The 136,483-nt window shown below is 41.6% G+C and overlaps 14 protein-coding genes across 23 annotated transcripts in view; 4 read left to right on the forward strand and 10 right to left on the reverse strand.

Annotated features, from left to right (window-relative positions):
• Positions 1-7,823: 7,823 nt before the first annotated feature.
• plbd2 (phospholipase B domain containing 2) lies at positions 7,824-13,056 on the reverse strand. Its single transcript, XM_029510441.1, has 12 exons — positions 12,740-13,056; positions 12,094-12,187; positions 11,848-12,006; positions 11,674-11,774; positions 11,370-11,584; positions 10,747-10,841; positions 10,509-10,669; positions 10,041-10,136; positions 9,850-9,921; positions 9,592-9,744; positions 9,294-9,456; positions 7,824-9,176 (listed from the first exon to the last, which is right to left on the reverse strand). Exons 1-12 carry the CDS (start codon positions 12,955-12,957, stop codon positions 9,006-9,008), a joined length of 1,698 nt encoding a protein of 565 aa, XP_029366301.1. The 5' UTR covers positions 12,958-13,056; the 3' UTR covers positions 7,824-9,005.
• Positions 13,057-13,130: 74 nt separating this feature from the next.
• Positions 13,131-19,617, reverse strand: rbm19 (RNA binding motif protein 19). 3 transcript variants are annotated; one of them, XM_029510439.1, is made up of 25 exons: positions 19,490-19,617; positions 19,225-19,407; positions 19,039-19,152; positions 18,862-18,906; positions 18,115-18,349; positions 17,559-17,860; positions 17,405-17,464; positions 17,223-17,301; positions 16,977-17,048; positions 16,474-16,683; positions 16,235-16,365; positions 15,980-16,107; positions 15,800-15,896; positions 15,545-15,655; positions 15,267-15,467; positions 15,108-15,177; positions 14,980-14,996; positions 14,836-14,931; positions 14,679-14,739; positions 14,463-14,542; positions 14,295-14,350; positions 13,909-14,025; positions 13,707-13,812; positions 13,456-13,576; positions 13,135-13,370 (listed from the first exon to the last, which is right to left on the reverse strand). In XM_029510439.1, the coding sequence occupies exons 1-25, from the start codon at positions 19,523-19,525 to the stop codon at positions 13,288-13,290; spliced, it is 2,811 nt and encodes a 936-aa protein (XP_029366299.1). In that variant the 5' UTR covers positions 19,526-19,617; the 3' UTR covers positions 13,135-13,287. The 3 variants fall into 3 exon arrangements, with proteins under 3 accessions (XP_029366300.1, XP_029366299.1, XP_029366298.1); XM_029510440.1 differs by having other exon boundaries at positions 13,131-13,370; positions 14,836-14,990; positions 15,105-15,177; positions 17,613-17,860; XM_029510438.1 differs by having other exon boundaries at positions 14,836-14,996.
• Positions 19,618-20,474: 857 nt separating this feature from the next.
• On the reverse strand, positions 20,475-24,064 carry slc2a11b (solute carrier family 2 member 11b). Its single transcript, XM_029510442.1, has 12 exons — positions 23,993-24,064; positions 23,778-23,876; positions 23,292-23,452; positions 23,073-23,197; positions 22,839-22,968; positions 22,583-22,731; positions 22,099-22,286; positions 21,851-21,961; positions 21,344-21,445; positions 21,177-21,252; positions 20,947-21,074; positions 20,475-20,852 (listed from the first exon to the last, which is right to left on the reverse strand). Exons 1-12 carry the CDS (start codon positions 24,062-24,064, stop codon positions 20,661-20,663), a joined length of 1,533 nt encoding a protein of 510 aa, XP_029366302.1. The 3' UTR covers positions 20,475-20,660.
• Positions 24,065-26,266: 2,202 nt separating this feature from the next.
• LOC115049387 (uncharacterized) lies at positions 26,267-36,717 on the forward strand. Of its 3 annotated transcripts, none has more exons than XM_029511543.1 (12): positions 26,267-26,416; positions 27,583-27,694; positions 29,100-29,193; positions 29,918-29,972; positions 32,888-33,028; positions 33,121-33,281; positions 33,375-33,473; positions 34,100-34,245; positions 34,386-34,557; positions 34,675-34,787; positions 35,182-35,269; positions 35,466-36,717. In XM_029511543.1, the coding sequence occupies exons 1-12, from the start codon at positions 26,305-26,307 to the stop codon at positions 35,517-35,519; spliced, it is 1,347 nt and encodes a 448-aa protein (XP_029367403.1). In that variant the 5' UTR covers positions 26,267-26,304; the 3' UTR covers positions 35,520-36,717. The 3 variants fall into 3 exon arrangements, with proteins under 3 accessions (XP_029367403.1, XP_029367406.1, XP_029367405.1); XM_029511545.1 differs by having other exon boundaries at positions 26,274-26,737; XM_029511546.1 differs by lacking the exons at positions 27,583-27,694; positions 29,100-29,193; positions 29,918-29,972.
• Positions 36,718-38,042: 1,325 nt separating this feature from the next.
• aifm3 (AIF family member 3) lies at positions 38,043-47,891 on the reverse strand. Its single transcript, XM_029511379.1, has 19 exons — positions 47,805-47,891; positions 44,391-44,604; positions 43,561-43,670; positions 43,381-43,490; positions 43,256-43,300; positions 43,070-43,166; positions 42,815-42,927; positions 42,259-42,345; positions 42,034-42,125; positions 41,809-41,939; positions 40,996-41,111; positions 40,677-40,748; positions 39,868-39,931; positions 39,674-39,750; positions 39,481-39,598; positions 39,257-39,355; positions 39,066-39,141; positions 38,772-38,876; positions 38,043-38,085 (listed from the first exon to the last, which is right to left on the reverse strand). The coding sequence occupies exons 1-19, from the start codon at positions 47,833-47,835 to the stop codon at positions 38,043-38,045; spliced, it is 1,800 nt and encodes a 599-aa protein (XP_029367239.1). The 5' UTR covers positions 47,836-47,891.
• Positions 47,892-53,319: 5,428 nt separating this feature from the next.
• Positions 53,320-53,976, reverse strand: cldn26 (claudin 26). The gene has a single exon (XM_029511512.1). The coding sequence runs from the start codon at positions 53,974-53,976 to the stop codon at positions 53,320-53,322; it is 657 nt and encodes a 218-aa protein (XP_029367372.1).
• Positions 53,977-55,831: 1,855 nt separating this feature from the next.
• Positions 55,832-63,022, reverse strand: lztr1 (leucine zipper like post translational regulator 1). Of its 2 annotated transcripts, none has more exons than XM_029510566.1 (19): positions 62,427-63,022; positions 62,270-62,332; positions 62,128-62,184; positions 61,950-62,029; positions 61,743-61,851; positions 61,436-61,519; positions 61,280-61,337; positions 61,027-61,166; positions 60,719-60,920; positions 60,112-60,222; positions 59,858-59,950; positions 59,297-59,392; positions 58,922-59,087; positions 58,651-58,820; positions 58,174-58,457; positions 57,698-57,847; positions 56,944-57,049; positions 56,735-56,815; positions 55,832-56,312 (listed from the first exon to the last, which is right to left on the reverse strand). In XM_029510566.1, the coding sequence occupies exons 1-19, from the start codon at positions 62,576-62,578 to the stop codon at positions 56,196-56,198; spliced, it is 2,319 nt and encodes a 772-aa protein (XP_029366426.1). In that variant the 5' UTR covers positions 62,579-63,022; the 3' UTR covers positions 55,832-56,195. The 2 variants fall into 2 exon arrangements, with proteins under 2 accessions (XP_029366426.1, XP_029366425.1); XM_029510565.1 differs by having other exon boundaries at positions 58,922-59,111.
• Positions 63,023-64,361: 1,339 nt separating this feature from the next.
• gal3st1a (galactose-3-O-sulfotransferase 1a) lies at positions 64,362-69,579 on the reverse strand. Its single transcript, XM_029511158.1, has 3 exons — positions 69,341-69,579; positions 66,919-67,069; positions 64,362-66,701 (listed from the first exon to the last, which is right to left on the reverse strand). Exons 2-3 carry the CDS (start codon positions 67,044-67,046, stop codon positions 65,552-65,554), a joined length of 1,278 nt encoding a protein of 425 aa, XP_029367018.1. The 5' UTR covers positions 67,047-67,069; positions 69,341-69,579; the 3' UTR covers positions 64,362-65,551.
• A 1,221-nt stretch (positions 69,580-70,800) lies between these two features.
• Positions 70,801-77,959, reverse strand: pes (pescadillo). 3 transcript variants are annotated; one of them, XM_029510605.1, is made up of 15 exons: positions 77,813-77,959; positions 77,521-77,600; positions 76,503-76,656; positions 76,174-76,283; positions 75,805-75,976; positions 75,600-75,689; positions 75,180-75,296; positions 74,829-74,906; positions 73,910-73,999; positions 73,644-73,759; positions 73,367-73,492; positions 72,298-72,482; positions 71,828-71,985; positions 71,574-71,741; positions 70,801-71,327 (listed from the first exon to the last, which is right to left on the reverse strand). In XM_029510605.1, the coding sequence occupies exons 1-15, from the start codon at positions 77,834-77,836 to the stop codon at positions 71,253-71,255; spliced, it is 1,743 nt and encodes a 580-aa protein (XP_029366465.1). In that variant the 5' UTR covers positions 77,837-77,959; the 3' UTR covers positions 70,801-71,252. The 3 variants fall into 3 exon arrangements, with proteins under 3 accessions (XP_029366465.1, XP_029366463.1, XP_029366464.1); XM_029510603.1 differs by having other exon boundaries at positions 73,644-73,774; XM_029510604.1 differs by having other exon boundaries at positions 71,828-71,974; positions 72,284-72,482; positions 73,644-73,774.
• A 573-nt stretch (positions 77,960-78,532) lies between these two features.
• Positions 78,533-82,506, forward strand: p2rx2 (purinergic receptor P2X, ligand-gated ion channel, 2). The gene is made up of 12 exons (XM_029511342.1): positions 78,533-78,699; positions 79,226-79,361; positions 79,473-79,544; positions 79,651-79,726; positions 79,823-79,919; positions 80,453-80,533; positions 80,822-80,975; positions 81,153-81,283; positions 81,376-81,466; positions 81,551-81,616; positions 81,707-81,784; positions 82,408-82,506. Exons 1-12 carry the CDS (start codon positions 78,533-78,535, stop codon positions 82,504-82,506), a joined length of 1,248 nt encoding a protein of 415 aa, XP_029367202.1.
• Positions 82,507-84,159: 1,653 nt separating this feature from the next.
• Positions 84,160-98,457, reverse strand: pole (polymerase (DNA directed), epsilon). Of its 2 annotated transcripts, XM_029510552.1 has the most exons (48): positions 98,250-98,457; positions 97,995-98,130; positions 97,821-97,901; positions 97,647-97,691; positions 97,475-97,567; positions 97,084-97,238; positions 96,817-96,961; positions 96,650-96,730; positions 96,444-96,551; positions 96,239-96,349; positions 96,039-96,124; positions 95,808-95,927; positions 95,573-95,705; positions 95,330-95,443; positions 95,025-95,237; positions 94,827-94,934; positions 94,602-94,730; positions 94,431-94,533; positions 94,093-94,239; positions 93,834-93,979; positions 93,521-93,669; positions 93,281-93,373; positions 92,831-93,133; positions 92,517-92,712; positions 92,139-92,353; positions 91,450-91,552; positions 91,286-91,366; positions 91,064-91,186; positions 90,654-90,863; positions 90,316-90,528; positions 90,044-90,187; positions 89,821-89,961; positions 89,539-89,692; positions 89,154-89,260; positions 88,836-89,012; positions 88,504-88,727; positions 88,183-88,403; positions 87,889-88,093; positions 87,572-87,745; positions 87,167-87,292; positions 86,428-86,560; positions 86,107-86,320; positions 85,897-86,028; positions 85,548-85,741; positions 85,175-85,375; positions 84,942-85,067; positions 84,583-84,672; positions 84,160-84,477 (listed from the first exon to the last, which is right to left on the reverse strand). In XM_029510552.1, the coding sequence occupies exons 1-48, from the start codon at positions 98,315-98,317 to the stop codon at positions 84,355-84,357; spliced, it is 6,894 nt and encodes a 2,297-aa protein (XP_029366412.1). In that variant the 5' UTR covers positions 98,318-98,457; the 3' UTR covers positions 84,160-84,354. The 2 variants fall into 2 exon arrangements, with proteins under 2 accessions (XP_029366412.1, XP_029366413.1); XM_029510553.1 differs by lacking the exons at positions 84,160-84,477; positions 84,583-84,672; positions 84,942-85,067; ... (4 more) ...; positions 86,428-86,560; positions 87,167-87,292 and adding an exon at positions 87,323-87,506 and having other exon boundaries at positions 87,583-87,745.
• A 668-nt stretch (positions 98,458-99,125) lies between these two features.
• acacb (acetyl-CoA carboxylase beta) lies at positions 99,126-118,907 on the forward strand. 2 transcript variants are annotated; one of them, XM_029510954.1, is made up of 54 exons: positions 99,126-99,397; positions 100,504-101,069; positions 103,558-103,690; positions 103,801-103,939; positions 104,136-104,245; positions 104,346-104,427; positions 104,544-104,642; positions 104,820-104,929; positions 105,052-105,162; positions 105,287-105,496; positions 105,588-105,758; positions 105,871-106,032; positions 106,114-106,277; positions 106,579-106,729; positions 106,811-106,914; positions 106,998-107,079; positions 107,164-107,309; positions 107,407-107,557; positions 107,648-107,782; positions 108,008-108,154; positions 108,237-108,425; positions 108,520-108,620; positions 108,704-108,792; positions 108,906-109,030; positions 109,116-109,229; positions 109,386-109,499; positions 109,577-109,666; positions 109,757-109,875; positions 110,421-110,444; positions 111,004-111,144; positions 111,239-111,338; positions 111,425-111,532; positions 111,613-111,669; positions 111,876-111,917; positions 112,012-112,227; positions 112,354-112,509; positions 112,808-113,011; positions 113,122-113,277; positions 113,368-113,490; positions 113,591-113,860; positions 113,988-114,085; positions 114,203-114,323; positions 114,405-114,515; positions 114,903-115,046; positions 115,131-115,251; positions 115,349-115,445; positions 115,529-115,625; positions 115,719-115,854; positions 115,943-116,120; positions 116,229-116,341; positions 116,447-116,601; positions 116,733-116,903; positions 117,423-117,559; positions 117,838-118,907. In XM_029510954.1, exons 2-54 carry the CDS (start codon positions 100,522-100,524, stop codon positions 117,962-117,964), a joined length of 7,299 nt encoding a protein of 2,432 aa, XP_029366814.1. In that variant the 5' UTR covers positions 99,126-99,397; positions 100,504-100,521; the 3' UTR covers positions 117,965-118,907. The 2 variants fall into 2 exon arrangements, with proteins under 2 accessions (XP_029366814.1, XP_029366815.1); XM_029510955.1 differs by lacking the exon at positions 110,421-110,444.
• A 729-nt stretch (positions 118,908-119,636) lies between these two features.
• foxn4 (forkhead box N4) lies at positions 119,637-124,573 on the reverse strand. Its single transcript, XM_029509750.1, has 9 exons — positions 124,479-124,573; positions 121,980-122,146; positions 121,409-121,489; positions 121,186-121,283; positions 120,974-121,101; positions 120,784-120,880; positions 120,482-120,689; positions 120,001-120,393; positions 119,637-119,884 (listed from the first exon to the last, which is right to left on the reverse strand). Exons 1-9 carry the CDS (start codon positions 124,556-124,558, stop codon positions 119,637-119,639), a joined length of 1,500 nt encoding a protein of 499 aa, XP_029365610.1. The 5' UTR covers positions 124,559-124,573.
• A 6,483-nt stretch (positions 124,574-131,056) lies between these two features.
• The window catches only part of myo1ha (myosin IHa), a 10,844-nt gene continuing 5,417 nt past the window's right edge, over positions 131,057-136,483 (forward strand). The window contains exons 1-10 of the mRNA XM_029509749.1: positions 131,057-131,097; positions 134,286-134,418; positions 134,489-134,604; positions 134,741-134,939; positions 135,031-135,111; positions 135,513-135,692; positions 135,782-135,880; positions 135,967-136,080; positions 136,164-136,235; positions 136,311-136,430. Coding sequence (XP_029365609.1) covers positions 131,057-131,097; positions 134,286-134,418; positions 134,489-134,604; positions 134,741-134,939; positions 135,031-135,111; positions 135,513-135,692; positions 135,782-135,880; positions 135,967-136,080; positions 136,164-136,235; positions 136,311-136,430 — 1,155 coding nt within the window. The remainder of the gene's footprint in view (positions 131,098-134,285; positions 134,419-134,488; positions 134,605-134,740; positions 134,940-135,030; positions 135,112-135,512; positions 135,693-135,781; positions 135,881-135,966; positions 136,081-136,163; positions 136,236-136,310; positions 136,431-136,483) is intronic.

Below are 136,483 nucleotides of genomic sequence, written 5' to 3' on the forward strand. Positions count from 1 at the left end.
GCACAGTCAAAAATACCACAAATAAAACCTGAATCTTGATACACAGATATGAAACAGTGCCACCCAGTGGTGAAAGATGTACTTTGGCCCTATACTGAAGTGATACTGTCAAAACCAACACATCCCAAGGAAAAGTCCTGCATCGAAAGCATTGAGACAAAAGTACATTCGGCACTATTAGCAAGAGGCTTTAAATGTGACTGATGTCTTATCATATATGACTATAAAGTTACAGTCCACCACCGGCGTTCACACAAAAGCAGAGATTTTCATTACTCACAGAAGACAAAACCTGTCTTATCTGCTTGTCTCTGTCAGCTGGATGCTCTTCAGCTTCAGGACAGAGGGCAGCATGAAAGAGAACCAGAAAGAAGAGGAAACTTGGGTGTAAGACATCATAGAGGTATAATATATACTACGCAGGTATAAGTCACGGAGGATCATTTAAGAGTGAGTGAGTTAGTGAGTGTGCGTTCACGTCATGAAAAATCATTTTCAGTCAATATCTCTCCATTGTGTTTTTAATGTGCAGGCATCGTTTAGAAATCTGCCATAACTGCAAAGTCCATTATTAAAAGCATTTCATTTCACTCCATGGCACCAGCACACAGGAAGGAGTTTGATTCATGTTATGACCATATATTTTGACCTCCTTCTGAAACTATTAGGCTTTTTCTTTCTGATCAGTAATAATAATGGATTGTCCACACTGCAGTGTCTTAAGATGTGCAGTGCATCTTGAGGAAAGTTGACTAAATTCACTGTGGTCTTGTTGACAGCTCTCCTTTGTGCTACAGGTCGTCAGATTTGTAGGGTCCACTTATATCTTAAGGAAGACAACAACAGTTCAATAAGAAAGAAGAAATGAAAAGGAGTCCGTGTTAACGCACCTAAGACATTGAGGATGGTGCGTCTCTGATGTCGTCCTGCTCGGTTCTCAGCTGTACAGTAATATTCTCCACCGTCAGATGACTGCACCCTTTTAATATGTAGAGCTCCAGTTTCCACTAAGCAGTAAAAAAAAAAGAAGAAGATTACGGACTAGGAATGGATGCAAATCAAACGTTTGTGTAATTCGATCACTTTCTACCTTTTACAAGCATTCGTTTTTGTTACTGAAATTAATTCCAAGCAGCTTGAGTCCTGCTATTCACCATTAACGTGTCTGTCTTCAGTGAAACTGACGGCAGACTGTCTTTCTCTGGTCCAGGTATACGTGATGGGCAGGATCCCAACAGCCTTACAGGGAAGGACTGCCGTGTCCCCGATCCTGCAGCTCAGCTGGCCTATGAAGTTCACTATCACAGGGCTCACTGAGAGGAGAAATGGGAACATCAAGTCATAATCTGCAGCTTCAGCATTTTATTTAACAAGCTACAAGTTGTAGCTAAACCCATTTTAATATTAATACAATACAAACACTACGGTCATTTTTAATACTTTTGTGACAAGAAATGTAACATTTACCAAAATTCAGTGTTACAAGATTCCAATTGTCTTATATTAACTCATGCCTGAAAGCCTGTGTAAAAGGCCTGTAACACATAAGATATTTAATACACCGCGAAGATGCTAATGGCCCAAGAGTGACAAGGACACACCGAAGACGCTGGCCTGCCAGCTGTCGCTCCCTCATAGCACACCTGATTGACATCTGACATGCTACTTTCTTGTTTGCTGGAAATACAGCTACCTCCTGAGGTCACTGCAGTTAGAAATTGATTGCGAAGTGAAGTGTGGCGTTATTTAGTTGCAGTATGTTTGCGTTAAAGTCACCAGCGACTCTGAGCAGCGCCGTGCTGCGACTCAGGCCCTGTGTGTTTGAGGCCTCGCACACATATGCTCCATCATCGTAGCTCCTGGCTGACTGGATGTAGAGCGTGGCATTACTTCGTCTGTAGAGAGATATAAAAGGCCATACAGTAGAAGTCGGCTCTTGTGGTGCCTCACGGTGTTGATATAATGTTAATGCAGTAATCGACTAAATGTCCTTCCACTCCACAACTGCAGCTCATTAACTTACCCCAAAGTGATCTTGCCTCCTGTTTGCTTGGAGTGGCCTCTCTTGATCCAGCTGATAGAAGGTAATGGATAACCAGTCGCCTGACACTCCAGCACCACCCGCGCACCCAAAGGCACCGTCAGCAGCTGGGGCCACACCTTCAATAACGGAGGTGCTGCCAAGGCAAAGGAAACAATGAAGGAGGACTGCGATCATTCATCAGGAGTGGCACGTTATACTAGAAGCTCTACCGAGGTGCCGTACCCAGCACAGTTACTGTAGCCGGCCGAGAGGTGACATATCTTTGAAGGTAGATGTTGGAGGCCCTGCAGAAGTAACTCCCACTGTCAAACTCTTGGATACTGCAGAGAAAGGCAGGTTATTGAGATATTAAAAATATTGACACAGTGTATGTAGTTACAAACAACAGCGCCCTTGTTCTGACTGTCATATGCTTGAATTGTAACATGTCCAAGACAAAAACGTAACCTGGTGAAAATGAACTTGCCTGTTTTCACGTATAACGCACATTCCATGCGCAAAACACACACCTGTCAAAAAATAGATCTCCATTAGGCAGCACGGTCACATGAGCTGCGGTCCTGAGGAGCTGGTTGTTTTTGAACCAGGAGACCTGGGCTGCCGGTCTGCTGTATGGAGGTCTGCAGGTGACGCTGATGTTCTCGCCTTTCTTCACTGTCAGGTTTATTGGCTGCTGCACAAACCTCCAATCCATCTCTGGAAATACCACACAGTTCTTTGATATACTGTGTCACGTAAAATAAAAGAAATGCCCAGCAGATGTTTGCATAGAGTACCAGCTAGGAGGAGGAAGGCTGGTTGGGACTTGATTGTCTCGTTCTGGTTTGATGCTTCACAGTGATACGAGCCCTCATCCTCCTTGGTCACATTGCTGAGGAGCACAGACAGAATTTATGAAGCCAGTCAGAAACAAATGCAAACATGCTGTGTGTGTGTTATTTATTTGACCATTTTTACAGTGAATATACTTCTGAAAAATACCACAAAGAATGAATGTTCCTCTGGCCACACCTGAATGTGAGCAGCTGTCCATTGTTCTGCAGACTGAACGAGGCTGAGCAGTTTGTCAGGAGGCAGCCGTTTCTGAACCAGTGCACCATGGGAACAGGGAAGCCACGGAGGGTGCAGTGCATGGAGACCTCTGTCCCCATAGCAACAGTGATGTTGTCAGGGCCTTGGATGATCTGCAGCTGTCTGGGCACTCCTGCAAGACAGGCACACATGTACAGAGTGCCAACACTGTGAAATATTCAGCCTACTGCAAAAAAATACATGTGAATAAGGAATTTATTTTATCTCTGGGCTTTGAAACAAGCTCTGCTCAACACAGTCCTGTTTCACTCTGTTTCTAATCACCAATGTAAATGATAGTCTTTGGTGCATTTTATTTATTTATTTAACATATTGCATGAATCCAATGTAAAGAGGGAGGAGAAACAACAACAAAAACGCACTCTCACCCTGCACCGTTAGTTTGGCCGGTTTGCTGCTCTTGCTGATGTTCAGTGAAGGATTGTGTGTGACACAAACGTAGACCCCGTCATCATCTGGTGTTATGTTGAAAAGGTGCAGAGTTCCTGAAGTTTTCCTCTGGTGACCGCCTCCATACTCACCCTGAACCATTTGAAAAACACATCCATGTTATAAAGGTCTTCAGTCATGATTAGTATTGACATACTACTCCTTTTCAGAGAGGTTTTAACCCACAGAGGCTTTTTAAAAGGCTCTTTGAGGTTTATGAATTCTTGAAAAAGACAACCAAAAAAGAACCAGATTCTTTAGCAGGTTTTATTATTACAAAGGCACAATATTGTGTTGTGATATGGTCATAAAAAGATCTCAAGAAGTCAAACATCTAACTTGATAAACACATCAGAAGCCATTTAAGCTCTTCACCAATGTTTACCTGAATGTGCCTTCCTCTTGTGACCATCTTTCCATCTTTGAGCCAGTGGATGATTGCAGGAGGTGAACTTTCCCCGGACACACACTGGAAGAAAACTCCCTCTCCTTCCTTTACTGTTTTTTCCTGGGGACTGAAGAAAACATCCTCCAAACCTGGAGCACAGAGTGCTAATAAGAAATCGGCGATTGATCATCAATATTTAAATTTTGGCTTCAATAACCAGAGGTAGAGTTATTAATCAGCTGGACTAACTCATAAAAAGAGGAACATGGACTCACCCAGTTGGGATGAAGCTGCCAAACTGGACAGGATGAGCAGGCTGAGGTGGGAAGTCATCTGTGGGAACATCCACATGGAGATACAGACAGGGATCCTACTGCAGGGCTCCCTGAGGGGCTTGAGGAAACCACCACACAGCTTCATCCATGGTGTCAGCTGCAAATGTTATATGTCATCAGTAAACAAATGATGTTTATACAAGACTTTTTTCTAATATTAACAGCTGGTCAAAACTGCTTCCTGCTCTGGGCATATAGTTTCTGGATAAAGCTAACTCGTTGCTGTCTTACCACAAAACAATCTTTACCCTGTTTATTAACCCAATTAATTTATTTGTGCAGCCTGACGGGAAAATGTTTCAAGATTCTTCAGAGATATAATTTATCTTTGGTTTCACTCTTCACGGTTACCACATCCTATGCCACAGCTGTAATTTTTATGCTACAAAATACGGGGAATCTGCTGCTTGCATAGATTCACTTTTGATCACTTCCCAGCAAATGTATTCAGCAGATGAATTTAAAATGATTCTCTCTCTGTCTCTCTTGCTCTTAATTCCCTCCCCTCCCTTTTCCTTTTGCTTCATTCCTATTTTGGTTGTGAGTCTGTGGCACCGCAGCGAGCTCAGCTTTGTCCTCTTTAGTCCCTTGAATGGGCCCAGCCACTTTATAGAGCTCGCACTGTGACCCTCCACCCAATGAAAGTGACATGAAAAGAGGCTGCAGAGCTTTGTACTGCGAAGATCAGTTAGTGTTCCCTGCAAGGACAGCTATCTGTCTGATCATATAGGCTTTCATGATCCTCAGTATGGCCATGTAAGGGCCGATCCTTCAACGTTTGAATGCATTACTGAATTCACACAGTGAACAGTCGGGGAGACTGACAGGAAGCATACCAAACACATATATCCCAGTACTGGGATGTCTTTGTGTTTATGGTTGTACTAACAAGGTGGTTAACTTTGTCACACTGGGAGTCAAACACCACTGTCCTGCGACATGCTCTCACCTCAATTTCCTGAATTTTTTCAATGAGTAAACATCATATAAATAATTTTTGTTCTCATCCGCCTCTGAATAAGATCACAATAATATCAGCTACGGCAAGCAGAGCAAAATACCGCTATATTATCAATATATCACTTTTATTTATGCCATTGTCAAGCCCAAGCTCCACTCATATGTGTGATATGCTTTTAAAGGACATCACAAAAAGGATGAAAGGTTGTCATATTAAAAAATAAAATAAACAATAGCCTCTTGATTTAAGAAATTAGTACATGAGTCATCACAGTTCAGATAAATGCACCAGTGAGATGCTTGATTGGCTCAGCAGGTCCAGTGGCTGGTTTGTACGAGACCAGCTCATTTACACTGTTGTTACTAATCAGCTTTTAGCCCGTACACTCTGCTGTATACTTTCTTTCTTTCAATACTTCTTGTAAAAAAGCTTAATTCAAATTTTTTTGTAGAATACGAATAAATTAAATCAAGCAATGAGCGAATCATAAATGCCAGGGACAAAACTAAGTGGCAGCTACATTCCTCTGAGCGTTGATTTAGTCTTCAAAAACTGCAGAATAAAATGAAATGTCACTTTTCAGTCAGCCTCAGTCTCTAGCTGTGACTTACACAGAGGTGTAGGGGGCTGACATGGAGTATAGCTGCCTATAGCCAGTGAATGAGCTGAATGCACCACCTCAGATCAAGAGCCACAGATTTGGAGTTGCAATTTATTTCAGCAAGTGACTGCAGCAACTTTTAGAGAAAAATACAGCTTCTGATGGGTTACATCTGATGAACATCTGCATTAATAGCCCAGTGTGTCACAGGATGCGACCAAAAATGCATTTAGCACTGTTAAGTACCTACATGAAATGGAAAACTATTTTAAGATCTGAAAGATCATCGCAAAACAAGAAAATCCATTTGATGATATTGATACTCACTCTACTCGTGTCCAAGGATTGTTTCTGGTTTGGTTTACAATCAGCCCATTCGCCTTGTGCCAGTTGCTGTCTGTCTGCAGTCTGAACAGATCCTCTGTTGTTCTGATGCATTTGCAGCTTCCACCTGGGAGAGAACAACAAGCAACAGCCGGACGCATGTACTGGATGACCCCCACGCCACCCCCGCCCTCCACATAGACACACATACATACACACAGTCTCATTCAAAGCCAACAGCTGTAATGAAGCACAAAACCCTTAATTGTGTGCGCATTATTTAGAGAGTACACAGAAGCGAATATGAGCTACACCGTTCTCCCTCTGCACAAACACAAAACGATAAATTCAAATGTGACGCCAAGTGGTCACATATCATTGGAAAATGTGAAGCCGAATGATTTTTAAGGGCTTCATGTTACTTTGTGGTGAATTTGTCTCCAAAAAAGTGACAGGGAAAAATCACGGCGCAGCCTGTTTGAACATCAGTGAGAGGAGAATCAGTTGATGCTTAAATGTACATGGTTGTTTGTAACCTGGCACTTGATTATGAATAATACTTACAACCATACATTTAAATCACGTTGAGAGTGTACTCTCTGGGAAAACAACCCTACACGGGAAAGCGTCCTAGTAAAGTGTTGTGCCCCCATTAGCTGCCAGAAGAGCTTCAGCGCTTCAAGTTTCTGGACTCTGGATTATGGAGAAAATGTCAAAACCATCCAATCTTTCATAGACTTCCACTGTCTGTGAATGAGAAATTAGAGTTTGTACATTTCATAGCACAGACACAATGACACTATGTTTTCAACCAATAGCATACAATAATGTCCCCATTGTGTCTCTACTAGATACATAGATAGATAGATAGATACTTTATTCATCCCAGACTGGGAAATTGCAATAAACTAGACTAGACTTTCAGTTCCAAGATGAATATACACATTAACCTTGTCGTTGTCGCTCAGTCTTAAACCAATTCACACTGTAAGCTCAATATTGTGTGCACAAACATCACGGTACAGCTAAATGGCTGTGTGTGAATAAGGCACCACTTTGTTAGAACACAGTCATCTACAGCGTCAACAGATTTATCCACGGAGCACGTGAGTGCTGGATGAATTGTGAATGAGAGGTATTAATGATTATGGCAGCAGTCAATCACTGAAGTATTCCGACAGGCCACCGAACTCATATTACAGTATGAAACATTAACATTTTCAAAATTTCAGGAAAGAAATTGTCAGTATTCAAGGTGGATCCTGCGTGATGAACTGATGTAACCTCGACATCCATTGACTGGCCACCTATAACGTGAAAAAGTGATATTCCCATCAACTTCAGTTTGTTGTGATTTCCTTTAAAACTACGACATTGTACAGCGCCTGAGAAACATCATGCGTTGCGATTGAGTGTGCGAGGCCGTATCTTACATACTGTCCTGTAGACTTGCTGCATGTCTACTGGGGCCAGATGAAGTCCTTGCAAATGTAAATTGACAATCCATTCAGCATAATCAAATGGAAATTAAAGTACAAATGCACCGATTTGTAATCTATGCGAGGAGGCTTTTAATTAAGCAGACAAAGACTGGTTTATCAGGCAAAATGTAATATTGTTGGATTCAGGACAACATCAAACACACAAATCCACCAAAGGACGTGTAGCATCCCGGCCCTCTCAAACAATCTGTGTGAGAGCACAGTTTAGTGGAGATACTGAAAGAGGTTTCTATGTCATCAAGACCCTCTGACTTTTTTCAGTGATGAGAAACAGCACAGTTAGTGTAGAATCGTCTGATATATATTAACATATATAAATAATTGCCATTGCATTTTCATTTTTCCAGAGAGTGGAAAGATAGAACACAAACTTTTTCACATTTCTAATTTTCAAGTTCTTATTTACCTTCCCAGTTAACTTCAGCATCATGTTGCATTGCCTTTGATTATGGGAGAAAGGAGAAAGGAGGGGTAAACATTGTTTGATCAGGGGGAAGAAATTATATTCGATGGTGTTAGCTGAAATGTCCAAAAACTAGTTTTCGCGCCATAAGAATTATTAGAATCATTGCAGAAACAATGGCATGCTGCCTCTGTTAAAATATGGCATGGTAAATATTTTATATAAGTTTTGGTGAACCATTCAAACCATCCTGCTCTGGTGCAAAAAGCACACAGCATCAAACCAGCAACTCATAAATTATGGATTAACGTGGGGAATGAAAAATTAAAATGTAGATTCCAATTTTCAATTTATTTTTTTTTTATATGGAAAATATGAAAAAATTGGATCAAACAGAAAAACAAAATTATATCAAAACAAAGACATCAGACTTTTCATTGAGAAAATACCTTAAAAACAGAAGATTCTTAAAATTCATGACCGAAATCATGTGACTCGTCAAAACATTTTCCATTAGTGTTATAGAGAATTTTTACATATTAGTACCTGATTTCTCAAAAGAGAGTTGCACATCTATGGGGAAAAGCTACCCAAGCAATAAATCATCGAGCCGTCAGAGTGGAGATGATTTGCATTTTCATGCAGTTGGCATCAGAGATGAATGTGAAAATCAGAAACAATCTAATATGGAAGCTCCAACGTTATAAAAAGGTTTGAAGTTGTTTTCTTTTACATGGTCTCACATTTAAAACTCTCCTTAGCATTCTGTACTTTAATTATTAGTGCATTCCCGTAATAATGCTTTCTGCTTTCCTGAGAATCAATACTGTTGCGTTCATAAAATCTGCCTCACACTTTCCATCATTTCCCTTTGTCAGAACAGGATAGATGCAGCATTTATGCTAATTGTAAACACAGTATAACAATTAAGGAGTCCAATTGACTTTTATTGGCTTGAATTCCCAAATGTCAGGGTGGCCCATGTGCATCATGTCTTTATAAGGGGAAGTGCTCCATTGAAAAGGTGGCACCTGGTCCCAGGTCGGCCCGCTCACTGCCATCATACTGTATTCTCGAAACATCTCGTATGAGGTCATCTGCAGAGGTACACAATCAGTCAGATTTAGCCCATTAGCTCCATTAGCACACAAGAGTCAATGCCATCGACAAACACTCCCAAAAATGGGAAAAAATAACAACTATCAAATAAAAACCTTCATATCTGTTCCCCCGTGTGGTCTCTGCCTTAAGGCACCGAACGGATACGTTCCATTTGCTGGGTTCAGATCTGAACGAGCTGAGATTGCATTCTCGCCATTTGCTGGGGGATCGCAGCCTTCACACTTTGATAAGGGGTCTTCTTTAAAGTTGTTGTACCTGAGGTGAGACACTAAATCTAATAAATACCTTGAAATTTCAGTCTAAAGTTAAAATTTGTTTGGATTTTGTTGTCCAGACCAGCACATGATAAAAATTCCCACACCTCAAGCAGGCGCAACATACAGACCGTACCTCATTAGGCGGATCATTGAGTCCACATCTTTGACATCGGTCTGGTTTCTTCTGAATATCTGGGCCCGAGGATTCTGGTCCAGAGAGAACCACGGGCCGTACTTCCTAACAAGTTCGTTGCAGCCACTGGCATTGAATATATCGACGTAGTACCTTCAACATAAGCATGAATGAAAAAAGGATAAGCTGACGCACAACGTAACCAGGAAACACACATAAAACTGCATGAAACTCACTCTTTGGAACCTGGATACTTACGGTATGTTGTAACTCGCCCAATACCCTTTCTCCAGCAGTTCCTGAGTTTTATCAGTATAAACAACAAACCCCCTGCAACATCACAAGGTAAAAGTTTACTCTAAGTGAAGGAGTAATGTGAGATTGTGTCATTTGCGTGTCAATACTGAATTAGTCATCGCTTTTTCATCAGATAAACTGGATACACTTACGGAATCTGCTCCAGCACAACAAAGAGGCCTTCCTTCAGATCAGTCTCTCCTGGAGTGAAGTGGTTATAGTCTACAATCATCCACTGGTTGTTATACCTGCAAAACACACGATGCAAACGGAGCAAGCAACCATAAGCATGCTAGTTCATGCTGATTTGTATTCATTTTGTACAGTTATGTATGTATGAAGTAACTGATGTAACTTCATATCAAACACTCAGCACAGCGACCCTGTTGCAGCTGTACGTCCCAGCCCATGTGACTGATAAAAAATAGACATATTTTATTTTGAACTTTTCTTCACAGTCTGCGATCGCACAACATCGCCTCTAATCTTATAATCACTGGGAATTTGGAACACCACTCAATAGGAAGCAAACAGAGCCTGAAACCTGCTCACAAGATCACCTCTGGGCAAAGTGGTGATAATGTTGGTTAAAAAGTTTCTTTCTGATGCGTGAAACTCACGTCCCACTGTTCCACCTGCTGAAAATCTCAGCCCATTCTTTGCCAGTGGTAGCCAGTCGATTTGCAACAATGTTCCTGAGCCACTCCATGACGGTCACTGTGGGCTGAACAAACTTCCAAAGATCGGGATTGCTGTTGCCAATGGTGGTTTCCAGCGTAACCTGAAGACACAACATTTATGAACAACAAATAACACATTACATTAACTTCTGTCGTGTCAAGTACGAAGAGCTCTCACCAAGCCACTACTAAGGATATAGAAGTCATCTCCAGAGAAAATAGATCCTGGGTAAGATGAGAAAGCCTGAGTGTTTCCTGGAAGAAGCTCATTGTCTGGAGAAATCACAACGATTGCAAGTTAGTACTAACACGGTTTCACATCCTCTCTTTGTCAGCGTCTCTGAATCTTGAGAACGTCTAAAAAGTGTGGGCCATATAGTCTAAAGGAATGCTTTCAAAAATGTTGAACACATTTATTAGCTTTGCTGTCTGTAAACTGGCTCTGTTTGCATCTCCACCACCTCAAAACAATGAACACCTCATACCTTGTTGGCTTAAGCATTCAAAAAACACAACGCAATAAAAGGAGATGTGGTTATCACGGGCAGTCTGCAATGTCATACTTTAACATTTTGTTAGCTTTCAAAAGAGGCATGCAAGGAGTTTCTTTCCTTTCCCAGTCTTTATGCTTAGCTAAACTAAACTCACTGTTTGTTGACTGCTTTAAATTTACTGTATAAATATGAGGCGTATTTACATTCTCATCAAATTCAAGAGAGAACCTTTTGCTCAAAATTATGAACTACTCCTTCGAGGTCATAATGACGGCGTGTTCAACGGGAGGACACGTCAGTCAGCTACCTGCAGGAGAGACTCTAAAGGAAAAGTTGTATTTCTTCATAATTCGCAGCATGGCCTGGTAGTTATTCCAAGTGTCATGTGACACCAGCAGTTCCTTGTTGTTCGGCAGCAGTTTAATGAGAGCAGAGCAGGAACCAGATCCAAGTGGTCGGGTTTGGCTGGATTTGTTTAGAGCTGATTCCAAGTCCTCCAGATCCCCCCCCAGTTGAAAAAGTCTGGTTGGACAGACAGCGGGGCAGAATGTGAGACAACAGTGAGGTTAAGGAACCTGCTTAATTATTGCACAATGGAAACGAGCACTCACATAAAGCCAAATGGATTGAAAGAGAGCGACCCCACCGGAAAGGACAGCTCGTCATTATAACTGTCCTCCAGACCTTTCAGCTGCAGCAAGGCCAGACGTATCTGCCAAGAACAAAGTTGAAAGTTCTTGTTTCCACGCAAGCGATTTATTACTGCACAAATGCTCAGCACATACCTGGTACCAATAGGGTGAAGTCGGTTGTTTTTCTATTTGGTGCTGAACCCACTGCAGGTTGGTTGTGATGAAAGCTTTTAGCCGGCCACAGTAACCGCTTTGTCTTGTGAAGGGGCCGCAGTAACCCATCAGCGTGTTCATCCAGTGTTTGTAGATAAGCTAAAAACAAACACATACTGAGAGTTCATACCAAAACATTTCGACTGCTTGGACATTGGAAGCTGCAGAGTGAAGGTTTGAACCGACCTGGGATGTGACAGCAGCCTCCACCGCACCCGCAGCATAAGCCTGGATACTGTCATTGTACTGACTGCTGGTTGTGACCTCCAGGAACGACCACCTGAACGTTTGAGCAAAAGATATTGGTGTGTGGCTTGGAATAATGCAATGGTGGCAAAGAGAAGAGCAAGGAAAAGGAGATATGCTTTGAAGGAAAGATGTAAATCCGTGACATTTGGAGACCGTTGCTTGGGGATGTCTGTTGTATATTTTTCACTTTCCTTGTTATAAAACCAGTCATGGTCAGTATTTTACTAAACTATACTGTAGTCTTTCCTGCTTTCTCCACCAGCATTAAATCCTTGTCACCTCAATAGTGTTGAATATTTCTTCTATGTTTTCCATCATATTTTTATCGATCTTATTCAGGCATCTTTCTATGATCACAGGAATCTGTCCCGAGTTTCATTCCTGCTGTTTACGTCTCCTTTCTCTTCCTCGTCACATGACTCTAAATCTCATCATGGCTCTTTACTTCACACTTTTGTGGGGAACAATAACGGCAACAGCTGTTGTCGTGCAGTTTTAGACGAGCCGGTGATCGGAAGGTAATTTCTGATGGTTTTAAGGACAGTAGCGGGCTAAACAACAGCTTCTCATGTGATCCACTTACCCGGAGGCTTTAATGTCATCGGTGAAGTTGGCCCAAGCCACAAAGTCCGATCTGAAGCCGTCCAGGAGGGACAGCTGTCCGGTCTGTTTGTCAACAACGGCGCTTCTTATTTCCGCCCCGACAGACACACAAATGAGACACAGCACCGGTACAATCACCCAAACATTAAGAACTGTTAAACAACTCCCCACGGCAAACGACCGACACCTGGCCGCCATGTTGACACACAGGAGTCATGTGACGACCCAGGACTGGTCACCTGACACCAGGCGCTCGCTTTCGAAATAAAAGCCTCCGTCCTATTACCGTACTTTGGAGTCGTTGTCCCATTCAAACACACAACGTGTAACAAACCAACACCATCAGCATCCACATTATCAAATTAAATTTTATATAAAAACTTTTGTGCCCCCCCCCCCCCCACAAACATACAACTTCAAGGAGATGACAAATGTTTCACAACTTTCTCCTTCAGTCCTTTTCACAGAAAAAACAGGAGTTGTAGTCAAGGTTGTGTTGCGGCCTCCAGCAGTAGCATTTAGGGGACGTCAGTCTTCTGCGCCCCCTTCGGTTTCCATCGTTTCCATAATTCCATCCAAAACTTCTGCTTTTCGCTGCTTTTTGGAGGCCACTGATGTGAATGAGAAATAAATTTTTTTCAGCATTTTTTCCCCCATGTTTCCTATTTTTAACGTAAAACACTTATGTACATTTACCATGAAAATGTTCAGCTGTTTTACGCCTCAGTGACTCCACTGTTTCTTCAGCATCAGCCCACTCCAGCACAAGACGTCGCCCGTACAGATGGGTGCTGTGACACAGAGCAGTGAATGCTTTCTGCAGAGAAAACAAGGGCATTGGATTCAAGATTATTTCACTGCACAGTCGCATAAAAAGATTCTTTATTCCCCAAATATACATGACATCACCTAAAAAAAATGGATTTCAATAAAAATCATAGGCAAACCTTAGCATCCTGTTTGGTGAGGAAATCAATAAAGCCAAAGCCTCTATGATTCCCAGAGCCAGCTGCTTTTTTTGGAAGACGGACTGTCTTCAGTTCTCCAAATGTACTGCAAAGAAAGATCATAGCATTATTAAATTATCTATTTTAAACCTTCTCCATCTACATGTGCATTAAAAAAAAGGCACTGTTTATGGACACCTACCAGAAGAGCTCACGAATTTCCCTGACAGTCGCTTGGAAGGGAACATTTCGCACAAGGATCTTAGATCCTTTCTGCTTCTTCTCAATTTGCTTCTTTTTACGCGACGTCTCAGTATTCCTGCACAGAGGGAAAAGGCTGAATGAACAAGCACAACAGAAGAGGTTCATATACATTACAAGCCCTCAGTCAACATGTTGAAACAATGAGAACCCTTTACCAGAATGTTATTTGTTATTCTTTCATGCGCAATTTTAAATGTAACTTTCTTGCTTGGTGCCAATGGAAATGCTAAAAACATTTTTTTGTTACTTAACATTTCAGTTTTAATGAAACTTAATGAAGCTTCACAATATCTTTAAAAAGATATGAAGCCAAACAAATATTACCTTATAGCTCTCTCAGAAATCTTCAGCTCTAATGCGTGATCATCTACAGTACAGCGCTGGTGGATGGAGGGCGTGAAATTAAAGAAGAGAGTGACAGAGTGCAAATATTAGCAAAGAATCACTCTGTGGAGAAAGGGGAGAGTTTCAATGAGGACATGGAGCTTGTACCTGCAGCTGCCTCAGGGCCTTCTGGGCTGCATCTGCAGTCTGATACTGAACAAAACCGTAGCCCATGGACAACATCTTTCCTGGGAGTCAAACAGAACCAGAGGCCAGATAATTCACCAAATACATGAAAACACACACAGAACATGCAAAGAAGAAGGTACACCCTTTTAATCAAATTACATTAGCTAATAACAGATTGGTTGTACCCATTTGTACCTGTTTTGTCCTTCTTCTTGGAAATGGAACAGGATTTGATCTTGCCACATTTGGAGAATGTCTGCAACAAATTAAAAGAATAATATACAAATCAGTGCATAAAACTAATTTTCACTGTTACTAAATATAGCAATTTTGTACTTATATATTGACCCACCTCCTGCAGTTTCTCTTCTGTTGTGCTGAAATTAAGATTCTTAATGAAAAGTGTGGAACCTGGAGCAGATTCCTCTTCCTCTTCCTCATCTTCCTCCTCCTCCTCCACCTCCACCTCCACCTCCCTCTTATCCTCTTTCACCACCTCCTCTTTGGCTGGAACTTGGTTAGACAAATCAAATATGTATTCATTTATTACTATTACTTATGCAATTTAAACACTTAACTTGAAAAGACTTTCAGGATTGTGAGTGTTTGCTTTTGTGGGACTACCTGGTTCTGGTTTGGCTGACACAAAAACCCCAACAGGTGCCCACTCCAAATACAGCGGGACATGATGGAACTAGTTTGCAGAGATACATAAAAGTCTTCAGAGTGCTAATTCAACACACACTGTATGAACAGGATATACAGGTGAAAAATGGCACGCACCTTGCTGTAGGCCAGCCGCGTGAAGGCTCGCTTTGCTTCAGTTGGCTCCAGGAACTCAATGATGGCGGTGAGTCCTGAAGGTGGCAGCAACACTCGACCTAAAGAGCCATGAGGTGAGAAGAGCTCCTCCAGCTCTGACACTGCCACTCCAGCTGGAAGGTTTTTCACCAGGATCTCGGTTTTACTCCTCTCTGCTGCTGCCTGCACAGCAAGCAAGGAAGTAGTTTAGCCAACTCAATTTAAAGCAGAAAGTGAGGACGACTTTATCTTACACTTACCTGACTAAAGGAATCTAGAGAAACACCGTTGTCCAGTAGAAACTGGCGTGTCTCCTGGACAATTTGTGTCTCTCCCAGAGCCATCCTCACCGCAACACTTCCCTTGGACTCCTGCACAGGAGGGAAGAAATCAAAGAATTTGAATGATTCGTTTGTATTAAACTTTACATTTCACATGCTGCTGTAATGAGACCTGCTGCAGAAGTACGTTGAGGGGAGCTTCAATATAGAGGAATAAGACACAGGATCACTCACATGGTCCAGAACTTGACTTTTAGTGGTGTTGTATTTTTCAGCAATGGCATCTGCCACTGCACTTGTTCCAAGAAACAGGGTGTTCCAGTTGTGTGAACTGGAAATAAGCAGTAATTTAACATGTTAACATAAAAGAAAACAACAAACAGAGAAGCTGAATATTAAGGGGACTGTGTATACCTAGAACTTGAAGCTTTATTCTTTGCATCTCTTTGTCTTTTGTAAGATGAAGAGCCAGGCCCGCCAGCATCTGAGGATTCTGTCTTTTCTTTTTTCAAAGTGGAGGGAAGCAGGTGAAGCATTCTGCCCTAGACAAATGAGAGAAAGCAATGTTTCCAATCAGCCTCAATTCATTCAGCAAATGAGGTGGAACGTGTAAATTGCACATCTTGTGGTGTAGACAGCCCTCTCAAACATCATTCAGAGAACAAATACCTGAAATATATGTCCGTCCAACTGAGCGAGAGCTGTCACAGCATGCTCTGGTATCATGTAAGTGATGAAAGCAAATCCTTTAGGTTTCTTTGTTAGATTGTCAATAGGGAAAAGCACCTCAGATAAAGGACCTGTGAAAATTGCAAAGTTAGCAGAAACTTACTGACAGTACTGAAATACGTTTTACAAGTAAAAGCCTGTGCATGTTTTTTTTGTTGTTTTTTTTTTTTTAAACTCACCATGTTTAGCAAACAGCTCTCTGATCTCTTCCTCTGTGCAGGTGTAAGGCAGATTCCTGATGAAGAGTCGACCCGACTCTGCAATGTCTTCCTCCTCTTCATCTTCCTTGAGTTTCCTGATGAAATTTCTGTCAATTTCTTTCTCTTTTTTGGCCCTTCTGCCCTTCATCCCGGAGGCGTCCACCCGAAAGACCTCAATATAACGTCCTCCTAAAAACAGAGACACAAGGTAATTCTCCAGACAAAATGAAATATTACATTTTCACAACTAACCCTGTAGTTCTGTATTTGTGCTTTTCTGCCAAAAATGCCACGTTTTTATTGTATTCAGTGGTTTAATTTATCAGTTGCACTTGCATCACAATTTTGATTTGAACTAAAAGCTAAATTATATGGGGAATTCACTTAACAGTTAAACAGTGGCAGTTAATGTCAAACTTGAGAAATGTTAAAGAAGGATAGCCAAAAACTTTTGGGAATGGAAACAAGACAATATTTTTCACCTATGTAGTCCTTATTCTTCTTCAAGGCCTTTTCCACCTCTTGTTCTGAGCGCAAGTCCACATATACATAACCTTAGGGACACACATAAGACAGAGGTGCTGATACATGGGAAAGTACATAGTCTTCTTGAACACATGCATTACACACACTATAGTTGAGAGTTTGTTATGCAGCATACTCAGCATCTAAAATGTTGCCACACTATATACTGAGGAGCATAAAATAAGATGCTTTCAGTCACATACCTGTTCTATTTCCACTTTCCTTCTTTCCAATCCTGATTGCTGCAGGCTTCAGTGGGGTCATGAACTCTCTAATTTGTTGCTATTGATGTCACACATTAAAACAAGTGTTTTCAGAGATGCAGACAAAGAAATAGAAAGCAGGGGTTTAGACATCTGAAATGAGGAAGTTTAAGTTGTCTCACCTCTTTAACATTGAACGGGGCTCCTCTCAGCTTCACTGTGAAATCTGTTGTCGGCTCCATCTGCAACAAACAGATGATAAACATTAACATGTACAAACGGAACAAAAACAATAAACAACGTTGCACTGAGCAGTAGCCTATAACTGCACATCACCTCCTGCGCAGCAGTTTTCTTGGCTTTGCTCTGCTTGTTATCCTCAGGGGAAACTGAAAATTTGGTCTTTTCTCTGTCACCACTCTCATAGGCACTGTCTGTGTGCTGCACAGGACCATTATCCTCATCCTCATCCTCATCATCATCGTCTTCACCACCACCACCATCATCATCATCATCATCATCATCGTCACCGTCGTCGTCATCATCACCCTCTTCTGTGGCGTCATTCCCCTGTGCAACCTTTGAGCGCAGGTATTCCATATCTGACAAGCCAGACTTCAGCGCTTCCTTAGTGGGACCTGAAAGCAAAGTATGTAGCTCACTCAAGCCTTAGTTTTCCTTTGCTGTATATTTCTGTGACTGTGGTATGTAACATTTTCAGTAATTATTTCCTTTTCTGCAGCCCCAGGCGGGCAAGGCTCACAAACACAGGCTCTTAAAAAGACCTAGAGGCCAAACTGAACTGCTGAACTGAAACCGACTGCTCACCCCGAAACTTCAGAGGATCCAGCATCTTAACTGGGGAACCTACATGAGGATCACCACTACCAACCTTCATCATGATCTTCATCATCATCATCATCATCATCATTCTCCTCCTCAACATCTGACTGGTCTGAATCAAAGTTGAGGTAGTCATCTGAAGCAATCCTCTTCTTGTTCTGAGTCTTAGTTTGTCCACTGTCATGATCAGCTGGCTGCTGCACAGTGTCATTCGCCCAGGTTGGTGCTTGGCTTCGATTCTGATGTACTGAGAGAAACTCCTTGAATCCCTGATCTGCTTCCAGCTGAAATGAGAAAAAATGTGAACATGCAAAGATGAAACATGACATAATTAAAAAAACAACACTGTATGCCATTAAAACACTGGAAAAAATATCTGCATATATATTAGATAGATTATTATTCTGTTGTGAGAGCCTGATGCAAAATGTTCATTCAGTTTTAAGTACTATTATTCGAGGTCTATTGTGTAGATCATACAGATCATAGATGTAGAGGGCAATGCTGAAAAGGAATAGCCTGTAAAATGTAGCAAATCAAAATGATAGAAGTGGGTATCGCACAATTTACTTTTTGAATGGTGCCACCAAATGTCAGCATAATCCTAGAATATTGGTACTAATTGGAAAACAATACTTTTAATAGCTAAAAAAAAACTATGAATATTTTAGCTAAATTCTCCAGTATTATATGTTTAAAACATAATCACAGACATCTATAAGCTATGCCATGTGCACACCTTGGTTAGCAACAAAGTAGTATCTAGCCCGAGTTGTTGAATGACTTATTTACTCACATTTGCAAGTCCACTGTTGACTTCATTTATCTGCTTCTTCTTTTTCTAAAGTCAAAAACAAAGAGATGCATTCTCCACTATAATAATCGTTGGAGCTTTAGTTATCAAAATAATAAGATATGAAAGTGTTCATCTTTCAAGATACATTCTCCTCCTGCTCTTTGGGTGATCAGGTACCTTTTTGCTGTCAGCAGCAGCAGCAGCAGAGGGTTTGTCCAGGCCTGAGCTCTGGGTGTGTTTGCTCCAGGCTTTTGCTTTGGTGGGGTCTCCAAACGCTTTACACATTTCCACCTGGAACAGTCGACGGTGTTAAAACGTGGAAAAGCAGCAGCAAGGCGGACAGCAGCAGTACTGAGCCCTCACCGTGATCCTGGACGTGTCCACGAAGCTCCTGTTCAGGTGTTTCTGTGCTCGGTTCGCCTCCTCTTCCGCCTTGAACCCGACAAAACCGAACTTGCGGAACTTGCCGTCTTTGGTGAACTTCAGAGAGCAGTCTGTCACCGTACCAAAGGCGGCGAACATGGACCTGAACCTCTCCTCCTTCATCTGCAACCACGACACACAGCTCACAGCATGTCAAACTAAACACCACCCTTACTGTTCGCCGACACATCGGCAGCTTACTCACCCCGTTAGGAAGGTTTTTGACGATAAGCCTCGACATGGTCACAGTCAATTTAAACTCAACACTGAAACATAAACAAGCTTTTGGAATATACGTCAACAAACGAGCGTGGACGAGCCACTAAGTCGCCATCTTGAATAGGAGGGGCTTAATCTCGTTCCGTTTCCGCTTCTTCTTCTGCTTCTTCTTCTTCTTCGTCTTCTTCTTCTTCTTCTTCTTCTCTGGAATTGTTGTCACATAATCCATAGTTGAAATACTGCCCCCTGCTGCAGTGTATCGACAGGAAAATCTGTAGACGTCTTGTTTTGACTTCGGTTGTAATTTTTATTTGTACTTTATTTTATGATATCTTTTTATTTCCTCATCTGAAGAGGGTTCAACTGCAGTGACTGCGGTGCAAATACATGCTTTTCGTTGAATAAAACACGAAGCAAAATGTCAGCAGAAACATTTCTGTTTGTGTTAATAAAAATCGAATGGAAAACTGATTAATTAAATATTTTATAGATTTTATTTTAACTTTCAGTAAGTTTAAACTAGGTGTATTCTTGCAAGGAAGCACATATCAGGGAATAATAGTTTCAAAGCTAAGCTCATTGTAAGGTTTACATTTTTGAGCCAAATACTTTGCGGTATTATTGTAAAGAATTAGCAAGTCAGCCTCATTTTGCTTACTTTGCCTGCAATGTTTACATCGTCTGTGAACAAAATTTCTTGGACTAAAATATAGTTCAATAAAATTGTTATATTTTTTGGGAGTGGCAAAAATGAAACCCGACAGAGTCTACTTGATAACAATATGCAAGTCATTGTCCTTTTTTTTTTTTTTTTAATACTCTCACCACACATGAGTCAGGGTTTCTACTGCTTTGTCAATCTTCCCTTTGTTCTGCAGCTCAGGCTTAAAGGTCAAAACATGAGACATGTTGTAAAATGTTTGTCATGAATTGCACTTTATTGCGAATACAAAATATGAACCAGCCTTATTCTTTTCCTAGGGCAAACTTTGTACATTCAGTCATGACAAATATAGTACTTCTCAGAAGTTCAAGAAAGGCACCATCATTTACAGTGTCATTCAGTTTTATTCCTCATACTGTGGTGTATTGTAACTGAAGAAACCATTCATGGACACCACCCATCCATGTTACATAAATATATCACGAGTTGAATTTCATATAGAAGTTGTTAATAATGTTGTTCTACCGCTGTCAGCAGTGTGGTCCTTGCTGTTGTTGGACTTGAACGCATTCTGGATTTCAACAAAGGTTTTGTTCTTCGTTTCAGGAACAACAAGGAAGATGTACACTACCACTGAGAAGCAGATGACCAAGAACACCAGGAAGCAGTACTGCTGAAGTCCAATCTGTGAAGATACAACACAACTGAGTCCCATTTTGTATAAAAAAATATTCAAGTCTCATCATTTAAAATGCAGCAGACGCATGACGGACACTCACCACAATAAAAGGAAAGACCAGGCTGATGAAGAGGAAACTTAGCCAGTTCACCCACCCGGCAACCATGTAAGCTGCAGGGCGAGCAGTTTGCGTGAATAGTTCGGTTGTCAGGATGTTAGTCACGCCACCTTCACAGAAGATATGACAGCAAAAACATTACCATGACAACTGCTATGAAACAGCAGTTGCGGAGGAAAGTATTCAAACTGAGAAGATATCTACACACTTACCTGGTCCTAAGCCAAAACTCAGGATAAAAGCAAAAATACACACCATGCTCAAGTATGGAATGACTGGGCTGGCATCCTGGAAGAAAAGAAATCAAAAACAGGTTAACATAAACATGGAGTTATATGAAAAGGCATAAAATAGCTCTTTTGGTCTTCAGATATATTACCTGGAAACTGAGCGCCAGCGTGAACAAAATGCAGCAGATACTCATCAGTATGTATCCTCCTGTGATGAGCACTTTCCTTCCCAGACAATCAATCAGCATACCCTGTGAGACACACAGCAGGTCACAAGACCAGCAGAAAACATTTCCTTGCATTATTATTCTGACATTTTATTGGATATTGTCATGTATTTTGTCTTTTATTATTTCATTCCAAACTATTTTCAATACAAACTTATTTACAGTGTGTTATGTTTTCATCAGTGTGTTTACATGTGTTCTTGTGATGATGTTTTAATATAGACACATAAGACAACAGTAAGACCATACTCTGCTTTTCCTTTAACCTTGGAAGCTTTAGTCAAATACTATTTTAGTAACACAATCTTGACATATTATCTTTGTTGTGCCTCTGTCCTTCAGGTCTGAATAATCTGTGAGTAACATCATTATTGTGTATGTGTGGTTCACTGCAGCAACGTACATAAATTTAATGAAACTCATACTCACACATGTCAAAGCCGTGATGCATTCACAAGCACCAGTGCCGACAGTCACATATGGTATTTTATCCTCAGGAATACCAGACTGTTTGAATACATAATCTGCGTAGAAATAAATCTTCAAGAAAGGAGAAAAGAAAAACAAAGCACAAGTGAAAAAACTGAGCATTTAGTTTTTAAATGAAACCATTTTATTGTTTTTGGGGTGCTGAGGGATAGATTCTGAGACTCATGGGGACTTGAAAATGTACATACAGCATTGATGCCGTTCAGCTGTTGTGACATGTTGAGCAGCATGACGGTGACAATCTGCCAGTGGAAACTTCGATCAGTGAAAAGCTCCCACGGTTTCTTGGCCTGGAAACCTGTTAAGTTGTTCTTTTCCTTTTGAATCTCCTCCAGTTCCCTGTCCCAGTCCGCTACACCGTGCAGCTGCTTCAGGGCTGCAGGCAGGAAAACACATGACACATACAGTATAGTAATCGTAGCCTTGAATATCACCCATCTGATCAGGCTGCTTCTGAGAGTCATCACATCACAAGCATCACATTTCACATTCCTCTGGTGTTCAAAGAATGAGATCACATGCTCATACAAGCCATGAGGAGTAAGTGTTTCTGCCTCCGGTGGCCTCAGACAATACAACTGCCTTGTTATGGCACCAAATCAATTCTTCTAGACTGAAGTTAACACCACAAAGATCTAGATTGGGAGAAAGAGTACAGCAGTATCATGTTACCTTTCTTGCACCCTTGGTTGTCTCCTTTGTCTATGAGCAGGTAGCGTGGGCTCTCAGGAAACCAGGGCAGGGTGAGGAGCTGCAAGAGTGCTGGGATGCACGTGGTGGAGAGCAGGATGGGCCAGTACTCCTCCCTGCCCAGGAGTTCTCTGTAAAATAACATTCATTCATTTAAATGACGTAGAATCCCTGAGACTGATGGTGATGGTTAATGTTTTTTTTTTTTCTTTTTTTAATCTATGTGACAAGTACTTACTTCAAACCAATCACTTGACCAGTCAAGATCCCACCAGTGATAAAAACAGAGGTTCCCATTCCCATGGTGCCACGAAATGCAGTTGGAGCTATTTCCCCCAAATACAGAGGTTGAACGCAAATGGCAATGCCTGTTAAACACACACACACACACACACACACACACACACACAATTAGAGTCATATTTCAAAAGTTGAAAAGTGAGGAGTTTAAATGTGTTTTTCAATCATTAACCTGCAGTAATTCCAATGAGAAAACGACCGATTATGAGTAATTCATATAATCCTGTATGATAACTCAGCCCCATCAGCAGTGCAGCCACTAATGCAAATATGTTATTGGTCAACAGTGTCCCTTTCCTGAAAGAAGAAAAAATGGTAATGAAGGTAAATCTTTTATACATAAAACTTATGATAAAGCAGCTAATTCACTAATAATATTTTCTGGCCAAACCTCCCCAGCTTCATAGACAATGTCCCACCGATCGTTGCTCCCATGAACCCTCCTAAGGTGAGCATAGACACGATAGTGGACCAAAGCAACGTGAGAAGGTCTTCTGAGATGTTGGTTTGGTATCGCTCCGCCCAAGTCTGGTTGATGAAATTCTGCACATACTGGAAATAAAAGAGGGAGAACAGGGCTGCACATTCAACAAGTCAGATAAAAATATCTGAAAAATATATCTGCGCATGCAAAATCTTTAAACATTGGTGCATGATGGACTGTTTAATAATAATGTGAAATGTGATTCATCTCAGATAACCGCTAGCTGTAATTTACTTTACTGCTTGCAAAAGAGAGGCTTCCACATAGCTGCCTGTTGTAAAAAGATATTCTAGGTTAAAACTTCCCGTTCATAACATTATTCTAGCAGTTGAAATGATTCAGTTCAATCTATTGTGCAGAAATAAGCCCCATCAGAGGCAGTAGGGTTATTACCACAGTGGGCGAATTGATGATAGATATGTTATAGCCATACTGAAAGGTTCCCCCTATACACGCAGAAGAGGCGGCCAGCAGCAGTGTTTTGTTTGGAAGCTGCAAACACAACAGAAACACAGAAGATACGACTCATTCAAAACCAATATTTTCATTAACTCGTGGACTATAAACAGCATGCAAGTGTCCAGTCTTATCTTTAAAACTCCACATACCTTTGGAGGCCTTCTATCACCGATGCCTTTAGTAAGCAGAGGCTGATATTCATGCAATTCCTCTTTTGTCATGTCGCTGATGTTGAGCTGAGCACACACAATCCTACAGATAAGAGAGTTTCCTCTCTTCAGCACTCAGCATAAATCTAACTTTGGGGGTTGAGTTTATCCTATGACTGAATAGAGCCAATCTGTTTTCTCCTTGTGTCAGTGGAAGGCGCAGCAGATCTTCAATTACACCATGTTTATCATGATTTCATGGCGTCTAAATCTACAATATAACACTGCTTCACATTAGGTGTTTTAGATGAACGAGAAATGGGGGAAATTAATCTTTCCAAGCCTGCATTTTACCACGAAGATTAAACAGAAGAATAAAACAATCGACTCTGGACAGCAGTGTAGGAGGAGACAGCGTGAAATAGATGTAAATAAAAATGTAAATAGAATTCAATAATGCTAATACAACTACGACTACTAACAACAACACCAATAATAATAATAATAATGATAATTGTATGCACTGCGATAATGGAACAGGCTCTGTGATGCTTTTGCTGTTCATGACAAGCTCTTCTAACATGACATTCGATCTGTCCCATCATCTGGACCGTTCCAGGAGATTTGTTTGTTAATATCTATAACTAAAGACATCGGGAATTGCTGGAGTGTGAATGATTGTTTGTTCCGAAGTCTGTCGTGTGATAGACTGCTGACATACCTGGGATGTACCACCGTCAAGGTAATGGCTTTGATAATTGATTGAAAGCTGGGACACTAATCGGCATTATTAAGTAACAGGGTATAAATATAGTAACGAGTAATTTAATTATAGCAAAAAGGTAATTACCAACTTGAACTAATTCTCACAACCTGACAACCCAAAACTGGCTTTTATCATCATCTGTAAACCATTTTTAGCCCCAATTTGATGAAGCATTAATTTTGCCACATAGGAGGTAGGCTGCCATGTAATATAGACTACTTTATTGTAAATGTAGTTGAAAAAAAAAATAATGAATGTGATGAGCACACGGTAGAGCCATTAATAAAACTGTACAGTCTGTCCCAGTCATTTAGAGTAAACACAAGAAACTTGTGCGACAAAAAAAACGGACCAGCCTCAGTGATTAACTCCCCAACAACAAAGTCACAACATATACAGAGACACTGACGCTGAGAAAGGGGCTTTTGTAACACTCCCAATTTCACAAGAAATGCTATTAAAAAAATACATCAATCACTGTTTCGAAACCGTTCACAACCTGCTGTAAGCGTGATTGTAACAGCAGTGGTAATTAATAAACTGATGATAAAAAAGGGTCACTTGCTGGCGTGCTGATTGATCTATTTCAATTTTATTCACCATGTAAATCAAATTGCCTGCTGGATTTTACCTCTCTCCTGGATTCCACAGGTTCCTCATTGTGGTTCATCTTGGAAAGTGCCGTGAAATAATGGTTGAATAGACCATTTATAATGGATGTTCCACTTCAGTCAAGCAACTTTGGATACTTAATGAAAGCTTGTTCTGAGGGGCAGCATATGATCTGAGGGTAGAGGCGGGAGTCTGGGTGAACAAGCCTGCATTCCTCCATGGTACTGTTGCATGGCCCTGGGCAGTGGGGGGGATTGCTGACCTAAATCCTGAATAAATATTGACCCTTTGAGGTCTAAAATTGAAGAATGGGACTGCTAATTCAACCAATAAATCAAAATGCAAGATTACTTGTGCAATACATTGTCACTGCTGGAGGATTAGCTATAAGATAAGATAAGCAAATCCAAATTTGCCAATATAATAAGAAAAATAAAAGAAGAATAGAAACAGAATCAAAAGCACATAAGATACAACAGATATATTATATGTAATAGAAATGATCATATGCACACATGTGAAATATGGTCTGTTATGCACACAGGCAATTTAAGGATACATTGTCCCATTTCTATGTTTTATATACCGTACTAACATAAACAGGCCACTATATAATGAGAAGCCTCCTTTATGGGCTGATTTTATCATTTGTACTTTATTATAATAGCACAAATAGTTAATTTATATTCTTCATGTTTTAGAAATTGCAGTCCTGGCTACAGGCCCGAGGAAGCTTGATTTGGTTCAAGTGTGCCGGTCAGGCGCTGTTGTGATCCGGATCAGTCTCCGCTCATTGTCCCTCCAGCCTTTGGCCGCAGGGGGGCGCTTCATCCGCACAACAGAGGCTCTTTGTTGGTGCAACCTCGAAAGTCTTCCCCCCCCCCTTCCCGTGGTTTGGGAAGCAGCACAGAGACAGCTGCTGGCTGAGTCCACAATGTCGGCCAGAAAGCCCCGGTCTGTGGCAAACCCCCTGGAGTCAGCCATCACCACCCCCAGTGAGCGGATCCTCCGGGAGTGCCACAGTCTGTATGTGGACGACCAGAACGGTAACTAGGCCCAGACCGGAATCCGGATCTGGACCGGCCAGTCGGGAGCTCAGAGCAGAGACACTCATAGTGGGACACATAGTCGGGCATGTTGCGTAACTGCTGCGGTTGTTGGTCGGACTTGGGGCGAAGTGTGAGGCTGCAGAGAGCTGCATGTTCATGGTGGGATGTTTCGGTTTGTGCAGCAGCTGACGGTCAGTGTCAGACTCCTGACGGCTCCGGATCCCGGACCGGACCGGACCGGACCGGCATGAGGCTGACATTGAACCCCCAAAGTGTTTCTGCTTTGCAACAGCCGTCCTCTGCAGACGTGCACGTCTTGTGAGTCACAGACCTGTAAAAGCCTCCCTGTGTGCTTCTGCAGAGGAGCGAGGCCGAAAACTGAGTTTTTAAAAAGGACTTTTTCGTCATTGCTTGTCTTTATGTAGTCAGTTTGTGGTGGCTGCATGTGATTGCAGTTATTTTGAATACCCGGAGTGAGTGTGGACATGACAGGGAGGAGCCTCACCATGTGTCCTGCCCTGGTTAATACAGTCACACACACACACACAGGCCTCTCAGCTACATATGCTGCTGATCATTTTTCCCCATGAATCATTCCCAGTGTATTTTTCAGGAGGCCAGGATGAACCGTATCCTCACCATTCTCATCTTGTCTCACCCAAAGTCTCAAGAAAAGTCACAAAGAGAGAATATTTGGCATTTTCTTTCCCCACCAATGAGTAACATGGTTCAAACATAGCTGCCAGCTATTTTTCAATAGTCTAGCCAATCATTTCAACTCAAATCTATGAGTTGTATTTTTCAATAGACTATTGAAAATAGCTGGCAGCTATTTTTCAATCGTCTAGCCAATCATTTCAACTCAAATCTATGAGCAAAAAGCTAAATTTAAATTAATTTCATTGTTCGAGGCTTTATTATCATACATATTCGATTCTGTGCTCACCTGAAGACAAACTAACACCTGAGGTTATGAAGACAACTAATAGGAATTAATTCACTGTAGAAATATGAGGATAACATGGTCTCTGTTATAAATGTTAAACATTATAAAATAAAGTGTCTTTATTTATTACATTTTAAGACGAGTTGAATGATTTACATCCGCAATGTCTTTGTGACTTTCCTATCTTGCGTACTGCTTGTGTGCATGTGTGTCTCAGGCCTGGTGAAGATCGCCAGCAGCCTGGGAGTGCGGCTCCTTCCTCCCAGAAAGAAAATCATTGTGATGATTATGGGTAACCACTCTGCAGGGAAGAGCTCCTTCATTAACTGGTAATATATTTTGTATTTTTCTTTTCTTACGTGCTCTGCTCCACATTGGAAGGGAAGTTCAGTGACAGGAATGCTGGCTAAAACACCAAGACTTACACAGTTTATATCTTAACGGCTTTCGCCGGCGTCGAACCTTCTACGACTGCTGCTGACAGGAAAGGAAGCTGAATGAAACATCAGATTGCATTGTGTTGTATATTGTGATTTTGTGAGGCGAAAGAAAGCTTGATAATATGATGTATAAGATGCTCTTGTTCCTGTGTACAGCCTAGAAGAAGGAACTTTTTCTAGATGGACAAGCAGTGAATTTATCAGAAGGTTCACCAATGAGAGCTATAGGAGCACAGAGGCCTATAGTGACTCCAGGGACCTCTGGAAGTGTCCTAAACCCAGATGTCCAGTAAATTTGTTTACTTGGGGTAGTAGTAGACATTTTTTCTGTGGATTAAAGTAAACGAAAATGTAAATATTAATATGTAATATTAGACCAGTGTCACATTTTTTTGCAATTTTGTTTGTTGGAGGAATAGAAGAGATTCATTGAGAGGAGGTTTCCAGTTTTCAGTGTTAGGGTTAAAAAATATTTCAAGTATGCCAAAGATGTGTCTGGAAGAGAAAAAAGGCGTTCCATTGCTGTAACCTTATGTGAGATACTAGTCTTAACTGTTCTTACATCTGTCAGGAGTATGCAAGTTTGTTTTATCTGCGTTTGAAAATATTTCAAATGCATTTAAAACGATTTTCCATATTTTACAAGTTGGTGTCTGCTTGGCTGTTTATCCTCCTGTTATCAGGAAAACAGAGGTGGGACTCTGCAAGTCCCAAGTCGCTGATAAGAATCAAAGAAGACATTTGCCAAGGAGGACATGTTTTCAGTTTTCATGTTTTTCGTTCTTTAGAAAACGTTTCTGAGCTGATTTGTACCACACTTGGTGGAGGATTGGGGAAAATTAAATTCATGAAATTTTGTGCAGATCAGGTGAAAGGAGGGATTTTTTTGTATCACTTCCCAGCATTGTTCAGCCTTGGTGGAGGTACAAGCTTTATGACCATATCTCTGGACTGAACCTTGGACTGAACCCCTTTTCAGGCATCACACTAGGATTTCTTAGTCATGTTTCGAAAACAAAATGTTTTTAAAATAATTTCATTTGATTTAAAATAATAAGTCAAAGCGTCAGGGTTTCCTCTGCTGAGGAGTAGTGATGAGTGCTTTTAACGAAACGTTTCTCTCTGATATTTAAAAACTATATTCAAATAGTTAAATTTGACTAAAATATACAAATTAAGTGTTGATGATTAGCTCCAAGGACAACAAAGAAACAATCAAAATAATGTTACATAAAAGAGCATTATTAAAGACAAATGTTTTTGATAGATTTGCTGCCTACTGCTGTCGTTGTAGGTACGTAGAAGAGCACATACAGAAAACAGGCGTCGCCATTGAAACACAGGGGTTTACGTTCATCACAAGTGGTCGCAAAAGAGAATCATTGACGGTAAGAGCAGAATGAAAACAGCCGACATTTCTAACACTGTCGCAGAGGGACTTGGTGTTTGAAGGGTATGAGATAAAAAGAAGTTCCAGCACCTGAAAAGAACCTAGATGGCTCAGAAACACTCTTTGAGTTTTCTACTTTCAAACAATCAAACAATCGAAACAGCATTTAATATTCAGACAGCACTTCTGGTTTGGGGATACGGGATGTTTTGAGTTTTTAACTTCTCCAGTGGGAAGCGATGCAGCTGTAATGTCATAGAGCTTGATGAAGCAATGCGTTGGATGTCAGGGTTTATGGAAGGCACTCCCTCAGTCGGTGGTGATTTCTCATTGTGTATGCTGCCCAGTGAGGCGCTTTGTTGTATAGACAAACACACACACGCACGCACACAGAGGCATCTTTGCAGCATATAAACAGGCTCGGGAGACACCTGTCTCTCTGTCTTCTCTCATCCTTTCCTGCTGCCTCTCTGTTCCTATCCTGCTGTGGTGGAGGTGATGATGAAGAAATATATTTTTGCAGAGCAGGACTGCACAGTGGAAGGATTATCTTGTATTTGCAGGAAGAGCTTAAAGCAGGCATACTGAGCCGCAGCACAAGAGTGCAAAGTACTGAGCATAGAGATGACTGTTTTAGAGGATTGAGAGCTGACGGAAAGCTTCCGATTAATTTTGTCTCATCGAGCTATTTCTCAGCATGTTTCTTTTCTCCTCTCTCGCAGGGGAATGCAACGCTTCATCTCTACCCGCATTTTCGACCGCTCCTTGAGTTCAAAGGTAAAACTTTTTTGTCTTTTAACAGCATCAGAAACTCATAATGAGCTTCTGAAACAAACGTCACCCACACTATTTGCTGTACTATTGCACTACTATTGCACTGCTGTTGCTGCTAAGAGAAAAGCCAGGCCCCTGTGCTCTGTGTCTGATCTGGTTTATGCATGACAATTTTATACAGCTCCTTCAGTGACCGCACTCATCACAACAGAAATATTTCAAAGCTGTCACATAAAAGAACAGTTTAGTATGTTTTATGTATTCCACGTGAGGATAATCACTAAATCTTGGTGCTTTGCATCTTCCTACCTTTCATATTGAATCTAATTTTATGACAATAATAATATCAGCTCTGCAGTGGCTGTGTACAACACGGGCTCCTTAACGTGTCCCCAGACTTAAATAAATGTGATCACCTCTGTTGGTTTGGTGTTTTGTGCTGAAGAAATGTGTACGGCCGTGGAGTTTTCTCCTGTCTTGGCATCATGATGAGAAACATCAAAGGGTGCAAAAAGAGGGTAAATTGTTACAGAGCAGAAGGGAGATCCAGCATCAGTCCCACAGCGCCACAGGAATAGCGAATAGGCGATGAATGCAATCATGAGCTGCATAGATCGGCTCTTTTGAGTTTAAGATAGTGCTTTCTGGAGTTTCCCACGAGTCTTTGCCTCTGGAAGCTGCTCACAGAATCAGTTTACAAGCTTAAAAGTTGACAGTTTTGGTATTTCAGACAAAACAAACTCAAATTTAAGCTATTCCATCCGTAACATCAACAGAAAGCCTGACTGCTGAATACTGTGTTTCTCATGAGCTGGCACTTTGAGTTATTCTTGTGTTCATTGCCGTCACCGGTCAGCCTGTCTTCTGTGATTTGATGTTGAGTTTAGATGCTTCACCTTGATGACTCATGACTGAGTCACAGCCTACGTATCAAGCCGTCGTTATAGATTGGATCAGGTTCCTGTTTGCCTCTGAGCTCAGTACCATTTTTTTCCTCTGCAACCTTTCTGGAAGGGTTGTATTTTATATGAGCATTGGTCTTAGCGCTGCGTGCGTGTGGATGTTGAGGTGGTCGTGCAGAAAGCCTGGGTGTGCCTGCTGTCTGGGAGCATCAGTATGGAGACGTGAGGGAGAGGGCGTGGGGGTGGGGGCAGTAATCTATGTGTGTGGTGTGGCTCAACAGTTGAGTGTACAGAGAGTGAGGGTTCACTGGGTGCGGACTGGAGCGCTCACAGTATGCCGTGTGAGTCACACGCCCCATCGACAGCAGTGCAGTGGAGTCAGGAGGAGCTGCTGAGAAATGTCACAGCCATTAGAGACGGCACAACCCAGACACCAGCAGCAACAGCTCCAGTCTGCAGGCCTGAGCCTTGCAGCACCAACGATCTGCTGCTGCAACACAAGCAAGCTTTTTGTTTGATCTTCATCGCCGCCTCTGGAAATACACTATATCAGGCGTTCATTTACCTGTCACAGCGACTGAGGATGACTCATCAGAAAAGCACCATATATCCTTATGTGGGAGTAACTGCTTATCACACAGTTTGGTCTTTTTTGGGATTTGCACAGAGCTACTCCCTAATACTGCTTTAGAAGGAGATTTATCAATGCCTTTTTGTCTTTATCTTGTTAACCTTTTGTGAAATTTCAAAGATTTTTGGCTGTGTGCTTCAGTTTTTGTCTGGTTTGACCTGTTTACTCCAACAAGTTCTTTTGAAGCCTTGGTCGATGCAGCATTATAGCAGCCTTTGCCCTTTTCCTAGTGCACAGGATCTCCAGTGTAGCCTTCTCAGTTACAGTCATTTGAGGAACTTAGCACCCATCGGCGAGTATCACTCCTGTTTCCTTTTCACCTTTTGGAGACTTAGGAGTTTCTTCAGTTAGAGCAGATGATCAGATATCTATCCAGGCTTCTTGATTCATTTGTTGGGAAATGAACGTGTATAATTACTATATCGTGTTTTAGCAGCATAAAGATGAATGCATGTGTATGTTTTGAACAATTCAGACTCAAGCATAGACTGGCAGCCTTCAAGAGGTATAACATGAAGCTTCTTGATGATATCTGAATATAAAATTTTTCCTTTGGAGATCTGAGCTAATTTCTGATTTTGGATGTCTCAGTATTGCTGGACAATGGCCATACACTTCTAAGCCATGTGATAGGTGGCAGATGTACGACTCTGTAGTCATGCTGACATGAAAGAAACATAAGGGAATGCTAATATGGGATTCCTTGTGCTTTTCGCTGCAGCACAAGGATGTGATTTGTGCTGGCTGTTAACACCTGCCTCTTCCCATGAAGCAGCCTCAGTGTCATCTTAGGGCCCCTGCGTGTGTGTGTGTGTCTGTGGAGGGAGGGCGAGGTAGTGGGAGTGGTTTATTTAGTCAATGTCTCAGCAGTGATCTAAATGCTGTTGAAGCCCATGTGTGCTGGAGTATCATAGCCTCATTGCGTTGCCTCACAGTCGTTCTTCACTGGCTAGCTTTATGTCCCACACCCCGCACTAAAGCTGCCAGTTGAAGAGCTGTTGTGTGTAACCATGACAACCGATCTCTTCACAGAGGGGACGCCGATGTGGCAAAGTTGGAAGTTTGAGTTATGAAGCTTTGGTCACTGCTGCTGCTGCTGCTGCTGCTCATCGCAACTAGAGTTGGTTTTCATGCATGTCTACAGTGCACATACTGTACTTGTTTTTAATCAGGCACAATTCCTGCAAAGCCGAAAGCACAATAAAGTCGTCATCTTTAATGTCACCAGCCCAGTCTCCAAGTATTGACCACACTGCGGCTTCCATTAGCCCATAAAAATAAAGCCATTTGAGATTCCTGCAGGGACACTTTATTTAGCATCATTTGTCACTTTGAGTTTATCCTGAAGGAAGCTCCTGTACACACACAGCCTCTGTATTTTCCAGGTCTTATGGACTATCTCTCTGCTGAGATCTCCACGTCCAAGCAGAAGAAATTCAGCCTGGTGACATTTTTGGACACTCCAGGTTTGGTCGATGGGGACATGATTTATCCTTTTGATGTCAACAGCGCCATCACCTGGTTGGGTACGTCTTGACAGGCCCAAATTGTTTTGATAAACAAAGCTGTAGTGCTTTTCTAATGATTTATTTATTTATTTATTTTTTTTTTTGCGCAGGAGAACAGGCCGACTTGATATTTGTGTTCTTTGATCCGATGGGCCAGGCTTTATGCAAACGGACACTCAACATTGTGGAAAAGCTGAGTGACAAATGTGGAGATAAGCTGCTATTCTACCTCAGCAAGGCAGATGAAGCTGGGAAGGAAACGGACAGACAAGTTAATTCGCTTGTTAATGTGTTTTTACCTGTTTTTTCTTTTAAAAAGAGTCAATTTAAAGCTGTGAAAATAAACTTTTCTTACTTTTGGCAGAGGGTTATGATGCAGATAGTCCAGGAACTGTGTCGCCGTCCAGGTCTCAACAAATGTGGTTTTGAGATGCCAACAATATACATCCCCAACCCACAGAAGGTAAATGACCAGTGTTTCAGTGCTGGTTGTTTTACAGCATGTGATATAGTGAAACAATCCTACTTTAAATCTCCTGTTTGTCACAGGTTAATAAAATAATAACTAGCTGATATTCAGATGCCTTAAGTAATGCACTGCTTTCCCACCTCGCAGGGGAACGGTAGTCCTGTTTTCTGTCCCGTTCAGGAGTGATTTCTTCATATCACTGGTCTGAATTAAAGCTCTCCTTTAATGCAAATTTTCCACTCCAGATTTCCTGTCGGGTCCTTACGACTGAGAACAGGATGATTCATTTAGGAATATGAAGTGATATGATGAGAGGTATCCGCTCTTAGGGGGCCAGGGGCTGTAAACTATGGCCTTTGCTCAGCTGCCTTTGACAACGGCAGCCTCGGACATCAGTTACTGCTGCACCATCTTGTGATCTACAATAACAAAGCTAAACTGGCCATGGTGGATATGTGTATCCTACCAGAGCTCAAATTAATTTTTTGCTGAGCAAGTGCATCTTCACTTCCTACTAAGTGCACATGGCTGTTAGTCAAAATGCCCTCAGGATTTGAGATGCATGATGTTTGTGCATTGATTCCAAAACTGATGCACTTATGAGCCTTTGTCTCGTTCAGCCCAGCAGATGTGTGAACCAGATTGATGGGGTTTGTCAGACCATCGAGAAAACCATCAACCAGGCTGTTCAGAAGACTTTGGATCAGCTGGAGAAGGACTGTGACCTGATTTGTTCCACCATCAGCAGCAGGCTGGAGCAGGATAGGTTTGACCTCTCGACCTGCATTATCTTGGAAATAACCCACATCAGCGTACAAACAGTTGTAACAACTGTACTGTAACAAACAGTACAAACATCATGTGGTATGGTAATTAAAACCAGATTTCCTCTGTGTGCACGTGCAGGGCTGAAGTGACTTACAAAAAAACTGCTCATCTTTACTCGTTCTTGTGTGGCGCACTGGGTGTTTTCCTTCCTGCCCTCTTCATCCTTAGTTTCATTGTAAACACTTTCTCCAAAGAGCAGCTCGATGAGCTGTTGGGTGAAGGCCTGACTCGGACCCTCACTGTCTTTTCGGTAAGTCCAAGTGGAATTCTTACAGACCAAATAAATAAAGTTGAAACTAAATATTTTTTCTCCATTATTTTTTGCCGATTAGTTCTGGGATTTTTTTGTTCAATGTGTGTCTCACAGGGAGTGGTGATGTATTTATGGGAGTGGATACCAGAAGACGGACAAGTAGTGTTTGTTATCATTTTTGGGGCTTTTTGCTACCTCCTGCTTTTCCTAGCCAAGTATTTTGCAGGGTAAGTGTTAGCACTGTAAAATGCAAACACAGAGAGCTGAAAAATTTATTGATTAATCAGTTATTCAATTTATTTATTTATTTATTTAAGTGACCAATGATAGGACAAAATATCATGTTTCAAATGATCATCTTGGGATTTGGAAATTCTCATGGACGTTATTTTCTTGGAAGAAAAGTGGATGAATAAAGAAAATATTCAGCAATGTGCAGAAAACCAAGGCCATCTGATCCATGTGGAAACCAATTCACTTAAAATAAATTCAGAGAGAAACATTCAAATTGAACTTTTTTTGCTGCGTTAAGGAGGGTTTGTATTTCATATTGTGGAGCAAACAAACACACACACACACACAAACTAGATCAAACAGTGTTGTCTTGTTCTTCATTCTCAGCCAAGGGAATAAGACTCTGACGAAGAAGGAGAAGCGGATGATAACGGAGTACAATGATTACATCCAGGATGTGGTCAAAACCAAGAAGGTTTGACACTTATTTTGCTCTCACTTCTTGTATTTAGACAGTTCAAACATCAACGCTGCAGTAATAGATTACATTAACAACGGGTCAAACTTTTACCATCTTCCAGTTGTCTGTTTAAGAGCCACAACTGTAATGTTCACCGTTCTCAGCAGCAGAATCTCATTGCGACTCTCACACTGTCAATTTTGCTCCACAGGGTAAATTATATGAATGGTACCTCCAGCAGTGTGCAGCAGAATATGACCTCTGACCCCCCCCCCCCCCCCCCAAGGATTTGGTAAAAAGTGACTCAACAAGGTATCACTTCTTGTTTTTTAATGGAATCAGCAGGACTTTTTAAACCGATGATCATCTACCAAATAATCAGGAATCTCAGTAACCTCTGATGCAGTATCACTGCCAACATTATCATCTCAAGAGGTGATCAGAAATGAAAAAAGTGCCTTTGTTGGTGAGTTTAGGAGAAACTGTGATTGTAGTTGATAAAAACAAATGTCATAATGTGAATCTGTTCTTAATTTTATTTTTACATTACATCAATGATACTAGAAGGAAGTTAAGTGTTTAGAAATTGACTATTTCTTTCGTTTTCTTCTTTGTTTCTGTAATGTCTGCTCATCGTTCTCATGCAGTCACAAATAGCTGTCCACAATAACGCCACTCACACATAGGCATTATAATCAGCCAGTTGATAACGTGTGAATGCCTTTAAAGAATCTGCCCTAAATTTTGACGGATACGTTTTTGTTTGATTTGTGGATCCATCATTGCCATGTGTTAAGACTAGTGATTGAAGCTGTCCAGTCAAACTGATGAGTACAGTTGTGTTGAACGCTGAACCCCTCATGTTGTCCATTGAACTTGTTTTATGAAAACAAAAACAAAACACCATGTGATGCTTTCACTCCAATGTTTGTAGATATATTTATTAGTTTCAATGTGTTTTTAAGGGGCTTTTTACAAGAGATGTGCTGATACAAGATCCCAGGGAGGGGTGTTAGCAATGCCATGACAGTTTCTATGCCAGTGCCACTACAATAGTCAGTATTTCTGTTATCATGTGCTAATGATGAAACCTGTAGGTTTTTGAATGTTGGGAAAAAAAATGAGCCTTTGGATCACTAAGCTATAGACAGCCGAGATGGTGTATTAGTATCAAGTTGTATTACTTGAGTAAAATTTGAAAACCTCAGTCAGTTTGTTTTTTGTATTGTGTGAAGCCTCCCAGGCATCGTCCTCATTAGAAATCCTGTTTTATAAGATATTTCATTTAAAAATGAGTGAAACTTGCTTGTAATTTATCTATTGTGTGTACCCTTTTTTTCCCCAGAAGTATTTGCATCATCTCTAATCTGGATTGAATTTAGATTAAAAAAAAAAAAACAAAACAAAACTGGAAGAATGAAATGGAAATTGTCACTTCCTTGAAAATTATTAAATATTTTCTACTTAATATATACGGTATATATCTATTTTTCTGTAAGAGGTTTTTTTCAAAAATGAATTCAAAAAGGCAGAAGGAACAGCTGAAGTTAGATGGTGACTGAATGAATTTATGGAGCGGTGGTCATTGTTGGAAGACTTTATTTCAAAGTTTTAGTTATAAAAATGCCATTTCAGGCGTTTCTGTAGGAGGAACAATGCTTTTTAAAATGCTTTATCAGGGCTCAAGTATTTCGGGATCACCAGCACACCAGGATGTAATCAAGAATCCATTTTTATCCCAAAAGCACATTACAAGCATTTCAGAATGAAAATGAAAGAACCAGTGAAATTACAATAACTGGGAAAATATATATTAAAGCAATAAATTCATTTCTGCCTGCAAAAGGACCAGTAACCACAGCAAGGCCAGGCTGCAAACCTCAGTTCCCTGAGTTAGTAACAAGTAATGTCCCTATCGAGGTGACAACAATCAAAAATAACCTTACGCTACTATTGGATTTGTCTAAAGGAGAAATATCTGTTGTAAGAAAAGTCTAGATTCTATTGTGCAAGCACTAGTGTATAATCAAAGTATGATTAGAATTTAATTTGTGCAATCTACTAGCGAGGCAGCCTATAAGAAGAGGTATGTTGAAATCTGTGTGGGTGTGTGTTAGTGAATCAATTAAAAGTGCATCCAGGATTCTTCTGAAGTGATTATGCATTTTGTCTTGTTGCAGATTTAAGCTTTGTTTGCTGATGCTACTATATTAAAATATCTGTTTAATTCCTTTTGTAATAAAGTTATATCATGCAGATCTGTATACAAGCATACAACCAAATCTGTTATTTAAAACTTAGAAAAATTCTGTTCAAATTGTATTTTCTTATTTTGTTACAGTGCATTCAGGATTATATCTATATACAATGTTATTTATACAAAAAAAAAAAAGCCAATGCCCATCCCCAGCTTCATATAAACAAAGTGTACAGGTAGATACATCTTGCAGCAGCACAGAGGCTGAAACCAGTATTGCTTTGTTGTGAATTTTGACACAACATGATTCTAAAAGACCTGCCAACACAGTGATTCAGGGTATTCAGACCGTGTATGGCTCCATTTGTCACGTTAAAGTGTCTCTCAGGAATAAAAGCAAGTTTCAGTGTTGTCCTCAGGGAAGTGTGTCTCAAACAACCATGGCCCTGTTCCCAATGTGTGTGTGTGTGTGTGTGTGTTTCAGAGTGTGGCTACACCAGGATAGCTGCTCAGTTTCTCAGCACCATAAGTGTCCGTTTTGATGTGTCCAGTGGACTTTGGGTATGTCCTTTGTGACTTTCGAATGTGAATTCATTGAGAGCCTTTGTCAATCAACCAAGAAATGTCTCCTGTCCTGCAACACAAACATCCCAGAGACACGTACACATTTGCATTATTATCAAATTGAAAAGTGACAACGTTCCACAAGTGGGCGGTCAGTAGGAGTGAAATGGAAAAGAAAAGAAGCTTTAGTTTTTTTCGTACTTGCCAAGTCGTGCTAACATCCTTCGATTATTTTTTTTGGTTTGCATGATTGGAAATGAAAGATATGGAAGACATGAAGATCACTACAGTCACATTAGACCAAAAACTCAACAGCACAACAGGCAGAAATGTAACAAAGCAATAATATTTGTTTTCAGATGTCATAAATTATGATAGCAGCAAAGTTATTATTTATCATCGACTACTTTAGAGTGTTTTATCAATAATGGTGCATTCATATTTATATTTATATGTGTGTGTGTGTGTGTGTATAGTTGAGGTGGATTTCAGGTTTTTTACTATATCATTTCCACATGCCACATTACTTAATTCCACCAAAAACAACTGCTGTTGTTGCTTTGCGGGAATCTTAAGTGTTTGGCTTGTGTAAGACTTTGCATGTGATTAAAGTCACAGGCTACACAACTCACTTGTGTTTTCGGTCAGACTGATAACATTTGTCATGTTTTTCTTCACAGTAAAAACCTGAGAAACCTAAAGAACATAACGACTATTGTAACCGTGACCAGATTTAATTCTTGGAAGCAGACTTACTCTACATCCCGTTTCTTAATCGTCTTTCCAGATCCTAAGACCTCTGCCACTCGGGACACAATGGGATCACAGTTCATGCTGGTGACAGCAACCACCTCCTCACTCCTTTAGCCGGAACCAGGGAAAGAAAAAATTAAAAAGTTCAATTATCAGTTATCTAAACGAAAACACAGTTGAATTAGATTGCATTTAGTTTACAAGTACAGTCATAAAAAAACATATTAAACAAAAATGGGACTAAAATAACTAAATTGAGAGTAAAGTGAAAAAGAACCAACAGTCAATAAACTTTACCTGGTATAAAACGCTACAAATCTCAGTTCGTCCAGATCTCCTTGTATTATGACATCATCGAATCCATCACCATAACCTTCACAAACAGAGAGACTTTTCAGTGAGTTCGGCTCTTTATTTCTGATGGGACAACTAGAGGGCAGCAAAGTAGCAACACTTCAGACGAAACCTGAAGAACAAACATGACAAACCTGCATAGCGTATGGTCTTTCCAAACATGGCCGACCAGAAGTAAGGCACAGTTTTGATCTCAGTGGGTCGGCCCAGCATGCTGAGAGCTGCCACCCTTCCTGTCAATGAAGTTGAAAACATGTTTGTCTTTAAAGCGCGTACATCATCTCCAGAGTGAGGTGTAGCAGCCTTCGATAAGAGAATGAGGAGAAGCAGAATCAGGATGGAGCTGTAACACACTCACCGTGTACATGAGCCATTTGCCAGTGAGGGATGTTCACCTTCTTGTTGTTGCGTGGCGGGAAAGGAAACATCACCACGTCACCGCCGGCAAAGATCCCATCAACGTTTGTCTGCATCATCTGGGAAAAGGTGTAGTGCACAATGGTTAACAACTTCTGCTCATTGCTTTTCGTTGCACAGAAGACTTGTTCTACCTTGTTGACAGTAATGAAGCCTTTGGAGTCCATATGGAGGCCACTCTGTTTCAGGAAGCTTGTAGCAGGAACACTTCCTGCAAAGAGAGCAATCAAATGAAGGAGGAGAAACATAATCTGCTGTAATTATTATTTACAGAAAATAATGAGGACATATCTAAAAGGAGGTGCATTTTTATATTTGTCATCATCACCTGCTCCGATAACACACACGTCCGCCCGCAGGACTTTCCCACTCTTCAGTACCACCTCTTTGAGCTGTGCAACAGGACAAATGAAACTTTTTCAGCTAATGAGTAAAAATGGAGATGGAGTTTGTTTTTTTTTTTTTCTGCCAGGTGTGTACTATGATGTACGAGAGTCTTGCAAGCAGTAAACACGTTATTTTCAGTCAGTATGGGTCGTTTTTAATGACAGTTTCAGTCAGTTTCAGTCACGAATTACATCCCAGTTACAATACTAGAAGTTTGGCCTTCACCAATAAAGTTAAATGCTGGCGGCCAGAGGTGGACAGACTACACAATAAAAGTACAGAGACTCCTTGTCAAATATCACTCCAGTAAAAGTAAAAGTAGCTTAGTCAAAATATTATTTAAGTAAAAGCACAAGAGTATTTGCTTCAAAAATTACTGAAATAAAAGTATAAAAAATACCTCAGGAAATACAGGAAAGTAGCTTTATTGTCACCATAAAATACACTGATGTCATTCTGCTACAGACAGCTTTCTGTACTCAAGTAAATTTACTTCGTTACTGTCCACCCCTGCTGGCAGCCAACTATAAAACAAACAGACTAATGCACGCTATATCAATGGAGAGCGATTTCTAACCCAGAGAGGACACACAGTCTTCATGAGGTTGTTCGCTTCTGTCTGCATCAAATTCAGTCAAACTGTTATTTCAGACAAACTTGTTATTTGCCTCATGGTGACTGCACGTTAAACATGGGGAGGATGGTGCTTCTGAGCATCATGTCATGCTGTTTCTCTCACTTTCTGAATACCTGTCCATGATGGCCAATCATCTCTGACACCTCGTTCAACATGTAGAACTTCACCCGGTTCGCCTCAAACAGCTGCAGAGACAAAACGCGCCACGGTCACAGTAAACACACGGAAACAGTAAGAGGGAGGATTCATGGCTGAATTCCCATGTGTCTGCACGATCAATCACTGCTAATGAGAAGGTTTACCCCCCATCCTGTGCGGCTCCTGCAGTATAGACCAGAAGATTTTAACTAGTGGGGCTTTTCCCCTCAGGAAGAGTGCTGAAAAAGAGCTTTATGTTCGGAAAAGCTTGATTTCCCAGGAGTGTGCACCTACCTTCATTATGGCTTTCCCTACTTTCTCCCCAAGAGCTTTTTTAAAGGGGACTGACTCAATCCCAATGACAGAGACTGAGTGCGCCTTGTCAGTTAAAGCTGCAGCCACCTCCATTCCTACCAACACAGCAACAAAAACACCCCAAAACTGTTAGTTGAAAATGCAAAAGAAGTGGTCAAATAAGTGGTGAGGTGGGTAAGGAAAACACCTGAAGCAATGCTTGAATGAGGATAAAAAGCGATCCAAATAAACAGATGACCTTTGTAGTGATCAGGTATGGTGGAAAACTCTTTTCCTGCCATTATACATTTGAAGAAAACCATTCTTTGTTTTTGGAGTGGAGTGAGGGTGCAAAATTATGTTTCGCATTGACCTCATCGACCTGCAGCAGAAACTTTAAAATTTCATATATTAGATAACTGTAAATAAAAATTTAGTTGCTGGATATATATTAAGGACTTCACAGGCATAAATGCAGATAACAAATCTTTTCTTGTGTAATTATGTAATTATGTAAATATTCAGATTCAAGGTAAATTGACTGACCGACTGACTGTTAATTTGTGTGATACTTAATGCAGTAACACAAACTACCTTGATCTCAGTCCATATGAACAGCAGTGGAAGATTTTGGAGCCAGAACGGCATCAAGTGGAGCTTTGCAAGACATCATTATTATCAAACACCATCTTTGAGGGTTTTGAAAGTCACACTGAAACTTGTGGAATCGCTGTAAAAATGCTAAAACTGTTCTGCTAGTTCAGGCCCAACACTCACCTTTCTGGGACAAATGCGTCTATAAATGTGTCTCACCCACAAATGATGTTCCCACAATTACAGCATTCTTGTTGTTGGCCAGCCTGGCTATGCTGTTAGCGTCCTCAGGCGTTCTCAGGTGAAAGACGTTCCTGACGTCTTTGCCTTTGTAATTCATTGGTCTGGGTCTTTCGGGCAGGAAATGGACGCAGTCAGGTGTGGGTTCATATATTTAGGATCTCTTGTGTTTGATTATCATCAAATATAAATGTGCTTCATTACTTGCTTCCTGTAGCAATAAAGAGTTTCCTGTACTCCATCCTCAAACCATCTTCAAAGGTCACTGATCGCGTTTTCACATCCACTGCCACAACCTAAAAAAAAAAAAACATGGGACAAATGCAGCTTAGGCGATAGTTGATACGCAGAAATATGAATATGCTGGGCTATTTAGCATTTCCTATCATTTTATCATTAACCACCATTAATCAGTCTTTATTAACTCGCCTCTTTCTCGGTGAGCAGCTCAATGTCATGATCCTGCAGGAAGTCCACAGAGCGCAGCCTCAGCTGCTCTGCTGTGCTGTCAAGGGACTAAGGATTCGCAAGTTAGTGCTGAATATACGAGTGAGAAAGAAATCTGAAAACAAAAAGCATCTTTCTTTTTTTCCGGCTAACCCTGCTCTTAAGGTGAAGCAGCAACTTTGTGCTAAGTGCTAAGATATTTTCTGCTGTATTAGTGAGAACCAACTTATTAACTCAACTGTCTGTGCCTGTGAGAAGGCAGCTTAAAATAAAAATCTACGATTATGACGCCAAATAAATCAAAAACTTTTTTTTATGTTTTTCAAGCTCTTATAGCAAATGTGTTATTTCTGCTCCAATAATGTCTGTTGTGAATGTTTCCTTCTGCACAATCCGCTTTCTTTCTGCTGTAACTGTTCCTCCGGCTTTAGCACCATTGACCAGAGCGATACCTCTGTCTGTCTCAGTCTGTTACATAACTTTCTTGGCAGAGTTGCTTCTGTCTCAGCTTTTATGTGGTCAGGGTCTGTGTACAAACCTTACTCAGTTTAGGCCTGTCATATGGCGGATGTCTGTCCATGGTGCACATGACAATGCGATCGGTGAAGCCCTCCTGCCTCAGCGTCTCTGCACACACCAGACCTGCCGGACCTGCAGACACATTCAAAACAAAATGACTTTTGAAATGAGGAAGTGAGGGAAGAATGCTTAAGTTAAGGGGTCATCTTAAACAAATACAACGTCGTCCCTGCTGTGGAATTGAAGGGCATAAAAGATGTGAAAACACACAAACCTGAGCCAATGATGAGAACGTGGCTGAAGCCGGTGCTGGAGTTAATGACTGCTGAACAGCGAGCCATGGGCTTTGACCTTTTCTGGGACTGAAGAGCCTGAAAGTGTTTGAAAAGTCCCTCAGATCAGACAGGTGGTCCATTCACGTTCCTGCAGAAATTCTTGTCATTCTTCTTCTTCTCCTTACCTGCTTGTTTGCGCGAATGATCACCTTGTCCTTTTCAACTCTGACCTGGAGCAAACAGACATGAGCCATGTGTACACTTTTTGACGGGGCTCAGAGGATTGTGTTAAGAGACAGCACCACGTCACCTGGAAGGTAGGCAGGCTGTCCAGACCTGGGAAGTCCTCGATGTCTCCTGTGGCTACGTTGAAACAGGCACCGTGCCAAGGACAGCGGACGTGTCCTTTTGACAGCACACCTGTCACATGAAAGTGTATTAAAAAGGATCTTAACAGTATTGAAATCATTACGGATGATTCCTCCCTCACCTTTGACCAGGGGTGCACCGTAGTGCGGACACTTGTGGCCCATGGCTGAGAACTCTCCGTGCTCTTTGATCAACAAAGCTCTGCCAGTTCCCAGGTCAACCTCTCGCATCCTGTCAAACCAAGAGGAAGAAATTCAGCAGGTATATCTGTCTCCCCGGGCTGCGGGCTCTGAGTCAGACAACACATAAAAACGCTGAAATGATAATTATGAAAGTTGTTATGCATTCTGGTAGAACATTAAGGCAGTTGGTCATTAAAGAACATTAGGACTTAATGAAACGTGACAGAAAGAACAATGATACAAGCCTTCTCTCAGCTGGTTGTTTTCTAACTATATTACATTTTGAATTTACTGTGACAAGTAGCTTGTCTTGTCCTCTGTTGGTACAGACGTTACTGAATGAGGCCATCTCTGTGACGCCTCTCTATTTTCTGACTGTTGTAGTAGGTTTTAATTTTTAGTATTAAACCAGAAGGACTTCCGTTTCTGTACGACAGCCTGACAGTAGAGACTTTACTGTTGTAAACTGGACCAACTATGTTACCTGCTGCTGTCTTGAAATGAATGCTAACGTTTATTTTGTATTTCTCTACTGGAATGTCCTCTCACTCATAAGCAGGAAAGGATCATTTTTTCTTGTGCTTTTGTGTGAACTGTCCATTCGGGCCCCAGAGATTCATTCTTTCATGTTGTTAAGTTTCCGTCTTTGAAGGAAAGTTGGTGTGATGTGTTGTTTACATCTGAATGCGTGCGTATATGAGAGTGTGTGCTTTGGTTGTGTTGAGAAACAAACACAAAGAAAACAAAGCTGTGTTTTTAATATTCTTACTGTCCGTTCTCCAGATCTTTAACATGGCAGACAGAGGCCTCCACGTAGTCCCGCGGTTTGTGGTAGGGGGAGAGTGGGGTGGAGTCGTCATCAGAGCCGTGTCCCAGGGCCCCGTTCAGTCTGCAGTCAGCAAAGGGACTCGCTTTACCATTAGGTGACAGCCCATCCACCTCTTTTTCTTTTTCCAGGAGAGAGAGTTCCACTTTAACTTCAACTGCACAACACAAACACGTATCACTCAGTAAATGGCACAAAAAGTCACAATTCTGAGATCAAACTCTCTATTTGCTACGAAGCAGTGGCAGATTGAATTCCATAAGTTCCCTGCTATTTTATTTTTGCTTTAAAGACCAGCTGGCCTTTCAGTTTGGAGAGTACCATCTGAAAACCTGCACAACTTCAGTCTGACAGATGCACGACTGAAACTAATGAAAGGACCGGCATGTGAGGAGGGAACTTTTCAAGTGCAGCTTCTTTTGTTTTGTTTTCTATTCATTACAGCCATCTATCCGCTATTGTTTAAGACAGATTTTTTTTTTAAACACACTTCAATGGTCTTCAAAAAACCAGAACATCAATCATGTCATTCCTGGAGAGAAGTGTCAGATACGTTAAAGTTTTTTGCTCATCATATTTTTGCCAGTTTCATGGTGCAGAAAATAAACAGAACTGGTGACAGGCAGCTCAACATTTTGCCCCAAAATTTTGAACAAATCTCACATTCTGTCTTTGCCTAAATTAACTTCCTGAGTTGGAACGTGTGATTTCAAGCAGATAATAACGCCTTTAAATGCAGTCAAAATATCTATAAATAATGAGACCTGTGAAAATGAAGCTGACAGGAACACATCAAATGTGTGTCGGTAATGATTTACTTCTGAGGGAAAAAGCGAAAACAGACTGAATAGAGGCTGTTGGTGTGTCTTTTGGGAGACATTCGGTTCCTTTTGATGACATGTGATGCGCTGCTGATTGGGTTTATATTTCTGAACTTTAAGAAAATGGTTGTGCAACTCCTTTTTCACTGCAGCAGGCTTTATCTGTTGGGCTGGAAAAATGTGCTGATCATCCGGTTCTTACACAGTAATCTGGCTGGAATTTTCTCCTGCTGAGCAAGTCTTAATTAAAATCAATGGAAAATCATAATAGAGAGTGCAATTGCAGGAGAAAAGAAAAGAGAAAGCTTTCCACAGCTGAAGAGAATCTCTGTCTACACTGCTGCAGTGGTCAGATATCACCAATCTGACACTTCATGAGATCAGCGCTGAAAAGTGACCTGAATCAGAACTGGAACATTTTCTGTTTGGCTTTTACTTTTGCTCATTTAAATGTTTAAGAGGTTACAACACAGAAGTTGTGTTGACTTGATTCATGTAGATCATTTCGAAGTATCTTACTGTTCCACACACGTTCAGATTTTTATGCCCAAGGCAAAGTGCCCAGTCGACATGCTCTCCCTTCCCCAAAGAGCCTGTCCTGGTGCCAATTTACTCCAACTTTCACTTGTCAATCATTCCTGCACTAACTATATTATAACTGTATATTCAGTGGGTGTTTGTGTAAAATCTGTTGTGGTGTGTATTAAAAATGGTTTATATATTCGACAACTTGCATCACAAAAGTTTCTGATTTTTAAACATAGCCAAAGTCTTTCCTCGCACTACAGAGACACAGCGATAATGCAGCTTTAGGGCTTAGGCTTGATTTTCACACGGTCGTGTGATGTTGCGCAGACAGGAGCTAAAGCACATGTATGATAAAAGAAACAAGCTTTTGTCTTACTGCTGATGCTAGTGGATCATTTCAGAATCACTGCTGAGATTCATTCTGAAAATATGTATAAGGAAAACTAGATACACTGTCTCTCTCACTTTGTGAAAGACGATTCTATTAGATCTCCACGATAAGATGTATCCATCACAGATTCTTCGTAGGTGGAGGTCACTTTACAACGGACACTAAGTCTGCATGTAGCTGAGCGGTGGCAGCCTCTCGGCTATAGTTTTCATCACACATTCAGACCCTCACCATCTTTCTCACTTCAGCTCCACCTGATGCTCTGTTTGTGTGCCACTAACACAGAACAGCACGGTGTGTGACTATCACCTGCGAGACTGCAGTGCGCATGACTGCTAATCTCCGAACACTGAAACGGATACACACTGTGTCAAATTTTGACATTCATGTATGTAATTCTCTTGACCAAAGATACCAGAGAAGGCATTAAAATTCCTCCCACACAGCACTATACGGTAAAACAAAAGAAGCTCGGGAGGACATGTGTAACAGCATTTGAGGGCGGTAGGTGGCATTGAAAATTAGTCAAGCTAAACAAACATACCTGAAATGTTTATCTTAAAAACACAAACACAGTTCTCATCACAAAAAAAACAAAAAAAAAACCAAACACACGTCTTCACCTTGATTAACTGCATCACATCTGTTTTGTCCTGTAGCTCATCTTTACTTCTGTCATTGTAACTTTTCTTTACATTCATTCCTTCATCTTCTACCGCTTATCTGTTGCCAGGTCGCAGGTGCTGGAGCCAACCCAGCTCACACTGGGCGAGGACGGGGTCACCCTGGACAGGTCGCCAGTCCATCACAGGGCCAACACACAGAGACAGACAGAGACCAACAACAACACCACCACTCGGACAGAGTCACCAGTTAACCCAAACATGATGTCTTTGGACGGTGGGAGGAAAATGGAGTACCTGGCACAGGAAGAACACACAAACTCCGCACAGTAAGGCCCCAGGCCCGGGAACCAAACCGGCAACCTTCTTGCTCTATGGCAACAGCGCTAACCACTATGCTGCCGTGCTGCTCCCTTTTCTTTACAATGGAAAAATATTTAGGACTAAAGCCCCAGTACTCCTCATATCTAACATGAAGTATTCATCAGACTTAGACGTCTAGACTTTCCAACAGTCAATTCTTTTGTCACATCAGGTTTGGTGTCTGTAAAAAAATCTATTTGAACACAATGATAAAAATGAAAAGATGGTGCAAGACAATGTGATGTGATCAAGTTGACATTCTGCCAATGTCTGATGTCTTTCAGAGTGAAATGAACAGAATGAGATATTAATAGTAATAAATCCATGGAAGGACAGTGTTGTGTTAAGCATCAGAGGCAAAAACACTCGAAAACATCACATTGATTTTAGTATATTGTAAATGACAGACACTGACATTGACATCGCATATTATAATTGCTAACCCTCAGATACGAACAGATAAACAAAATATACAGTGTGGAAAAAAATACCGCAATCCGCTACCAAAACAGCGCAAGAAAAGTAATTGCTATAGAGATTTTGGGTGTCCCAAAAAAAAAAAATTGCATCAGAGTGAGCGTCTTTCTGAAGGAGAAAGAAGCAGAGTGAGAGTAGAAAACATCTTAGTTACCTGGTTTGGGTTTGGAGAAACATCCTCCCATGGTGGGCCCAGGATTGAGGAACACCCAGGAAGAGGGAGGGAGGGGGGAGAGGGAGAGGAGATGCACTCAGATCCTCGGGCTGGGCTGCTTGGCTGAGAGGTAAAGACAACACAGGCTTGTGTGTATGACAACCTGCAGGTCCATCGCACACGTCACCTCCTCCATATAATCTGCATGAACAGAGGGAACAACATCAACAACAGCAAAACAAACACACACGCAGTATACTTCTGAGACACACTGCTGTGACTCACTGTGGCCAATGTGAGCATTAAGTCTGATTAAAGGATGGGTCATGGGTCAATATTAGAGGTGAAAATGAAATAGCTGCTTTTAGTTTCAAATGGTTTCTCCTTTTTCTGCCTCACCAACACTGACTGTGTTTGTGTTGTTGCTCTGAAGTGTCAGGAGGACACAAACCGCTGAGGTTTGTGTGCTGAGAGCCTTCTCCCTCTGTGTGTACGTAGCATGTCAGTGCTTGTAAAAAGGAAGCAGTTGTGTTAATTAGGAACGTTTCCACACACATTGTTACCTTTGTTCATGCATATTGCATGGGAAACAGTTAAATATTAACAGCACTCCGACACCTATTAACTTTCTTGTCACACTGCACTTTGAAGCAGGGGCCCCTTAAGTTTCAAAATCCCCCCTTGTTTTGTTGCCACGTTGCCCTCACATCTCTGCCACCTCTGGTATTTCACCCACTACATACAGTAGTTAGTTACTCACAGAGAAATGGCTGCTATGAATCCGAGCAGTCACAGAATGGCAGGTGTAACACTCAACATGGTGCAATCCGTCACCAAATTATCCTTTTGAGGTACGACCAAAAGAACTGCTTGATATTCTGAGCACAGCTTAGTCTCCTTGAACTTTTGAAAAAAAGTGTGCAGTGCTGAATGGCGCTCTGCTTAGAAAATGTTCCTGAGAACAGATGAGAAATGGAAGTATCCTTGGACTGGCCACGGCCCTGCAGCTGAGATTCAGCTGTTGTGCTGGAGCGGGTGGATGTAAATATGTGCATTTACTCACGTACTACATAAGCAAAATTTTGAGGTACCTGCACTTAAATGGACTTGTTTTATTCTCCTTTATATTTCTAGTCATCAACATTCCAGAGGAAAATGCAAAACGGTTGAATCCACGACATATATTTCTCCATTGTTTGCTGTCAGTTTGCACATAAGTTCAAAAAGGGTTGAAGGTTATGATGAAGACAAGTTGACAAACTATCCGCGCACCGTTGCACAGATGTATGGATTTTGTGACTGCTCACAGCAAACAATGTGTAGCTGTAGCCTTGTTACTTCTCAGGCGGCGGTGAGTTGTTTCTCCGCTCTGATGGTCCGATCGCTTCAATCAACTTCAATACTTCGCCAACAGTACAAAGATAGACAGGGTATCTTGTGACCCTGTGGAGGATGTGAGCTGTGGGTTTGGAATAAAGTCAAACTTGTCTGTCCGATACACAAAAGACGAAAAAAAATTGGCTGATCTAATATAAAGACAAAATATTTCTAGAGAAATCACGTCAGTCATATTTTTCCGGCTTCTATGTTATGTCATATTTAACAAATTGAGCATCTCCCACTATTGGAAAAACCTTTTTTTGGGTTGTATTTCTGCACTGTTCATCCAACTCTCTGTGCCAAGTGCTTAGTAAACAGCCGTGCTCACACAGCCGAGCGTTTGATGTTGTGCATTTGACTAAATACGGAAAGAAACATTTTAAGTCACTTCCTCCTCCAAAGCGCTGTGAAATGATCTCGGCAACTTTTGCCTCAATCCCGCATGTTGCCCCTTTAATTATTTGTCACTACTGAAAATTTGATGAATAACAAATTGGATGGCAAAGAGCTCCAAGCAAGTCCAAGACATTTTGTGAAAAACTAAAGTAGGCTAAGCAGATTTGGTCCTCACAACATATGACGCAGATCCCGCTCTCTCACTGTTGGGCCTGTCCCCAAGCAGTGCTAATAATCCTGCCTGCAAACAAGCTGTCAGTTTCACTCACTCCCCTACAAATGTAATACCTGTTACTGGAATGTGGTGCAGGGGCGAATTAGCAAAATGCAGCTCCTGGTTGGTGGTGAGGAGGCAAATCTATAAACAGGCTGAGAGGGGAAACTGGAAAAAAAAAAAACAAAACAAAACAAAACAAACAACAACACTAAACAACTGTTTGGTGGCTGCACTTGCATCCAGCACTCAAAACCGGTCTCAAACCTTCAACCTACATCTTTGGATTACGAATCCAAATGCTGATTTTATTGCTGTGCATGTTCCCCTCACGGCAGTGAAGCTCACTAAACTGAATACACGCCATCAACCAAAAATACCCCGCATTCATCGAAGCCAGGAACAAACCTGATCCTCACCAACAGACAGCATCAGCTGCAACATCCACAAAAAGTAAATCCACACTTCCTGTTCTACACATCATTTTATAGCTCTCCCCAGGCAGCAGCACCTGTGCTAAAAGAAGGTCTGCCGGATTAGAGGTGGTTGCAGTCTAACTTGGCGAGCTCTGCTTCATTTCGGACACTTGCTTGTCAGACATTCAGGTTAACCAGCAGTTAATGGTTAGGACTCTGTGATCCTCAGCTGATAAAGGACGAATACTCACAAGTGTTTCAACACACCTGTCTCCTTCACTCACATCTCCTGGTTTGTGGAATACAAGACAAACCCATGGACTCATCCCCAGATTGTGGAGACCAAACGTGCCCAATTACCAGGCTTCTTGTTGTTTTATGTCCGTTCAATGTGACGAGTCCTGAAATGCCGATAGGCTTCTGACTGACTTCTGTTCACTCGCCTGCTTTCATGTCAAACGGCGGATTACAGTTAGCACAGTCCACTTTAAGGAACTCTTGAGTGTGTAAAACAATCACACATTGTGAGCAGGCTTATTCATGCTGTGTGAGGTCTTTCATGATCGTTTACTTGTAGTTCACTACAGTGGTGACTTCCTTGTTGCTGGCTGTGTATGTTTCATTTAAAAGGATTAAATATGTCTCGGATGTTGTGTTCAGCTTTTAAAAGGGAGATGAGAATAAAAAAGGCTATAGATGCCACGTGGCTCTCGACAAATCATCGCGTAGTCCTGAACAGCTGATTAACTATGGCATTTATGACGATGATTAAATCTGAGTTGATTAAATACATCAAGTTGACCAAAACGTCTGTATGTTGAATTTGTCTGTGACACTAAAGCTGATTAACAGTAACCCTGCTGACTTGTGTCAGGTCATTTCGATGGAGAGCGATAACCTCTCCATGATGTCATGGAAAAGTAGAAGTGTGTTTTACAGAGGGGTGTACCCCCCTACAGAGGAGCTGTGCTTCCATACACCCCCCCCCCCCCTGCTATTTACCAGTTTCTTAGCATGCAGAACAACAATGATAACAACAACCAATGCATACATTGTTTCTGTCTGAACCAATGACAGAAAAATTAAACAGATATTTTTCCAGTACTTTTAGTCATTAACAGTCACTGTACTGACAGGTAGTGTCCTGTTTTTGTTTTAAGTCTACAGCATTTACCTGAACTGATAGAAGAATTAGAGCCTGTTAGACATTATTGCTCTTTTCTGAGATTTCAGTGAATGTCCTGCACCACTACCTGTGACAACTTACACTCAAGTGCTGTGTGTGTCCACATTGCACCAATGCAGACCAAATAAACCAGCATCAGCTGAACGCACTGTTTTTTTGTTTTTTTTTTAAAGTACTAAACACAGAGGCAGTAAATGAGCCTACCAGAGATCCTGGAGCAGGTGCGCTGTGATCCTGTCAAACTCCCCAAGACTCAGCTCCTCCTGCCCGGCAGCATATTAGCTGGAGTCTCCTGACAGTCCTCTGGAGCATTCCCGGTCTGTGTGTCCCTCTGTAGCCTCCTCTCCTCCTCTGCCTCTTGATGCAGCAGATGCTTGTGTGTGTGTGTGTGTGTGTTCGCCCCTCACAGAGCCCCCCACCCCCCAGTAGCAGACTTGAGCCGACCGGTCGTGGGAGTTGCTCTTTTTGGCTGGCTGCGCCTGCAAATGCAGCACCGGGGGGCTGGCTCTGCCAGTTTCTCAGCTGTATGCAGTATTGATGGAGTTGCTGAGGGGATGCTAACACAGCATGAATACCTCCCCCCTCCCCCTTCCAGTCCAGATCCTCCCAGCCTCCCTTCAGATGCCACAGACCTGACCGGCCAGTTGAGCCTGATCCCCCACCCCCCTCCCTCCAGGTCCGGCTGCTCACTGGGCATCATGCATTGTGCTTCTGCTGCAGGAGTATCAGCTACAGCTAAAAACATTTGCTGTATTTATACTGACCCCTAGCAGACACTGAAAAAAAAGACTCCTTAAACTTCAAAACAGTTTTCCTGCTCTGAGTGCTGCAGAGGAAGGAAGAGTGAAAGTGCAGTTGGTGCAGTAAATCCCACTTTCAGTCAGGGGGAGGCTGGAGCACGTTTAAAAAAAAAAAAAAAAGGTATGCTGAGCATTATAGAAACAAGCTGGAGATATTTCCACTCTTTAACTGTGCTGCCCCTTTAAATAATTGTTTGGGATGAGCTCGTTCACCTCATAATCTGAGATTAGTTTCTCTACAAATGATGCCAGCATTGACACAGCATGAAGATCAGGATGTTAATGTCTCCTAATGATAAATAACAGATAAAATTGAGAGTATCAGCCAAAAGAGATTTGCACTCACCACACAGCGTACTGACACACGCACGTGTGTTTCAGTGTGAGTGTGTTTGTGTTGCTCTCTGCATGACGTTTGAGCACATATAAAAGGATGTTTGGGCAGATGCCAGGGTGGGGGCGGTGAGCACATGTACGACAAGATGACTGGTCATATCACAGACACGCCCCCTTAGTTTAATTGAATTACAGGAGGGCCGCAGAATCCAAAAACTAAGGCAAGCGAATGCCATCACAGGCTCCAGCCTCCAAAAATATTCATGTAAAGTTATTAGTGTTGATTCCAGACTGTTAATCAGATTTAATCTGTTCTGGTGAAGCGAGTGAGTATGCACAATCAGATTGTTGTAAAATTAGAAAAATATCATAAATGTTTGAGGCCAGATCTAATCACAACAGCGTACAGAACTGTACGGAAGTATGTGCATTGAGGAGCTGGTGCCAAAGTCCCTCCCTGTAATATGACTCAACACAAGCAGGCCATAAAAGCTATATGCACACTACAATATACAGTATGTCAATGGAAATAAGTACCTCATCACACTATTCATCCAGACACTGTTGGATTTTAAAGCAATAAAAACTACTGCAGTCATTCATCATCTTAAATGATTTTAATTATTGATGAAAACCGCATCATTTAACGGGGACAACATTTTTACTCTTCATCTAATGCCTATAAGAAAAATATTATTCTTGTCAGAACTATTGAAATAGCTCACAACTTATTCTCTGATCAATGAAGTATGCCAAGATGCAGATGACGCACATTTGACAAGGAAACCTATAAGAGCTCTGTCTTCAGGTAGTGCTGGGCCTTGTGCTTCACCTGCAGGCTGTTTGGGACACTCGGTGGCCGCCGGTCGTAATCTCCCATGCACACAGCCACAAAGAACAGCGTCCCTCCAGTGACCAGCGCTAAACCTCCAAACCATCCCGAGAACATTGCCTCCCCGTACTCCCAGCGTGGCATCACATCGGGAAAACCCTCATCCCAGAATTCCACCACAGTCGTGTAGGCCACAATAGAGACAGGAACCAGAGTGGTAAGGCCAGACACCCAGGACAGCACTCCACCGAGGATGAGGAGCCCTCTCTTCAGGCCAGGGCGGCCCATACACAGCTCAACCCCCTCCAGGCCTGGGAAAGCAGCCACCGTGGCTAAACCTCCGGTGCCTATAGACACTGACATGAGCACCCTGGAGATCTGCAGGTCCATCGGGAGTCCAAGGACGGACTCGTAGGCCTTGCACTGAATTCCCACCTCCTCTGTGTAGAGGCAGGTGTGCCACAGCCCAGAGTACCAGTTCTCCACCTCATTCAGGTCCGAGTTCATTGTCTTCCACAGGGGAAGGAAGGTGGTTATGAGGGAAGTAACCAAACCCCCAAACGTCACAAAGAGCGCAGTCCTCTGCATTATTTTAGCTGTTAGAAAAACCATCTTCTGAATCTGCGCTGTGCAGGTATATGGTAAATGTTGGGGGATTCAGAGTGAGTCTGTATGACACGCGCCGCCTACTGAGGTAAGGGGAGCAACCTGGACAGCCCACTTATTCAACCTCCTTAATAAAAAGCAGCAGATAAGTGGGAGATAATCCAGACAACAAGCACACTGTTTTGTTTCAGTGTCCAATACCTTCGCCGTGAACAATGAACCCTGTTTTTACATGAAACTGGATACATCCGTTGGGACGTCTTGGCTATGTTGTGGGGCCGCAATTAATGAAACATGAGCACGCTAGATGTTGGGGTGGCAGAGGGCACATGAAGAAGAGGAATTAAATACTATCAGACATGACTTTTTCAGGCCGTTTCTCCATGGCTGTGAAATTTGGGATATTTTTCAAAGTTGCAGTTGCAGTTATTTCAGAATAGTTAATGAGAAAGTCATTACTTGAGTTAAGACCTTTAGAGTTTTTGATTTGCCAAGTGTCTCAGGTATCTAGGCTATGAATAGCACTTTGTGCTCACTACAACAGTAACAGCTTACAACTGAGTCCAAAGTAGTCCAACTCTGAATTCCACTGTGGGTCTCCACTTGGAGAGGCAGCAACAGCAATCCAGTCTAGTGAGTAAACATTTAGTTCAAAGTCTCTTACTTAAACCTATGAACAAAATGTACTACCCATCTTAAAGTGAAAGGGTGATATCAGCTGAGAAAGAATGTAGTTGAACAAGTTGTAAGACATTGCATTTTAAACATTGGAATTAACCCAATGAACACAATATTGCAAATGCAATAATCTGTCAGAAGTTGAAGGACTTCACCCTCTCAAACCAAGGCGCATTGTTTGACCTTATCAAGCGCGGATCTGTGGAAACTGAAACCACTGAAGGACATGGCTGACTTGATGAAAGGTCAAGGATTGACCTTCATCTTTTCAGGGTATAAACTACAAAAGCTTTAATTTTAGCCAATGGTGTAAGAATTTCTGAGTTCTTCCTCCTTTTTCAAAAATGAAAACGTACATGAAATCTTCACTGTAACTAAAGAGTTTAACTCTGCTACTGCTATTTTCGGAACATAAAATGTAGTTACTTAAAACGTTGAGGTGAATCCTAGCTGTCATAACCGCAGAGATGAACCGATGACACTGCCTATCAGGACAGAAGATGGCCAGTCAAGGTGCTGTAGTTCAGCTCCATTAGACAGTGAGGGCTGCACATGCTCTGTGCTTCGATGAGGGAAGATTTAAAGGCATCTGGAGGCTATTTTGTCTGTATTTATAACTGCCAAACGGTGGCTGTGCAAAAACTGTAATTACATAAGGTTTGCTCCAAACAGACACCTAAACAGGACCACTGGGAGATGTGGATAAATAAGAGTAGGGACAAGGTATGTGTTCAGACTGGTACTGAAATCCACAGTACTGGAGAGTGAATTGTAGGGTTGGGGGCACATAATGACAGTATAATACGAATTCTTTTGTACAAGAACATTTATTAAGGCTTTAAATACATGATGGTCATGTGGGGAACTACTCTCACTAAATACTCATTGCTCTATTGTATGGATAAAGAGAGTTTGTTAGTAATGGTAAGAAGTAATTAGTACTAGTAGTATTGATTCATTAGAACTGTAATACGTGACAGATAATACAAATGATAAATACATATTTAGATAAATTGTGTAATGGTATAGTAGTTTGAGTTAAGTTTGTTGTTTTGTTTTTTTTTGTTGTTGTTTTTTTTAAGTTAGTGAGGATGTATCTGATTAGACAGCCGAGGGCAACACTTCAACATTTTTAAAAGTTTTAAGTGTGAATTATTACAGTTCACTGCATATCTTAAAAAAAAAAAAAAAAAAAAAAAAAAAAAAAAAAAACAGCAGCAATACTGAGGAAAGTTTTACTCTCCTTATTCAAAATTAATAAATTAAATACTGAACATAAAGGGGACATTTCCGATCCTTTAACAGTCATTCAGCTAGAATTTGCCGTCGTCGCTGAATTTACTCTTCACTTAAGTGAAGACTGAAACAATCATTTTGCGTGTCCTGTATTGAGTCAAGGCATCTACTGAATGAGGCGAGACATGCAGGGTCCAACATAAAGAAAGATACTGTGTGCTAAGGAGGGGGGGGGGATGACAAGAAGTAGGTGGAGCAGAGGTGTATGGCTTCTGTAAAGAAGACAAAAGACCCTGGCTCTTGGCGCCATCCTAAATGTCGGAGCCCATCTCAGCACATTGTTTGTCTGATATGTGTGTAGCTAGAGACTCAATGATGTCCAACAGCAGCAGCTGGCTGAGAGACCGCAGGTTGGGGAGCTTGGATACCTTTGGGAGGGGAGGGGAGGAGAGGAGAGCAAACAAAAGAAAAAAAATGAGCAATAAATTAAGAAAGGACGATGATGAGTCTAACAGAGGAATAAGCAGCATTTCAGTGCTCATGCACAAAAAATGAACAGAAAGAAGCTTAACACAAACACTCCAGCAAAGTAGGGTGAGAATTGAGTGCTTTGCTGCTTCTTTAAATAACAAACAACAATCTCAATGATACTATGACCCTCATCGGTATGTGATGAGGTGCTTATACAGCCGGCTAGGCTGTAAACAGTCGCCTCTCTACGTAGAAGATGGAGGGTGATCCACTAGAGCAAAGGTGTAGGCCTCCTGCTAAGACGACAGGGCTACAGGGTTAGCTCAGCTGCAGTGAGTGGGCAGCAAAACCCCAGGGCTCCGGATACAAGCCCACCCACCTTAATGAATTGGTGGACAATAATGTGCAGACAGTGCTTTTTCATGTCCAAAGCCTGGGTCTTATCTGCTGCCTCCAGGATCTGGAAGGGAAGAGAAACATTCAGGGAAAAGTCACTGAAGAAATTACTCACGCTGCCAAAAAAAAAAAAAAAAAGTTAAAGTTTGTCAGAGTGAGTCACTGCTCCCCTCTGGGCGAAAACATAAATACCTGCAAGACATTCTCCACAGTGACATTCATCTCCAGATTCTGCTTGCAGTAAGCCTGCAGCCTGTTATTGGAAAACCCATAGTAATATGGTGCAGCAAACAGATATCTGTTTTAAACAAGAGTCAAGGAAATTTAAAAAAAAAAAAAAAAAAAAAAAAAAGTCTATGCATCTATAGTCAATTTTGCTATGTGCTTTTGCGTGCTAAGTGCTCATTTTATGTGACGTGCAAAATATCCTGAAGTCATAAAACTAATTATAAAAACACCTGGAAGCTACACTTTGATCCCTGATTTGTATTTTGCACAAGCTGCGAACACAATGACTTCCAGCTGAGGCCAATACATCTGCACATTAGGATACAGTTCTATAATGTCCACTAGATGGTGACTGTCGCCACCATTTACATCTAAACATGTTTATTTCAAAGCTTACATATTAGGTATAACCTATACACTGGACCTATATTAATGTGCCTAAACCCAAAGTTTTGGTTTTGTGGACGAAGCACAGCAGCTTGGTGCTACTGACTTACTGACATGGCACCAAAGACAAAAATCACTATTTTCTTACGAAAAGACAAAGCCTTGATTGACAGGTCAGTGTAATCACACTCAGCCATTGTTCCAAATACTTTTTCATCTGACCCGCCACAGATCCACTCTGCTGGTCTGCTGCCAGTTATGCAGGCTCAGCTTTTGAACGACTCCTAATGTTGAGAATGAAATCAAGCTTGTCTAAATTTGAGAAGGATACAGGGAATCCTCTGGAGGCATGTTGACATCACCATAGTAGATATAACGCAACATGGACTCAAAGGCCTGCTTACTTGGAACCATCTCACCAATAGAGATATTAACCTGACCATCCTCGGGCATGAAGGATCGAAACATGGCCTCAAAATAACTGATGAAGAAAGGAGCAAAGAGTGCAAAGTGTCAATATCATCACAACATTGGTAAGACCCGCACTACCTACAAATATAAGGACTTTACCCTTACCTACCAATTTTTGTTCATTTTCACCTAATTTGAAATGTTTCCATCGAAATCTCATGTCCTTGTACTGAGGAGGCATTCGTTTTGTTATCAAATTATGATAAATGATAATGAGTGTAATCTAAATGAACACTTGCAAACTTGGTCTTAAAACCAACATACAAATATGTATAAAAAGTCAGGGATGTGAGAATTTGTTCAGACTGCTGTATGTGCTGAAAGGGGATCATGTACCTGGATCGAGCTGCTAGGATGGCCTTATGTGCTGGTCGCGGATGTCCGTCTAACAGTAGAATAATGTCACAGAACTCCAGGCCGCCTCCCTCCAGGTAAGCTTTCATGTCCTGCACCAGGGAGGTCCCGATGTCCACAGGCTGGTCTGAGTACAACCTGGGAGGAGGCTGCTGCTTTCGTCGCACTATTTCAACTATCAGAGGGGTGGACAATTGTTCGAACTCTTTTGTCATGATCACTTGGTTGAAGTGCGACTCCTTCACCACAAAATTAAGGCAATGTTCCTGCAGAAAAAAAAATATTTATACATAAAAAAATACATTGAAATAAATGATCATCTGCCTTCCTTCAACACTGATGTCTTTAAAAAGAAAGCCAACACGAAACTGCTGATCGTTATTTTACTGACACCCTAAATGTTAACCCGCGCCGGGCAGTAAACTAAAATTTGGTGTTAATTCAGTTATCCATCTTCACCTTTAGCTGGTCCAGTTGCAGCTTGTTGGCATTTTCACAAACACTGAGAACGTTCTGTAGGTCGACTGACGCCTCAATGTACTGCACACATAGCTGCTCAAGGCGGGAAAGCTTAAAACTAAGCGCAAGTTTGTAAACATCCATGATCAGGAGAACATCCTGGACGTGACCTGTGTCGACAAATAGAGACAAGAACAAAGAAAATCACATTTTTTTTTCCATCTTTCCTGGGATTATTGCTCCGTTCAAACCAGCATAAGGAGAATGCTACCTCTACGTGGATACTGGATCTTGTCTGTGTAGAGGAACTGCATTAAGACTTCAAAGGGCTGGGCCTCGGCTTCCCTGATGCATACTTCTAACAGTGGTTGCGTGCCTGATGTCCTGTTGCCTGCTGGGATATCTCTTGGGCCTCCAGTTGCCCCTTCATCACTCTCCTCATTGCTTTCCTGTTTAGACTTCTGCACACAGACAGAAAATTATGCAACCCTTTCTGTTGAACATTCCGGTGCTATATAAAAATGACATCTTACTGTTATAATTGTTTATATGAATATACGCGAAATATATGAAAACTTTTTTGATAACACTGATAGTGTTTATTTGTCCACAACAAAATAAAGTGTACTTGCTATGAGTCTCTAACCTGCCGTTGCCTATCCCGAGCCTGCAGGATTTTCTTCCGCAACCACTGACATCTCGCAGTAACTATGGCGATATGCCCCATGACTCTCTCCTCCCTCTGCAAACAAAACAAAAACAAATCAAACAGATGTTAACTACAATTACTGCCTGGCCAGGCTGCCACCTGATATGATAATCTCTCCTTCTCTAGATAGCATTAAATAAGTGCAATAATTATTTTTATACATTATGACAGTGAAATTGACTTTTGACAATGTGCTTACACAATCACATGATCATCATTTCATCCAATCAGCCATTTGTGTTAAAATGAGTAAAAAGTGGTTTATGAATTCATTTGTTATGGCAACAAAAAAAAAAAAAGAGTGTTTGGAGTCCAGCTATCTCAAGGCAGTTTTGCGATACCGCCCCCAAGAGGCAAAAAAAAGAAAAACAAACAAAACGTCTGAACTTTACTACTGACTTCTAATCAAAAGGAACGCTTATGTTAGATATTGACGGTATTCCTTTGAGGATGGGGGAACAAAACACCACCACCACCACAAACAACAACAAAAACTACCTCTCCCAGAATAAACTCCACATCACAGAACTGACGGTTCTCCCACAGTTTACCATAGTCTTCATGGAGTGTACACTTTGGATAGCATGAGAACTGTAGAGGAAGAAAATAATAGTTTTAGGAGGTAATGGAGTAGCTACTCAAAATGCATTTTTTTCTTTTTGCAAGAAAGACCATTACAATGCTGAAACTAAGCTGAATATGTAAAGATAAAGTTTCTACATTTCAAGTGCTAACGGCGCTACAACACTAACCTGGAATCTGTACATTTCCCCACTGCGCACGTTGTTGTCCACTGTCCCTCCAAAGATGTACATGGCATCTTGAATCACAGCCGCAGCATGAAAGAGTCTCCCACTGGGCATCTGATGCGGCAAGTGAAGGCAAGGAGAACAAATTTAGCATGAGCCTGAGATGAGTCATCAAAAGCACTGCTTCAAATTTTTTTGTTCAATATTTACTAATGGATATCAAAAGTGATATTAAAATGGATCCATACTATAACAATCAGCACAGATTCTGATGCCAAGTACTTAAGGTTCAATCAGATGGGTAAAATCGTTTGTAGATACTTTTTTTTTTTTAAACAATATGTCCCCTACCATAACCAGACCATGGCTGAACATGACTGAGGACATTTTATTTCAGATTTTATGCATTTACGAGTGAAAAGCTCCTGTGTCATAAAACAAATTATAGCATTTGAGGGGCAGCGATTGCAAGAGTACCACATGCTCCTTTTTATAGTTCAACTAATTAACAAAACATTTTCTTTAATATAACTTAATAACTTCCATAAAATGTTGATGATTTAATAATAATAATAATAATAATAATAATAATAATAAAGATGGTTTGTACCTCACTGTCCAGGCTAGGCTGGATCACCTCCCAGGTCTGCGAGTCCACATCATAGCAGTGCAGCTCGTTAGGAAGAGTGTTGTCAGCTGCACCGCCAAATACATACAGGTGGCGGTCAAAAGCAACCATAGTGTGGCCATAGCGTCTCTGAGGAGGTGGAGGGGAGCCCCGGAGTAAATGTTCAGTTGGGATACGTGTCCACCTGATAAAATGGAATAGCAGGAATGATTAATAACAAGTAGCACCAGCAACTACAGGGATGAATATAGTAATATGTAGCATAGTAGTTGTAGCGAGGCTTTGCTCACATGTTGCCCTTAAACTCAAACTGAAAGAGGTTATTTGTGATCTTGGCTCCACTCTGACCAGAAAACACAAACATCTTGTCTCTGCATACAGCAACAGGGAAGTTACAGCAAGATGGAGGAATCTCACCACTCTGATCGATCTAATGGACAAAAGAGCAGAGACAGAGATGCTAAGACAGATGACTAGACAGTTTCTCTACATTTTATCTATAAAAAAGGCTCTCATTAACAATGGAAACATGTTTATACTAGCCTCTTCCCAACATGCATGTTCTCGATCCTGCAAACTGACGGTCCACATGTCGTTCAGCCTGCAAATGGGATTTTTTATTTTTTTTAATTTGTGTGCAAAAAACAAAATGTGTGTCTCAAAATATAAAACAACCAAAAAAAACAAACACAATCTTACCTGGCATTTCCATCATAGCCAGCAAATATCCACAGTTTATCACTGTAGACAGTGGCGCCGTGTGCAGATCTAGCCACTGGTAGGCTAAAACAGAGACAAGATGGAAGAGTGATAAGTATATAGCCACTTGATCCCATCTCCAAGGAAAAAGTGCTGTACTAAGTTATAAAACGCTGAGAAAACAAATGTTGGCATATATAACATTTAAGCTTTTAGATTTCAATACTGAAGAGAAACTAGAAAAATTTGTTCTTGGAAAAAAAAAAATTCGACAGCCAATTTTAAACTCCCTAAAAAAATACATTACCTCCCTTCCACTTTCCATTCAGTCCACTGTCCTGTGGCAAACTTGTACTCAAAAAGGTCATTTTTGTTTTTCAGGTTTGAGTTTGAGTAAATGTCTCCAGTGTATCCCCCTGGAAAGTTCAACATCACAGCATCAGTACCTCATGAGTTTTAAAAGCATAGGAATGAATGGTAACTGATTTTGAAGAGGACAATGTTGTCAATTCACCAAAAACAAACATGCTGCTCCCATAGACGACAGCTGAATGGTGATATCTGGGAGCAGGTGGAGTCCCAGTGGTGAAAGCTCTGTGAAGTGTGCCACAAGAAGGCATCAGCTCATGCTCTGCAGATTATGTGTGATATGACTTCTTGTGATAACTGGATTACAGGGGATTGACTCTCACCGACACCATGAGCAGTCCTTCACATCAAAACGGAGCAGGTCATTCAGCATGTTCTTCCTGTTGGGTGACACAGGATTTAACGGCATGCTATGGAAAAAGAAGCGAGAGGGAGAAATGCAAATCCCTGTTGTTCAGCACTCACCCGTTGTCTCCTCCAAACACGTATATGGCATCTCTGTATGCCACAACAGTGTGCTTGCTGCGCCTGCATGTGCAGAAATAAACATACCGTGCCGATTGTGAGACGGTGAATATTCAGATGCGGTGAAGAGGCGTGTGCTCCTCTCTCAACACGTTACCTTGCACCGACAAACTCATCACACGGAGGGAGTCTCCTCCAGCGATGAACAGTCTCAAACGGACCAAAATTGAGCGTCAGATATTCCACGCTGTCGGAACAACTGTGGTCGAAATCGACACTCGGCGCAACTTTGGTTGATTTACAAGACATTGTTGCTAACTCATCCGGCTCGGTCGCTTCAGCTGCAGGGGCGTCCACAGCTCAGGCCATGGCCGGTGTCAGTTCTCCGGCCTGAGAGCTACTGTTGCTGCTACCACCTGTAATTCAGATGGACCATTTGGTTCTACCTCTTAGTTTTGAGTTGCTGTCTGCTTTTCGCCTTAACGCACTTCTGTCTTCCGGCTAACTGTTAGCAACGAGCGATGCTAAAAAACTAACATGGCTAGAGCTGGCAAGCTAAACAGCTTCTGCGTTACCGCTGAGCTACAAACACGAGTAACAATAACAACAGCAGCGAGCGAAGCGTTAACTCTACCAATGTCACACTAAATTATCGCCGTGACATCCGGCGGGTTTGGACACTAAGTGAATGAGCCCGCAGCAAAGTGTGAACTAGCATGACGAGCTAGCTGACAGTAAATAGCTCCGCGGCCCGACCACGCCCTCTCGGCCTGTGAGCACTTCACGTCCTTCAGGAAAACCGAGAGTTGTTTGGACACGCCAGAGGTCAAGGTGCAAAATGGAGAAGGAAATTGAAACCTCCACCCAAAGCTGACAGACTATGTTTCGAGCTCCCTGCGCATCAAAACCCCGCCTCCCTATTGATCTTACAGACACAGTATTCCAGTCAGATTTCCAATAGAACTGTTTCTGTGTTTGTTTATGTTGTCAACAAGTCTGAAATGGTGATAGAGCAGCTCATCACAGTGTTGTGTCATCATCGATGAACCATTTGTGAACGGCTGCTGTGCACTGCTAAAATCCTGACCTTACGGCCTCTTCTGTCAGTTAAAATCTTGTTGTTATGTGGGTTATGTGACGCACAGGGTAGATGATCCATCTGGTTAACACAATGCTCCTGGCTTTGCTGTCATTCACTGAACAGAGACAAGACAGGAAACAGCTCAGAAACCTCCAAATCTCCAAATTTTCTCTAAAAAAATCTAATGTAAAATCTAATTTAATGTTTAGTTACAAGTAAAAAGTATTGAAAGCCCTAACGGGAAAAAAACAAAACAAAACAAACCCTGTGAAATACTGATATATTTGCCACAGCAGATAATAAATAATTTGCTGTGTGTCGTAACGGGAACTGCAACAGAGCTAGGATTACGTTTAAAGAGTCCACATTGTGTAAACTCTGATGATATTGATTCTGATTTGGCGAAATTAAGAAAAAAGGAATGAAAGAGAGACCCACACAGAGACCCTGCTCTCGGTGACTATGGCAGAGAGAACACATTCAAAGGTTGATGAAGTACAGATAACAGGCGACCTTCACAAATCGTCAAGGAGGCAGTTGTGTGTTTTGATAATGTGTCACTTCTATAGGTTTCTTTGCAGGTTCAGCCCTTGCCCTAACTGCCAGGTCAGCAGATGTAAATGTTTATAAGCCACCAGTTAATACAGGACTTTTGGTGCACATACAAAGATACTTACCATTCTTTGTATTTTGTATGCATTATTTGCACAACGGCAACTCACAGTGGGTGTAATTAGGATTTTCCAATGAAAAGTCAATAAATGCATTCATACGTTTGTCACCTGGCTCCCAAATAATGTTAACAGAACAATCTACTAAGTTGTTCAGGATCAATGCCCATAGCCAACATTACTTACAAAACCTTTTCAAATTAGTTAAAGTATGAATGTTGATATGTCATCAGCATTCATACATAATGGATACTGCTAACTGTTACACATATAAAGGATGGAATCAGAGACAAAGATAATCTTCATGAGCTTTATGAATCAGACATTTAATACATGCAGTATTACACGTAATTTTCACTTCCTTTTGAGGATAAAAAGATTGGAAGCACTGTATGGAGGACAAAACCAGTACATTATAGATAAATGAATCAATAACAGAATCCTTTGATGAGTAGGAACACAAAAAAATGTAATATTAAATTAATGGAAATACATAAAGATGATATGGGTGGGTCAATTTGCACAGTTCAACAGAAATAAATAAGCAAATTCAGTGCATTATCAGACTTTCATTTCTTAATTTCATATCGGAGAAGAAAAAATATTATATCATGCGGTAAACTTGACATATCACCAACACTTCATATTCTGCAAAAAGGATAAAGAAAGCAGATTTAGTCTGACATGATTTTTCTCTTGATTGCATAGTGCTGTACTCAGTATGTATTTAATTTAATTTTAACTTCTTGCAATATTATTTATCCAACTTTCTTTCATTTTTTCAAGGAAGAGAAAACAAGAGTAATCCATAAAAATACTTAATTAGAATATTGGCTCAGTTCTGGGGCCCTGAAACAGCAAAAACTTTAATGGTATTAGTTGCACCTGTCGTTTCTCTGTTGTCATGAGACAACTCCTATTTATTGGAGACATGCTCACCTATGTTCTTCTATTATTATTATTATTATTTTAAGTAATGGATGATTTTGTCCTCCATAAACAATAATGTGGGATTGAATACTTCACCATACATATATTCACTGCTGTATTTTAGCCATTAGTGGGGATTCAGTCAGAGAATTTAAATGTTCCAACTTTGCTGAGGAGACAGTGAAACATGACTCTTCCAATTTAGAAGGGATGGCAACAATCCATCTTCATTCCATCACAGGGCTTAAATTATATCTGAACTTCATAGTTTTCTCAGTTGGTCCATCAGGACAAATTCACGTCTGACAATACAAACATTTTAATGTCTGAAAACTGGACTCAGAAACATAGACAACAATATTAGGCCTGAAATGCATGCAGCAAACTGATTCAGTATTTGTAGATTGTGTGGTCAACAGTATTTTTTTTTCCCAAAGCACCCATGAAATAAATTACAGTGCACAATCACATGAAACGCAATAACAATTACAACAAAGTGAGACAAGAAATGTGACATGAAAGGTTTAACCTCTCACGGTTTTAGCCACAAAATCAGACGTCTCTTCTTTGAATGCAGTCTTTCAGAACCAAATTCACCAGTCACCAGTTAATGATATCTCGGACGTGGCCCCACAACTTGGTGATCCACAGGTTCACTCCGAGCTCTGTCAAGTATTGAAGCTCAGGCATCAACATCTTACGGCACAACTTCCGATGAGACTTGTCTACATTCTTCTTCAGGTTATAGCCCATAATGGACTTCTCTCCGATGGGTTGCCAGGGCTGCATGGCTGTCTCTTGGATGCTGCCAGCTTCCACAGCACGACCCCCCTCAATGCAGATGGATGTCATCTCTGCGTTCCTTCTCCTAAGCTCTGCCACATCCTCAGCCATCCGCCCCTGTCCATAGGCACGTACTTTGCTCCAAAAGGTTTTGTTGAAATGCTGGTATAGCTTCCAGTCGATAGCATTCCACTCAAGTGCCCTGGCTCTAAGCTCAGAGGTAAGTTTAGACACAGTAGATCCCTTGCGTGCATTGAGCTTGAAGAAGAGCAAGTCATCCATCTCCCAGCAAAGGGCGTCTTTGAGAAGGATGAGTGATTCTTCAAAGTATTCCACCAGCATGACCAGCTGAAAACGGTCAGTGATGAATTTGATTCCTTTTTCTACCTGTGGGTCATCCAGCTCCAGAGTGTTGTCCTGTCCAAAGTCAAAGAACAGCAGATTCTTGAGGTAGAAAGAGTTGAAGCCCTGTGGATCAAAGTAGTAATGCGGATCGCGTAGGAACTCAGTCAGCTTGTCATCACCTGGTATCTTCCAGGTAAAAGGCACCAGCCGCCCAAAGTAGTGAAAAGATGACTCAAAAAGCTCTGCAGGGTCCCGCAGAATCGTGATGTAGGAAGTGTCCATAGGGAGCAACTTGGCCACCTCACGTGCATGGAAGCGCATGTGGTTACAGATAATATTGAAACACATTCCAGGTCGGTAGTCTTTCACCTGGGAACGCTCGAAAAGAGACGGATAGAAGAAATCATTCCTGCTGTCAGGAAAGGCAAATTTGAGCCGGTGCTTCTCCCCAAAGCGGAACAGGATATTGAGGAAGGTGCTGCTGGCTGTTTTGTGGGTTTTCATGAACATGATATCGACCTTAGGAGCACAGGTCTGACCATGGGTTTGATGTGAGCTGTTTGTGGTTGGTCGGGGGCGAAGCTGAGATGGACGGTGGGCACAGGAGTAAGGCACTGGAACCCTACAGAGAGGAAAACAGGGAAGACGACCTGACGCTAATGAAGTTTACACCCTTCCAAAAATGAAGAACATCTGCAAACATCACATTTCAGATGCTAGAGTCACAAAAGTATTTGGCATCTTTATCTTCAATCTAAAGGTGAAGAAATTCGATATATTCTATGTTTTACATGATGAGTTTTTACACAGCGCATGTGCACCAGAGGGACGAGTCTTACTCAGGCATGCTGATGTGGACCTGCGGAGTGGAGAGGCAGTAGAGCAGGATCATGCAGCTGGTTAGGAGGGTACCTAGGACCAGGCCTTTGCACATAGACCTCCACTGTCTCCCTTGCTTGCCAGTCATGCTGCAGCAGTGTCAAGGATTATCTTAAAACACAGTTCATCATCATCATCATCATTATCATCATCATCATCATCATCATCATCATCGTCGTCGTCACATTACACTGGACACATTAACATGAACAGCTGGAAAAATACAATGCATGTTGATTGTTATATGACAGAAATGTGTTGGTAAAATAAAACCTCTATCAGCTGTTTGTGGTGTGTTGTGTGTTTCTGGCATCAATCTAAATGTATCCATCGCCTGTAGCAGGGATGGAGAGTTCGACAAACAAACAACAAAATAAACAAAGATGTCCAAAATCATTATTATTATCAAAATGAGCAGTTAACATTTAGGAGTAAGGAGAGGTCGAGAATTCTTTCACGTGACCAGCTGTTTTCGAAAAACAATTTGAAGTGGGTTTCTAATGGCAGCCTCCGGGCCTGTAGTCTTTGTGTAAACTGTTGTCATCAGGTGGACTGTAATTTGTGGTGCTCGAGGATATCTACCCAGCGCTACGTTCTACTTGACGCGGTGACTGTGTTAACCGCTCTTCGTTTGGCTGTCCTTTTAAACACAGAGTGCAGAAAAAATTGTATGGTGCACTACAAAATGACATACTTGCAACTTGAAATTAGCATCAGTGTGTTTCTCAGCTGTCCCATGAGATAAATAATGCAGCCCCATGGAAAGTGCTATTGCATTCCCCCTTGCAGACTGGAGTAAGATGAGCCACCTGCCGAGTCAGCTCCATAAGTTACTCACCACGCCGACTGAAATATATGACATATGTGAGCTACGGTGACATCGATACAGAGCAGAGGCCTCACGAGCTTTTTAGCTTATTGACTTTTCAAAGAAAACGAACTGATGTGATGTGTACTCTCATGTAATAATCATGTGTTTACGCGTGCTCAGAACCTGACAGAGATTGACCAGCAGCACGATCAGTAAACACCCTGAGTTTTCCTCAACATTTTAATGCTCAGTTTGTTTTTGAAATATGGTACTCTGGGATGACTCCACCACCAGAGGTCTCCGATCGCTGTGAGCCGTGAAGCGCATTGTCTTTTTGCCGCGGGGAGAGGAGCTAACGTGAGTTCCAATCAGTTAATGATCAGAAAACAAACAGTCCTTGTGCTATATTTGCTGGAGGACTTGTTAGCCCCAACTTCAGGAGGAAGTGTTCAGACAATTTACCCCAATAAAAGTACAATCAGTACATTGTTAAATAGTTATAATTAAAAGTAGAATCTTTTAGTGGAATTAATAACCACGGCACATGCTTTAGGAGACCTCCTGACAAAACCCTCAACTCAACAAGTCAACAAACTGTTTTTGTCTAGTTTTGGTAAAAACTTTTGCCTGCAGTGGAAGGAGTAACAACAGTTAGGAAACCCACAATAACTCCAGCTAAAATGTAACGAATTAGTGGTATAAAGCAACAAATGAAACAGATGAGAGTTTTTTCTACCACAGAAAGCAACACAAAGTGTACAAAGTGGACGAAGAGGACAGTGATACAGAGGGAATTCACACATGAGCACTTTGAACTCAAGTACAGATCGCTTTGGGCGTGACCACGCCGGTTTGAAAGTATTCATGGTAAACTTTGAATGTGTCGGCCTTTTTAGGCATCGTGTGCCATTTATTGTTGATTTTTGGATTAGTCCAGCCGTGGTGGTGTGTCCCAAACAGATATCTTCAACCCTGATGCCGATTTGAGCTATTATGTGCGTCTTAGTTCAATGAACCATAGCGTCATATTTTAGGCTCAGTACTGGCAATGCATTTTACAAGAAACACTCTTCAAACAGAACTGAAAGACACATGGGGAAGTTTTCGCTCTCTGATTATGGACATTGGAGCACGAGGATCATTTAGGTGGAAACGTTTGTCTGTGGAGTGAATTTTATATCATTAAAAGCTTTACAGCATGAGCTGGATCAAATAAAAGGGTTTCTTTGAGGCAAGCTGACATCTTTGCTTGCTCAAATATGCAAATATGAATGTTCTTGCAGTTTGTCAAAGTGACTTCATTCTGAGTATGGCTGCACACAGAATCAAAGACAGATTTATTTACTGGCATAATAAGGCCTCAAAAGTATGTTGACTTTTAACAGATGACACAACTGAATTTAGGAACTGCATGTTAAGCTGTTTCCTTGGCTTTTATTTGATATAGCTGAAAGCTTTGGCAGGTATATTGACTTACTGCTGTTTATCTTAAAAACCATTGCCAATATCACAAAGCACAAAGTGAGATTGCATTCAAGAGATTTGTTTTACTCTGAAGATGGATTGCTTACCTTTATACGTAAATCCAAAGAAAAATTAATGGAATTGTTTCTTCTCCAGATGCATTGTCTTCTTCCTTTCCAATCCGCTTCCAGATGACAAATATGAGTCTGACTTCGTCCTACAGCTTTTCTTATGTCTGATCTTGACATACACATACTGTTATAGACCCAGCTCAGTCCTTCACTCCCCTTATCACATGCCCAGGGCAGCTGAGCTCATTCACCTGGTTGCTGTTGCTCTTCTCCTCTTTCGCTCTACCTCTCTGCTTGCACACCTGATGCCTCCGTCTACCTGCCACCTCCCCCCAACTTTCAATTCCAAAACTGCTCCTGCTGAATAAAGCACTGCAGGGAGGCTCATCTAGCCACCAGTGACGTCAAGCTCTCTGTCAGGGGATGTGCACTTGTCAGTGAGTGCAAAGGAGGGGAGGTGGGAGAGGGGCTGTATAGTCCCTATTCTATGTCTACATACAGAGGGCTATTGAGTACAGACACTGGAGTCTGAGCTGCAAGCTGATAGGAGGGGTAGAAAACAACATAAAAAGAACAAGCCAAAGCACAAAGGCTCTAATTGTACCACTTGATCAAGACTGGTCTGTGTATTGTTTGAAATGCTTATTTAGAAAACCACATTTATATGTGATGAGGAAAAGTCAACTGGGCAGGTATCAATTGTGGTACCATGGATATATCAATTACCAAAAAAAAAAACAAAAAAACAACTGATAAAATCTTTGTCTCACATTTATTATTGTCATTTATAAAGGTTTAATATTTTCTTTAAAATTCTTTTCTGTAGTTTGCACAGTATGTTGTCAGAATTTAAACTTAGTAGATATGAATGTATTATGACAGCATCGGACACTTTCAAAGCTGTCCTCAGTAGACTTGTGCAAGCAGTACAGCTGTCAATAGAGAATAAAATTAACATTCAACCGCAAATGACAAGTCTATTTGGTTCTGCGCGGCAGGATGTAGCAGTGTGCTCATAAGGGCTCACCCGTCTACACTTTGGCCCCAGGGTCTGGAAGGCAAACTGGATTTGTGCTGCTCATCCCAGCCGTCAGTAGTGTGACACTACTGCTTTTGTTGTCAGCGTGCCTTTGACTGCGGCCACCATAGTGCCAGGCTGAGACCTGAACTGGGAGGGCATGCCTGGAATGCAGATCATGGTGTGATGGGCGGCAGTCAGCGTCTTAGACTGAATGAGGAGATTGAGGAGCTCTGGGTATGACTGACCTGGCCTTTGGCCCACCAGGATCACAGCAGAATCGTGGGGGGGGGGTTTGTGCCATTTGTTATCAGCACACATTGTGTATTTGTGGACAGTGACAATACTACAGTAACCTGAGCCTCTGGCTCCCTGACAAATTTAGACTCTTGGTTCATATTGGACAACATATCGACTATCTTGCATGTGTTTTGATCCATACACACCCAAAGACTGATCAGTGTAATGAAGAGACTAATGGCTTGTACGAATCATTTAATAACTATTCCATCCTTGAATGCACCACCCAGTAATGCAATGTGAAGAAACACGGCTTAGCGGCTTAGTCAGAGCTAAAAATTATATCTGATGCATGATCACAATAAACAGGCTTAATAAATTGTGTTTTTACTTTAGAATACAGACCATTTGAAGTACAGGATTTAAAATACAGTGGAATATCTTGTGAAATACAGAGTTGGAGAGTTAATACAGACATAATAGAGACAATCACTTCGTACATTAATGACACAGTTGGCATACACCACATCCTGCCTTTTAGCGTGTGATTCAGTGGAAATTATTACACCCATGTAACAGAAAAACTAACTCACAGGGCTGTCTGGCACAACTACAGGTTTATGACATCTCAACATGTAAAGCACTCCAACTCATTAAGTTAAAACACCAAGTCAGTTTGAAGATGTCAAACTATTTTCGAGCCTTTTTCTTCTTTGACTTTTCCGCATCGTCATGGGCTTTCCTCTTGGCAGCAAGTTTGTTGGCCTGCAACAAGTGAATGAATGCAGTTAACCCCCTCACACTCACAATGAAGAGTTCAGTGAACTCAGAGGGTCACCAAGTGTGTGTGGTTATACAGTAACCACCCCCCCCACACACACTACTGTTACACAATGACAGAGATAAGATGCTAGATAAGGAAAATAAAGGATCCAAACTTTAAAATATCACACACACACACAAAATAGTATATAGACATGAATCCACAATGAATTGCAAAATTAAACAAACCTCTCTGATTTTTCTTTTCTTTCCGAACATGATCTTGTCGAACAGGTACTTTTCCTTTCTCTTCATCATCATGATGGCAAGACGTTTCTCCTCTGCTTTCTCCTCCTGTTCCAAGCGAGCTTTGTTTTCTACTGTCACTTTTCCTGGCGTCACTTTGACTTGCAGAGACTAAAATGAAGTGAAAAGTTGATTCTTCAAATTTGGAAAAAACAGGATTACATAAGTTTCAAGGAAGAGTGTCAAACATCTCTTACCTTGCCCTGAGAGCTCTGTTCCTGCATCGTTTTTAGGTTTTGCTCTTCTGTCTCTTCTTCCTCATCGTTGCCACCATCATCCTCCTCCTCCTCCTCCTCCTCCTCATCATCCTCATCATCATCCTCCTCTTCCTCCTCATCCTCCTCCTGTTCATTGGCTATAATGGAAGTGAAATTTATTATTTTTTTGTTCATGTGTTGTGAATCCACTTTTCTTCAATATGAAATCTATAGTAACTGATCTATATTTACCAACAGTATCAAATGCAATATCACTTGTGTTGTCTGTATTCAGCCACTTTAAAATAAGGCACTACGTTTATTACTGATGCAGCGAGTTGGTATTGAAGGTATGCCAATACACCCACATCAATTCATATTAATTCTAATCAATGTGGCTCAATATTGTTTGGCCATAATATAAAATTGTGTGTATGAAAAGTGGGATATAAAAACGGTCCGGTCCATACCAGGCTTTTCTCCCCGTTGTAAGGCCATGATCTTCAATTTTTCGGGGGGCACATAATCACCTTCCTTCTCCTCTACAAACGGAGAGAGGTGAGGGGGCAGAGTCACTCCTAGGAAGTAGTCTTCCACCGGCAGGCGGATTTTGGCGTTGACACAGTCATACACCCACTGGGGCTGAATATAGTACCTGAAATGTCAAGTTAATTTATGATATCTGCTTCAGAGGAAACCAACAGGGATTTTATAGTTCCTTGTTTTAATTTTAAATAATGAGAAACTATCTCTCTATTTGGTCAGAGATGAAGTTTTCCTTCCATGCTAGAGAAATGCACGCAGGAAATGAAATAGGGGGCAGCATCTGCCATGCACGATGAATAGGATTGCTTTGAGGCTAGAGAGCAGAAAGTTCACTCAAAGGATGCATTGTAAAGGATACTGTAATGACAAAGGATAGAGGATCACAAGCTGCAAAGACTTCCTGCACATAGAATTTAGGATCCCAAAATAAACTATCAATGTAGCTTATTGTATAAAAAGTAGGGTGGTCAAGAGAAAGTGAAATTAAGTACTCACTGATCAATTAATATATTAAATGCATATATTAGAGTTGTGTGGTTTCATCCAAAGTTTCACTATTTTGTTATTGTTCTGTCAATTTGCTGATAGCTGATAAGAGAGGGTGGTGTGTGTTTTGCTCATCACTTTCTCAAAGGAAAAAAAAAAAAAAAACTTGAAAAGGTGCAATGACCTCTTACTCAAAATGTCCATATGGGCCATGTTCTAACTACTCAGCCACCAGAGCCCACCATCAACAGAAATTTGGGACTGCAGTGGCTCAGAAGAATCTGACTGAGCTTTTTCTTTTGAAAAATTCCCTTATATGAAAGGACCAGAACAGGCAGATGACATCCTTCATGTTATACTTGTCAACACCTCAAACAGCATTAAAGGGCTTTATATTGTTCTATTTATTTATCATATTTTTAATGGCACATTTCAATCCATAATAAAAAAGGAAAATCTTTTTGACAACCTTTGTAAAAAGTGAATCAGAAAAATGTGAAACATTACCTGTTGATATACTGTTTGTCGACATTGGGTCTGTCAACAATATGATGTGTGATGGTCTCATCTGTCACCTCGTACTTGCTACCAATGCAAACCGATTTGTCCCAGGACACCTCACCACCAAAACACCTATTGGAACACAGCATCAATGAACAGATGATAACTTAAATTAAAAAGGTTTTGCGCCTGTTTAAAATTCATAGTCAACTTAGGCATAACATTTCTATATGTATATAAAAGACTACTGACAGATTTTCATTGCAACACACACAGCACTTACCTGATGACGAAAGCCAGTGATTCTCTGGGTACTTCTCTGTTCAGGTAGAACTTGAGGCCCTCAAAAAGCTTTTTCTGGGCTTCCTGTTGTTTCTGTTCTCTTTCTCTGGCCTCCATCTTTTCAGTATCCTCCTGAAGAAAATCATTAAAAAGGTTCACATCTCCCAATTGAGTTTATAATCCTATTATACCTAATCCTACCTATAATCCATGACATTCATTCTCCATTTGAAACACTTAACAGATACAGTGAACTGGATATCTTACCCCTTCAACAGGAAACTGGTCAAGTTCTGCATCCTCCTCCTCTGTAGCAGAAACCACCCGTGACAGACTAGCACTTAGAGCTGACAGTTTCTATAAACCCAAAAACGACACGTTTAAAGCAACAATTTAACTTTATTTACAAATCATTACTATGAATAACCACAACTTTACATGATATATGACAAGAATACTTTGCTGGACGCTTACTTATGTCTTAAAAATAAAAGATAATGGCAAGTAAGAATTCCAAAGTCTATAAATCAATTCTGAAACTTTCCATCAGGTTTAGCAAGTGTCATAAATAGCACAGGAACACAATCATAGTTACAAAAAGAATAGAGTAACAAAAAAAAAAAAAAAACTGGCAATGAATGCCTGTCAAACAGCTAATTTTTACACTCACTGAACTGTATTCATTAGAGGTCACAACACCAAGATTACCCATTTAGGAAAACCTGTACTGAGACTTACATCTCCCAGCCAACTTCTTTCAACAATGATTAAACCCCTCTCGATTTAAAATCAGGATTTAGTACTTCACTGCCATACACATTCAAGCTACTACTTAACAGGTCAAAAAAAGTCCTATAATAAGTGAAAGTGTGTTAAACGTTCAAATGTCAAACAAAAGCAAGGTTTCAGCCAAACCGAATCAAAAAATAAATCCGTGAGTGGGAAGACTGAATTGGTCTGAAAGGGAGTGTTATTTCTTGGTACATTTTATTAATTTTGATATAGCTTGTATTTTAATTGAATTGGAGACAGCACTGCTGCCAGCACTAAGGTACTGATGTTGGCCTCTCTCAGCCTCTTGAGAAAATATTCCGCCTTCTTCTGATGTGACAACATTTGGGCAGATATCTCCACTACAGATATGTAATGAATAGAAACCACTGAAGTTTAGGATTAAGAGGCTCACCTCTAAGTAGCATTCTGAATTCATTGCATAGTCGTCCTCATCTTCTTCCTTCAGCTCTGACATTGCTTTGCCGTCCAGCTGAAAAAACACAGATTTGCCAACAAGTGCTCAAATAACCCAAAATCATTAGTCTGTACAATTATTTGCAAATTCACAAGATGAAGCAGCTGAAATCTAAATACATGTGAATGTAAAGTATGATGTCTTAAATAAAAATGAGCCATTTGAGTCAGTATAATGAATGTGAGTTTGACTCCATTTGTGAGCAACATAATTATAATACTGTCAGAAAAGTCCTGAAAAGTGATATACAGAGAAAAGTCTGTGTGACATTAACACAGTCCAAAATACCTTTGGTGGGTAGAGCAGGTTGAGGGAATGGTAGAGTCTGAAGTTGACGAAACCCAGGAGAGTTGTGTATAACTCTGTGAAAGTTGCCATTACTCTGTAGTCAACATCTGTTGGGTGCTGGGGGGAAAGAAAAGGAACTGAGTCTCAAAGGGTCCAATATTCATAGTAGTGTGTAATCCCTGGGGCACACAACCAGCATCCCAGTCTGTGAACTCATTTTAACAGTTTACATTCAAGAGTAATTACACACCATACCAAACTAAATGAATCTTTTTGTAAATGACAGCAGCACTTTATTGTTGATTTTGATGGATTCAAATGCTAACAGAGTTGTATCAAGCTAATACTATATAGCCAATAATATGGCTGGGTATTATTAGCATAATGACCATGGACTGGGTTTCATCATTTTGAACTTACATCATGGGCAAATTGATACGGCACCAGCCATGTAATGAGCTGTCCCATCACTTCTGCTTGATAATATATTCCCTTGATGGAGAGGAAAACCTGTTAGGAACAGATAAAATTTTGTGTATTAAGGACAGAGGTCAATGAACTCATTCATACTGATATATTTATATGCCAAATGAACACCAAAAAAAGCAGCTTGTTGGGCTGGCACCTTTCTGAGACCACGAGATGCAATAACAAAGTTCATCCACTCCACAGTGAGACGTCTGCACAGTTGGATTGTCTGAACGTGACATTTTCCTGTTCGGGCGAAGGTAGAGAAGAGGAAGCACATGCAAAGGGCGTCGTCAATATCACGGAGAGCATCAATGAAGGCGGGGTACCTGTAATAGAAAGGAGCATCAGAGTCAGGAGACGTTGTAATTACTATGTAATTGGTTTGCATCTAACTTTTAAGAAAGACAAAATATAATTAAATATATTAATTGTGTTAGTCATTTCTAATAATATGATCACTTTGATTTCACAATAATCGGCTCAACCATGCCCTCTTATGTCAAGTTGAGGGAACAACACTCACCTTTCTTTGATGATGTGGTCCAATTTATAGGTTGGCTTGTTCTCTCTTAGTCTCTCCACTGCAGACCATTCAGTTTTTCCATAGGCCTTCTTCAGTTTGCGAACAAATACCTGTAGGGATGTAAGACATTTTGGCAAATATTGAAAAAACAAACACTGATCAATTATCCTCAAGTTAAAATTCACAGGATTTGCAGGTCTGGATAGGTGGAAGTCATTTGTTAATGAATACGATTTGAAAGATTTTATTTGAAAGTAACAAAATTATCTCTCAAAACTGTTCTTACATAAGTATTTAACAAACGAAAAAACAAGCAAACCCTACTATACCTTATAGTCTCTGAACTTGCCAACGATTGGCTCGTGCATCAAAAAGCGGATGTCTTTGAGCATGTAGAAGGTCCTCTGGGCTGTGGACCCTTTGTTCACCTTCTTCTTGTGCTTGGGCTCGTGGGGATAGATGCCTTTGAGGATGCATAGTCGCCTGAACATCAGAAATTAGAATTATATGTCCATGACAGCGCTGTTTTCTATGCATCGTGATATGAAACCACTTTATGTCTGTAGGTGCAGTGATGATATATGTATATATGTATTTTGTATTTAAACCATGGATTGATAAATAGCTAAAGATTTTGATCAATTAGCCAAAGCAAGCAAAACATACAGATTTATTCCATTATAATATAGTCTCCAATCAGCTGAAAGTACACAACTCTCACAGGTCTGAAACAAATCCTTCGTCAGCTAATATCAATTAGAGATTTTTCTCTTTTTCATGCCAAGGTCTCCAATATCTGATTGTATTTAGTAGGAAAATCAATAAGCAACACTGCTTTATAGTCATGGAAAGATGTATGGGCATAGAATATTTATATTGATTTCTTAGCATACTTTTTCAAATTATTAAGAACAAAAAATCCAGCACCCACAAATGTCTTATCAATAACATCAGAGAATATGGTGATTTTCATCATATATTCGGCTGCCAGTTTACTCGGGGTATGTATCTAATACAAGTGGTCTGATTCAATAGCGCTGTAATTTAACTCAATATTGGGTTGTTATTCTTGTTTTGGTTAAGGTGCCTATTCAGTTTGTGGGATACTTGCTGGGATGTACTGGCAGGTCTTGCTGATGTGCCGCCTTCCCTTGGTTTATTTGAAGGTATTCTAAACGAGCTGCACTAACCCTAATCCACTGCAACAAAATGACACCTGAGCTGCGTATCACACCTGGAAAACAAAGGAAGTCTTTGCTCCGGGCAAAATAATTAACTACATATATTCGATAAACAGTCAAAACAAAAACAAACAAAAAACCCCGAGTGGAACCATTTCGCAGTTACCTGAAGTCCGGGAGGCTGAGCTGTAGTTTCTTCCGAGCTTTATTTCTGGTGATATAGTTGGTGGCAGAGCCCCTCTCAAACTGGAAACCAAGAACAGAAGCTCGTGTTATAACCTTATGAAACGCTCACTTCTCTAACTCTTAGTTAAGTTAACAAAACAATTTATTGTTCAGCTGCACCAACGAGGTTCGGAAAAACAAACTTTAGCTAGCTCCGTTTGCTAATTAGCTAGGCAGGTTGTTATCGGTGTAAATGTTTCCGAGCCTGACGTTGGTCGGATGTCAGCTCTTACCTTTTTCTTCTGAAGACCCCCCATTTACAAATATATAAATATATATATATATATATATATGTATATATCAGCGCGAAATTTATCCGTCAACAAAATCCTCTGCTCGGAAAGTGAACACAACGGTGTCCACCAGCAGCAACAGCCGATGCACGTGTCGCCTGACATGCGCGAAGGAGGTGGTGCTAGCAGCATTCAGGACCCCCGAGGGCTGGCTACGGATCCGCCTGTTCAAAAAAAAAAAAAAAAAAAAAGAGAGAGAGAGAGAGAGAAGAAAGTTTTCCTTTCTTTTTAAATAATATAACCAGACCGGTTTCACACAATCTCCTTAAATTCCACGTACCATGTGTTTTAGAGCGTTTCATCTTTTCTTGCAAATATGCTTCTGTGTTAAGCTTTTACTCTCATATTTTCAATCTATTCAAAGTTGTAATTATTAACTACAGTGAGATGATTAGTCTCATCAACGGGACACACGAGGCTGTTCAGTCATCAGAATAAAGTGACTTTAAAGAAAATGTATGATTCAACTACATTTGAACCCCACCCAACCCCCTTCCCCCACCACACTCACTGATCCCAATGATGCTTGGAAGAGATGCAGACTACAGCTGAGCAGGACCAGAGAGTCAGAAAAATAAATAGTGAGAGAGAGAGAAGTAAAAAGGTAGACACGGAGAGAAAAAAACAGACAGAAATTGGTCTTACCAAGGGAATCTCAAAATGTGTGAAACTTTTCACAGGTTCATCATGGGACTACGAGAATTTATAAAGGATTATTTTCTTGGTTTCTGGGACTACGAGACACCAAAGGTGATGGTGGTTAAAAACAGGACTCTTGGAGTAATTTACAGAGGTGTTCAGTTTCTTGTGATCACCTATTTTATCTGGTAAGCTTCAAGTTTGTGTATTTTCATGAATGCTTTAAAGGGACAATCAATGGATGTCAAAGTAATGGTAATTTCAGTCGTTTTATTTCTTTTGTGTGTGATTAGGTGTTTCGTAGTTTTACTGTATATTTTAGGCAATTTTTGTTTGCTAACAATATTATTTGTATGAAAAAATGGGTATTATCATTAAAAATGGTTTTACATTTTCAATACCATAAATTTGAGCTTTGTGAAGAGGAAATACTTCCCATTTACGATTAATTGAAAACAACTGATCAATATACAGTCACTCATTTTATTCAATACTAATCGATCTTTGCCAAGCTGTCTCAGTAGATTAACAATTTGTGAAGATCTTTATTCTTAGATTTCTTTGGTTAAAGGATTTAAGTGCGTCATCCTGTCCTCTTTCCATTGCTTCAGCCATGAGAGCTGAACAGATCAAGGGTAATATGATACCTCCAATAAAAACTGACATCATAACACAAAATCTGATATCACTTTTGTCTGTTCTATCACCCTGAAGGTATGTCTTTATAAGTCAGAAGGCATACCAAGAGAGTGAAACACGTCCAGAGAGCTCAGTCTACACGCTCATGAAAGGCACAGCAGTTCATGGAGATGATGTTCTGGATACAGTTGAATATGTTCAACCATCAGAAGTGAGTTGAGCTCTAACACGTAAAAAAAAAAAAGAAAAATCCCACCAATTTTTTTCTGTCTTAATTGGTCTTGCTACAGTAAACATCACAGGAAAGTTTTGTTGCTCATAGGGCGGTGATGTGATCAGTGCGATATTGAGGCGAGAGGTCACATACAATCAGAGGCAAGGGACCTGTGCTGAGGTGAGAGGTCAACTAAAGCCTGGTGTGCAAGAAAATGATATGTGTATTATTTACACAGATATCTTTCTTTTCCTGTGAGTTTTAATGTCTGTCTTCACTTCACTAGTATTTCAAAGTTGCCGGTGCCAACTGTACAACAGATTCTGATTGTGTTCAAGGGGAGGTTAACTTTGATGGCCATGGTAATGTTTTTCGCTTTCACAAAATCTTTCTTCATGCTGTGTTTTTTTTTGTTTGTTTTTGCCACAGTTATTCTCTACATTGACACTTTCTTACAGGCAGAAGAACTGGCAGATGTGTTCAGTACTATAATCACACATTCAAAACATGTGAGATCCAAACTTGGTGTCCTATTGAGGAGTATGCCGTAGTACGGTAAGGCAGGTGATATTAAACACCACCAAATGTATTATTCATGTTCATGTCATTTCCATTTCTGAACCTAAAATCATTACATAAAAAAATAAGTCCCTTACACAAGAATAAATCTGAATTATGATGGCATCCGATTGTGATTAAACTCCTATACTTTTGAAAGTTTTGAGCCTGATTCCATTTAACTTGTTTAGTAATCCATCTGCTTTGATTAGAAAGCCAAAGATGTTGTAAAAATGGATCCACAAACACATTAAATTTAGTGTTGATTGTATTTTGTATTCTCAGCAGGATAATTCAGGGATAGCAGGAAACACCCACATAAAGAGTAACAAGATACAAAAATCAGACAATGATGGTTAATATTTGATTTGTCACTGATCTGACCAAATGTTGGCTGTGAGAATATCAATTAGACTGCTGTAGGTCCCAGTGGTGGTTGCTAGGCAACATAGAGAAAGGAATGGCTTGGGGCAGGTCCATCATCATCATCATCATCATCACCGATTGTGATTATTTGTTGTCTTCAACAGTAAACCGGCGTTAGTGGAGGCCATCAACTTCACAGTGTTCATCAGGAACTCAATTAACTTCCCCAAATTTGAAGTACTGAGGTAAAGTATCTTCCCAAACACAAACACACACACACACACACACACACACACACACACACACAATTATTTACAATTACTTATTCCTCATTCTCCTTAACTACAACTTATTACTGTGACTCTTACTCTAAGTATATTGTGTGTTTGTATATTGCATATTGTAATAGTTTGCTCCTAATGTCAAACATGTTGAATGACAATAAAGCCCCTTGTATCTTGAATATTAATAAATCTGGGAGTTCATGCTTTTCAGCAGAGAGTCAGAATAATATTTCTTCCCATTTTTGGCAGGGGAAACGTTAAAGATGCTTCAAATAAGCGTACTCTGCAAAAATACCTCAGTAAGTGTCATTATGATGAAGAGAAAGAACCATACTGTCCAAACTTCCGCCTTGGCTACATCGCACATCAAGCCAAGGAGAATTTCAGTGAGCTCTGCAGGACTGTGAGTTTGATTATGGTTTGATATCTGATTTCCAAGTCTGTACATGGCTGAAGACTCTCTCTCTTAAAATCTTATTTTGCTTATGTTCCATCAGTGATGTTTTAAAGATGTGTCGCAAATGACCTACACTGTGATAGTGCAAGCATTGTTTGATATGTGAATGTTGTTTTCGATCAGGGAGGAGTGATTGGAGTTTTCATTAACTGGGACTGCAACCTCGACCTGGACCAATCACACTGTAAACCTAAATATTCTTTTCGTCGTCTTGATCTTCGAAAGGATGATGCTAACTCTGGATATTATTACAGGTGAGTTTTTTCTTGGTGACTGTTTTAAACTGTGGGTGATACTTTGGCTTGTATTAGGATTTTCCACCTCCACCGCTGTGGTTTCTGTCCAGATTTGCCAAATCATATTGTAAGAATGGGGTGGTGTCTCGAACACTTATTAAGGCCTTTGGTATCCGTCTGGACATCATTGTTCACGGACGTGTAAGTACATCAAAGCATCAACAGTTTATGTTCTACTGACTGTGCTAGTTGCTGTAATATCATTTGCACGTCACTCCTTTGCAGGCCGGTAAATTCAGTCCCATCCCAACTGTCATCAGCACAGTGACTGCAATGACTTCAGTTGGCATTGTGAGCAATTACTATATCACTCTCTTATCTGGAAACGTTGAAGTGACAGCTAATGCTCTTTGCACCAAAAACTTTTTTCATCCCCTCCAGTGTACCATTATCTGTGACTGGATCATGCTGACGTTTATTGACAAGAATGAAGTTTACAGCGAGAGAAAGTTTGATGAAGTGAGTAAAAAGCATCATATAGTCAATCTTAAACCATGTTCGTCTGTGTTCATTACAGTCTAGTGACATCCTGATAATAAGAGCTATTTTGGCTCTGAGTAGTCATGATGATTGCTTTGTTATTTATAGTTACCAAACCTGTATTTATTTAATGGGAAATCATATCATCATCTCACCAACCTCATCACCATATGCTCTTACTCTGTTAATGTAAAGAGTGAAGCTTTTGAAATGGAACCTGATCAAGAGCAAAGTGGGAGACGGCGGCTCTTTATAGATTTACAGATTATTCAATTTTAAATTTTATATTTTACCAGCACTGTCTGTGTATTCAGATTAAGGCTAAAACAAGTGTCATAGCATTGTATTTGCAAGTTTAAAATGGGATTCATATTAAAGAAACTGTATTTTGCTACATTAAACACCAACACCAACGCAGAAATCAGTATGCAGCTCCGTGCTTTCAATCCCAACCTGCTTCTGCATTATTAATAAAGTTTTAATGAGCTGTGGTGGCAACAAATTCAGGGCAAAATCTGAGAGGTATTTACTAGTAGTTTTATGTCAGTAACTTCTGCAGTGAATGGTGTCCTCTCTAAATGCAGGATTTGTGCCCCACGCAGGTTATCAAGGAGCCCAAAGTGCCAATTTCAACAGAGCTCAGCTTCATCAACAGCTTTGGCTCCAACCATTCAGACATCTCAGATGGTGTACCACTGTGATGTCCTCACAGTTGCCTCAGTCCTCGCTGGCCATGTGTGTGTATGTGTGGGTGGACTCTCCTAAAACCAGCTGACTGTAGCAATCCCACCAACTCTGAGTGGTTCTTTAGGTGTCTGCTGCAGCACCATGATGGGACTACTACTGGCTGCTTTGCTGATGTCTATGGCAGCATACTGACAGGGCACCACAGTGATGCAATCTTTATAAATAAATAAAGACACCTACACCCACCTTGACAAACCTCCACCTGATTCCCAGATGACAGTAACTCCACCTACAAGAAGTGTTTATTTCTTCACTATAAAAAACAAACTAAATAGTATTTCATAGCTGATAAAATATTTGAGTACAAAGTAATGAGAAACAGACTTACAAATTTTGTTCAATTATTTCCATTCATTGCAACAATAAAAGTCATCCACTAACTTGTGTTGCAGTTATGAGTGTCATTATAATATCATCTCATTAAAGAGTACAGTCAAATGTAACACATTGACTCTGATTCAGTTCCTTCATGCTTCAGCCTGATGTGTTCAGCATGATGAGAAGAAACAAGAGGAAACGGCAAGGAGAGGAACAAGGAGAGAGCAATGAGCAGTAATCGAATAACACCAACATTTTCCACAAGATGGTTTCTCTAACTAGATTGTGGGGAAGAGTGTATCCATCTGAATGCCTGAGAGCAATACAAATGTCAGTGGTGAAAAAATTACGCAAGACTCAATTCGAATTTATTGGTATCTGCCATTGATGGATTGCAGAGGACCTTGGACAGCCAATTATCACCTTGAGAATTATGCTTGTGACACGTGTAGAGCTGAAAAGAAGTCTGGTGTTATTTCTTAAAGGGGTACCAGTTCCGTTAGATTATTCTACTATTAAGTTTTGGAAGTCTTTAGTTTAAGATGCACTGAGGGGCTAAAAAATAAATATGTGAAGGATTTAGTCGGTGTCCCTTTAGCAAGCCCTTAATTTATAATGATAAGGAAACAATCTAATTGTGTCTCAGTTCAGAGCTTGAAATGTGATCACTTGTCTGGGAGATGCCCATAAGCAGGAAAAGTGAGTCATCTGTGGAGCAACGAGGTTAAAAAGATGCAAGTGTTGGAGTTAAGATTACTGTGGTGCAGGCTTATGTCACATTCAACAACAGTCAAATAAATTTATTTGCCACAAGTCAGAAATGTGTGATCTTTCTGTTTTGACCATGTAAACCCCCAAAAAAAAAAAAAAAAAAAACTTACCCTGTATGAAAATGATCATGAAGTTAGATTTACTTACTAATAATTCCTCAAACAAATGTTCAGAGTAAAAAGAAACATTACCACACCAAGGAATGATTTGAAAGTGATCCTTTAGAACTTACCATATGACAGCATCTGATTTCACAGATGAGGTGGAGTGAAATAAGGACACTTCTGGTCAAAATCTGTACACAACCTCCAGATCCATTAGCAGGAATGAGAGAGGAAGCTCAGACAATTAGGGACTTCTGATTAATGAGGGTTCACAGAGGAAGTGGGAATCAGAATGGCTAAGCTTTTTGCTTTGCTGCTAGAGTGCAGTTAAACCTACAGTGCAATATCCGAGCAGTAATAACATCAAGGCTCACAGTTAAAGACTTTAAATTTATTGTTAATCAAAAGGTGAACTCCACACAACATTTTAATATGACATAAGAAAAACCTATTTACAGTTTGCGCATTTCTCTTTCATCCTGTACAATCTCAAAGCACTAAGAAGGATAAAAACAAGTGCAGCAGCTGAGGGCTTTCCAGGCTGAAGAGGATGAATAGTTGCCACAGATGCAGCCAAGGGAGGTCAGACCTCTGGTGTAGATGTTACATTTAGTGAGCGGTCTGGCTGATCTGTGGGCTCATTGCAAGCAGCAAGTCAATAGTCTCCTCCAGGAAGCTCATGTTGTAGTGGGAGGCTATGTTCCGAAACACTGTGATCTGCTCTGAGAAGCTCTTCAAAAGGAAGCAAAAAAATAACTTTGAGAACAATGTAAAATGGGAACAATCGTGCACTTCAATCAGTGTACCGAAAGATTTGATGTATTTATGAGTAGAAACCTTAGCTGAGAAAGTGAGGTCAAAGTCTCCGGCACACCCGCAGTAGAGGGGCATGTTTGCTTCCTTGACCCCTTTACATTTGACACACACCTAAAAATCACAAGAGCTTTTATTTTTTTTTCCATTATCATACTCTGATGTGAAGCTGTTCTTCAAAGTCATCTGGGGAATTACAGCAGAGTCTGAGCATTGGAGTCTCAGACAATGTTTTTCATCTTTGTGGTTATACAGACAGAGACAGTGGTGAAGCGCAACAAAGATCCTCTACTCAAATCAAATCAGGGTCATCACAGTCACAGTCTACAGGTATTACCCAATGACTCTGGGTAGTTTTAACTATTAAGTATGATGTAACTCACCAGGTCCTGCAAAGTGTAGCTCATCAGTTTCTTCTGCAGGGCTTCAACCAGAGCCATCTCCACAGATTCGGTCTCGTACTGAGCCTGACAATTGGAGCAAAACCACTGTGGCAACACCGACCCATCCTGAGGAAAGGAAAGCACCCTTTTGTCATCCAAATTTCTTCTGAAATACAACATGATGGAGCAGCTTCAAACAGGTGAAATGTCAATGTCAGTGGCTCAGCATGTACCTGTGCAACAGATGGGTCCTTGCAGAGGTCAAGGTCACGGCAGAAATTGCAGTGGTGGCAGATGACCTCTGGTAGGATGTAGGAATTGCAGGGGTCACGAAACTGAGCGTCCTCTGAAAACTCGCCAACGTCTACAAGACGCAGGAGGTCTCTCTTCAGCTTGTTCACCTGGTTCACTATGTTAGCATCCAGTGAAAGGACCTGAGGGGAGAACAAGAGAGTGAGAATTTTGGTTTAGTTGTAATTACTGCAAAATAGCTTGGCAGGGGAAAAAAAAAAAAAGGAAAACATGACAACATTAAACACATGAAAACAAAAACAGCTTTGCCAGATGTGTCTTTTTCTCTCCAGCCTTTGGTGTTTAGGTTTTTACCTGGCACACATATTTAATGAACTCTAGTGCAGGGTTGTTGAGTGGCAGGTGGGATCCTGGCAGGATGGGGAACATCTCTGAGGGCTGGGTCACACTCCTGGTACCTGTCACCTTCTTCTGGATTTTTTGAGTGATGGTGAAAAAGTTCTGCGTCAGCTCACTTGACACATACTCCTGGGAGAATGAGATCATTCCTGTGCCAAAGAGTTAAAAAGTTACATATCAAGGAGAAAAATCTATCTAAATATGGTTAAAAACACCTCATTAATGATTCACGTGACAGACACTTATCTGTCGTGACTCTGATGTGTCTTTAGTAACTTAAGCTGCTTCCCAAACAGCATCTTACCAGGAAGTGCACTCAAGTCTCCCATTGCCTGCTGGGAAGCCTGGCTGCCTCCACGTCTCTTCACCGGTGTTGTTCCAGGAGCATTACGTCTCAGCTCCTCTTTCATACTATGGTAGACAGCAGCAATGTAGGCTGCGGATGAAGAGCGTGTGTCAGAGTTGATAGAGAGAAAATCAAATAAAAGTATGTTTTGTGTGGATAATCTTTTACCCGAGACAATCATGAGGAAGTATTTCTGACAGGAGGCCGTTTGGGGGAGATACTGCATAATGTTCCAGTTGCTCTCAATCAACTCCTCCACCTCATCTGTCTCTCCATCATTATCCTCCTCCTCACCATCTGCTTCATCCTCATCCTCATCTTCATCCTCACTGCCATCCTGATCATCCTCTCCTTGACCATTTTTCTTCTTTTTAGGTCTTTCCTAAAAATAAACATGGAGGTGGGAATGAGGTCTGCATTCAACCTAGTAAACTTAAATTGTAAAAATAAAATTAAACTTAAAACAAAATTTATTTCATTGTATTGTACCTCTCCATATAGGAGACTGGAGGGCAGTTTGCCCTTTACACCACCGTGGTTGGCTGGGTCCATCCACAGCAGGAACTCCCAGCATCGGGAGAAGGACAGAGACAAGGAGTGGAACATTTCTCTGGAGTGGATGCTTAAGGAGGAAAAGTTAGGGAGGGGATTAGTCAGGTTTGGATCCACATAGAATATGACAGGAGAGACTGAAAAGCTTCTTAAAAAACAAACAAATACACAAACAAACAAAATCTTTTGGGGAAATATACGTAAATAATATATACTAATGTGTTGCTTTCAAAAACAAATGTTCACAATTTATTATTATTGTATTACTGTTTGGGGGGTTATATTGCTGCTTTGAAGACATTACAGCAATTAACCAATGGCCCAGAAATATTGCATTTTTAGAGTATTGATTCTATTCTTTTATACATCTATTTCAATCCAATTCTATGATTGAGTTTCTCATTGTAGGATAATGGCCAGCAGCCACAGCACCATCACTCAAAAACATCAACTGATCTAATGGATGATTATATGTTTTGGCCACAGGCTGATGGTATAAACCATTTTCATAGGCTCAGCTGTTCCCTAACTGAAGAGTGTAATAATATAAAGTATAAACTTTCTACATATTAATGTATTTATATTAAATAACAGTAGAGGTTGAAGAATGAATAAATATAGAGATTAAGTAATAAAATCCCTTCATAATGAAGAATGCAGGGGGTAAATATCTGACCTTTTAGTGATGTATTCTATGTAACCAATTGCATCGTCGGTCCTCCTTTTTTTGGTACACAAGATGATCCTGTTGAAATTTCCATACACCACAGTTGAGCCCAGACGTTTAAACTCTGCGACCAATCTGAGAGAAAAGTTGAGGGAAGGATGAATGAACAGCTGACGTCTTGAGCAACAGAAAAACTTAGAACTTCTGGTTTGGTCATTACTACATTTAGTTGTGACAAGTTTTATTCAAGCACTTAAATCAGTGATGGAGGCTTAGGGCAGCACAGTGGCATCGTGGTTAGTGTTGCTGCACCACAACAAGAAGGTTGCGGGTTCGGAGGTCCTGCGACCTGGAAATGGATAAGCAGTAGAAGATGAATGAACGAATGATGGAAGATTGTGACATCACACTTACTGAAGAAACACCTTCTTCATCATGTTATGCAGGGTGCGGTGCAGTGCAGGATCATAGAGCAGAGAGCTGGGGGAACGGAGCCAGCGGTAGAAGTGCATCACTTGGTTGTCTGCATACACATTGTGGTACTGAGTGATCTCCCTCACCCAACCAACCACCATGCTCTTCAAGATCCTGCTCATACAACACAAAGGGAGCAGTGGGATGAGCAAATCACAAATCATAAAACCTGCCTTCTTTAACAACATAACCAAAAAAACACTTCTAATTTGTGTCATACTGGATATGTTTGTCATGCCAAACAGATCTTCACACACCTGAAGGTGTTGGAGCAGAGAGCAGTCTCATCATAGCTAGCGAGAGCACTTGCTCCCTGGTTTCCTGACATCATGTCCTCCAGTGAGGCCTGTTGGATCACGTCAAAGCTGACACCCAGACTGGCTCCTCCCTCCATGTCATTGACATGCTGTGACTGGAGGATGGTGTTCACTGCCAGGCTCTGCAAGTCCAGCTCTACACACACTGGAAGGAGGGGGATAATCCATAAATGTAGACATTTTGTGTGGAAATATAGAAGTTTCTTGTCCTTCCCTATTTGTTTGTTTACGTACCTGTGGAGTAGCACCCTTGTGAATTGATCTCCACTGTGCTCCTGTCATCACTTTCCATGACCAGGCGACTATCATCAGCCTCTTTCCCTCCAAGGTCAGGTCTAGATGTAGGTGAAAGCCACAGCAGGTGGTTGTGTTTCCGTAGATGTCTTGCCAGAAACAAGTCTGAGCCGAATATGGACACATCCTGCGGCAAGTTCCCCACTGGTAAGTGGTAGTATCTGAAGGTAAGAGACGTATTTTTAAAAGGCAGCAGCAAAAACTGCTCTGAGGTCATAAAATGAAAGAGGATTCCCAGAGCCTGCAGGGTGTGATTTGTACCTGGCCATGTCAAAAGCCTGTGACAGGCAGCTGTCCAGATTGAGGTAGTGGCGAACCATACGGCGGGCACCATGGCGCTGCCAATCCAACACATTATAACTGATCTCATCAACCACATGCACAGGAACAACTGGGAACTCCTCAAGCACCGGCATCCCTGCTGCTAGTCGTCGCAACTCCCAGTTCGACTGCACAGCGATGAGCGTGGGCCCACGACGCTCCTCCTGTAAAACAGCAGCATGAAAAGCAGAGAAATATGAATATAATCAGTACTGTCCCAAAATGCATACATATATTTCAAAAGAATAAAGTACTAAATTGTGAGAGAGTACCTTATAGTTCAGCAGTATTCGCTGCAGTGCGCGGTAGATAGCCTTCACATCGCTTTCAGCTCGAACCTCAAAATTGTGTTTCTCTGGAGGCAGAAGCTCTTCTGTGGTCCTCTCCAGCAGGGCAGTGCGTTCAGCTGTGTAGAGGTTACTCAGGTTGGGCATCTGGTTGCTTCGCACCTAAGAAAAGACACAGAACTTGAGTGTTATTCTTCTTAAGCAGGAGAGGAAAGCATTTGTTGAGAGCAGGCAACAATACAAGATGTGTGTTGAAGCCCTAACACAAACACAGAGAAAGAAGTAAAGCTTTATTTTTCTTACTGTGTCCAGGACAAAGATGCTGGCTTTGCGCTGAGAGGGGATGTACAGGCCAAACAATGCCTTGTGACCCTGGCTGTGATGATACAAGTACATGTGACGAACACTCCCTGAGAAGAAAACAAATGTAACACACAATTTATCAAAACCTACTAAATAACAGTCCTTGTTCCCGGCAGAAACCTTGATCTAAATCTTCCAAAGAATTGAATTAGCTCATAAATATGTGATCAGATGCCCTCTGGATAACCTACCTTGTGGTATCCCATGATCATTAGGGCACTCATTTTAAATCTGATTGTGATAACTATTAGGAAAGAGTCTCTAATCTCTATAAAATCAGCACTGACATCAATTCAAGATGACCAGTGTGTGAAGCAGGTCTTACCGGGTTCCAGGTAGCTGAACTGTGCCAGAGACCTCATCTCCAGATGTTCCAAGTCAAAAGTATCGGCCTCCCTGCCGGCCAGATCCCTCACTACATGTTTATTCACCATACACACACAACCGAGCTGCACCAGTGCACGAAACAGTAAGGGGACCTGAAAGAGCGAGAAGCAGAAACATTATTAGTATCTTATTATCTCTTCAAACTCCTATATACCATTAAATGCACCCATTACCCAACACGTTGTTATAGTAGGTAATGAGAACACTGCAGGTACAATACCTGTGTTTCATAGACTCCTTCGATATCAGGTGCAGACAAATCTGCATTGATCTCATTGATGTGTTCTTGGTACATGTCCTCTGGTACGCAGTATTCATAAAGGTAGTACACAATGTTGGAGCGAGGCAGCAGGCGGTTCACCTAAAGCCAAATGATTTCAAGTTACACAGTACTTTGTTTGCTCTCAAGTTATTTAAAATGATGGTATTTTATTACTGTGTACCTTTTTGTATGTGGCTCCCTCCTCTTGTTTTGGGACTTTCTGATTGACATAGAAGACACGGGGGATGTTGAGCTTCATGCAGTGGAGGTCATTTCCAATCACAGCCCACAGCTTGTACAGACCAGGGTGGCTCGTCTCTGCAATCTGTGCAGTAGGGAACAGAATATGGTATCAGACACAATTATACCAGAGCGTATTAACATCAGACAAAATGTTTGGATTCCATCAATGGTTTCTTCAGAGAAGAGAAATTAGTGACAGTAAAACTCCACCTGCACAATTTGCCATGGCATGTCCAGGATGCTTCGGGCTGTCCTGCGAAGGAAATTTCCCATGCCGGTCGTTGGGCCATCTCTGATCACTCCTCCACCAACAGGCTGAGCTTCACCATCCAGCAACCTCCTCCTCTTCTTTCTTTCCTTCCTCTGCCTCAGCTGCAGCTCCCACTTTTTCTTATGATAGCGTAGCCACACTAGCCGCTCCTCCTGTATATAGACAGTGATTCGTACTGGAGCCATTACAATTATGATACATCTTAGGGAATGGTGGGGCAACTGTCTAAAAAAAAAAAACCCAAAAAGAAACTTTGTGGTTCTTGATGTTTTCCTACCCGTGTTGTTCCCATAGGGGGAGGTGGTCCCAGGATCTCCCTCCAGGACTGGGTAAGCTCCAAATCCTGAGACTCCACCTGGCTGTCCTCTCCCTGGGAAGCCCTTTTCCGCTTGGTGCTGATGAGGATGGCCGGCTGCAGAGGTCTGGCTGGCACCCCAAAGTCCTCTATATCTGCTGTCTGCCCTGCTGGAAGAGGTTGATGGGCCACCTGAGAGACAAGCAGACTTTTAGCAAAATGTATAAGAGACACAGAGTTGATTCTAGAGCATGTCCGACCAGAGGAAACTCAGCTTAAACTCACACACACTATATAAAAAATAAAATCTCAAAAATAACCAATGCGTTCAGAGATGGGAGCAGAGGCCATTGTCTGTAGTCATTTTATGTTTTGCTGTGAGGTGAACTTACCTGTCTTTTTCCCTCACTGGTGAACAGCTCACTAATCTTCTTTTGCTTGTAAATGTCATTTTTCTCCAGGAGTTTTTTGTGTAGCCAGTCAGGATGCCTCACTCTAGGCACTGGGTTCTTTACCTAATGATGAAATTAAGCAAATATAGTTTATTTTCAAATTCCTTTTGTATATATTGAGGCAGACTAAATGCATGCTTTGTTTGTTTATTTGTTTTTTACCTGTTGCAGCGCTGCAGGGATGGTGATGATTTTCTGGATGGCACTACCTAGCCTTTCTATATAATAACTCCAGTCAAGTATCTGGCACAGCAGAGTTTTGAGGTTAGAGGGAGCAAATAAGCGAAATCACCAAAGTTTTTATTTGGGTTTAGTTAAATACTCACAGAGCGGATGTCCATGTCATGCAGGCTGGGCATCTTCAACCACTTACGCAGGAAATGTTTCTTGACACTGGGCTCTGCCTGGAAGATGGCCAGAGGAATGGCTCTGATGGGAGACAAAAACAAATCAGTGTGAGACTAAGGACGTCTGCTTCTGGGATTACAGTGCTTGTTCTTAACAGTTATTAATTTCTGAGAGAGCAATTCTAAGTTCACTTTATTTGGTCCCGCTAAAAAGAGAAAATTAATTTTCAACATATTGTCTTATTTGGTCATGGGGGAACTTTAAAAAGGAAGCTCCTATGCCAGATACTTGATAGTGAGGTTTGAACACAAGCCCTTTTGCCCACTTTCAATGGTTAAAGTATTTATATCTTTTATTGCAACTTCCTGTACAACCCTTTTTATTCATGACTAATTTGTCCCAATAAATTACTGGAAATATGTAGTTTTTCCCCACAGTTACCTCTGACTGTAGAAAATGTTTGTAAAAGTAACTTCTTAGACTTCTGTTGCTCTGAGATTGGGATTAATGAAGTTTATCTTATCTCCTCCAGCCATTTATTAAAACCTGACTATCGTGCTGTATTTGACATACAAAGCTGAAGGTTGCCCTCCATTATAATTCAAGGGTAATTACTTTTAAAATTATATCCAGAAGTATATGGATATTTCCAGAGCTTTTGCCTCACCTCTCTGTAACAGGTGAACCCTCTGGTTTTCGGGAGATGACATAGCGACAGCTCAAACCAGCATCTTTCACCATCTGGTCTCCCAGAAACTCGGCAAGTCTCTTTGCTGTGCTGATGGAAGTGGACTTCTGCTCACCATAGTCCTCCAGCTTTCTGGACATTGACCGATTCTCTGAAATCAGGTCAAACAGCTCTGCATCTGGCATATTGGCAGCCTGTAAAACCAGTTACATAAAGCTTTTTGTTAAGATAACAAGGGCTGTTATAACAAACTGATGGCTGGTTGATTCAGGTTACTGGAAATACATTTAAGCACTATGCTGTTAATATCTTGTACTGCCATAATGCTGTAACATGACCTCCGTTCTCATATTTTACCTTACTGTACAGAACATCCAGCCAGTAGTCGGCCACTTTGGCCACAGAAGCGTAGACCTCCTCCAGAGTGGTACCTTTGAGGAAAGCTTCAAAAACTGATGACTGGAAAATCTTAATGAGCTGGAGCTCTCCCCTTCTCTTGACTTCGAAACCTTTCAGCTCAGCAAGAGAGCCATCCTCATTGAACACAGCATATCTACAACAAAGAGATTGCCCTATTAATATGTTTCTGACCAGGCAAACAAGTCCCAAGATTCCTGGTACAAATCATCCACCACCGGATTTGGACAAAAACTAAATAACTATTGCCATACCTTTTCTTCAGTTTCTTGCCTTCCTCTTTAGAGGCAGGGAGGATCATCGCTAGATATGGGCCGTCCACCTCAAAGAAGATACTGTTCTCTGACCTGGTGTTGTATGTGAGGGACGCTGGATCGACCAGTTCGTGGTACTGGTCATTAGTGAATCCCTCCTTCACCATGATGTTCAGCATGGCCCCCGGGTAGGATGTGGTTATCTTGGGCTTCTTCTCATTGCTTGTCTTCACCACGAAGTTTTCAGGAAAGGTGTTGGGGAGGACACACCAGATACCATCAGTGTCCAGCTCAAGAGGCCTCCTGAGACAGAAGGAAAAAAGGCAAGAAATGAAAATATATACACTAGGAGCTGGATTCAAGGCCACATGTTGGTAAGAATGACAGACAGGTGAAATAAGTGGATCCCCTCACTCCGAAAGAGAAAATAATCAGCAATATGACACTCACCCTATTTGTTCAATAAGCTCTCTAGCTTGAGTGATGATATTTGCTCCAGTGTAGCACACGATGCCAGCCATCTCCATGGAGTACCAGCGTGCCCTGATGGAAACACAAAGACAGAACACAAAGCATCAGGCCCACAGTGTCCATATATATATATATATATACATAAAATATATAAAATAAATAATAAATGGAGGATACTGGATTATTTTACAATAATGATGAAAACAAAATCACTCTTACCCTTTCCTCATGACATAGCCATAGAAGGAGTTCAGAATACACTTGTGAGCGAGCTGAAGAGAGTCGTACAGGATCTCCATGTTCTTGCAGCGCTTCACCTCAGCAGCATCTCCACTGTCCTGAGCTGATGACAGTTTCTTCTTCCAAACCTTAAGAAAAGAAGCATGAAAACAACTGCATTTAATAGGTAAAAAAGCCAATTTTATGTTAAATGTACATTCAGAATTGAGCTTCAAGACCATAGGTATTTTATAAACTGCAAACTGTGTTCGAATGATTAATTCTCTATTATTATTGCCGATAATAAACGTACCTTGTGGAGTCCTTTGAATTCATAACGGCGATCTCTGAAAGCTCTCACTGTGTCAACGTAGAAGGAGTTTTCTCTTTGACAGATAGTGGTGACTCGTTGCTCCAGCCTGGTGACATGTGTCTTCTTGTAGGCTTTCTTACAGTAGTCTTTGATAAGAAATGCGTACATTTGCGTTACCAGTAGCTTTGACCACTTGGGGAAAATGTCTTAGTGAAACCATTAAAAACCTAAATAATGGCTAGGAATGAAGATGAAATACCTGCCAAACGCTTTTTCTCATGTTTAGCCTGCTCCTCTCTGTTGAGGTTGTGGAAGGCCCGAGCTGGACCGTTGGGGAACAGTGGCGGGAACTTCTCAGACTCAAGTTGCTGCTGGATACGGTGAAACTCACTGCGAGTGGCTGGCACTGCACACAGAGGAAGCCTTATATTTATGACCTTATATATACTTTCTTTAATTTGGATTAAAAGTATTTTAGTCGGTATACTCTTCTCACAAGAAGTAAACCCCATTGCAGTTTTGAGGTGAAGCGAAAATTATTTGTTGTCAACTTCCACGAACCACAACAATTAAAAATAAAAAAAAAGTGCAACTTACTGATCTCCCCTCTCCATTGCCAGGCCATCCGCCTCTGACAGGCGGCTCCAGGCTTATTAAAGTCACAGGCAGCACAAGTGGCTTCATCAACCATTGCAGATGGCTGTAAAAACAAAAATATTGAGTTTCATGCATTTCCAGAATTTTGCTTCCTTTTATTTATTTTCTTACCTGCAAGCGATTGGTGAGAATGATGTTGGGGTACATGGCCCCAACATCCAAATGGTAGATGAGGGGGCATTCGATCCTGTTTGGAACCTCCTTCAGGGAGATCAGCTTCTTCTTGATCTCCTCACAGACCTGAGAAGATACCAGAGATATTTTTTAAACTTCAAGCCACAAATGTTGATTATAGTTGTCACAGTTTTAAAAACACACCAAAACTAAAAGTAATACCTCATTAAAATTTGTGACTTGCTCCAAAGGGATTTTCTCCTCTTCCTCAATTGCGTGCCGCATTGTTCTCTCTACTCTTTGCAGTAGGAAATCAAATGCAGCTGGGTTCTGTCAACAGATTAGACAATGTCATATGGCAAACATCACAGAAGTATGACGGGAAGAGTTCGCATCAAATAAGACTGTGACGGACTGTACCATTTTGAAACGGCACGGGATGTCACTGCGAAACACCCCAGACTCCAGCGCCTCCACATGGCCACCCACATAGGTCTCTGAATCCATGACGTGGCCATCATCCGTCAGTTTGTTGAAAACCTGCTCCTGCTTATTGGGGAATATGATGTTGGCGTGGAAGGCCTGCACCATGAGCAAGGCCTCACACAGAGTCCCAGAACCTTTACGCAGCACCTGGTGAGAGATGAATGATGCAAAGAAAAGGCATGAAGATCTATCTAGATGGAAGTTATTTTTGTCTCTTACAACACACCCAATCGACAAACCTCATCAGGCTCCATGGGGATGATGGTGCACAGAGCGAAGATGAAAGGATGAACATATTTCATGTAGAGATAATATGTGGCCACAGCATCGGACACAGAGTAGGTTGCTAAAGTCTAAAAGACAAAGAGAGGGGAAGAAAAAAAAAAAGTTAATTGAAGTGAGGTCACCCATTAAGAAACAATTCACCTCTTTAATTTGATGAACAGTAAAAAAAAAAAAAAAAATGAATTCCATCTCTTTACCTGCGGCTCTTCTGTCGCCATGCGGCACATCTCCTCTGGGTCCAGCTCCACTGGATCGTAACCCAATTTAGCCTTCGCTGCCGCCTTCAAATTATGACTTCCCACTGGCAGGTAGCTGTCTCTTTTTACCCACCTGCAATAGAGATAAGAAGGATGACGTATGTTAATTTACAATAAGTGCATGTTTACATAAACAATACTGATATCATCTCAGGTGCATCAGACATGGCCAGACCTTAAACAGTCCATGTGGATAGCCTGACTGGACTTGTACTCGCCCTGACTGTCCTTCTGGAAACCGATCTCCCTGTGCATGCTCAGTCCGTGCAGGGCAGCCCGAGTCTCAACAAAGGGCCTTTAGAAAAATATAAACAAAGGAGAAGTGAAAGAGAAAGACAAAAGGTGAACATCTGCATATATGAATAATACACGATTATTTTGTAGAAACAGCAAAAAGACAGCTCACCAATCAAAGAAGTCTCCATTGTAAGTGACAAATATGTTTGGCTGGGTTTCTTGAACGTGATCAAACCACCTCTGAATGAGGGCCGCCTGCAGCCAAAGTCATGTTACCATATGTTATTGCACTGATGCAAAAATGGAATGTCACATTATCTTAGACATTTATTTACAATGTAGTATATTTATAATGACACAACTACACACCTCATCATCCTCATTAAAAACAGTGAAAGGCCCCTCATACTCAGGTTTGGGAGTGAACTCAAAGTCCTCAATATTCTCCGACACAATCTCTCTGTTTGTGATCAGAAATCCCTTTAAAACGGAAATATAAGAAATATAAATTTAAAAAAAAAAAAAAAAATCAACAGAAAAAATGACATAAGTGACCAAAGTAAATCAAACTCACCTGTCCATCTATCATGTAAGAGATCATCATAATCTGGTCTGTCTCTGCATCTGGGAATTTCAGTGGAAGTTTGGTAGTCTCAATGTCAAAAGCAAGAACAACAGGGTCCTAAAAGGACATGAAACAATGTTTTATGGGCTTTGACTCATTGGAAACCTTCATGCTAATTCAGATGAAATGATGACCAAAGCACAAAATCCTCATACGGGTCGCTCCACAAGATCATCTCTCCTTATAATCTCTGGTGGGTAGGCGCTGCTTCTATATCTCACGTTGTACCAGTGAGCCTGTTGATTAAGGATGATGGAGATGAGAAGAGTGAGCATTTGTGGGGGATTTCTGAAACACCGAACTAACAAAACTGCGTCTTTACCACGTGGATCTTTAGGTCGATGGACACTCGCACATGATAGGGCACGTCATACTCTCTCATGTCCACTATGTTGTCTAACTGGTCTGAAATACTCTTTGCCGTCCCGTCTTCATCTGCAGAAGTCACATTACCACCTGATAGAGCACTGAAAACAAAACAAAACAAAACAAAAACAAGTACCCACAGTTGAATTAAAAGTAGAAACGGCTGGGTAAATGTTATTTTATTTATTTATTTTTTTAAAGAAAGTAAACTGATGGGCGGTACCTTGATAACATTGAAGTGTAGGCATCATTGGTCTGCTCCCTCTCTCTGTTCTTGCGTACTGCTGGAGCAATCTCACGCTTTACTTTGATGAGGTCGTCCACAGTGTTGAAAGCCAGTTTGATGTAGCTTCTCTTCAGTCCTACTAAATGATTTGGCTTAAGGAAGCGGAACAAAACACATCAGTTCCTTTAAAACTACCACAGATGTGAGGTTTCAACGATATATCACAAAGAAAGCAGTAAATGTTTCCTTTAAGACGATGCAATCTCTTAACAAAATTCTTACTTTACTTTGGGATTTTTATTTTTGTTGTGTAATAATACCTAAGTTGATGATGATGATTCAAAAGGATATATATCAAAAAAACAACAACAACAAAAAAAACACTTACCAGGTCCAGATCTTCTTTTTGGATCATTTCAAGCTTTGCAACTTTTCCTTGAAACTTCTTAGACAGGTAGGAGATGACTTCTCTCTCGCAGTTCTGGAAATAAAGTTGTCATCAGAAAAGGCCAAGGGGAACATGCAATGTTAGCTGAGAAAAATGACAGAGGCTGACTTACCTTTTTAGTGGCTATGTAAAAATACGGCTTGAAGGGGAGAGCCGCCTTCAGACAGAATAAAAATCAGGAAAAATACAGACTGTTAACATAATGGAAAATGGCTCGATGTTTTCGTAATAACTGGCCCTGGGATGTAAAACCCAGTGGTCTCCCAGGACTGGGATTTAAACACACCTTAAACCTTTTCCCATCCTCCTGGATGAAATAAAAGTCCACAGCACTGATCATCCGCTTGTCCTCATCCAGGATCTCGGTCTAGAAATAAAAATTGAAACACTGTGATGGTCGGTGTGACTTCAACAACAACAACAACAGGACAATCCCGACCTCCACACCGTGGGGACCTACAGGGTGCATGTTGATCAGCCAGCCCGTCTTCTCCCCCGGCTCCTTCATCCTGTCGAAGCCGAAGCGTGAGTCCATCTCGTCGGTGAACTGGCTCCGCTCCAGCCGCTTGAGAGCTGACATCGAGGATCCATCGTCCCTGGACCAAACACACAAAGTTTCCCCCTGTCATCCTCTGATCTGATCAACCAATCTCACCCGCAGGATAACACACACACATCTGGACTTCAGAGGGGATAAAATCAGATGTGAACTTACAGGTTCTCCTGGTCTGCTCCGGTCGGTCCCCGGTCCGCTCTGTACCGGCCGCTGTTCTGCAGCACCATCTTTCCCCGCCGGCTGGAGGCCACAAGGCGGCCAGAAAAGTCAAACAACAACCGCTCGGCTCGCACAGGTCTGCCGGTAAAACTGCATTTGAGGCAGACTTTAAAGTTATTAGTCTCCTTGTTTCTCCGTCAGTCACTCACACGGGTGTGTTTTCTTATTTTGGCGCGTTCGTTCAGTTCCCGCGAGAGTTGCGTAGAGGGGGAGGAAGAACAAAGATCGTTTATTTAACAAGAAGGAAATTAAACTCACTATTTCTTTTCATTTTATCTCTAAAATGTTATCATACCGTCAGTCCTTGTATAGTTACAGTACAGACCAAAAGTTTGGACACACTTTCCTATTCATTTGAATGAGAAGGTGTGTCCAAACCTCTGGCCTGTACATTTATACATTTATAACTTTATTGTTTACAATTTTAGTACAAATAATCTTCACGTATACATAATTTAAGGAAAACATAATTGCATACGGTTATAGATCTAGGAGGATTAATTAGGGGAGCCATTTAGGGAGTACAGGTTAATTCTTTTGTATTCGTCCCACGCCTTTTTGGATGTGTAAATTAATCACTATATAGTTTTTTTTTTTTTTTTTTGTCTGCCTGCCACTGTACCGTGCTACTCTATTTATTTATTTATTCACGTGAAGTGCTAATAACTACTTTTTCCGTTTTAAAGCACATCTTACTCTTAGATTGTGATTGACAAACCAAACAGAGTGACACCTCTTTCCCAGACAGGAGCTCCCCTCCGCGGGCCCCTCCCAGCCAGTGTTTACTACCCCAGAGGGGGAGGGGTGTTGGGGGGCAGCTGACCTCCGCCGGACTCGGGGTAGGTTGGGCTTGACATTTGAGGCTGGTGACACAAAAAGTGATAAAAAAAAAAAAAAAAAAAAAGAAACACACACATTAAGAGCGGTTCATTCAGCTGAGTTGAGTCCGAGCAGCCCGTGAAATGTGTGTTTTCATTGAAAGCGACTGAGAGCGGGGTGGAGTTATGAGCAGCGCTTTGCCTGTCAGCTAACTCTTGACTAGCAGCAGCAACAACAACTCAGAGCGATGTTGTCCTTTCTCTGCTGCGGTGAGTGCAAGTTTTCACACGTCTTTATAATATAACAGCGGAAAAACAGGCCATTTAAGAAGAGATTTCAATATAGAGCTTTAAATGAGTTAGAAATGGATGAGCAGTAGTTGTTCTTTTCATCCTGCTTTATTTTGTTTTGTAGCCTATATACATATATATGTATATACCTTATTGCTCCTTTCCACGAAAGAGTGGGATAATTAACTTTTAATTTAAAATTTCTGTATTACTTAATGGAAGTAATGAGAGTTTCCCTATATATCAAACTTTTGCAATGGTCTCTAATACCAGGCCATGTAAAAATAATGTGCTTCATATGAGCATTGATGGCTCAGTAGAACTATGGGTCTTTAATAGTTTTTGTTTGCTTCTTTGGTTTTTAATTGATATATGAATTATTGGTATGTCTTTTATCTTTCCTTCTTGATGTGGGTACCACCAGATGCCGGATAGTGCAGTTTGTGTGGAGGTTTTTTTTTTTTTTCCTCCCTCCCCTCAGCCTTCATTCCCTCAGTGTTGACCTTTACCCCATATGAAGCAGCCCCACTTGGCTCTCCTGTCAGCTGGCGGGGGACATGTAGTCAGCCAGGTCCTTCTGGCACTGCATACCTCTTCACTGTCTTGATTTATTCATTTATTATTTTAGTGTTGCTGTCAAAACATGGGTCCACATGAGAATTTTTTAATCATTGTTAATAATAAAGTTTTAATTTGTTTACTTAATAGAAGGCTCACTTTAGTCATATTTAATTGACATAAAACTAATTAACTAGGTGAACTAACTAACTAATTTTTCTAGAATTTTCTCTGTGTTTTGAAGTTTAAAGTAACCCACATTACCTATCTCAAATTTCTCAGAGTGCCCTGAGGACTATTGACCCTCACGTCAACATAAATGTACTAGAATAGTACACAGAGAGCGATGCTTTATAGCGTAATTTTTTCTCAACTCGCTCAACTCCAGTGGCAAAGAAAAAGCACAGAAATGCACTGTTATGTGTTGCCTGATTGATACTGGATTATGTGCCAGTACCAATACTTGAAAGTATGGTTCCCAGATTACCTGATATAAACGATAATTGTTGTTATTGTTCAATTTGCAGTCACAAGAAGATGCCTGAATGCTGCCTTTTGCAGTTTTGGGATTAATCCTGTGGATATTGTTGCTGCTGTTAAGGACTAATACCAAAACAGCATCAATGCATGTGCAAGGACAGAGACTATCAGGCTCCGGTCCCTCAGGAGCCAAAGAGGACACATCGACAACACACAACCCTGATCCAGACCAACAATGCCTGTCCAAAGTTACCTCTACCTCAACACACAATGAGAATATCGGTCCTCTGGCTGACAGTGCCTCAGCAAGTCTTGATGTCAAAACAGTGGAATCTGAGCCTCCGCAGTCCTCCGAGGTAAATTCAGACCAGCCATCACTGCCACCGACCACCCAGAAACTGGTCAAAACCAACGTGCCAAGGCTTAGCTCAGGGCCTGAGGCGAGGGAACGCCTCAAGTTCATTCTTGGAGCTTCAGAGGATAACTCATCTGATGAGGAGCCTGTGGTCATCAAATCTCCAACTGGTGTATCTCAGGCTCCGAACTCCACATTGAAGTCTCCCCCTCAGCAGGCTTCTTCTGCAGTCCCACACCCCAGCTCCTTGAGCATCAAGTAAGACTGTCTTTATTCAACCGTTTGGGGTCTGGCACGTTTTCAGCATTCTGTCATGTTATGACACATAAGTGAAATCCTTTGGAAGCTGTACTGCTGGCATGATAGGACCCCACTCAGATTTTTCAAAGTTTAGTGGAGGATATATCTGCTCAGATATCTGTGAGCCAGACGAGGCCATGTTGGTTATGTGCAGCAGTGTTTCTACTCCCCCTGTCTCGACAAGTTATGCATTATCCCCTGACTGCATCAACTTGGCTTGTGTTATTGCTACATGCCAAACACCTCGGCTCTATTATTGGAACATGAGCCTTGGCCATTGACTTTGAAACCAGTGTTGTGATACTAGGTCACAACACAGCAAACAAAAACACAGAGAAATTTCATTTGAAATTTATATTTTTTCTCTTTTTTTCGTTGCAATCGGCGTAATTGTGTTGTTTTTAATACCCAACAACAGTATGGCATCCAGAAGATGGAAGATCAAAGGTTTTGTTTAGTACGAACAGCTGTGTTCGTACTAACAGTTTGACAGGCTCATTTGGACTAACTAATGTATGTAGTTATGTGAGCTAATGGGACTTGTGGTAATCATCATGAAAAAGAGAAAGGTAAGGGAATTCCTGCACAGTGCTAGAAAAACCTTCCAGCTTGTACGAGGTTGCATGAATGTTTCACTTTTTCATGTTCTGATCTTTGGCTAAAGATTTTGTCTGGATGGTTCTTTCCTGCTTTTGTAAATGAAGGAGAATGAATTCTTTTATGCTGGTGTGTCCTCAGATGTGTATATTTGTAGTGAGCAGCCTGTGATCTGACATTAACTGCACGTGTGGGAGGGGATAGAGGAAGGAACAACTCCGAAGACCCGTTAGGTCTCCTTGTTTTGGTCTTATCTGTTAAAAACAACTTTTTTCAACTGAGGGAAGAACAATAAAAAAGTCTGTGCCATGGAGGAGAACGACTGTCAAAGTCACAGCCTGTTCCCATATCTGCAAAGGCAAGTGCAATGAGGAGGTTTGATACTGTAATTCGATACTTTAGCTGCAGTGTTTGTTCTTCGGACAGTTATCACACACTTTATCTCCGAGCAGCAGAAATAATGACAATTAATGCACAGTAACTTGGCCCGAAACTTCATCAAATGTTGTACCAACTCTTGCAGACGTGTAAGTGAACAGGAAGGATTGCTTGTATGGTTATTATGTAATTGTTCAGAGCTTGTACGTTTGAGGAAATATTAAGAAAAAAAAAAAAAAAAACACTCCAACAATGCGCTCGCTCTAATGGGGGGAAGTGAAAAACAGCCCACAGGACTTGCAGCAGCGTAGTTATACGCTGTTTTAATGCAGATTATATTCCCGTTTGCACTCAAGGCATGTTTACGCAGGGGTACTTATTATTTGCTCTGTGTCTTGTTTGTCTTCACTATGCCATGTACTAGGTGCTGGAAAAACATTAGATTGTGGACAGAAGGCACATGAGATTATCAACAAGTAGCTCAATCTGTAGTTCCTCAGTGGGCAGTACATTACAAAGTTTAAAGTTCATATTTGCCCTGGCAGAGTGGCGCTCCAACACCACAATATATCTCGCAGATGCAACACAGTTGTTTCTCAACAATACCTTAACAGGGGACAGTGTTTCTGGGACGGTACAAATGACTGGTGTTGCAATTGCTGTGAGACATTGGAGTAAGCAGGACAGATAATGATGGTATGTTCATTGACATTTGTTGTTTTTGTTGTTTTACATGATAGTTTTTGTAATAATTTCACCAGTAAAATAATCATTTCAGTTTTACTTTATTTCGAATAGATTGGTGTTTCTCTTTTAATTTTACTTGGCTCTATAGTCACAGAGAATCAAATAAGATAATCCACAACTGTAACATAAATTGGAGCTTGTGATCCTAAAAGCAAACCTGCCACAAACAGTTTGAGCAGATGTTTTATGTGGTTACGTTATCACAGCAACTTTAATATTCAGCAGAGATTAGAGATATGTTTTATTCCTTCTATTGTGCACAATTTGTAGACTCCAAAGAAATATATAATAATCAGTAATTATTATCACTGAATGTATAGAAATTAAGTAATCTTACTTAATGAATGTAGATGTCTGTTTCAATCCAGCTTGTATTGTGACTTTTGGAAATGGCCTTATGCTGACTGGGTTTGATTGCAGTCTGTATGACACATTTACTTTTATTGGCTCTGCTGTGATGAAGAACTGATAAAAAGTGATACTTAGACTGATGTTATAGGGCCTAGTGTACTTTGACTTGATGTCTTGATTTTCTCTGTAGTTGTTCACGACACTGTAGTCTGTTTCAGTTTAGTCTGGCATTATGGAGAATATAATCAGGGCTTGGGTTCTCAGGATATTTAATATATTTTGAATTTAATGTACAAAGCAGAGTCGACTGTTGTAAATTTGCTTTGCAGTGCTATTGAGCAACCCAATTAACCAAAAAACACCTGCAATACAGGCCTAGCATGTCTGGTCCTCACTTGGTGAAAAAAGAACGTGAACACAGGAAGATGGATCTACAGAGGGACTTCACTGTGGCCTCTCCTGCTGAGTTTGTCACTCGATTTGGTGGCAATCGTGTCATCGAAAAAGTAATACAGTCTTTCCTGTAATTTTGAATCTCTTATTTTTCATGATTAATGAAATGTTGTAATTTATGCCTGTCTGTAGGTTAGTTGAGAGGTTCCTCTCTCTGTTGCAGGTTCTTATAGCAAACAATGGCATCGCTGCAGTCAAATGTATGCGTTCTATCCGTCGGTGGTCCTACGAAATGTTTCGCAATGAGAGGACCATCCGCTTTGTGGTCATGGTGACCCCAGAAGATTTGAAAGCCAATGCAGGTCAGTGAGAGCTTGATAAGCTTTGATACCAAACAGGCATCTGGGATGTTAGTAAAAAAAACTGAAAATTGTGTCTTTGCACAGCTGCTTGACCATGCTGCCAAGAAAGTGATTGCCTATGAATCTTCGATGAAAAAAATATTCAATAAAAAGCAACATTCAACTTCAACTTGTATGTTATGCTTTTTCTCTCTAGAATATATAAAAATGGCAGACCATTATGTGCCTGTACCTGGTGGGCCAAATAATAACAACTATGCCAATGTGGAGCTGATTGTGGATATTGCAAAAAGAATTCCAGTCCAGGTACATTTAAACATTTATCTGCGTAGTTGTCGTTTTGACCTTGTTAAACTTTTTTCTCTTCGACTCTAATAAATGATCGTCAGTGCATTACTCTTTACAGACTGTGTGGGCTGGCTGGGGTCATGCCTCAGAAAACCCCAAACTGCCTGAGCTCCTGAACAAAGCTGGGATATCCTTCTTAGGTACATAGTATGAAGTGTATATGTTTGACAACACGAAATATTTGCAATATTTTAATTTGGATAATTTGTTCCTTTGTCATATCTCCTTGCTTATTGATGATAAATGTATCTTCCAGGGCCATCCAGTAAAGCCATGTGGGCTCTAGGGGATAAGGTGGCTTCATCCATTGTGGCCCAGTCTGCTGACATTCCCACATTGCCATGGACTGGATCAGGTGATTCATGACTTCCACACTGTCTCATTTGACATCATGCGGGCAGGGGGCATAATGTGCTATCAGTACAGGGTATGGCCTCCCTGATGTGGTCCATGTTTTGCATCCATCCATCCATCCAAGATTCAATTTCACTTTCAGTTCTGTGTTTTTACCGGATGTGTCATCGTGCTCTAGGGCTAAGAGTGGACTGGGCAGAGGAGGACCAAGGACTGGGCAATGTGATCAGTGTTCCTCCAGAGATCTATTCTAAGGGCTGTGTTCATGATGTGGATGCTGGGCTGGCAGTAAGCATATTAGCAAAAAGTCATCATAATAATCTGCACATTCTCTTTGTTTTTGCTAAAATAGGAGAAAGCAAGTATCATCTTAAAGCTAGGTTCTGCTTTAACCTGTCGTTTTGTTGTAGGGAGCAGAGAAAATTGGTTATCCAGTCATTATAAAGGCCTCTGAGGGTGGTGGTGGAAAGGGTATCCGGAAAGTAGAAAGTTCAGAGGATTTTCCGACCTCCTTCAGACAGGTCTCTGGTTTACATTTAACACACCAATGACTGATTTTCTTGACCCTGACTTTACATAGTTCAATGTGATGTTATTCTTCTATTCTTCCAACTATTATTTATTTATTTTTTTTTTTGAGTGCAGGTGCAGACAGAGGTACCGGGCTCACCCATCTTCATCATGCAGCTGGCACAGCAAGCGAGACACCTTGAGGTTCAGATATTGGCTGATGAGTATGGAAATGCCATTTCTCTGTTTGGACGAGACTGCTCCATCCAGAGAAGGCACCAGAAGATCATAGAGGAGGCTCCGGCCACCATAGCTGCTCCCTCAACATTTGAGCAAATGGAGCGGGTTAGTTTATGTATTTGCATGTTGTTTCCCAACATCAGCTCAGCCTCTCTTAAGGCTTTCACATTGAATCTCCTCTTTCTTTCCGGGCCAGTTTGCTGTGCGACTGGCTAAGATGGTGGGATATGTGAGTGCAGGAACTGTTGAATATCTGTTCTCTGAAGATGGAAGTTTTCATTTTCTGGAGCTGAACCCACGCCTGCAGGTTGAGCATCCCTGTACAGAGATGATTGGAGATGTAAACCTGCCAGCTGCCCAACTTCAGGTAAACCCATTATTATTATACTACAGGACCAAAATAGTTTCTCAAACAGCTAATAAGAATGTAGCTACTGATTAAATACAGGGATTATAATTTAGTGTTCTTTCCCTGATAGATTGCGATGGGAATCCCTCTTCATAGAATTAAGGACATCCGCTTGTTTTATGGAGAAACTCCCTGGGGCGACACTATAATTAACTTTGAGACCCCAGAATGTGTCCCTAGTCCAAGAGGGCATGTCATAGCTGTTCGCATCACCAGCGAGAACCCTGATGAGGTAGAGCTTTATTTCATCAACCACACAGATTTGTTTGCATATTCATAATCTCACTTGCCATCCTTGCACGATGACTTACAGGGGTTCAAGCCCAGTTCTGGCACAGTGCAGGAGCTGAACTTCCGCAGCAGTAAGAATGTGTGGGGTTATTTCAGCGTTGGAGCGACTGGTGGGCTGCACGAATTTGCAGACTCACAATTTGGACACTGTTTCTCCTGGGGCGAGAACCGAGAAGAGGCCATTTCGTAAGCCTTTTATTTAATTTTTTTTTTTTTTTAAATGAGACCATGTTATCTGCTGCTAAGCGATTAGACAACTTGTAGGTATCAGCTCTGAGGCTGTGTCCTAAAAGTATGAAACTTAAAATAAAACACTGAAATGAATGACAATAAATGCAATATAGGCTTGCAACTTTTTGCTAATTGTATCAGCCTTTCCAGTGCTATTTGAAATATGTTCTATTGGCAAAAGTCTTTAATTTAAACATGAATTCAAAATTCGGCTGGATGTATGTTTAGAAGGTATAATATATGCTATTTGCTTTAGAAACATGGTGGTAGCTATGAAAGAGCTGTCCATCAGAGGTGACTTCAGGACGACAGTTGAATACCTCGTTAAGTTAATAGAGACAGAAAGCTTCAGAAACAATGACATTGACACAGGCTGGCTGGATCATCTGATTGCAGAGAAAGTTCAGGTAAGAGACTAAAAACGGATGTCAATCTTTTGTGTGGTTTCTGTTTCATGTGACCATTTGAGTTACATTGTCCTCCTGCAGGCAGAGAGACCAGATACTATGCTGGGTATAGTCTGTGGGTCTTTGCATGTTGCTGATGCTACCTTCAGAAAGAGCATGTCTGATTACCTACATTCCCTGGAAAGGTCAGTAGATGCAGTGATCTTTTTATACATTTTTCACTGGCTATTCTAACCATAAGAACATTAATTCTCTGCTCCCTCCTTAGAGGCCAGGTACTGCCTGCAGCCAGTCTCCTCAACTCTGTCAGTGTGGATCTCATATATGAAGGAGTCAAGTTCTGCCTTAAGGTAGCTTTGTTCTCTTCACATATTCCATTTCACTTAAGCTCTCAGCTTTTTTGACCAATAAACTATCACTGCTGCTGCCTGCAGGTGGCTCGCCAGTCCCCAACAACTTATGTCATCATGATGAACGGCACCCATATTGAGATAGATGTGCACAGGCTGAATGATGGAGGTCTCCTGCTGTCCTACGATGGCAGCAGCCACACCACCTACATGAAAGAAGAAGTTGACAGGCAAGACTGTGGCCGGGTGCAAACTTGATGAATCCAGTAGCTTACTTGCTGTTTGTTTATCTGTTTACTGGTTTCTAATACTACTTAAACCCTACAGCTACCGCATCACTGTGGGCAACAAGACCTGTGTATTTGAGAAGGAGAAAGATCCCACGGTGCTGAGGTCGCCCTCGGCTGGGAAACTGCTGCAGTACACGGTTCAGGATGGGGATCACATCGTTGCAGGAGACACCTATGCTGAGATTGAGGTGAATGACTTTGGAAAAATGTGGAGATCCTGATCATGAGGCTTCTCCTTTGGTAATTTCCCTGACTGGTTGTTGGTGCTATGGATGCAGGTGATGAAGATGGTGATGACTCTGACCGTGCAACAGTCTGGTTGTATCCACTTTGTGAAGAGGCCGGGAGCAGTACTAGTCCCTGGCTGTGTGGTGGCACACGTGGACCTGGACGACCCCAGCAGTGTTCATCGGGTAGATGAGAGCAGATCAACTTTACACTATATCAGTGGATCTCATAATTGTGTGTTGCCTCATTTTTAAACAATACCCCAATCATACATTATATTACAAGTACTTAATCTTGGTTGTTTAGGTTTTGTGGGAGAACAAAAACTCTTCTGTCCCACATTATAAATGTTTTTGTTGTTAACTCCAGATGATCATGGACACTGTTCCCATCTTGCCCCTGTATTATAGGTGGAGCTCAACACGGCAACTTTGCCACCTCAGCAACCACTGCCCTCAGCTGGGGAAAAGCTTCATCAGGTCTTCCACAGTGTACTTGAAAACTTGACTAAAGTCATGGATGGGTACTGCCTTGAAGAACCTTATTTCAGCAGCAAGGTACACTTACAGCTTTCTGATGATATCAGTAACCTTCATTGCCTTACTGAGAGTGTATGGATTTGTGTTTTCACCTCTGCAGGTAAAACAGTGGGTGGCAACCTTGATGAAGACTCTCAGAGACCCCTCGCTGCCTCTGCTGGAGCTCCAGGAGATCATGACCAGTGTGGCGGGTCGTATTCCACCAAGTGTTGAGAAGGATATTCGGAAAGTCATGGCTCAGTATGCGAGCAACATCACGTCTGTCCTCTGCCAGTTCCCCAGTCAAAGGGTAACAGCCACACCATACTGCTAATTAAAACTGTGCTTGTATCACGTAAAACAAAGTTAAATACTTTGATGGTGTTTCTCTTATTAAATTCCAGATTGCAAATATTCTTGACTGCCATGCAGCGACCCTACAGAGAAAGGCGGACCGAGAGGTTTTCTTCATGAACACACAGAGTATCGTACAGCTGGTGCAGAGGTTTGCTTTTTAACATCCTTGTCAGATGCAACATATATGGATGATATTGTTATTGCAGTAATTGACACCACAGTTCTGCTCAGGTACCGCAGTGGAATCCGTGGTTATATGAAGACTGTGGTTCTGGATCTCCTGAAGCATTACCTTCAAGTAGAGACACAGTTTCAGCAGGGTGACATCAATATAATGCCAGCTTTAAATGACAACTCTAAATTAAGCATTTTATTCACTGTAACTGCAGTTAGGCTTTAGTTAAAATCCTTCTGCTCTTTTTCTCTCACACAGCACACTATGACAAGTGTGTCATCAATCTGAGAGAGCAGCACAAACCTGACATGACTCCTGTGCTGGAGTACATCTTCTCTCATGCCCAGGTCTTCAAGAAGAATGTCCTGGTCACGATGCTCATAGTAAGACTTTCATTGACATCGACATATTCATCATTCTTTAAAATGAAACATTAATGATGTGGTGTGTGTCTTTGCCTTTGTGTAGGACCAACTCTGTGGGAGGGATCCCACCTTGGCAGATGAGCTGATGGCTATTCTGAATGAGCTCACACAACTCAGCAAGATGGAAAACTCAAAGGTGGCATTGAGAGCCAGACAGGTTAGGCAGCCCGCATGTCACTTAAACATTTGCTGTCCATTTTGAATGTACAGTTTTAACATTATGACACACCTTTTTATTATTAATTAAGAATGTATCATAATTAATTTTCTAACAGACATATAGATCAATATTATATTCATAAATGTCTCACAGGTCTTGATTGCCTCCAATTTGCCATCATATGAACTGAGACACAACCAGGTGGAGTCCATTTTCCTGTCAGCCATTGACATGTATGGCCACCAGTTTTGCCCAGAAAACTTGAAGGTTAGCTTGTGTGGAAACACATTCACTGTTAATGAATGAATAAAAAAATGAATACTGCTTGTTTTCATTCCCTACAGAAACTCATTCTCTCCGAAACTTCTATTTTTGATGTGTTGCCCAACTTCTTCTATCATGCCAATCAAGTTGTATGCATGGCTGCCTTGGAGGTATGGTTAGAGGGTTCACAGTGACAGATTTATTTTTTGTGAACTCAAGGTTTTTGCTCTGACTGTGGTTTGCTGTGCATTGACTTTCAGGTGTATGTGCGCAGAGCTTATATTGCCTATGAGCTCAATAGTATTCAACATCACCAGCTGCAGGATGGAACATGTGCTGTAGACTTCCAGTTCATGTTGCCGTCATCGCATCCAAACAGGTAACATGCTGCCTTCCTTAAACCAGAGTGCAAAGACTCTTCAGCCACAGAAAAATGAACCAATAACTAGACACACATTAGCTCAAATTTGCTCTCAGCTGATATCGTTACCCTGTGCTGATCACAGAATGGCCTTCAACTGATTGAGCAACTTTTCATCAACCAAAACTTTTACACTTAATATTTTTTTTAATAGAAATATAGATACATTCTTAATTTCAGGATCACATAAAAGTCCGGTCTTATTTTTAAGCGGCCTTCAGCCCTCAGTCATAATGTTGTATTAAATTAGTCTGATTTATCATCTCAACGTTAATTGTTACGGATCAAAGTGACCAAAAGTGAAGTGGTATGAGGCAGAGGCTTCTATAAACCACTGCTGGATCAGCTTATATCTAACTGTGAATGCAGTGTTTTTTCCCACTAGACATAAATATGAGTGTGCAAAGCTTAAAACAAAGATGCGTTCATCTAATCATAATGGCTAAAGGCAGTTTGCTGTTTGGTCCAATGCTGATATTCACCTGTCAATCATCTTATTTCAGAGGGAGCAGCCCTACTCTGAACAGGTAGAGTAAAGCTCCTCCCAGCCAGCCAAACCTCCAGTTTGTGTGTACAGTATGTCTCACAGCAATGCATGCTGGATGCGCTGTGTTGCTTTTTCCTTCCGCCCAAAAACATTAGCTTAAGGACACCTCTAACAAGTCCTTTCTATGTCACTGTTTATCAGAGCTTCTTTACATTTTTGGTGTTTTTCATCCGAATGGTTTCACAGGACAATCTTTTACTGTGTAACGTTCCTCTTAAAAGCTTCAAGCCTGAGAATTTGTTGATTGCTGTCTCCAGCATCAGGATTTGATTCTTGGTTTGCAACTCTCAAAAAGATATAGTGCTAATTGTTGTTAATTATGATAAAAGTTCAAAAATTACCTTCAAATTCAAGAAATGAAATTCACCTATCAGATGTATGTAATGATACTATAAATAGATAAGAACATCCAGACTTGCTTTAATTGCTGCAATGTATGTATTTCTTGCTGTTCTGATGTCTTTTCCTAAAGCAAGGCTTTGTTCGATCATTCAGTGGTCCTGTCCTGCTGTGACTGCCTGTGTGTTCCTCTTTTTCAGGCTTCCTTTGCCAATGAATGGATCAGGACAATTTAAAATGAGGCGGCAGGGCAGTGAGCTCTTCCTGGAGGGAGCTTTGTCTCCACCATGCCAACGCATGGGTGCCATGGTGGCTTTCCAGTGTTTTGACGATTTCAGAAGGTCATCTTTAACCATCTATGAATGGCAAAGATATGAAGATCGAAGATGAAGGTTTTTTTTTTCCATACTGATGTGTTCCCTTTCTCTCTTACAGGAATTTCGATGAAGTTCTCTGTAGCTTTGCTGAACCGCTCTTAGAGACTGCTCCTTTCTCAGAGTCCTGCTCCAGTCTCTATGAGGAGGAGAGCATCAAGGTTAGGGCTGTGCGACTGCTGCTGCTTCATGAACATTTTTTTAGCAGTGCTTCTGCATCCATCTGTTTCTCTTTCTTCCTGAGCAGAATACGAAAGAGAACCCAATCCACATCATTAATGTGTCCATAAAAACGGCTGACACAGAAGACGATGACGCCTTGGTCAAAGCCTTCACTGCCTTTGCCCAGTCAAAGGTTTGTCAGATCAATTTTCATGAGCTGATTCTTATAATGTTAATCATTGGCATGAAAATTGTATATTTTTTTGGTTTCAGAGAACAATACTCTTTGAGTATGGAATCAGGAGAATCACTTTTTTGATTGCACAGAAGGTAAATCTGCAAGTTTACTGGTTCCATTAGGCCAGCTCATCATTCATACATGTTAACATATATTTAAAGAACACCATAAAGCCACAAATAACTTGCATTGTTAATAATGCACAGTTAATAATAAATGACTTTATGAGAAAACATTTGTGCTGTGTTAACTGTTTTGTTTTATCAAGCTCTTTTATCTGATTTTCTTATCTTCACAGAGGGAATTTCCCAAGTTCTTCACGTTCAGAGCCAGAGACCAGGTGGGTTTTTAGAAAACTTGAAAAAAAATCTAAAAGTTGGCATGCTGCACTCTGAGGAGTTGCTGATCCCGCTCTATGGCTCTCTTCTCCTCAGTTCCAGGAGGATCGCATTTACCGCAATCTAGAGCCAGCATTAGCGTTTCAGCTGGAGCTCAACCGCATGAGAAACTTTGACTTGACGGCTGTTCCCTGCGCAAACCACAAAATGCAACTGTACCTAGGTGCCGCTCGTGTTCAGGAAGGTGCTGAAGTCACTGACTACCGCTTCTTCATCCGAGCCATCATCCGCCACTCAGATCTCATTACAAAGGTAAGAGTGGAAGCAGGCAGGTAGAGCCTGTTTAAAAAATAAAACAACTTTTTTTTTCCCAAGACTTAAGATAAGTTTTTAGATAATTTCTTCACTATAATTTAATTTCTGTGCATACAAAACCAGGAGGCCTCATTTGAATACCTTCAAAATGAGGGAGAACGGCTTCTCCTGGAGGCCATGGACGAGTTGGAGGTGGCTTTCAGTAACACCAGTGTCCGCACAGACTGTAACCACATCTTCCTCAACTTTGTCCCAACTGTCATCATGGACCCCTCTAAAGTAAGTAACCAGCATATACTGTAAATACACTACCACGTTCAGGTCTCATTTATTATTATTAAAGTCCTTTAAGATTATTATGTTGGCTTTCTGTACCTTATACTACTTTCCTTTTCTTTGGTGGTAAACAATAGATGTTTTTCCAATATGATGGTACTGTTTTGTGGGGATTTCAACTTCATAAATCCATTAATCAAATTTTACAAGCAGACTTATCTTTTATTCAATTTTTTTAATTATTCAGTCTTGGTAATACATAGGATCGAACACTCAGTGCTTTCTTCTTGTGGACTATTAGATAGAGGAGTCTGTCCGTTCTATGGTGATGCGCTATGGCAGCCGTCTTTGGAGGTTGCGGGTCCTGCAGGCTGAGCTGAAGATCAACATCCGGCTGACACCGACAGGAAATGCCATTCCTATTCGTCTGTTTCTCACTAATGAGTCTGGCTACTATTTGGACATCAGCCTGTACAAGGAAGTCACAGACCTCAGCTCTGGACAGGTGAGGGAACCTCTTTGAAGAGTTTTCTTCTGTGGGTTCTTTGTTCTGTTATATGACTTCTTTTTTACTGTCTCTTGAATTACTTTATTCGCCTCATCTTTGCTTTGCAGATCATGTTCCAATCATATGGAGATAAGCAAGGTCCTCTCCATGGCATGCTCATCAATACTCCTTATGTCACCAAAGACCTGCTTCAAGCCAAACGCTTCCAGGCTCAAACTCTGGGCACTACTTACGTCTACGACTTCCCGGAGATGTTCAGACAGGTGCTGGTAACACGTTGAATTACGCAATTATACCTATTTATTTACCTTTGATGATAAAGGTGATTGATTCTACTGAGGGTCTTTTTTTAGGCTCTCTTCAAGTTGTGGGGTCCAGGGGACAAATGTCCTGTAGACGTGCTCATGTGCACTGAGCTGGTTTTAGATCAACAAGGTCGACTGGTGCAGATGAATCGCCTGCCTGGAGACAATCACGTAAGATGTTTGTCTGTTTGTTACATTCCCTTCTTCACTTTTAATTCACTCATTCTTTGCAGTTTGATCATACTGATAATCACTATAATGTCTTCTCCAGGTGGGAATAGTCGCTTTCAGGATGAAGATGAAGACTCCAGAGTATCCAGACGGAAGAGACATCATCGTCATCTGTAATGACATAACTCACATGATTGGCTCATTTGGTCCTCAGGAGGATGAGCTGTTCCTGCGGGCGTCTGAGCTAGCTCGGACCGATGGCATCCCCCGCATTTACATAGCAGCCAACAGTGGAGCACGTATTGGCCTCGCAGAGGAAATCAAACATATGTTTCAGGTGGCGTGGCTTGAGCCCACTGACCCCTACAAGGTGACTTCTTAGAGATGTTTCTTATCACAATTATCACAATTGGACTTTGTGCTCACAGAGGAAATGAGCAGAGTGACTGGGAATCCATATGTGGAGTTTGACATTTTTTGCAATTACGTCTCTGCAGGGCTTCAAGTACCTGTATCTGACACCTCAGGACTACAAACGCATCAGCTCCACCAATGCTGTTCACTGTCACCACGTAGAGGAGGGTGGAGAGTCCAGGTACAATGTTTATTCCAATGAAAACAATACTATCAGTTAATTATATCACACCTATAATTGTTTCCTTTGGGATAATACATATTTTGTTGATGTTACAAAGTGTCCAAATCTTTACAGGTACATCATCACTGACATCATTGGGACAGATGAAGGTCTGGGTGTTGAGAATCTGCGAGGTTCTGGAATGATCGCTGGAGAATCCTCTCTGGCCTATGAGGAGATAATTACAATCAGTATGGTGAGAATCTGAATATGACTTTCCTCAGCAGCACAGTCAATTTATGACTTTTTTTCGTGTAGCAACTTTACGGTCTTGCAGGTGACTTGTCGTGCTATTGGCATTGGAGCATATCTGGTTCGATTAGGACAGCGTGTGATCCAGGTGGAGAACTCTCACATTATCCTGACGGGAGCAGGCGCTCTGAACAAGGTTTGCTAGTTTAATCTGATTTGCTAGTAAGAATGTTATTCGTTGTAGACCAAATTTCGAAAGAAACAGATGAACATGGGCATTATGTTAATTTTCAGCAATTAAAACATTCATTGCCTTCTCAAGCACTTATTTTGCATTGTCTATGCCCGACAAAGGTTTTTACATGAAAGAATTTCTTTAGTTTCAATCTTATTTGTACTTATTTTAAAACTCTTGACAATTGTCATGAAAAACTGTACATTGATGATAGCTTGTGGGGAAGCAGCTTGATAGAGACAAGACCTCAGATATAAGCAGTCAAAACAAAGTGCCTTGATATTTGGGTTTTAATCCTCAAGGATTTAAAGAAGAAACGCATGTGATTGCCATCATTTATGTTTTCAGGTTCTGGGCAGAGAGGTCTACACTTCTAACAATCAGCTGGGAGGAGTCCAGGTCATGCACAATAATGGAGTCACTCACACCACTGTGCCAGATGACTTTGAGGGCGTCTTCACTATCCTTCAGTGGCTCTCCTACATGCCAAAGGTTAATGTAATATCACGTTCAGAACTATATATAGTACCACAAACCACCAGATCACTAACTGTTGTTCATCTTCTCCCCTCACAGAACAAACACTCCCCGGTACCGGTTTTAGCAACTACAGATCCAGTGGACAGAGAAATAGAATTCACTCCCACAAAAGCACCTTATGACCCTCGCTGGATGCTGGCTGGGAGACCACATCCCAGTGAGCTGCATGATCTAAGCTCTGAAACCATTTTATTCCATTAGTAAAAAAAAAAAAACAAATTCAAAATGAAGTTTTTCTCCCCTGGTATCATCAGCAGTCAAAGGGACCTGGCAGAGTGGATTCTTTGACCACGGCTCTTTCATGGAGATCACAGAGTCTTGGGCTCAGACAGTGGTTGTAGGAAGAGCACGGTAAATCAGTTGTGTAAACGCTCACATTTGTCAAACGAACATTGAGGCTTAGACTGATTAATGTCACTGCTGGATGAATACAGGTTAGGGGGAATCCCCCTTGGTGTCATTGCCGTTGAAACTCGCACAGTGGAGTTAACTGTCCCAGCTGATCCAGCAAACCTGGACTCAGAATCCAAAGTGAGTAAATTACTCCACATGTTTACATCATACCGCAGTGTGATTCTAAAAGGATGAACATTTCACCCTTGTGTTTTTGCGAGTTCATGTCAGGTTCTGCAGCAAGCGGGTCAGGTGTGGTTTCCAGATTCAGCCTTCAAAACAGCTCAGGCCATTTGTGACTTCAACCGTGAACGTCTGCCTCTGATGGTGTTTGCCAACTGGAGGGGCTTCTCCGGGGGAATGAAGGGTATAGGATAAGTAGGAAATGTTGCAGAGGAACTGTATAGCACGTTTTGTGATTGTAAAGTAACCTCTTTTACACATTTCTCCCTCAGATATGTATGACCAGATACTAAAGTTTGGGGCCTATATTGTGGATGCCCTGCGTGGTTTCCACCAGCCCGTGCTGGTGTACATCCCACCACACGCAGAGCTGAGAGGAGGGTCCTGGGTGGTGATTGATCCCACCATCAACCCACTTTGTATGGAGCTCTATGCTGACAGAGAAAGCAGGTACAGGCTCTTTAAGATTTAAAATATTGTGTCAACAGCCTCAATGATGAATGTGTGTGATCGCAAGTTTGTCTTTATTTGTCTTCCTGCTGTGCTTTTGCTGTCCAGAGGGGGGGTACTCGAGGCTGAGGGTACAGTGGAGATCAAATTCAGGAGGAAGGACCTGCTGAAGACAATGAGAAGATTAGATTCAGTCTATGCTAATCTGGTGGAGCAGCTTGGTAAAATTCTTTATCTCAACTCTAACAACCACGTGTATTTTTGTTTATATTTGGAATTTTTCTGGGATTTTCATCATTCATTCATTCATTCACTGTTTTAATTAGCTTCCCCAGAGCTGTCGGACAAACAGTGCAAAGAGCTGGAGTCTAAGCTCAAAGCAAGGGAGGAATTCCTGTTACCCATTTACCACCAGGTGGCAGTGCAGTTTGTTGACCTCCACGACACACCAGGGAGGATGCAGGAGAAGGGAGTCATCACCGTGAGTGAACACTTCATGAGCACAATGATGCTAAGTTCGGCAACACGTGTGTCAGATGCAGAAAATGAAATGAAGCAACAGTCAGGGGAGAATTAAGCTGCTGTAACACATTTTACATCTGACTTTATCAGGATATTCTGGATTGGAAGAAAGTGCGGACATTTTTCTACTGGCGCCTGCGTCGTCTCCTGTTGGAGCAGGTGGTGAAATGTGAGATTCTGCAGGCCAACAAGGAGCTCAGTGACGGACACATGCAGTCCATGCTGCGACGCTGGTTTGTTGAAACCGAAGGAACAGTCAAGGTATGAGGTGACACCAATACTTTCTCCTCCAATCCCCAGCATGCAGTTTAACATTGATTACGAATATGTATCAAGCAGTGCACCTTGAAGCAGAGATAATTCTTAAATTATTGTAAAACTGAGTTATCACTTTTCTTATGCAGTTGTGGTTAAGGACATTTAACCCAATGTTAGTGGAGCTGTATGTAAATATTTGCACCTGTATTAATAATTTTGACCCTGTGTGGATTAGAGAAAGTCCAAAATAAATTCCAACTTGTGCACCCAATTCTTGTTTTTAAAAATTATTTAACATGTACATTGCGCAATTACACAGTTCAAATAAATCATTAAAAGCCCAAAATGAATAAGACATTCTTTCCTGTGATGAGTGTATGTAAACTTCTGACCACAACTCTGCATAAGGGTTGTATTGTAGGGTATCAAATCCAGAGCCAGTCCTTGCTTTTGAGCATTTGTCGTTATTTCATCAAAACTGATCTGATTTAAAATTTTAATGTTTGCTTCTACGATTCTCAGGCATATCTTTGGGATAATAACCAAGCAGTGGTTGAGTGGCTAGAGCAGCATTTGTCCAAGGAGGAAGGTGCCAGATCAGCCATCCAAGAGAACATCAAGTACTTGAAACGTGAAAGCACTTTGAAGCACATCCGCAGGTATGCTGACACACAGGAAAACGCATTATGTGTGCCATTAAATGCATGATTATCAAAGTGTTACATTTGAATGCTCTCCAAGGCCATGAATTATTTTCTTCACTGAGGAACTCAGTCAACTCCTCAGTAACTTAAAACTAAAACTGCCTGTCGATTTGTAATTCTGACTGTCAGCTACGTCTACTAGAGACAACTAAAAGTCACACTAAGCTAACCCATTAGCATCTTCAACAGCCCAACAGTAATGTCTGCATCACAGTTTTCCTCTTGTGTCCTAGCCTGGTGCAGAACAATCCTGACGTAGCCATGGACTGCATCATCCACATGAGCCAGAACATCACTCCGTCCCAGAGGGCCAAGCTTTTGCACCTGCTTGCAACCATGGACAGCAGTAGCACCAGTTAAGCTGGGGGGGTTTTATCAGGTTATGATACTGCAGCAAACCAAAAGGAGACGTTGTCGTCGATCATAGGGTATAGATCAAAGATTTTTTTTGTCGGATTTTTGTTTGGGAAGTTCTTTGCGGTAATGCTCACATGCACAAAGTGACTTCTTCCTCAGCGATCACAAACCAACGCTTTGTCTGTCTGTACAGCGGTGTCGCAATCCCCACACTGACTGAGAGTTTAGCTCATAAACCAAGAAACAGTCATTGCAGCAGCCAAGTCCACGAACTTTCAGGTTCCCCAGCTATTGCTGTAACACACATTTCAATTTGTAGATATTGACATGTCAGTGTTAAATCAGTCTCGATAAGCTGTGCAGTTGACTAAGGTCAGGGATATACAAACCTGCTGATTGTAATGTTTATTTAAAGGTATTAAGTAAAGAGTGTGTGTTTATCTTAGTTGTTAATCTAAAAATAAATTCAGGCGACTGATCGGATGAATAAAGACCGGGCCCAGTGAAATGGTAAAAGAAATATTCACTTTCATTTCTGTGGATTATACAATATAAAGTTCTTACCAGTGTCATAATGCAGCGCAGTTTTCTTTTCAATACAGCAGTATCATGAGTCCGGTTGTCATTTCACTGTTGATGTCAGAATCAGGCATCAGTCTTTTTCATTGTCACTCGGTGTGTTTGTTTATCTGTGCTGCCTTATTTTTGTTCTGGAAACAATGAATTGAATGACAGGAGACAGTGTTGACACTGTCTCAGATATAAAGAAGAAATTCCCAACACTCAGGTTTCATCAAGGGTGGACAGTAATTGCCAAAGTGATCCCAGGCAATATCTGCATTTGCCTTACCTCTGATCAGATACCATAAATATTAATCAGGACAGTTCATTCGAATGTATATATATTCTTTCCAGTGTGTGGCTTTCTGCCAAGGGATGCTAATAAATGTAATTGATATGTTTTTGGCAAAAGAGGCCTCTTTTATTTACCCATTTGGTTTTTATTATGGTCAAGTTAATGAACATAATATACACTTTCAGACATGTTAATCATAGTGTGGAGAAGAAGAATGTGGAAAACCTGGAGGAGTTGGCACACATTTTCATTTTGGAATGAAGTGGGTAAATACAGGAGGGGGAAAGCTTTTCTGTGGTGATAGCCATTTGAAACATTCAAATATATACAGCAAAAGACTGATATAGTGTCATCACCTTCTCCAGCTGCCTTTTATAAATATAAATAAAACATCACAGCAATAATGTCTAGCACAATACAACAGACAAGAGACGTAGAGCTATAGTATGAAAGGGCCTTAAAATGCAGAGTGAACAGTAGAAAAACTGGTGGATACTAACTTACACATACTTCTCCACATAGAGTCCTTGTACTCATACAGGCTTTGAGTCTTTGCTTGGCAAAGCTAGATATTTTAAGTCTTACATACTTTTTGTTACAGCCACATTTTAATTCAGTTTTAGTTCTTAATCAGCAGTTTTCTCATGAACTGTGTGAAATGATTTTCAAACATCCTTTCCCAGGTGTTCCCCAGGTGACTGCAGGACAGCAGTCTTGAGTTGTACTGTGAGGAGCACAAAAGAAATCAGACGACTTCAACTGGCATCCGTAGATATCCACAAACAGTTGACTGTGTTAGAGACGGTTAGTTTTTCTGCTTTAAAGCAGAGCAATGGGCTTGCTGTTGGCTGGTGCGCCCATGTACTGGGAAGTCAGGGGCTCCTGTGAGGTGTAGGCATACAGGCCCGTCACCTGCACATCTGAGAGCGGCAGTGTAGCTCCAGTGGAGGCCGGAGGGAGGCTTGCTGTTCCCAAGTCACAGTCTGATAGTCGGAGGGGTGAGTTACTGAAGGTGCCCAAACCATCCAAGTTAAAGCTGTCGTCTTTCATTTCCTCCCACAGGTTACCTTTGCAGATAAACACAAGAAGTTAATGTGCTGATGCTACAACAATTCAGTAACTTGGCAAACACAAAACAGACCTGGCACTTGTCAAAAAAAAAAGAAAAGAAAGAAAGATTCACCTTGGAGGGCAAAGTCCATGATGCTGGGGTCCAGTGCATCCACCTCTGTGTGGGTATCACCATGCACACTGTAGAAATCATCAGGAGGCTTGCTGGGCTGCTGGGTAAGTGGACTGTGGGAAAGGTCGGGGACTGTGTGGAGGGGAGGTGTCTGAGCTGGGGCGGGGGACATAGGGGCCAGTCGAGCCTGAGCCTGGAGCTGGGCCTGAAACTGGTGGTGCTGGTGCATGGGCAAACACGGCAGGGACAGTGTGACTATAGGCTGAGGCTGCAGCTGGGCTGGGACCGGCAGAGGGAGGCCGGTTTGGCAGCTGGGCAGCCGGGTCATGCCAGGCTCTAAAGCCTTGCGTCTGCAGTTCTCTGGGCGATCTGTGATCAGTTTGTCCAGCTCATCTGCGGGGAACAAGACAGTTAATAATGCTTCCTCTGTGTTGTCATTTGTGTATGAGTACCGGACCCTTTCAATAAACCGATTGCTGACCTGGGTTAGCCATGCTGCGGCGGATGGCTGGTAGGTCCTTACGTTTCCACTTCTGCATCTCTTCCTCCATCTTGTCAATTTTGGCGGGATTCAGAGCCCACAGACAGCCTTTACGGGACGAGCTGCTGGTCTTGTTCTCCACCTTCTCAAAGCATTTGTTTAAGGACAGGTTGTGTCTGACTGAGTTCTTCCATCCATCAGGTGCAGTCTGCAGGGAGAGGGGTAGTAAACAGTGAGTCACGGTCATAATCTACGTGCACCTTCTCTCTTAGACTTTTGTGGGGGTTTTTACAGCACCATACCTTGAAATAAGGAAAATGTTCCTTCATAAAGCTATAGATCTCACTGACTGGAAGGCTGCCTGTTTTGCTGTTTTTCAGAGCCATCGCAATCAAACAGCTGAAAATCAAAGATTCAAATTGTTATTTAAATGCAGCTCAAAGTAGATGAGGCGGGAACATTTCATGGATGGGTGTATATTTGTGTGCTGACCTGTAGGAGTAGATTGGCTTGGGGAAAGCCTTGGGCTGTAGCTCCTGGTGTTGTGGAGCCAGGCGAGGTTGTGTGAATAGACTTTGGTCGTTGAAAGAGACATTGCTATAAATCCCACCAGTTGAACACTAAGACGGAAAGGAGAGAATAATGAGGACCCCATCGTTTCTTAATAAAATGAGGCTCTCTGTTTGGTTGTAGTATTTTGTTACCTGTTGTCCAGTCTGGGTTAGGGAGTACACTTGTTGGGATGTGGGCTGGTAGACTGAGGTAGGGCACTGGTATCCTGGAGAGGGCAGCCCATTCATGGAGAATGGAGACATCTGTGAAACAAATACAAGGGCACCTACTATAAGTTGTGAAAAAGAGACACACTAAAATGCTCAGTCCTGCTGAAACATACACTTCCGCTGTGGGAGTTGATGATGCTGATTCCCAGAGGGCTGTGCTGCATGTTGCTCTGGAGTTGGAGCATGGAGCCTTGTCCTGCTGTCATCGTAATGTCGCTCAGCTGAGCTGTAAGGACAGCAAAGAAACAAAACAACTCATTTCAGTTTAAAGTAATAAATTAAAATGAAACACGGGGTTAAGGTTAGGGTTAGGTTTCACACTATTTGACACTCAGTATCAACTTCTGCTCGGCAACAGAATCTCTCTTGAAAATCTGGGTAATGTGGCTGTACATGAAATATATAGATTTTAATATTTCTCTCCTCTGCGCAGTTTAATCGCTTTATAAATTCAATATATTGTGTCTGGATTGGTTTTGTAAATAACCTTTTCCTATTGTAAGACCTAAGCTGCTATTTTTAAATATCTCAATGGTGAAAACAGCCCGTCCTCCATTTTCATTGTCTCTTATCTGTCAGGGTCATCTTACAAAGCTGTTTTCATCACTTGAAATCCAGAAGACTCCAGCCAGTCCTGATTTACCCAATCAGAGAGATGATCCGGATTTTGAATGTTGCACTGCCCCCCACCTCCACGCCCCTCCCTGTCACCTCACCTGCCTGTTGCTCCAACAAACTGCCCTGGGAGGGCCCGTTGCTGTGGCCTCGGCTATCAGCCATCTGCTGCAGCCGGGGCACATCCACAGAGGTGAGCCATGACAGAGACTGCAGGTCCCCAGGGAGGTCCTCCTCCCTCAGCTGGGAGGGGTCCGTGGTCAGAAGCCTTAAAGAGAGAGAGAGAGGGGGGGGGGGGGGGTATGGTTAGGGTGGAGGTTTTTTTTTTTTTTTTGCTGGTGGGGGTGGGGGATGTTAACTTGGCTGTCAGCACAGACACACAGAGAACACAAGTGTAATTTAAATGTAAACACTTGTAGAAGTTTTCATCCTTTAGTCAAAGCACTGTGATGTGTCTGAATGTGAGGAAGCAGAGATGAAAGCTGCTCAGTGAAGCCTTGTATTAGCTGTGCTGTCCAGGATTTCCTTTAAGAAGATTAACTACAAGTGCTATTTAGCAGTGATAGTTTTAATCAACAATGAGGGAGTTAAACAAGCTTTCTTTTCAGAGAAAATCATCTGTTGAGATTATTGGGGGTTTATTTTTACCCCAATTGTGCCAGACTGACCTTTGTCTGTTTTAGATACATTTTTTAATTTTATCGATTAATTAATTCATTTATTTGTTTCTTGAGAAATGATGAAGACAAATCTGAAAAATAACAAAGATGCAGTTGCAAATTGTGTCACACAGATTTTTCGTCAGGCGTTTTTTTAACCCATGATTTTCTAAAGGTTGTCATCTAAACTGGGTGAGATGTAAAATTTGTGTTTAACCAGTGCGCTGCCAGTACCAGCTCTCAGTCATCTGGTCTTTTATGTGGGGAGCGTCGCACAGAACGAAAGAAAAGGGAGGAATCCTCTTGAATCCTCTCCACCCTCCTCGGCACACACACTTGCTGGGCAAGGGTTTAGTAATTGGGGTCGCTATGACAACACATACTATTCAGTTACTTTGCGGGTCTGTTGACAGTATAGGAGCACCCCCCCCCCCCTTTTTCATACACACACACACAGCAAATCTCCTAATAAAAAATCAACCCTGTGTCAGGTGACCACGGTGGCGCTGTAACCATTGGCTGAATCATAAGTAAGCAACGCATGAGATCGTTTGAAACATGGGACAGCAGCACATGTTGCCTGCAACAGTTGGTCTTGTCCATTGAAAAATGATCACCTATTGTGTCCCAAACGACAAATCTGCCCAGTGGCACGTGGCTCTATTGTCTTCTCCAGACCCTTCCTTGATTGTCTCTGTCGTTTCTTTTCTTTTCGCAGCCCTTGCATTAATCTGTTGGAATGACAGCCCTCACATAAGAGGGACAAATAGGATGCCATCTGCTTTCCTATCCCTTTCCAACCTCTATCCTCACTGCTGCTCACGACCCCCCCACCACCCCGCCTTCATTCTCCCGAAACAGGGAAATCAACAGAGCCTCGGGCCGGAGGGGAGTGCACATGTAGTTTGAGGTCAGGGCTCTGTCTGTTGTCTGAATGGGTGACATCACTGCAGCCAGGAATCAGCGGTGCACATCCTCAAACACCTCGCATGAGCCAGAAAAGGCTCTTTGAGTGAGCGTCCTTAGTGTGTGTGACCATGTCAATTTAACATCCTGTAAACTCATTACAATATCACAGCTGGAGCTGCGACGTGAGTGAGCTCTCATTTTTTCTTAAAGAAATAATGTTGAATTGTTACACTCAGAAACTGATTGACTGTTGAATGAAAACACTTCAGAGCCTGCTTTAATTATTTATTTGCCTTATATGCATGCACTCAAAGTGAATCACGAGCTTATTCAGTACTTTTACATTTTTTCTGTGTGAGTGCAGTTATTCATGATAGATGCTGATCCACCTCCTAACCCCCCAACACCCCCGAACCCGCAACATAAAAATTGCTCACTGGTGCAAAACATGTTGAACTGGTGTCTCCAAGTACCATCCGAGCCTTCCCAGAGGTTGTACAAGACTAAATACTGCACCTCCTCCTTCCTTCCTTCCCTCTCTCACAACCTCCCTCCCTCCTTTTCTAATTGGGAGCCACTTCTGCACACTGGTGACCCAGAGCGCCCCATCTCCCCCCAAGCCAACAGGCCAAGGGGCTCAGGCTCTCCGTGTGCCGACAGCGGGAGTGTAAACAGAGCTGATGGTTTCTGACAGATCCATTCAGACTGAAAATCATTTATTCTTCAGGATTTTTTTCTCTCTCCCCTTTTTCATGCCACCCCCGCATGCACAAAAAGAGCTGTCCATCTACCTTTAGATGAACCGTAATGTGGTTGGACAATATGACTATTTCCATGACTATTTATAAAACACCTCAGGGGATTTATTAAGAAATATAGATTTAAAAAAATTAAGGAATACCAGAGTATTTTGAAAATGTGTAAAAAAATAAAAATAAAAATAAATATATATATATATATGTATATGTGCGGTTTTTCCCTAATAAATTATTTAGCCATGTCCTGATATGATGTATAAGCTCTCAGCCCTACCTGTAGTCCCGTGGAGATGGATGATGCCCAGCATTCTCAATTATTCCTGACATCCTGGATGTAATTCCACCTTCTATCATTTCCTGGGATGTGTGGTGCCTTAGCAAGGAAATCAGTGAAAATGTACTTAATGGTATGTCCTCTGTGAGCATTAAAACACTGGTAAAGACGCTACGGATGATTTAAAATATTCAATTTGCGTTTTCTTCTGTAAATAGAAGGCAAACATGTCCTATTTCTGGAAATATAAAATTGAACTCTGAATTTTTTAAGTCAAATTTAAGGTCCATTAAGTATCTAAGACAAGAATAAGCAAATGCAAAATTGAATTGATGGCAGCATATATGATTTCTATTTGTCACCAATGTGCCATTGTTATAGTGCTTCCCCACAACAAAGTTTAAATGGTATTTGTTGCAAATAATTGTGACTTCATCGCCTAAAAATAGATCGACTGAATAAATGAATGAAACTTTTACTCAATGAGCATTTAGTTATAATGTTTCCATCACAGTTTTGCCACATTAACTGAACCTATAGATTTAAATGGCTTATCATTCAGCCTCCTTACAGACCAACTGTGTTTTAAGGCTTAAAATCATTGTAATGTGTATTGAATGGTAAAAGTGAACAGTAAGACATTCACTGTGACAATGAGAGAAAGAGTTTATATAGAACTGACCTGTTTTGGATGATATTGAAGAGTGTGAGAGCCGATCCCGAGCCCCTGTACTGTATTTCACTGTGTTGCTTTTGATTCTCCAAAAACCGTTTTTAAATTTCCCTCTCTGGAGCTGTCCAGCGCTCGGGCATGCGCAGTGCAGAGCTCAGCAGAGCTCCCCGCGGCCCGGGGGGCAGGAGGATCCCCTGAGTTTGACAGCTGCTGTTAATACCCTGCCTGTCCCCAGTCCAGACCACACGGCCCCACGTCCGCTGTAGGAACGATGGTGAGATTTTTGTCTTTCTTTTCTCGCTTTCTGCAGACTTTCTGGTGCCACAGTGCCAAAATCCTCCACTGCGTCCGAGAGCGGCCAGACACGCTTGACGCGCTGAAAGTCAAGCCATGCCCTCCCCTCCCCTCCCCTCCAAACCCCGGACCCCCAGAAACCCCAGACCCCCAGACACTGTAGTCCTGTTGATGTGTTGAAGTTACCTGCCGGTCTCGCACCGTCTTGTGCGCTTCTTCCAGCAGTGCCAAGGACCAAACAGGTGCGTCTTAGTGCAACAAAACCACCAGTTCACACTTATTTGCTTTTCAAGTTATTTAGTCTAGTGCCAAAAAATGTTTGGTATTTAGAACCAGACGGTGCTAAATAAAAGCAACTAAAATTTGAGTAAAAAAAAAAACAAAAATAACAAGAAGAAAAAGAAGAGTAATCATTTGATATCCGTTTTGCTCCTCTATATCCTGTCCGGTTATTCCTAGGGAGCTCCCTCCTTCAAGTCTAAGACGGTGTGAGTCGCTGCTTGTGGTGGCATCTGTGTATGTGAGTGAACTTTTTTTTTTTTTTTTTTTGGGAAGTGCTTGAGGATAATTTGCTTCCCGCCGCTGTGGCCGCGTCCTGCTCCTCTCAGGAGTGGGAAAAAGAGCTGGGGAGGCGCGGAGGGAGGGCCGGGGGAGCCGGGTGGGCTGCAGCGGGAGGCGGCAAAGGCTCACACTCATCTGGAGAGGAAGTCCAGTCCAGGGTAAAAAAAAAAAAAATCCAGCATGAAGGAGTAGAGTCTAGGGCAAGAAATGACTGTGTCATCGTTTCCTCAGTCACGTTTGTGTGTACAATAAAACAAAATCCACCTCCCCTAACTGCTGATCTTCATTACAATCTTACAGTCAGTCAAAGTTTTTGTTGTAATAAACAATGGGAAATAACTTTTCCAAAGTTTGGAAAAGCAGCTGCCAGTAGCTATTAGCAATGCTATTTGAGTTTATTCTTTTTTTTTATCACTTTCTGAGAAAAATAAATAATATCAGAGGACCCCCCAGAGCTCCAATTCAGGCTGCATCCCACCACCACCTAATGAAAATAAATGGCCCTGTCTCATTTTGACCTGTTTATCATTTGATAGAAAATCCTCTAATAAGGAGCTGCCAAGAACACATACAGGAAACAGTGCGCCAGGGAAGATGAGCAGGCTGCAGTTTGGGGCTTTTAATGCCAGGATTAAATGTGAAACCTGTTTGAGATTAAATCTGCGGCCGGAAATTAAAGGGGAATTCCTTAAAGTCTGCGGGGAGGCCGGTGACACCAGTATCAGGCCCATGGGACCTTACAGATGGTAACTCGGCCTGTTACAATGGGCTCAATCAATGATTACATGCATGAACGTAACGGACAAAAACAAGACAATCCTCCCAGAGCAGGTCCTGAGGGTCCTAGTGCCCGCAGGATTATGAGCTGGACCTGGGGTGGGGGGGGGGGCAAGGTGGGAGACCAGGGATGGCTGTTGGAACATGTGGATGGTGGTAACTGTGCACTTTCACCAGTAACTGATTTGAATCATGCGATCAGATTCACACGAGTATTTCCTCCTTGACCTTGTATGTGAAGTTGTGAGCTGTGTAAAGATGGAATTAGACATTGCAGGTAAGAAAGTTATGTTTTCTGGTTTGAGTTATTTTTGGACCAGATCTATATTTTGAATAGTACCTATCCCCTGGAGCTCAGAGTGTGGGCTGAGGCGGGGTACCTTTTAAAAAAAAAATGTACAATTATGTTGTATGGACGGCTAATTGTTGTCATTTCCAGTCATTCTTAAAGTATTTTTAAATGTCAATGGTGACTTTATTAGCCTTGGAAGTTGATGAAGTGTTGGCACATGAGTGGTGCACCTAAGGAAGTCTGGTATTTGGTCTGAATTTGAAATTATTCACTTTGTATTTTACAACTTGCTCCAGAGTACAATTTATCCTGCAAGTAACAGCAGTGACAGAGTGTTGCCTCCATCCCTGGTGTCCTGCGGTAGGAGAAGAATGATGATGATGGAAGTGTCCCAGATTCACACCAAAGAGGTCCTGAGCATATGAAACCTAAAAATGTCGCTCCCTGGCCATCATTCAATGTGGCGATAACGTCTCTAACATGTGTTATGCTTACATCACAAACAGAATAAAAGAATCACCTTAATTTTTTTACTCACTCACTTTATATGAGACGAGGCAATGTCAGTGGCATGTGGGCAGCTCTGAGCTTGACCTGGCTGTGTGTGTTTCATTCAGGAGCGACAACGGGACTCCCTGCAGCTCAGGAACACACAGAGACTGCTCACCCTCTCATGGCTGTTCAGGAGTAATGGGGAAACAATGGGATCGCCGCCTGAGGACTGGCCAGTGTTTGCAGCACATGTTTTTGTCTTGCACCAAATGTTTACTCAAAACACATTGGCCCCTCTGAGAATGAGGTCAACTCACCCCTCTAATCTCCTCTGCAGGCAGAGACACAGTGTCCCCCCTGAGCTGCATGTCACCCAGAGTGACCCTCTGGCCACACGGAGGAAGATGCCATCAGCTGTGCTTAGCCGAGGAGCAGCTTCAGTGTCCTGCCAAACACTTTGTTTCCTCATTGAAGCTTCACCCTGGAAGGAGCAGAGTGTCCAGACTGTCAGGCCTCCGGGCGCTCTGACAAAGGTCAGACAGTCACAGACCATTTCCAACACGTTTCACTGTGGTTACGTCTTCACAGAGGCAGGCCTTCGACACGGCAACAATTGAACTAATTAAGCCGATAGCGGAAACATAATTTTTAAAGATGTACTTCTAATGTTAGGTGTGCGTGTGTAGTCAGTTGTCCTCGTCTTAAGGGTATAAAGTCAGGCTGAACATTTGAACCACGATTGCAGTTGTTAGGGTTCGGGTTAATTATTGAGGTGTTGTGTATAATCAGCTCCAGCAAGGTCAAGAGTCAGGCCACCCAAATCGCCACATAATCCATCATAATATTTGAAACATTTAGTTCTACCTGGTGAGATTATCAGAGCTTCTCTGTGGGATTTCTGCCACTAACTGCAGTGCCAATGATGCAGGGAATTAGCTATCCTGGCTAGTTCACTGCAACCTCACCACGAACAGCTGTCGTGGACAGAAAAGTCTAGGTGGAATTTATTTTTGCTTTTTTTTTTTTCACAGCAATTTGGATTTGTAACACTAACATGCTCTGCTCTATTTAAAGCAGAGGTTTAAAGTATGAACAATACTGGAACCCCAAAACTGAAGCAGCTTTAATTTGTAAGCGGCTGTGCTTTATTTGACTGTATACAAATATATTCTGAAGTATGCTTCATTGGACTTCATTACAATCGAAACTGCAAAAATCAACTTTTTTACTAAATTTACATGAGAGGTGAAAAATAGGAGGTAGAATTTACAGCCAATTTACTGATTTTATATGCACAGTGTCGTATTGACATTTTTATTAAAGTAAAAAACCTGAATACCTCTTGAACCTCCAAAAGGCTTTAGATATTATCTTTTCAAATAGAAGAATGGGCAGGTTTTGCTTAGACAGATAGATCCCAAGGGAAATTAGGGTATCCAGGAGCAGCAAAATACACAGAAACATGGCAGGAGTAAAGTTATGAAAGAAGAGATGGAAGTAGGAAGAAAACTGCCAGCCACGAAAAAAAGTGACAGAAAATGCATGAAACAAGGAGAAACAGCTGAATATATGTACAAAAGAGAGAGGTATGTCCGGGGAGGAACTTATTCCAGCTTACTGACATAGTACTGGACAATACTGGTCAATCACAAATGCCCCAGGTCAGACTGCTAGACTTCCCAATCTTATGGTCCCAAAGGATCACTGAACACCCTTTTATCAGGGTTTGGAGGGGTCAGTGGAATTGACCTCTGAGTGGCCTGTGTCAACACCAAAGCCTCTGGTCCAAGGGCAGGTCAGTTTCTTTTAGTGCCCTAAAGGTTTAAGATGGAGCAAAAGTCCTCATCTTTTTCACAGCCAATTGAGTGTAAAAGAGCCTCATTTCCAAAAGAGCTCTCATTTACTTTTCATGTGGCACAGCAGGCACATGGGGTCCCCTTAAGATGGCACTCAGACACCCTTAAGTCAAGTTGTCTAACTTACTTTGCATTTGGTTCTTGCAGGGACCTTTCGGAGGTTGCTCAAATGACAAAAATTTTATTTTCCCTTGGCACTGTGTTAAAGTTAACTGGATGTTTAGCTGCAAAATGGTAAAAGAAAAATAAAAAGGAAAAATCACACTCATGAGGGTGACACAATGGTGTTATACGAGCATTGTTTTCATTTTTAAGTAAAAAAGAAAATCCAATGCGGGTTATGAAGTAACCTCAGTGACCCAGCACTTTGGGACTGAAATGATGACAGAGCCCAGCCCTCGATACGCTGCTCCAAAAAATTACAATCATGGACAATGAAAGAAGGGGAGATCCAAAGAAGGGGACAAGGGGGAAGAAAGAATGTCTTTGGAAAAAGAGGAATTAGATAGGAAGAGAGGGAGAAATAAAGGGAGGGACACAGTGAAATGGAGACAAAATAAGGAGAGAGGAGAGGGAGAGGGGGCAGTAGTGGTGTGATGTGAGTGTTATCATCAGCTCTCATTCTCAGCATGGAATCTATAATGGGAAAATCAACCTCTCTGACTCCTGTGTAATTGGATTTGCCGGGTCTCGTGCTGAATCAGAGCCCAGTGGGTAGCACAAAGCTTGTTAAGATTGGACAAGCATTGCTGGACCGCTGGGCTGGGGGAGAGGTGGGACGACGGAAGAGGTAACCTTGACAACTTTTCTGGAGTGGGGAGTGAATAATTCAAATATCCTAAACACTCAACTGGTCGCCCTTAATAGTCAGATGACGGAAAGCTTTCCAAAGATTAATCAATTCATAAAATGGACGAAACCCGAGCTTTGCTCACATTTAGGTCACCAGAGCAGAGAAAATGGACACCTGTGTTACCGTGGACTGCGTGAGGGTGTTTTCTAATGCTGGGTACCAAGTTACACAGATTAAAGTGCTACTCCCGACCAGTATTTCACTCACAGAAGAAAACTGACTTCGGATTCTTTATCTCCTAAGAAATAAAACGTCATGTGGCAAAACTTACCTCCAATTAGATATTGCATGGCACATCCATTTATATCTAGATGTCTGGAAACAGCAGTTCATATTTTTAGATACTTTAAAGGAAAGATGTGGTCACTTTATAAGGAATGTGACATGCAAACTGGATTGGCGCAGAACCTGAACGATTTTTTTGTGCAAATACTTCTCTCAACTGATACAAAATTTTTATGCCTGTAAGTCTCTCTGTGGTTTGTGTCCTCTCGTGAATGAGTTGAAGTTGAAGGCCTTACAAACTCACGGAGCACATGTGAAGACCGTCGTTCTCTCATGATGTTGACACTGTCAGCTCTCCCATATTGGCAAATACCCCGCAATAATACTAAAAGTGTCTGGCACGTGGATGCTGTCACACCACCTTCAGTTAGCACTGCTGCTATCTACTAATTGTTTTTCACCAAAGCACAGTATGTGTTAATTGCATTTTGGCATCAACCCAGTATTTTTTACAGAGCAATTATGCAATGCTCTTTTTCGGATGACGCCAATGTAATGGAGTTTAGGTTTAGAGAGGAGAGAAGGAAAGGGGGATGGTTGGATTGGTGTGGTTTGGATCTTGTTTCTGTCGTTATGTTACACTCAGCGGAGCAGTAGATACCCAGGTGAGCACTGAATAAGATCTATGTCTGTTCACCTCCCACGACATGAATGATTAAGCACCTGGTCCACAGAGGCCTGAGCCTGAGTCAGGATGGTGTGGAGAAATACACGTGTGTACCTGCTACTGATGAAACATCAGCCACATTGACCCGCTACAGCAAGTTTGATGAATGGACCACCAGACAGAGTAGAGAGGATGGTACATGTGTTTTTCTGATGAACGTTGTTAATCAATCTGGATTACAGTCAATAATCCTGCTTCCAATTAGGACACGGGAGGAAACACTGTTCTTGCCTAACCGTTCTTCGCTGTGTGGATCTTCATTGAGACTGACGGCAGAATAAAACTCCAGAAATGCAGGTTTGGTTTCTCTTTTGTCTCATTTTGTTGCATCTTGTTTCAGTCTTGATATCATAATGGTGGGGTGGTAGGTGGGGTTGTGGAGCTTGAGAGATGATGAAGTTTGAAAGGTCACTGTGATTGGCTGACTCCTCCGAGGGTGGTGTTTCCCAAACAAATCTTCAGATTAAAATAATCTTTGTCCCATGTTATATCCTTTGGGACGGGGTGCACACCTGCTCTCTGTTATGTTTATAACACACATTTGAGAATCGTTTAACCCCCTACCAGAGACCGAATCAAAAGTAACTTGTACTAACAAACAAAAACTGTCAAGTGGAGGTTTGATCGACGTTCCAGATAATCAGACAAAATCCTCTTCAAGCTAAGGGAGAACTTTTCTGCTATTTTTGCTCTCTCCCTCTAAAGCAACCTTCTACTTCTCACATAGATGATGTCACTCTGTCTCAGGCAACACTGACACTCTAGACCAAGATGAGGGACCATCTCTTAATTAAAATACAATTGGTTGTTCTCTGAGGTAGCAAGACAATTCACCTGATCTGGCAACGGCTTTAGTGGATTCATTACATAATCATTCTTTCCGCTCTGCATCAGATTTGGCTTGTCATTGTTTAATTATAACTAGAATTACAATCCAGTTCACTTTGTATTATCCAGGGCCACAAATAACACATGCATTAGAACATTTTTTTTCAATAGGCAGGTGCTTTCTTTAACTTGTCTGAACGCCCATTCAGTGTTTAGCTTTTCTTGCACAGCCTCATTAGAAACATTTCTGCATGCTGCACACCGATTCATTCAAAGGAAATACCTGCAGGACACCAACGGGAGCCTGAATGCAAACCAACAAAGCCTGAGCTTTCTTTTTTTTTTTTCTTCTTCTTTTTTTTGCACACTGGAAGAAAACATAAGACATTAGCATCATTATAACAAGTGAATTCACGAATCCTCCCCTTGACAGCGGCTTATCAGTTCATGTTTTTACTTGTAATACTGTATGGCAGATCCCTAAGTCACGCTGTCCCAGCATATTGTCTGCTTGTGCTGCTCTGAGAGAAGTTTGTTCCCATGAAGAAAGGGGGTGTCACAGATACCCCACAGCAGCACCACGACCATTACTTCGGCAGATTGATTCTGACGTCCAAAAAGGGGTTCCTTCAATGATATTGTTCACCTGTCTCATTGGCTTAAAGTGGGTGGGTGGGAGGTGGGAGGGTATGGGAAGGGGGTTGGGTGAAGGTTATTGGTGGAGACACGGGGTGAGGGGTATTGTTGGGGAGAGGGCTGAGAGCATTGGGGGTGTAGGGCTGACAGGTGGGGGGAAAAAAAAAAAACAAAAAAACAACACTCTCTTCTGACTAGCCTCCTCTATCTTTCCATGGGGCCCTGTGTGAGCAAAGTAATGAAGTCCAAATTACAGCACAGGATTGTTAAGAACAAGCCTCCATTGTTCCCCCTCGGGGCACACTAAATGAGTGTCACAGCGAGCAGTGGGGCACAGACCGTTACTGCACTATTTAGTCTGTCCTGTTGTCTCAAGATGGCCCCGTTTCAGAGGTTCTCAGATCAGACAAATACTCCCCCCCTCCTCCTCCTCCTCCCTCCCTTGCCTTCACCCTTCCTCTGCACAGCCAACCCCTCCCCAACTCCTCACCCCAAAATAGGCCAAATCTCCTCCATTGTGTTTCGACTGCCTAGTGTGAAATTCACTGTGACGTTAAATGTTTTCTAATGAATAATTACTGAATGGATATGCAGGGGGAATATGTGTAATGGATTGTAGACTGCATTTTAAAGACGTCTTTTTTGTCTCTGCTCCGTGGTATTTACAGGACAAAAACACTTGGCCTTTCTCAGAAGAAATGAGGGCCATAGGCGGAGGATAGAAGCAGGGGAGGAGGGGGAACGGAGGGCTTTGTGTCAATTAGATCCAATGGATTATCTTTTTTAATGTTTTTACAGAGAGAGTTGAGAATCAAAGGACTTCTGCTTCCAAAGGAGAGAGAGGGTTAGAGAGAGAGAGAGAGAGAGGGAGAGGGAGAGAGAGACAGAGAGAGAGAGAGAGAGAGAGAAAGCGAGAGAAAAATACAAAACCAACAAAAGCTGTGAAAACCTTTGGTCTAAGTGTTGGTGCTGAGAATGCAAAACAGATTGGTGGAATTTTTCCCACTATGCTTCTTAAATGTGCCGCTGTTTTGGGCACCCTGAGTGCATTTGCACAGTGTGTTATGTTTGCTTGGTGCGTCAGCTCTAGTGAACTGTGGGCTGCCAGCCAAAGTCCCTGTGAGCTGTGTAGTGATCATTAGCTTCTGTCTGTTCATCTGCACAATCACAGAGCTTTGCTTCAAAGACACACGGGACCTCTAGACCTCTTATTTCAATTCAACTAACAGGGACCATGTTTGTGCTTTTTTTTTTTTTTTTGCTGCTTTTCTCAGCACCGTCCTCCCCCGTGGAGCTACTTATTCAAACATGCATTCATCCAGCCGCATTTGTCAAAATACATGGCTGAGAATTTGGATATTGTTGTCACGTGTACAAAAATGTGTTACACTTGGTATTGTTACTCTGGCAGAGTTTGTTTCCTCTAACGTTCAGGATTAGGCGAGCTAAGTGATTGATACACACAGTTTAGAAATACAGAAATCTGCGACTCTAGTTCAAAAAACAAGAATTGTGACTTTTGAAAGTAATCTCTGCAGCTCCAAAGTGCCTGCATTCAGTGCCCTCATGGTTGATGCAACCTGTTGCACAGAGTCAGCTGGACATGGAGGGTGCCCTGACTGCAAGGGACCGAGTGGGTATCCACGATTTTGTCCTTCTGGATGAAACCACAGAGACGGCCTTCCTCAGCAACCTCCAAAAACGCTTCAGGAAGGATCTCATCTATGTGAGTCTGGAACAGGCCTATTTAAATCCTGCTGTGTACACATATAACACCTTTTAACTCCTTCTTTTAGACCTACATTGGAACTTTGTTAGTGTCAGTTAATCCCTATAAAGAGCTCGGCATCTACAATAAGAAACATATGGATCTCTACATGGGTGTCAACTTTTTTGAGCTTCCACCACACATGTGAGTGTACCATCCACATATTCGATGTGAATATGCAGTTGCACATCCCTAACCTTCGTATTAAACGAACTCTTAATGTAACCCAGTTTATCAGAGTTCATTTGTAAAGTATCACAACTCCTCGACCACTCTGCAGCTATGCCTTGGCAGACAATGCCTACCACACAATGATGACAGAGTTCAACAATCACTTTATCCTCATCTCTGGTGAGAGCGGAGCAGGGAAGACGGAGGCCTCTAAGAGGATTCTGCAGTATTATGCTGTCAGCTGTCCGAGCTCCACTCTGCTGAACACTGTCAGGGACAAAATGCTCAAGTCCAACCCCGTCCTCGAGGTCTGATCGTCACTTAATCTCATATCATTGTAATGACACACCAAAGAGGAGGCCATTAATTGTTCAGTCTGGTATGGTTGCTTTCCCTCAGGCTTTCGGGAATGCCAAAACACTGAAAAATGACAACTCAAGTCGTTTTGGGAAGTATATGGACATCCAGTTTGACAGCCAGGTAAGAATTAGTTGGAAGATTTGCAGAAACACCTCCTAAAATGTAGCAATAACTTATAAATGGGAGAGAAATGTATGCTCTTAGAATTTGACATCATGTATCCTCCATAGCCACTGGGTGGTTTCTGGGGATGTCAATTTCACAGTGAAATGTTTAGATGTTGTAACAATAAATTCATTCTCTCTTTCCTCAAGGATTAGTACACTCAGGAGGAGAAAGTTCAGTAAAGGAGGCCACTTACTGAGTATTAACTTTACTGGGGCAAAAAAAAAAAAAAAAAGCCTTCAAAGAGAACCATAATTTACCTGAGAAAAATATTTCAAATCTGACCGCTGGACCATAGGCTGTGTTTTTTTCTGCAAGTTGTAGAGCTGCTGTCCTCAGGGTCATGATCCCCATAGGGGGATGCTGTAGGGGGCCATATCCTCAACTACCTGATGGAGAATTCGAGGGTCGTGCATCAGAATCACGGGGAGAGAAACTTCCACATCTTTTACCAGCTGGTGGAGGGAGGAGAGGACGACCTGCTGCACCAACTGGGCCTGGAGAGAGACTGCCAGCACTACAACTATCTAACCCAAGTATGTGAATGCGTGAATGTGAAGTCAAATGAGTTAAAAGATCATTGTACACTTTGACACTCTGTTTGTGTGTTTACTCCTCCTGGCAGGGGGAGTGTGCCATTGTTTGTTCCATTAATGACAAAAATGACTGGAAAACTGTCAAGAATGCACTGCAAGTCATCAACGTTGATGAGATTAACACCGATGTAAGCTGGAGGGCCATACGGATGCTCTCAGTTTAACTACCTTCTGTTGAAGCTAGGCACAGTCATAAAAACATTTATTCTTGCAGCACCTGTTTGGGATTGTTGCGAGCGTCCTCCATTTGGGAAACATTCAGTTTGACTCTGACAGTAAAGGCCAGGCACTCCTGAATAACAACACAGAGCTACACTGGGTCTCAAATGTAAGATAAAGGTGCTCTACATTCCTATTCCTCTTACAGAAAAGGCCAACGAGTAATTCACTTACTGGTAATTTTACTTGCAGCTACTAGGAATCGATGCTCACGGTCTCAAAGAGGCGTTCACATACAGGAAGATAGAAGCCAAAACCGACCAGGTGCAAAGCAAGTCAAAATGTTCAGAAGTTATATTTTTAATTCAAATTCAAATGTGACTTTGTTTCTCTCTAAAGGTCCTCAGCCCATTCACAATCGATCACGCCGTCTATGTGAGAGATGCCCTGGCTAAAGCCATCTATGGAAAGACGTTCACATGGCTCGTGGACAAGATCAATGAGTCCATGGAGAACAAAGTGAGGAGAGTGTGCAAAGGTGGTGAAGGTTGTGAAGATGACTTTAACTGTCT

The sequence above is a fragment of the Echeneis naucrates genome, chromosome 9, assembly GCF_900963305.1.
Source record: "Echeneis naucrates chromosome 9, fEcheNa1.1, whole genome shotgun sequence".
Taxonomy (NCBI): domain Eukaryota; kingdom Metazoa; phylum Chordata; class Actinopteri; order Carangiformes; family Echeneidae; genus Echeneis; species Echeneis naucrates.

What these genes read in the sequence shown, in the direction of transcription:
- plbd2 (XM_029510441.1), bottom strand. Translation starts at nt 12,957, where the DNA reads ATGGCGGCCAGGTGTCGGTCGTTTGCCGTGGGGAGTTGTTTAACAGTT. An exon ending in AGCAGGTGGAACAGTGGGAC is followed by an intron (nt 10,137 to 10,508) that starts GTGAGTTTCACG and finishes TGTGTTTTGCAG; the next exon opens with GTATAACAACCAGTGGATGA. An exon ending in TGGGCGAGTTACAACATACC is followed by an intron (nt 9,745 to 9,849) that starts GTAAGTATCCAG and finishes CTTATGTTGAAG; the next exon opens with GTACTACGTCGATATATTCA.
- rbm19 (XM_029510438.1), bottom strand. Translation starts at nt 19,525, where the DNA reads ATGTCGAGGCTTATCGTCAAAAACCTTCCTAACGGG. An exon ending in GGAAAGTGGAAATAGAACAG is followed by an intron (nt 17,049 to 17,222) that starts GTATGTGACTGA and finishes TGTGTCCCTAAG; the next exon opens with GTTATGTATATGTGGACTTG. An exon ending in CGCGGCTGGCCTACAGCAAG is followed by an intron (nt 15,178 to 15,266) that starts GTGCGTGCCATT and finishes TCTGCAAACTAG; the next exon opens with TTCCATCATGTCCCGCTGTA.
- slc2a11b (XM_029510442.1), bottom strand. Translation starts at nt 24,064, where the DNA reads ATGACAAAAGAGGAATTGCATGAATATCAGCCTCTGCTTACTAAAGGC. An exon ending in CGCTGGCGCTCAGTTTCCAG is followed by an intron (nt 21,253 to 21,343) that starts GTAATATATCTG and finishes CTTTTCTTCCAG; the next exon opens with GATGCCAGCCCAGTCATTCC. An exon ending in TGGTCTTTCCTTTTATTGTG is followed by an intron (nt 20,853 to 20,946) that starts GTGAGTGTCCGT and finishes GTATCTTCACAG; the next exon opens with ATTGGACTTCAGCAGTACTG.
- LOC115049387 (XM_029511543.1), top strand. Translation starts at nt 26,305, where the DNA reads ATGTCGGCCAGAAAGCCCCGGTCTGTGGCAAACCCCCTGGAGTCAGCC. An exon ending in GGAAGGAAACGGACAGACAA is followed by an intron (nt 33,282 to 33,374) that starts GTTAATTCGCTT and finishes TACTTTTGGCAG; the next exon opens with AGGGTTATGATGCAGATAGT. An exon ending in CTAGCCAAGTATTTTGCAGG is followed by an intron (nt 34,788 to 35,181) that starts GTAAGTGTTAGC and finishes CTTCATTCTCAG; the next exon opens with CCAAGGGAATAAGACTCTGA.
- aifm3 (XM_029511379.1), bottom strand. Translation starts at nt 47,835, where the DNA reads ATGGGAGGATGTTTCTCCAAACCCAAACCAG. An exon ending in CGGTGCACCCCTGGTCAAAG is followed by an intron (nt 43,491 to 43,560) that starts GTGAGGGAGGAA and finishes TTCATGTGACAG; the next exon opens with GTGTGCTGTCAAAAGGACAC. An exon ending in TTTGTAGCGTTTTATACCAG is followed by an intron (nt 38,877 to 39,065) that starts GTAAAGTTTATT and finishes TTCCGGCTAAAG; the next exon opens with GAGTGAGGAGGTGGTTGCTG.
- cldn26 (XM_029511512.1), bottom strand. Translation starts at nt 53,976, where the DNA reads ATGGTTTTTCTAACAGCTAAAATAATGCAGAGGACTGCGCTCTTTGTG.
- lztr1 (XM_029510565.1), bottom strand. Translation starts at nt 62,578, where the DNA reads ATGTCTTGTAAATCAACCAAAGTTGCGCCGAGTGTCGATTTCGACCAC. An exon ending in GTGTTTGGAGGAGACAACGG is followed by an intron (nt 62,185 to 62,269) that starts GTGAGTGCTGAA and finishes GTCACCCAACAG; the next exon opens with GAAGAACATGCTGAATGACC. An exon ending in ATCCTAGCAGCTCGATCCAG is followed by an intron (nt 57,848 to 58,173) that starts GTACATGATCCC and finishes TTTCTTCATCAG; the next exon opens with TTATTTTGAGGCCATGTTTC.
- gal3st1a (XM_029511158.1), bottom strand. Translation starts at nt 67,046, where the DNA reads ATGACTGGCAAGCAAGGGAGACAGTGGAGGTCTATGTGCAAAGGCCTG. An exon ending in GTCCACATCAGCATGCCTGA is followed by an intron (nt 66,702 to 66,918) that starts GTAAGACTCGTC and finishes TCCTCTCTGTAG; the next exon opens with GGTTCCAGTGCCTTACTCCT.
- pes (XM_029510604.1), bottom strand. Translation starts at nt 77,836, where the DNA reads ATGGGGGGTCTTCAGAAGAAAAAG. An exon ending in CATCTCGTGGTCTCAGAAAG is followed by an intron (nt 75,690 to 75,804) that starts GTGCCAGCCCAA and finishes TGTTCCTAACAG; the next exon opens with GTTTTCCTCTCCATCAAGGG. An exon ending in ACCTGCTCTACCCACCAAAG is followed by an intron (nt 74,907 to 75,179) that starts GTATTTTGGACT and finishes GTGTTTTTTCAG; the next exon opens with CTGGACGGCAAAGCAATGTC.
- p2rx2 (XM_029511342.1), top strand. Translation starts at nt 78,533, where the DNA reads ATGTGTGAAACTTTTCACAGGTTCATCATGGGACTACGAGAATTTATA. An exon ending in GTGATCACCTATTTTATCTG is followed by an intron (nt 78,700 to 79,225) that starts GTAAGCTTCAAG and finishes ATCACCCTGAAG; the next exon opens with GTATGTCTTTATAAGTCAGA. An exon ending in TCAGTGAGCTCTGCAGGACT is followed by an intron (nt 80,976 to 81,152) that starts GTGAGTTTGATT and finishes GTTTTCGATCAG; the next exon opens with GGAGGAGTGATTGGAGTTTT.
- pole (XM_029510552.1), bottom strand. Translation starts at nt 98,317, where the DNA reads ATGGTGCTGCAGAACAGCGGCCGGTACAGAGCGGACCGGGGACCGACC. An exon ending in GGCTGATCAACATGCACCCT is followed by an intron (nt 97,902 to 97,994) that starts GTAGGTCCCCAC and finishes TTTTATTTCTAG; the next exon opens with ACCGAGATCCTGGATGAGGA. An exon ending in ATAGAATACATCACTAAAAG is followed by an intron (nt 86,561 to 87,166) that starts GTCAGATATTTA and finishes TTCCTCCTTAAG; the next exon opens with CATCCACTCCAGAGAAATGT.
- acacb (XM_029510954.1), top strand. Translation starts at nt 100,522, where the DNA reads ATGCTGCCTTTTGCAGTTTTGGGATTAATCCTGTGGATATTGTTGCTG. An exon ending in TGTTTTGACGATTTCAGAAG is followed by an intron (nt 111,145 to 111,238) that starts GTCATCTTTAAC and finishes TCTCTCTTACAG; the next exon opens with GAATTTCGATGAAGTTCTCT. An exon ending in CAGACCTCAGCTCTGGACAG is followed by an intron (nt 113,012 to 113,121) that starts GTGAGGGAACCT and finishes TTTGCTTTGCAG; the next exon opens with ATCATGTTCCAATCATATGG.
- foxn4 (XM_029509750.1), bottom strand. Translation starts at nt 124,558, where the DNA reads ATGATAGAAGGTGGAATTACATCCAGGATGTCAGGAATAATTGAGAAT. An exon ending in CCGCAGCATGGCTAACCCAG is followed by an intron (nt 120,394 to 120,481) that starts GTCAGCAATCGG and finishes TGTTCCCCGCAG; the next exon opens with ATGAGCTGGACAAACTGATC. An exon ending in CATGGACTTTGCCCTCCAAG is followed by an intron (nt 119,885 to 120,000) that starts GTGAATCTTTCT and finishes TTATCTGCAAAG; the next exon opens with GTAACCTGTGGGAGGAAATG.